The following is a 144,179-nucleotide window of genomic DNA, read 5'->3' as shown; positions in this document are numbered from 1 at the left end:
ACAGACTTGCATCACGTGACCGCGGCTTCTGCGGTGGTCACGTAACGTCACGTCATGTGACACGGAAGATGAGATACATTTTATAAGTTTCAATATAAATATATGACGAGCCTTTTACTTTTTTTTATTGTGTATATAGTTGTTAAATTAAATATGTAAGCTAGCTGCTAGCCACCGAAGCTGCAACTAACCAACCATAGATAACTTCTTTGGGCTGATATCTGAAATGTTTTTTTTTATCCAATCTACAATTAGTTGACTTACATTTAACCTTGAACTTTGCCCCAAAGTAGCTGCTGATTCCTGATCCGCCGTCCTTTTGAAAATACTGCGGTGTATTCTGGGTAATTTTTGACCAAGGCTAGGCTACAAGATACCTCCCGTGTATCCTCGCTTAGCTAGCTAAATGGCTAACAAACGGAGAACACACACTTCGGTAGAACATGAACATTGGAACACGTCTTGGCGTTTCCTGATGACGTGTCTCCTAGGCAACCGGGGTGGGGTCAAGACATCCAGGCGAGGTTCCTTGGCATTGAGAAACACCTTTAGATCTGCTCCCATGTACAGACCTGCCAACCTGTACGCATTTTTTGTAGCCAGTACGCAATTTGGCATCTATTTACGCGGGTACGACTCACCCCTCTAAACTACGCAAAAAGCTGCGGATACGGGAGTTGAGTTCTGTGGCAAATATGCGCGTGTGGTACTCATGTCTGACAACACGATTCAGCGGCGTGGTGACGAAGCTTAAGCCCATCGTCGTAGAAAGCAGATAAAAGATATCCTGCCTAACCTAGCGTAACACCCCCCCCCTCCCTGCTTCGTCCTGCCCGCTGCTCCTCTCTCCCTCGGGTTTGCCATTCGCTGCTGTTCTGGTAAGGTTAGTGTGTGTGTGTGTGTGTGTGTGTGTGTGTGTGTGTGTGTGTGTGTGTGTGTGTGTGTGTGTGTGTGTGTGTGTGTCTGTGTCTGTGTCTGTGTCTGTGTGTGTGTGTGTGTGTGTTTGTGAAATTTTCCACCCAGTAAATGGGAGATTACAGCGTGAAGAGCAATGGAGTTGCAACAGTCTGTGAAACAACGCTGCACGAGTGGTACTCAAAAAATTTTGACAAGGTTGGCAGGTCTGCATGTATTTTAGACCAGATTTTTTTGGTTATATATTACAAAGCCGCCAGTATTTATAAATAACTCTGCATCGTTAGATTCATTTTCAACAACGTTTTGATGGATATTTCCAGAGATTAATGATAAAAACTACACATTGTCCCTTTAACATATATAAGACAAAAGTTTGCTCTAAACACATCAGAGCTTTTGTGAATAGTCTCCAGTCTGTGTCCGTGCGCAGCACCCTGTCCCTCTCACAGACTCATGTATGTAAATGGGACTGCTGCCTACCTGCTAATGAGACCTGTTGAATCAGATGCGACTCTTCGGAGCAGCAACCCAAACAAAGGCTAAAACAAACACACAAAGCTTGTTTACTCTGCTGAGAGCTTTTGCTAATCAACCACTCGTACCTTTTCAGAGACAAAACCAAACATTAGCATTTTCGTGATGAGATAAGACGGGTTTGATTTTGCTATTATCTCTAAACGTCACCAGTGAGAGATGTCGTGTGGGAAGTCGTTTTGTCTCAACTTCAGTTTATAAAGCAGAAGAAGGTTTTGGCTCTAATCCACACACCGACATCTCAGCATAGTCGCTGGGGATCGCTCTCCCAGCATGCACTGCGTTCATCAAAGACGGACGTCGATGAGGGGGCGTCGGTTTGAGCTAAACAAAAGCAGAAAACTTTTCAGGGTCAGTGAAGTCTCTCACACTATTGCTGGCTCTTCTGGTTTGGAGTTTGTTGTTCCTCTCTACCTCCTCTTGACGATGTCTCCTCCTCTTCTTCGTCTTAGCTGCCAGTTCAGCCGTCTGGTCCAGGAACGGAGGACAGGGAGCGTCGTCGCCAAACTACGAGGCTCCGCTGCACTCTCTGGTAAACAAACACACACGCGCGTTTGTCTTTCTATCTTAGTGAGGACCAGCCTTTGACTTCCATTCATTTTTGTGACTGTATTATGTCTAACCCTAACCATAGCCAGTGTTCAAACAGCGGCCAGATCTGGACTCTGGTTGGTTCTTTTCTTATCTAGTCCCGCCTGTTCCATTTGCTGATTGGTTCATTTTTCCATAGTCCTATATTTTCCATTTATGACTGGATTTTCGTTTCTGTCAATTTTTTTTGTTGCCTCTTGTTCGTCAACGAAAATGTCGATCAATGTTCGTCATAAGTTGGTCTTTATTAGCGTGTATATTTTCGTTTTGTTTTAATCTGCGAAAATGTATTCGTCAGTGTAACATAGCTAAAGGGTCCATTTTCACCTATATGTTGACCAACATAAATACACTTTCTATTTGGCCTTCCAAACCCAGACGGTTCTGCAGTGCTTGTTTACAAGAAGAAAAACATTCAAACAAACATTCTCACCCAAGGTTCCTGCACTCACTGTGTGAACGCCAGACGTCAACATTCTTCACTCTGAATAAACAAAGACTCCACGATTTTACAACTCATAAGCTTACAATAATCAAATGTGATGAATGAACAAGATGTTTAAATCAAATGTTTGAATAATCTGTGCTTAAATCAATGAATTTTAATGAATATTGTTCTTACAATGATCCATTTATATCACAAGTCGGTGTGTGTTTGATTTAACACGTTAATCATTATTTACACTCACACTTCACATAAGGTTAAAGATTCTTATTCACAGTGTTAAGAATCTTGTATCTGAGGAGGCGTGGCTTTCTGAGAGATGTTGGTAAAGACTCAGAAACGTGTCAAATTCTGATTGGCCAAACTCGGCCAGAAATCATAACACAGTTGTTTAATAAAACAAGAATTACTTCCCGATTAATTCAGTTTCTCGCTGACCCTCGAACCGGCCAATTCGGGAAAGAAGCATTTTTGAAACCATCTTCTCCTTTGGCCTCCTGTCAAAGCCTCTCTGTAACGCTGCGGCTGATATCAGACCGCCGGCTCTTCTAAGAGCCAAGCAAACATCCGCCTTAGACGCAAACAAGCATTCCAGCTTTCGGCCTTCACCTCGAGGGATCTCAGACTGGATGGGTCCTATCGGAACTATCTACGGGTTCCTGCTATCAGAGTTCACTCCACCGGCAGTGACCGTCACCCCCCGGTCGAACGAGAACCTCCACACCAAGGGTGCATAGACTTGGCACGACAGATTGCGTCTGATGCTGTTTTTGATAAACAACTCTCTAGTTTATAGCAAACAACAAATTCTTTTACACCCAGAGTTCGCAATTTCTCTCACATACAAAGAACGGTTGCTATAACATCTTGCTTCCACCACAGCACCTCACATCCACCACACCACCTCTCATTAATCATATCTTGTCATGTATAAATGATTAGTTTAGGAAAAATAATTAAATTCATTTAATAAACGATATACTGAGTCTGTCTGGATTAATACGAAGTGTGTTTATGATCCCTGAATAAGCAAAGAACCCTAGAATCTTCTGATTAAACATTCAAAGATCAATCAGGTTAATATTTCATATTTTTATGGAATCATCACATCTTATTGGTCATAATTATGTATTAATTGCTACATCACAAAAAAAGAAGCAAAAATATTTAGTCATTGAAGGTAACATTATGCTACTGCCAACCCATGTTTCAGAACTGAGATGCTTCCTAATTCAGAGGCGAAATGTTTCCAACTAAACCTCGAGGAAGCCCAAAAGATGATGCTTCCTCTACCGTGCTTCGTTATTAGTCTGAGTTAAAACGTACTGACTAAATAACTCTAAAAATAGTGATTTTATTCCAGGTGTTTTCTTTCAAATGGCTGATTTTTCACATTTAAAACTAATTTATTTTCCGTTTTTACAACAGCTGTTTCCCATGTTTCCTGGAATCTGGATGTCATTCCAGTTTTTCCGGGTCCATGCTAACGACTGCTTTATCCTGCCTGTCGTCCTGCAGCAGAGTCGTATCGAGGACCGTCTGGAGCGTCTGGATGATGCCATCCACGTCCTGCGGAGCCACGCCGTGGGACCATCGACGGGTATGGCGAGCAGCCATGGTGACATGCACAGCCTCATTGGAGCCGCGCACACGCACAACGGCGCCATGGGCGCTCTGGGCAGCGGTTACGGGTCGGGACTGCTGTCGGCCAACAGACATTCGCTCATGGTAGGACCGGATGTTGGACCCACCTGCTTTAATTCTTTAAAACCCGTCACTGGTTCTAAAACTGATCAAATGGTGTTTTTCATCTCATTTGGGTAGTTTATAGGGATGTCCCGATCACATGATCGGATCGGGCCGATTTTTTCATATTTTTCAGTGATCAGAGATCCGCAGTTATAACTGACGAGTCTTGCCGATCTTCCGAAATACACTATGAGCATGTTACCATATGCTACTTCCGGGAAAACAACTCATGTAGAGGGCTTCTTTTCTTGTGTGATAGTCACACCCTGTTTACGGTCTGTTTATGGATGGTTTTCGAAAAGAAGTCAGCCAAATGCATGACGAATCAAGTAGCCATTTACATTTTTTAAGATGTCTGGGGCACTTACCAAATTCCGCTCTCTGTTGTTGGCTCGCGTTTTCCAGGGAAAACTAAACCGTTATAAATTCCCCCCTACCACTCTGTGTTTACTCAAAAGTAGAGGGCACAGACGTATATGTAGACGCCAACGTGGACTAGCGTTGCCTATTAGAGCTGCCGTAGTGGCCGGCCGCCATTTTAGATGGGTCTCCATTCACCCCCAGTGCATTCATTTGTACTGAGACAGGCGCTTACCCCACTAACAACACACGAAAGCTTTTTCATAAAATCAGACACAAGGTATGGCTTGATCATTAAAATACAAATATTATTAAACAAAAAGTGAGAAGAGACACGTCCAATATGGCGACAATGCTGCTACGCTCTCCAGAGCCCAATGTGGCGTCTACATATTCATGTCTATGGTAGAGGGCGATATCGATAGCACTTTTCTTTATTATACCGTACCAAGTCAGCCGTTTGCATTTTACTTTTGTCCAAAACGTTAAACTGAAGCTGACCTATAATCTCTGTGAGATTTAGATTTCATGGGATTTACAACAATGATGGTAATGCTTATTAATAAAATTAGTCTTAAAAAGTTAACGAGTTACTTGCTAAAAATATATTTCAGCTTTATTAATTTCAATAGTAAGGGCAAATTATCGGATCAGGACTCGAAATCGGATCGGATTTGAAGTTTTAAGATCGGATCGGGATCGGGACATCCCTAGTTGTAGAGAAAAATTATCTCAAACTTTTCATGTTTTTAGGAATCCAAACTAAAAGTTAAGCTTGGTTTCTGGCTCTGATGAACTCCCAATCCTCCTCCGTATGTGAGACCTAAATCATGAACAATCCTGTAATAGAGCCGAGGTCAAACTGAACACATCAAATCAGATGTTTTCCGTTCAAACTTAGCTGTTTTCTCTTTTAAAACCATAAACATAAAGAGCCAAACAGCTGTGTAACACAAGGACATAAAACACACAAAACGCTGCTAAAGCAGATCCAGATGCAGCCACATGTTCAGTCCTGCTTAAAAAGCTGCTCGTCACCTTCATCTGTGCTCTATCTGGGTTCACCTTTCTCACTCAGGTGATCCTCAGAAACTCTTGTGGTGGTAAAGAGAAGCCCGAGGGAACGCCCAACACTCTGAGATTAGAATATGATGAGATTAGAAGGAAAAACGATGAGTTTGAAAGTCTAGTTAGAAATTTCACTGCTAAATGGTTAAAGTTAAAATGATCAAAAATGTCTAGTTTAGGTTTAAAAACTAACTTAGAAACAATAAAGAACGTTGGAACTATGGGACTTAAACCCCAAACAAAGTTTAAGGCACAAAACTAAAGATCATGAGTCAAAAGTGTCGACTAAAGCAGAAACACGGAGGTTAACCCCCAGAGACCCACGGTTGTAATATTACAACATCAGATTTGTCTACAAAAATAAACCTTCCCCATTTTTTTTTCTTTTTAAAACCACATTTACATTGCTAATAGGTCCTATTGTTCAGTTCTGCAACACTATTGGCTGTTAAAATGTGTAAATAGGCCCGTTTATCTGGCCTCCTAGAACAACATGTGAAAGGTTAAAAAAAGATTTTGCAGTTGTTTTCTAAATTTGGGTTTCTGGGGGTTAAAGAAGCTAAAAAGTTAAATTTCAAAATAAAAGACTAGACATAAAGACTAAAGTCCAGCCAACTGGGTTCTGGTTTTTACCAGTAATATTTATTTTACTGTAACTGGAGGTTTCTGGGTGTAAAAACGAAGCTACCATCATAAAGTGGTTTAGTTTTTTCTGCAGGAGAACTTCCATCAGCCCTTCAAAGTAAGAGTCTTAAACAATATTCTGTTGTTTGTTTTTTTTGTTTCTGATCCAAGTGAAGGTTGTGAACCGAACCCGTTGTACAAAGTGGCCACAGTTCACTACCACAATGCATCGTGGGAAATGCAGCAGCTGCTTTAGTTGATAGGAGGAGTTTATTTTTTAGTTTATTATCTAAACTTCCTCCATATTTCTGTCTACATCTAAGTGTGCCCAACAGGCGGGTTTTTGGTTTGATTCGTTTTTAGTTCATGTGTTTATTCGTGCTGTTTTCTGTTTACAACCTAAACAGGAAGTAGATTTAAACATGACATCATCACATTTCATTTATTTCAGAGTCATGGTTTAGTTCCTCTCCTTTATTTGGTCACACGTTCTTTTCATTTTACCCAATTATTTTCTGTTGTTCCTGTTTAGAACTTCGTGTCTCGATGCGCTCGGTCTTCATTCTCGCACTCACACACGCACACACACACACACACAGCTGGTTACATTTAGGCTGAAAGGCATGCAGGCTGAGATCATAACTCTGAGAAAACAGGTGGTAAACTGATGGTGGACAGACGTTTTTGCTCCTCAGCGCTGAACGCCTCATAAACACAGACATCCCGACGTTGGAAACTCTGAGTTTAGGTTTCGATCAGCTGACAGGAGCAGAACAACATGACTTTTACCTGAATCATACACTGCCCGGCCAAAATTAAAGTCACACACTCCTTAATATTTTGTTGGACCGCCTTTAGCTTTGATCACGGCACACATTCGCCGTGGCGTTGTTTCGATAAGCTGTCACCAGATTTATTTCCATCCAGTGTGGCATTCGTTCTTCACAGAACTTCATAATAAACTTTCTAACAGTTTTTTCTACTGTAGTAAAACTCCATCTGATCACTAATAAAAGAGGCTCAGGAGTTTTTTACTCGTGAAATAAAATAAATGGAGTTGATTCGTAGAAAACTGAAGACAACTTAAAAAAACAAAGTCTCATCCACGGCGTCTTAAAATCTTGAATTTGATTAAAGGAAAATAAAGTCTTACGTTTGGTTAGTACTGACGTGAATGTAAAATACTTGCAAACTTGACGCTTTTCAGCGAAAATTGCCGTTTATGAAACCAAATCCGTTCACGTGAATGAAAGAGTTTTTGTTTTCAGAAAAGATGAGACTTTGGTCGGTTTTCAGTCGCAGTTTCAGACAAACGAGGAGTGTTCATCCTCTTCACAAACCATCTTTGTTGGTGGGTCACGAGTGGTCATTTCACCAACCACAGTCACAGAGACAGCTAGGGAAAAACACGCAGCGGTAGCCGGTATCACGGCGCTGCTACTACTGTTGCTTCAACGTCTCGTTGCGGTTGGAGCTTAAAGTTCGTAAAGTCAACACAATCCCCTCCAAGTACTAGTTTTCTGTCCAGAACTGTAGCAGCTTTGCCTCCTCTCAGTTTCAGCTCTCACTGATGTTCCTCGAGGCTTGTTTCCTTTTTGGGAGGGAGTTGAGGTCAAGGGTTGGTCAAAAACAGCTTTCCCAGGAATTAGACGGGTCCATCCTAACCCAAAGAAGATTCAGACAGAAAGGTGCTGCGGTTGTTTCAGATGCAAGCTAAACCCTTTAGGCACACCTTCCCTACATATGTTATAGGGATGTGTATTGGTGAAATTCTGGCGATACGATACTTATCACGATACAGGGGAGACGATACGATACTTATCACGATACAGGGGAGACGATACGATACTTATCACGATACATTGTGATACATTGAGTCGAACAATATTAGCGATTTTTTTAGACTAAAATTATTGTAGGAAAATTCAATAAATGGTCCAAACTGATACTTAACATGATTAACATGAGGTGTCTGAACCATAATAGAGGGATTTACATTTCAGTGGTGGAAACAAACTCCATTCACACTGCTGCTGACTAGCGGACGGCATTTGATGTGCACCAAAAGAAAAGAAAATACACAAATGTTTGCTGATGGGGGGTGGGCCAGGAGGAGCTGATGGGGGGTGGGAGAGGAGGAGCTGATGGGGGTGGCCCGGGAGGAGCTGATGGAGGTGGGAGAGGAGGAGCTGATGGAGGTGGGAGAGGAGGAGCTGATGGGGGTGGGCCAGGAGGAGCTGATGGGGGTGGGCCAGGAGGAGCTGATGGAGGTGGGAGAGGAGGAGCTGATGGAGGTGGGAGAGGAGGAGCTGATGGGGGTGGCCCAGGAGGAGCTGATGGAGGTGGGAGAGGAGGAGCTGATGGAGGTGGGAGAGGAGGAGCTGATGGAGGTGGGAGAGGAGGAGCTGGTGGAGGTGGGAGAGGAGGAGCTGATGGGGGTGGGAGAGGAGGAGCTGATGGGGGTGGGAGAGGAGGAGCTGATGGAGGTGGGAGAGGAGGAGCTGATGGGGGTGGGAGAGGAGGAGCTGATGGGGGTGGGAGAGGAGGAGCTGATGGGGGTGGGAGAGGAGGAGCTGATGGAGGTGGGAGAGGAGGAGCTGATGGGGGTGGGAGAGGAGGAGCTGATGGAGGTGGGAGAGGAGGAGCTGGTGGAGGTGGGAGAGGAGGAGCTGGTGGAGGTGGGAGAGGAGGAGCTGATGGGGGTGGGAGAGGAGGAGCTGATGGAGGTGGGAGAGGAGGAGCTGATGGGGGTGGGAGAGGAGGAGCTGATGGGGGTGGGAGAGGAGGAGCTGATGGGGGTGGGAGAGGAGGAGCTGATTGGGTGGGAGAGGAGGAGCTCGGCTGGCCCTGGGAGGGTCGGTCCAGCTAGCTTCCGGGTCACGCTGGTTCACAGGTTCCATTAAGCGTTGTTTCCGTCAGCAGGACTCGTAATCCGCTCCACTCGGCTGTAAAACGCTCAGATGCTTTTTAATGCGGAGCTAAATTTGTTCCTTTAAGCTGATAAAAGTCAGAAGATCCCATTCAGTTCAGAACCGAACCCGTCGTTGTTCCAGCTGAACCGACGAAGATCACCCACAATAATGTTTAATAATCCCTCCAGCCGGGGGGGGGGGGGTTAAATAATCTCCATTTGGAGTCAAATTAAACAAAAGCAAACATCATCCAGGGGATTTTCTTTTTAGTTTGTGATCTTCAGCTTCCATTAATTCAGACCAGCCTGTGCTAAAATGTTCATTTTAGTTTAAGGTTCACCTTCCATCTCCGTGTGGGGTGAGTCGTGAATATTCACGAGGAAAAGAGGCTATGATCAGCATTTTTAATGAAGATAATTCAATAAATAAACAAACAATAACCAGTTAAAACAACACAGAGGTGAAGGGGAAACGCCCAAATCACCAAACAGGTGATTGTTTCATTCTGCTGACGGACTCAGATCTGAGCTTGGGTCTGCGATGGAGACAGCTGATCTAGACGCAGGTCAACAGAGGTCACCGCTTTAATGGATCTCACTGCCGTGTAAACCAGCAGGAGCCCGACGGCATCGTGTTTAGTGGAAAAATCCTTTTAGTTTGAGACTCTCAACAAACTGGTGATTTTCAGTCTTTCTGCAGTTCTTCAGCGTTTTTCAAACGGCCAGGCGAGCCTCACAGAGACCTGTCTGTTGTCTTTACGTCGTTTAAAAGCTGTTTTTGTTGCTTTTCTGGTAAAAGTCGCCCGTCTGACTTTTTCTCAGAAAGAAAACAAATCGCTTCATAACATTTTCCATTCCTCATGCCTCCAGTTTGGTGTTTTATTTGCAGTTCTCAGCTACGTGTTTCCTGACCGTTGAGTCTGCCGTAGAGCTGCTACGGAGAGCCAAACGCGCTGCTGGAAAAAGTTGCTGCGCTTTTCCTTCTGAGGAGGTCTGAACTTGTTTTAACAGGTGTTTTCTGTCAGCGCACAGGAGAGAGGCTGTGTGTGTGTGTGTGTGTGTGTGTGTGTGTGTGTGTGTGTGTGTGTGTGTGTGTGTGTGTGTGTGTGTGGACAGTTTATTACAGTTTTAGCTGTCTGAGCAGAACAAAAGCCTTTAAGTGAAGAATCTTTACGTTCAGCTTCACCTGATGATGAAATCTGTAAATAAGCATGGATCTGTTAAACGTGTTAAACGTAGATGAATGTGAAAAACACAGAAACATCTCTTTAACCCTCTGCCCTCCCGATGGTATTGGATGTGTACATTTTTGTTTTTCACACACACCATCTCTTTGTTTGTATCGAACTTTTTCATTATGAGATTCCAGGATTTTGATTTAAACGTAAACAAATCCCACAGGAAATGTTTTTCACTTACGAACCGTAAAAATCAGCTTTTAGGTCAAACTGCAGAGGTTTTTCTGCGCTAGGTCTGCAGTTATGATCTTAAATCAGACGTCCAGCTGCATGTTTTTGTTTTTTCTGCAACGATAATAGAAAAAGACAAGTGGAAGATCCAGGAATCCAGTTCATTTGGGATGGACTATTGGAATTCATGGAAACGTCTGTTTATACCTGCGTGTGTGTGTGTTGTCTCTCGAGCCAGAAACTCCCTGTCCTTCATCTTCCGGTGTTATCGTTGTTCTGTCACAAAAACACGTTTTAAATAACACACTGATCACTCCGCCTCCTTTTCAATTCCTTCTCCTCCTTCAACTCTTTATTATTTCAGTTTAAATTTCAACTGTTTAAATTGAAATTCTGTCAATCCCAGCGGGAGAAGCTAAAACGGAGAGTCATCTGCAAACATGATGACTTGAACATGATTCCGTCTGTTTTACAGATTAAAATGTGAAAACAGATCACACCATTTAAAGATTTTATCAGGCAAGCTAAAGATTCACCAGAAACTCCTCCGGTCGTCGGGATCAGCCAAAACTCAAATCGGTGGGTCTGAAACAAACAAATGAAATATGTTTATTCCAGATTGAATCAGAAATGTTGGTTTCATTAAATCTGTGTTCCTCCACGTTGTTAGGGAGACTGGACTTTAGTTTAAAGTGTTAGCAGCTGTTCAGCGACTCAGAGCTAGACCAGGATCAGAAATCGGTATCGACCCTGAAAACAAAAATCAGTCAAAGTCAGTATTTATCAACATGAGAATATCTTAATGTGAAATTCTGACATGAAATGCCAGGAAGATCCGACGAGTCGCAACAAAACATGAACAATGACAACCATATCAAATACAGACCTTAATGGTGGCAGGATACCACAGAAAGCGCTACGCCCTCTGTTGTCCTGCAAGGGAATTGTTTTGAAGTTGGCATTTTCAACATGGAAGTCAATGAAGGACTCTGTTTTCGACCCTGGTGGATGAGGGTGGAACTGCAGTTGTTGTCACATCCTGGTTGTCTTTACGTCTAGGAGCCTCGAGTGTCTACTTGGGTCACACACAACTTAAATGTGTGTGTCGTGTGTTGTTGTGGCTCAAAGGAATTTCAGTTCTTCAGATCTCTGAGAGTCCTTGAATGCACCACCAGGGAGTCTGGTCCAAAGAGTGCCAGTGTGGGTGCATTCAAGGACGTCCCGGTTTTTAGAGTTGGTTGAACAGCTGTTTTCTTTTAATTAAAAAAATGTTTGATTCTAAAAACCCAAAAATCTGAGAATCGGACCAAAGCGAGCCAAAATAATCAGCTTTTCTGAGCAGAGTCAGATTTCCCTCTTGTCTTTATTTAGTTACATTTTCTGTCCTCTCGTCAGAGGGCTCGAAACCTGAGGCATGATGGGAAAGCGGGCGTGGCCGTGCCAACTGAACCAGCAGCACATCAGTTTCTATGTAATTTATTTATATTTTCTCCTCCATCTGTGTCCTCGTCTCCTCTCCTCACGGAGCTAAATGAAGAACGAACGAAGGCTTGTTAAAAAATAAAAGCCTCCATTAAAAATGTACGCCGGCCTGTCTGCCGCGTCCTGCTGCCGCTTTACGTTTGGGAATCCAGGCGGCGATGAAAGGAGGCAGAACGGAAAGAGAGATGAAAATAATAAATAAAGGAGGAAACAGAGGGCTGGACGATAAGTGTGTGTGTGTGTGTGTGTGTGTGTGTGTGTGTGTGTGTGTGTGTGTGTGTGTGTGTGTGTGTGTGTGTGTGTGTGTGTGTGTGTGTGTGTGTGTGTGTGTGTGTGTGTGTGTGTGTGTGTGTGTGTGTGTGTGCGCGCGTGCACATGCCAACAAGCCCAGCGACATTTTGTGATATTTGCATGAAGTGAGAGGGTTTCTGGCATGAGGAGGGCGAGAGCTGGCTGGATTAACGGACAGACAGAAGGATCGGGATTTTAAACAACTTCATTCACACTAAAGCACATTTAAGGTGGACTAGACTCAGAAAACGCCACCTTAAATAACTGTAAATCAACACCACGTTCTTATTTTGGAGCCGTTTCACAGAACATCATTATAATCTGATTTAAATAATTGTATTCACCTGGAATATTTCATTTTCCTAAAGACATCGGTTTACTTTTATCCGGATCGAGTCCGTTCAGATTTATTTTGATATAGTCTCCTCTAATCCAGCTAGATCCAGGTTTAAACCCGGTCAGTGAACATCTCCCAAGTAGAAACGTAGTTTTCTGCTCAGAATTACACAAAAATACAAAATAACGCAAATTTTACAGAAACAAGTCCAGATAGATCGGATACGAGAGAACCCAGTCAGCTAATCACAGTCCAGCTAAAGCGAGAGTGAGTCAGTGTCATCTCCGTGTCCTGGACTTGGTTCTGATTGGAGATCAGAGTCTTCAGTCCCTAAAAGGACCTCCAGATCCACCATGGATCGGATCTCCGGATGGTTCTGCTGCTGAAAAGCTCAGGAAAGAGAGAGAGGCCATTTTGAACTGCAGGATGCCTGGAGAGGCTGGCATCACTCACTCTCTCTCTCTCACACACACACACACACTCACACAGAGCCCATCTCGTGCCAAAACAGTGAGTCCCTGCTGGAAGCTGCTCGGAGCTTTGGGAATTAGAAATCCCACAATTAAACATATGGGCATTAAGATAATTGTCAGTTGTGTGTGTGTGTGTGTGTGTGTGTGTGTGTGTGTGTGTGTGTGTGTGTGTGTGTGTGTGTGTGTGTGTGTGTGTGAGACAGATGGACATGATTCAACAGACACAAATGAACAGCAGAAAATGCAGAAAGCAGGAAACTAAATTTGTTTAAGAACCGAACCAGAACTCAGAAAGTTTCTCAGAACCAGCGGAAAGAATGAAATCAGAAGAGCTGAATGAAGCGAGGAGGAGGAGTTCCGGTCAGAACCTGAAGGAGAGCCTGGGTTTGTTAGGAGTGACGACGCTGCCCTCTACTGCTCAGAGGCACAACTGCAACACCTGCATTGATAGGAAGTGTTTTTAATAATACAGGTGCTGGCCAGTAAATTAGAATATCATCAAAAGGTTGAAAATATTTCAGTAATTCCATTCAAAACGTGAAACTTGTACATTATATTCATGCAATGCACACAGACCAATGTATTTCCGATGTTTATTACGTTTAATTTTGATATTTATAGGTGACAACCAATGAAAACATCAAATCTGGTATCTCAGAAAATTAGAATATTCTAAAGGCCAATGAAAAAATGTTTGTTTCTCTAATGTTGGCCAACTGAAAAGAATGAACATGAAAAGAATGTGCATGTATAGCACTCAATACTTAGTCGGGGCTCCTTTTGCCTCAATAACTGCAGTAATGCGGCGTGGCATGGACTCGATCAGTCTGTGGCACTGCTCAGGTGTTATGAGAGCCCAGGTTGCTCTGATAGTCGTCTTCAGCTCCTCTGCATTGTTGGGTCTAGCGTATTGCATCCTCCGCTTCACAATACCCCATAGATTTTCTATGGGGTTAAGGTCAGGCGAGTTTGCTGGCCAATCAAGGACAGGGATACCATGGTCCTTGAACCAGGTGCTGGTGGTTTTGGCACTGTGTGCAGGTGCCAAGTCCTGTTGAAAGGTGAAGTCTGCATCCCCATAAAGTTGGTCAGCAGCAGGAAGCATGAAGTGCTCTAAAACTTCCTGGTAGACGGCTGCATTGACCCTGGACCTCAGGAAACAGAGTGGGCCAACACCGGCAGATGACATGGCACCCCACACCATCACTGACGGTGGAAACTTTACACTGGACCTCATGCAACGTGGATTCTGTGCTTCTCCGCTCTTCCTCCAGACTCTGGGTCCTTGATTTCCAAAGGAAATGCAGAACTTGCTTTCATCAGAAAACATAACTTTGGACCACTCAGCATCAGTCCAGTCCTTTTTGTCCTTGGCCCAGGCGAGACGCTTCTTGCGCTGTTTCATGTTCAAGAGTGGCTTGACACACGGAATGCGACACCTGAATCCCATGTCTTTCATGAGTCTCCTCGTGGTGGTTCTTGAAGCGCTGACTCCAGCTGCAGTCCACTCTTTGTGGATCTCCCCCACATTTTTGAATGGGTTTGTCGTCACAATTCTCTGCAGGGTGCGGTTATCCCTAGAGCTTGTACACTTTTTTCTACCACATTTTTTCTGTCCCTTCGCCTGTCTGTTAATGTGCTTGGACACAGAGCTCTGCGAACAGCCAGCTTCTTTAGCAATCACCTTTTGTGTCTTGCCCTCCTTGTGCAAGGTGTCAATGATTGTCTTTTGGACAGCTGTTAAGTCAGACGTCTTCCCCATGATTGTGGTGCCTTCAAAACAAGACTGAGGGACCTTTTAAAGGCCTTTGCAGGTGTTTTGAGTAAATCAGCTGATTAGAGTGGCAGCAGGTGTCTTCTATATTCAGCCTTTTCAGAATATTCTAATTTTTTGAGATACCAAATTTGGAGTTTTCATTAGTTGTCACTTATGAATATCAAATTTAAATGTAATGAACATTGGAAATACATTGGTCTGTGTGCATTGCATGAATATAATGTACAAGTTTCACGTTTTGAATGGAATTACTGAAATATTTTCAACCTTTTGATGATATTCTAATTTACTGGCCAGCACCTGTAAATATTGGAAAAAAATGTCAAGTTTGACAGAAAATGATCAAAAAACTACAAACAGAATTTCATTATAAAAATATAATTTATTTAAGCGTCTCCACTGAATCTTTTATTAGTTGGATGCATAGTGAGGTTCATTCATTTTATTTTCATTGTTTTCCTTTTAAAATATAAATATATATATATATAATTTTTTTTATTTATTCTGTTTTTTATTTTTTGGTCATAATTTATCCAAAAGCATGAATATGTGATAGGGGTGTGTATGGGTGAAATTATGGCGATACGATACGTATCACGATACGATACATCTCCATTTATTGTATTTGCGATGCATTCAGCCAGACCATATTAGCGATTTTTTATTTTTATGTTTTTGACTGAATTCATTGTAGGAAAATTCAGTAAACAGTCCAGACTCATAGATAACATGATTAACATGAGGTATCTGAACCATAACAGAGGGATTTACATTTCAATGGTGGAAACAAAACCCATGGCACACTGCTGCCCACTAGGGGTCGGCGTTAGAATTGCAACAAAAGAAAAGAAAATGTTTGCATGTAAATTCTTCCAAATACTTTATACACGGCTTTTGAATATCGATATAATATTACAGGAAAAAATATCACGTTATATTGCCTTATCGGTATTTTCCTACATCCCTTTTTTTTCTTTTTTTTTTTCTACCGTGTCCTGTCTGGCTGTGAAGCAAGCAGAATTGATGTCTGAATGCTGGTGACAAGCCTTACAGATTTATTCTCAGGTGGAGCATCAAAGCGTCTGCTTTTAATGTCACGCCTGATACTTAAAATTTTATTGTTATTGTTGTTGAATGCTTTGTAATTCCAAACAGACACGGAATCCCTAATATGTGAAATATGTTTGGCTCTTTAAAAGTTTTTAGTCTGAGATTTGGACAAAATTTGGTGAAAAATCTGAATTAACCAAAAATATTTCAAACAAAACTTGTTCAACTGAAGCCGAGTTTTGGGTTCTCGTGGGTCTGATTTTATTACTTCAGAGTTTTTTATCTGTTTTTTAAGAATCAGCAGATTTTCCCTCCAATCCTTCAGTTTTTTTCTAATCTAACACTTGAAATAGAAATTCTTCTCAGCAGATTATTTTGAGCGCCTGTATCGTTTATGTCAGGTTCTGACCCATTCCTTTCCAGGTCGGCGCTCACAGAGAAGATGGCGGCAGCAGTTTACGTGGAGGTCACTCCATGGCGGGTCAGGTGTCAGTTCCTCAGCTACCTGTCCAGTCGGCCACCTCGCCGGACCTCAGCCAGGCCGACCCGTACCGCGGTGAGACCCTCGGCTCTGATCGTCGTGTTACAGACACAAATGGTTTAATATCGATACTAAAGGAGGAAAATCTCACGTTAACCTGAGCCGTTTAGTAGACACACACACACACACACACACACACACACACGCACACGCACACGCACACACACACACACACACACACACACACACAGAGCCCACCTCTGTATCTGTGGACTCCAGATAAACAGGAAGCAACCGGCTAAAGCTGAATAAATAAAACATGAATCTAGAAAACAGAAGAAAATCACAGAAAGCTCTGACTCGGAAAGTTTCGCTTGGGGAGAATTTGAAGGAACTTGTGAACTGCTGGAGCCTTAAAGCAGCTAATTAGCAGCAAAACAAACTCAAATTTGCATTTGGAGCAAATTATCCCTCAGTTCGTTCTTACAGGCTGAAAATGAGTCCGCTGGCAGCAAAGTTCATCCAGCGGTGTCCGCAGCCAAGAGGGGAGGAAGCACACACAAATCCGCAAAGGTCAAAGTTCAAGATCATTCATCAACATGTTTTAATCATCTTTAAGCTCATCCTTCAGCAGGTCCCATTAGAACCCTTAAAGCTGTGGGACACTTGTTTAATCGGTACATTAGCAGTGGTCTCTAGTAGGAATGAATGCCTTGTGAGTCGCACTCTGGAGAAACAAAGCTCTGGTGCACCAGTTTGAGGAGCTAGAAGTCAGCCGCATCAGAGCTGAGCTGAACACGGCAGGATTTGGAGTCTTGTTTCCTGATGTTGGGACATCTCTCCTCTGATTGTCTCACAACAACGCGACTCTACCACTGTAGATGTTCAGCGGCTGTGTTTTGACAGATGGTATCCGACTAACTTTTGTCTCAAGTCTTCGGCGCCCTGGCTTTCCAGTGGTTCAGGTGTGGTGTGTGACCATACCATAGCTCCATGAGACAAATGGGGAAAGATCTTAGAGTTTAAAAATGTCTGTACATTCAAACTTCAGGCTATTTCTTATGATCTTAAAACCGTTTGTGTTTGATCTGACAACTTTACTGGTTTCTTTTATACGACTTAAAATTTAACCGAGAGACTAAAATCATTCCTATTTTACGCGCTCAGCTGATTCCCCATTTACAGAAATGTTTCCGACGCTTGGGGGGGTTCTTTATGGAGACGCAGATACATTTGGGTTTTTCTGTGTTGAAGCACGAATCCTGTAGCCAAGTGGAGATCTTTATTAAACCGTTTAATAATCCCTGACTGTAGCGCAGTCTTTGTCAGAAACGTGGACGACATCAGCACACGTCTGCAAATGGGCATGCCTCTGGAAGGCTACTGATAGATAAACTAAATGGAATGGGACCTAGAATAGTTCCTTGTGGGATTCCAGTTTCATATTTAGGAAAACTGGATTTACAGTTATGGATGATGACGCGTGGTTCTGTAAATAAGACACAGAGCACTTAGTGAACTGAGAGAAGGGTTTTGATATTGGTGCCGTTTACAGTGTCAGACGCCGTTTTTACACCTAAGAACACAGCACCAACAACTGTTCCTGTAATGGACATGTGGCTGTTCACGGTGAGGGGGTGCTACATTTGTGAGATGTAGGATCGGGTCAGAAACAACTTCGGTGAAGGCTAATGCGGCTTTTGTGTTCCTGTTCTTCGCCGTTCCGTCGTGGAACCTCCTCTTGGTTCTTAACTCCTCCTCTTGTCCTCCTGCAGCTCTGTCTGGAGGCCTTCAGGGCCAGAGCACCTCCTCCGTCAGCTCTGAGATCAAGTCTGAAGACGAAGGAGACGAGAACCTCCTGCAGGACACGAAGCCTCTGGACACCAAGAAGGAGGACCTGGACAGCAAGGAGCTGAAAGCTATAGAGAGGTCAGGATCTAGGTAACCCCGCCCACCAAGACGTTCGCTTCCATCAAACCCCTCAGCTGGACTGGGACACATGTCTTTCCAACGCACCACCGACCCCTGGGCTGAAGTTCTGATGAGTTCGGACCTGGGGTGGTGATGTTTTAGGAACCAGCCTCTGAACTTTGATGAAGTGATCAGGTGTGATGAGAAGCAGTTAAATACATCAGAACTTCTGTCCACCAGGTGTCTCCATCCCCCCACTGCTGCTGCTGGTCCATTTGGACCTCAGCCAGGCAGAGGGGGACACGGGAGTTCTGCTGGACCCACCGGGCCCTGTTGGTCCCGTTAGTCTCTCCACGGCCTTGAGCCTGGATTTAACTGTTTCTCACACATCAGAGTAGAACCCCACCCCCACCCAAGATCCCTCAATCAGCCTCACTGCTGCAGAGCAGGAACCCAACAGAACCAGCAGGAACCGGGTCAAACCCAACAAATCTAGCAGTAGTAATATTATTACTGTTATTATTAGTAGTGGTAGTAGTATTAGTATTATCATCATTATTATTATTAGCAGTACTAATATTTTCATTATTAGTAGAATTAGTAGTATCATTATTAGTATTATTATTATCATTATTATTATTATTAGCAGTAATAATATTATCATTATTAGTAGTAGAATTAGTATTATCATTAGTAGTAGTAGTAGTAGTATCATTATTAGTTGTAGTATTACTATCATTATTATTATTATTGGCAATAGTAATATTATCATTATTAGCAGTAGTAATATTATCATTTTTAGTATTAGTATTAGTAGTAGTATCATTATTATTATTAGTAGTAGAAGTGGTTATAGTAGTAGTATCATTATTAATATTAGTAGTACTATCATTATGATTAGTAGTAGTGGTAGTAGTATCGTTAGTAGTAGTAGTAATAGTAGTATTAATATTATCATCATTATCATTATTATTAGCAGTAGTAATATCATCATTAGTAGTATTAGTATTATCATCATTATTATTACTATTAGCTGTAGTAATATCATTACTTGTAGTAGTAATAGTATGATTATTAGTATTATCATCATTATTATTACTATTAGCTGTAGTAATATTATCATTACTAGCAGTAGTAATAGTATCATTATTAGTATTATCATCATTATTATTACTATTAGTAGTATTATTATCATTATTATTAGTTGTAGTAGCAGTATTATTATTATTAGTATAATCATCATTATTATTACTATTAGCAGTAGTATTATCATTATTATTATTAGTAGTAGTATCATTATTATTATTAGAAGTAGTAGTAGTAAGGGTTGTAGTAGTAGTATCATCATTATTATTACTTTTAGTAGTATTATCATTGTTATTATTATTAGTAGTAGTATTATCATTATTATTAGTAGTTAGTAGCAGTAGCATTATCATTATTATAATTAATCAATAGTAGCATTATCATTATTATAATTATTATTAGTAGTATTATCATTATTATAATTATTAGTAGCAGTAGCATTATAATTATTATAATTATTCTATAGTAGCATTATCATTATTATAATTAATCAATAGTAGCATTATCATTATTATAATTATTAGTATTAGTATTATCATTATTATAATTATTAGTAGCAGTAGCATTATAATTATTATAATTATTAGTAGTAGTATTATCATTATTATAATTATTAGTAACAGTAGCATTATAATTATTATAATTATTCTATGGTAGCATTATCGTTATTATAATTAATCTATAGTAGCATTATCATTATTATAATTATTATTAGTATTATTATCATTATTATAATTATTATTAGTAGCATTATCATTATTATCATTATTATTTGCAGTAGTAATATCATCATTAGTAGTATTAGTATTATCATCATTATTATTACTATTAGCTGTAGTATAGAAGCATTATCATTATTATAATTATTAGTAGCAGTAGCATTATAATTATTATAATTATTAGTAGCAGTAGTATTATCATTATAATTATTATTAGTAGCAGCAGTATTATCATTATTATAATTATTAGTAGCAGTAGTATTATAATTATTAGTAGCAGTAGTATTATCATTGTAATTATTATTAGTAGCAGCAGTATTATCATTATTATAGTTATTAGTAGCAGTAGTAGTATCATTATTATAATTATTATTAGTAGCAGTAGTATTATCATTATTATGATATTATTAGTAGCAGTAGTATTATCATTATTATAATTATTAGTAGCAGTAGTAGTATCATTATTATAATTATTATTAGTAGCAGTAGTATTATCATTATTATGATATTATTAGTAGCAGTAGTATTATCATTATTATAATTATTAGTAGCAGTAGTAGTATCATTATTGTAATTATTATGAGTAGCAGTAGTATTATCATTATTATAATTATTATTAGTAGCAGTGGTATTATCATTATTATAATTATTAGTAGCAGTATTATTATTATTATTAGTAGCAGTAGTATTATTATTAGTAGCAGTAGTAGTATCATTATTATAAAACTTTTACCTGCTTATTTATTTTCTGAGTAAACGTCCAATCAGACGTTCCCTGGGTCGAGCTTTGCTTCCAAAAGGCTTTTAAGTCGTTTTGAAGGACCTGAAACGTATTTATTCAGATTAAAACGATTCAATCTGAGCGAAGCTCTGTTGGTTTTCCTGCCTGAAGCAGCTTCGTTTCTCCTCCCATGAAAAACAAAATGTTTATCTTTGTCGGTCGGAGGAAATCTGTAACATCTGGATCCCATACCAAGAATCTAACCATAATGGTGGCGGCCATGTTGTTAATGATGATGTGAACATGCTTCTTATTATTGTGTGTGTGTGGGGGGGGGGGGGGGGGGGGGGGGGCATGTTGGTCTGAAGTGTTCATTATTTCAGGTTTGAACACTTTTAATGAAGTTTAGTGGAAATGTTGCTGATTCAATTTTGATGTTTAAAAGTCCAACGTAGAGGTTCTTCTGTGAAACCATTGGGTTCATTTGGGTTTTAGATCTAGCAATGAAAGAAATGTGAAAGCTGCTGCCAGTGGCTCATTAGGGTCACCGTGGTAACCAGCAGTGGCTCGTTAGGGTCACCTTGGTAACCAGCAGTGGCCTCTTAGGGAAAGCTCCTTAAAGGACCAAATGGACACAAACCTGCTCAAAAAGATGATCTCAGCAGAGACATCTGTCCTCAAACCCTGCTGGTAAACATCTGTGTTCTCAGAGCCCGTCTTCATCCTTACCAGTTTGCTCCTCACCTTTGTCCCTTCAGTAACAACGACGATGAAGACCTGAGTCCAGAGCAGAAGATGGAGCGGGAACGGGAGCGAAGGATGGCCAACAATGCACGGGAACGCCTGCGCGTTCGCGACATCAACGAGGCGTTCAAAGAACTGGGCAGGATGGTCCAGCTGCACCTAAAGAGCGACAAACCTCAGACCAAGTTACTGATCCTGCACCAGGCCGTCGCCGTCATCCTCAGCCTGGAGCAGCAAGTCAGAGGTTCGTTCCTTACATTTAATAATACAGTAATAAATCAGTTTTAACCTTCATTCTTGTTGTGAAATAAAAACTAGAGAAAAGTCTCCTTAGATGTTTTATTTAACTGATCTTCATCATTGGTCTGCTGCTCCGGAGCATTAAAAGATTAGTAACATGGAAAACGTTTAAAACCAGACTAGCTGTGGTGGCCCGGCAGCCCTCTCGCCACTGCCACGGGGGTCAAAGGTCAGCTGGTTGGTTATGGTTTACAGGTCAGGAGAAGAACCACCCTGGCAGCTCAGCTGAGGGTTGTGGAAGGAACCACAAGACTTCAGGAGCATGGTGGAGCAGTTAACCCAGAAGGCACGAACCGCAGATCCCCACTGTCCACCAGGAACTCCTCTGGAGACCAAAGTCTTCTAGAGCCTGTGAGACAACTGGAGCTTGGACCAGAACCGGGTCATGACTCGGAGCCGTGGTCCAATTGATTATATTTCATTACTTTGAGGATCCGCTGATGGTTCTGGTTTTTAGCTTTCAGCTCCAGAGTCTGACCCGTTTATTGATCCAGCAGAACTAAAGAGGAAGTCCATCAGAACCCTGACCCGTCTCTGTCCTCTCTGTCTCCAGAGCGAAACCTGAACCCCAAGGCGGCCTGCCTGAAGCGCCGTGAGGAGGAGAAGGTCACCGTGACGTCGGACGGGACCCCGCTGTCGCTGGCTGCCGCCCACCACGCTGCTGCTGCCGCCATGGGTGACGGACCCAACCCAATGGGACAAATGTAAAACGCAGCACCATCTCCTCCCCCCTGAATGGTCAGAAGATTTCACTTTTACACTAATCTGCTGTTGTACCTCTAACTCCACCAACCATGGGTTCCTGTAAGAACATGACAGAAACATCTGAATTATTACAGATGGTTATAAGCACGCCATCAGATTAAGAACCAGATCCAGGTTCTGTTTCATCTTCTGACTAAATTTAGACCAGCTGGTTTCTGTCTGTTCGGGGTACATTCTAACAACAGATTGGCCGTAAGTGTGATTTTATGTTTGCGTTGGTCCAGATCTTCTCTGGTGGCGTCTCCTTTTGTCTGGTTAAGAGGAACGTTCCAGATGCTTGCATCTGTTTAACAGCTGTAACGGAATTCCTGCTTTAGCTGTTAGCTTCCGGAACAGCCTCTGTTCAGAGAAATGGCTCACAGACCTCACAAGCTAGCTGCTAGTCCCAGCTAACAGAAGCAACGGGTAAAACGGGGATTATTTAGAACTTTTACACAGATGCAGGCTTCAGAACGTTCCTGTATTGCCAAAACTAAACTGCTGAGTTAGAAATGTGATGTTTACGTTATCTTTCCTTCTGTTTCTGGTGTGACCTCTGACCCCCATTGCAACCAACCATCAGGTTGTTCTCGGTGTTTCTAGCGTTCTGTCCCGATTTCTGCCTCCCATCATTACCGTTTCCTCTGCAGGTCCAAGGTGCCGGAGTTCATCAAGATGATGAGCGACCACTTCCTCTGATGGCGTTTCCATGACAACCCGGCAATCAATCAACCCCGCGACGCTTCAATCCAAGCACGTAGTTCCCCTGGAGTATCAGCCCGACCGGTCAGAACCATTTATCGTCTCCTCCTCTTCGCCATCGCCGCCGCCTCCTCTTCCTCCTGTGGGGAAAACAAACTGCTGAGTCGCTTTGGGCCCGCCTCCAGCCGAAGCGAGCGGGATGCGTCTACGTAGACGCAGTCGAGCAGCACCGATCTTCACTCACAACGGACAGAACTTCTCCCCCATCCGTGTTTTATCTGCAACATTCCCAGTTTTAAAGAACTGTTCTATACAAATATATATATGGTGAATATATATATATATGGACAAGGACGAGACTCGTGTTTACGGAGCTGAACTTGACGCGGGCAGCGAGGAAGGTTGGGGTTGGGGAGGGATGTTCAGAACAAAACATATCAAAGGGATTCCTTTTGCTTGGCGCGTCTCTAACGCCACACTGTGGATGAAGCGGTGCCTGATCCCATCTAGGACGCACGGTCAGGTCCAAGCACGCACAGCAACCGAGCCAATGGAACTCGGTCGCACACTCGGACCCACAAACCACCACCAAGTCCAACACGAACCCAGCAGCAGAGCGTTCTGTTAGCTAGTAGAACCTCTTTAGATGTGAAACCACCGGGAGGATCAGCAGGCAGGTTCTCCAGAGGTGGTGACTAACCAGACACGAGATGAAAATACAGAAAATTTAACACTTTCCTTCAGTTTTGTTTGAACCTGTTGAGAATTTTTTCACCACAGGAAGAGATTCGAGTCCCGTTTTGGTCCAATAAAGTAAACTAAACTGATCCGCGTGTAGCTTACAGCTGGCCTGATCCCAACAGAACCCAGGTTTAGCACATTCCTTCAGTCATGCTACTTGATTCAAGTTCTCCTGAAGCCCAGAAGGTTCTAAACAACTCGAGACCTGGAGGAAGAAGGGATTGAAAAGGGAAAACTAAGGGGTGAAGAAGGCACTGGAGAGGAAGCAAGGGAACAATCATCTAGGTGAGGGCTGTAGGTTATCCTAGCATTCCAGAGTCTGACTTTAGTGACCCCTCATGTCCCGGTCTGATATCCGTCTGATCCTGACCTGAAACTCCTGGTGGAGGGGAGCTTTGGATTGACGCCAAAGGCTTGAACTTTGCTGTCTGGTCTAGAATTAGAGTCAGGAATAGTTTTAGCGTTGCTCTGAGGAGGTTCCTGTAGAGAAATCGGTCTTTTTGTTTAATTGGACCAAAGAAAACAAAGCACCTGGTCAGTTTCCTGGTGTTACTCCTGCCCCTGGTGTCCCAATGGCTCTTAATGCTAGGGATCGGGTAGCATAACCCCCAGCTAAACGGTACACTAAAGGATTTGAATTTCCCTCTGGGATTAATGAAGTATTTTTGAATTTGAATTGATTTGATTCTGTTTCTGTGAGAAGAAATTTGGGGTGAAGATGACTGGATGTTCATAAGTAATGAACCAAATGGGATGTTTGGTTTCTGAATGTTCTCGGTCATCCAGGATGATGAATGATCCTGTTAATGTTTGGAAAACAACAACTTTTTAACTATTTTAAAAGGTTTTACATCTGAACTGAAAAAAGCTAAGTACCGAGCTGTAAGCTCTACTAGGATATTCACCAACGTAAAGCTTGGTTTATGCTTGACGCATTTACTTTCCGCTTGGTGATGCGGCTCGCGGACGGAACGTGCTTCACAACTTGCAGCGTTTATGGTTCATGCGGCTTGTCTCTGCGGTGAGCCAATATTCTCCCAAACTGTAGGGGGCAGCATGGAGCTCTACGGCATGCATCCAACACTACACCATAGTAGAAGTAAAATTTACTGTTGTTTACAACATGGCATTCCAGCATTTTTAACAGCGTCCTCATCTTTTCCGACAGTGCGAGTTATTTCTCTCCAAGAATTATTAACAACATGTTGATCACGGTGATCTCTGAGAGCTGAATCATACAAATGTCTGTATTTACGACCCTCTGCCATACTAGATCTTGCCAGTCCGCCATGTTTTTCCACGTCCGACCGTCTGCGTGGTTAGAAAATTTCCTAGGTGCACGGTGCGGACATTTTGGGCTGTGCGGAGGCGCGGTGGAGGGGCGTGGTTGTTAAAATGACGCAGTTTCGCCGCTCGGACCTCGCGTCAAGCGTAAACCAAGCTTAAGCCAGTTTCCTGCTGCTGGGGGAGGGGCCATCTGAGGTTTGACCTGCTAATTAGCTGGTGGAGGTTCTCAGTCATCCAGGTCATGGTAATCCAAGAGTTCAAATGAAGGCAACGACTTCTTTGGTTTCTTGAAGCCTGGCAAGCCATCCTATATTTGTGAATATAAAGTCTGGCCACAACCCAATGACAGCTCTCAGCCAAGCGGAGTCTTTCTAACTGTCTCTGCATGCTATTGGACGACAAACAAGGCGATGTACTCACCCCTACACATGTCAGTCAACAGGGCAGTCCACCATACACTGCTGAAGAAGACCAACATCCTTTTTAAGGATCTCTGTCTGCTCTTGACTCAAAGAAAAGCCCAAGTCTGAATGGCCCAAACTTGATGCCAAAGTTGTTTCAAATGAGCTCCTGCCATCTTTGTTTCACTCAGTCGCCGTAACATCCCGCCCACCAAACTGGTAGAGCACTGTGATTGGCCTGCCAAACACCAATCCGGAGCTGCAGAGTTCCCAATGGAGCGTGGCTAGACTGACATGCAGATTAATTTTGCTTCGGCACCCGATGGTCTAGATTTCTGGGCTAAAATCTTTAAGAGGGTAAAGAAGTTCAGTTCCCCTTTGTTATAATCTGACTGGAATTAAGGTTTTGGGTGGTTGGTCCCAGCTTCTCCAACGGTGCTCAATACCTGTGTCCCACTGATGGCTTTAGGTTCAACCTGTCATATCCAGCAGCAGGACGTCGTTGACCTAAAACCTCTGGTGGTGGTCCTTGTTGTCGGTTCAGCACTAATAAAATCTAATCAACACGTCTCCAGGGTCTTTCATTAGGGTTCTGTCGACAGTTGGGTGACAAAAAAGATTAACCCAGGTTTAAAGTTGAGTAAGAATGAAAACGAGGAACAAATGGAGGAGATGGTCGGGACAGTCGAGATCATCCGATCGAACAGTTCCTGTTTCCTGGTGTCAGTCTGAAAGCCCCCTCTCACCTCCAAAACTGGATCCATGAAACTACGGATACTAGCCTTATGAGCCCCAAACCAGAGCCAGACCCCCTTGTCCAGCATCGTACCACCCCACCCCCACCCCACCACTCCACCCACAGATGCAATTTGAATTCACTCTTCTACCAATGTGCCTTTTTAGAGTTCATATCATTCGAGTTGCCAGAGGAGGACTTTTACCTGGTCTTTTAATAGGATGCAAGCTTAGGGACACCAGTTCTTAGCGGTTAGGTTCTATGCAGTCAGGTTTTTTACCAGACCTCGGAATTTAAAAAAAGCTAAAATGGAAAAAAAAAAAAGTATTTTTGGGATAACAAAAGTAAACTGTATTTAATGTACTGTACGCTTAAATGTAAGTAGACAGCGTGTTCTGGCTCCAAGCCAATGGGATAGACGCTTGACTTGGCAAGACTAGCCCCCATCCAGTCCGCCCCCCCATCCCAGTCCTCCAGAACCGGAATCCCACTTTCCTGTTCCAAGCCTCAACCTTGTTTCCGCTGGGTGGACAACGCGTCTCTTCTTGTATTATAGCTTATCAGCTTTTTATCAATATTTGATCGGCTTGTCCGTGAGCCAACGTAGTCTTCAGTACTAAGTGTGTGGTCGTTTGTTGTAAAACTGATTTCTTTTCCTCTTTCTGCTCCTTCTTTTTTTAAAGAACAATCTTTTCTCTTATTACTTTTTTGTCTGTTCTGGTTTACATGTCAGATACAGAAAATTATAAAAATAAAAAGAACAAAACAGAAAAACAAACAACAAAATTCACTCCAACAGCATTGTTCTCCGTCGGTTGATGTGGTTTCAATCCCAGCCATCCAGCAGGAAAGCAACGAAAACTGGAAAAGAGTCTATTTGAGCAAATCGATCTATATATAAATGTACAAAAATATATACAGTATATGACGAGGGCGCCGTTTCTGTTCTTTTTCATTGTTATTACCACAAAAGCATTTGCTCGGGAAGGAAGACCGAACTCGCAGAAATTGGCGAAGGCCCCTCAGTGTTAAAAATTTTCAACTGACTGCATTATATTCGCTGTTGTTGCCATGACGACCCCTCACGACCAGTATGGCACCCTGCACGGGACACACCGGGACAGGAGCGACCAGTCCACGGCAACAACACACAGACGTTTGTAAATTGTATGCAACAAAATGGCAAACTTTACCATTATTTTGAAATTGTGTATGTAAAAGTTATATTTTTACACGTAGACTGTTGTTATTTTGTGTTTTAGAAATCTGATGTATTTGTTTTTGCTTTTGTGTTTTTCTTTTGTTAAAAGATGAAAAAGAAAACTTCAGCGTGTTAAAAAAAATGTGTCGCATTGAAAACGTTGTGAAACCAGAAGTTCAAAAACCTTTTTTTCGGTTTGTTTTCTATGTTTCTATATGTGGGAGACATTTTGAGGGTTTGAGGGAGGAATCGGACATAAAAGTACATTCTTTAACTCTTCATGCCTCGTAACATTACCTTTTGTTGGGTTTTTGCAGAGATGTGTGTAAATAGCCATCAGCCATGTTGTGTGGTGTGAAGATTAGCCGGTGAGACTCGATGAAGAACACGTTTTGTTTTTTTAGTGAGGTCGTATTCGTCCGGCTTCGGTAGCCAGGTGCCAGCTTTTCGTATTGATGGGTGGTGCTCAGTGGTGTCTGTTGTTTTAGTTGCTGATCATCTGAAGTGGGACTCAGACCGTTGTCTTGGCGCGTGCTAAGTTACTATCGGCACCGACGTGAGCTAATTTTTGCGCCGATTTTTGCCAAAAAAGAAACCTTTTTAGATCATTAGAAAACTTTGCTGTGTAAAAGTTTGTGGTATCAACTTGTTTTCAAACAAAATTTTAGGTAAATTGTGATGAATTTTTAAGCGCAGAATCCAAAGAGCGTAATTGAGTCTGGTGCCCCCTGGTGGCCGTGGGTCGGCACTGACTCCTAGGATTTGTCTTTTTTTAACGGGGTTTAAATGTTGAATGAGTGAAAACCCGCAGCACCTGATTGGAGGTTATTCTATGAGAACAGATTGGAGCTTTGCTAATTTAAAGGAACAAGAACAATCTTCAGCTATTTCCCCAAAAATCAATCGGACGGCGTGCGCGGACGTTTCAGTCAGGTTTGGGTTTTTGGGTGTTTTAAGTGTTTGGCGTTACAACGAGCTTTTCATACAGAGCTGCTCTGACTTGGACCTAGGTCAAACACTACCACTGAATCTGTCCCAGTAAGTGCTAAAAAGATTTTTATTTTTAACGTTTCATTCCATATTTTTGTTGCGTAATCAAAGTTGTCTCCCAGACGACAGGATCCCCATCTTTCTGTTTCCCCGGTGTTTTTTAACTAAAATGTTAACTGCTTTCCTTTCTCCTCCTTGTTGTACATAAACACCTCATTTATTTCTCAGTGACTGTGCCATGAGCTTTGTAATCTGTTAATCTGTACCAGTTTAACTGCAATAATGAGTTGAATTCAAAATGGCCGCTCCTGTTTTGTTTTGTTTTGGTGTTTTTTCTTTGCGTTAGTTTTCTTCTTACTTAAAAGAGAATTCAGGTGCACCGACCGACACGAGCAGCACAACAAATCAGAAATTCTACGTGTTTTTTTTTCTCTCTCAAAAACAATAAAATGTTCGGATAGCGACTTTATTTCATTCACTGCCTGACTTGTTTTTTATGTCATCTGTTTTTATAACTTCCTGTTGATGATTATTATTATTCAGAAGGCAGTGACAAATCAGTCCAACTAGCTTATCCTCAAGTTCTGTTGTTCAGGTTACGCTAATATTTGAACAAAATGTCCCTGTAATAAAATAAAATGTAACTTTGAGCTAAGAGATTTGATTATTTATGAGATAGGGTGTTCCATTAAGTTTTTTTTATTTATAGTTTTCGGTATTTAGACTATTTACTTCAAAACTTTGACCAAACCTCCAAGAAACAGACTAATTAATTCAATAAGGGTTATGAAGTAAGCTGTTCATAATGTAAAGAAAAGTTAATGGTAATAATGTACGATCACGTTAAACATCCTCCTATGTAAAACTAGCTTGGGACTTTTTTCCTTTATTTGATTCTGTGATTCAGGGAGTTTTATGGACCTGATTTACCGGTCAGGTAACGAGTCAGCTGATTGTTGACAGTTTGAGTCGGATCGACTTTTAGAAAGTTAAAGCTAAAAACAACTTTATGGCAAGTGTGCGTCTTTCAGTGGTCTGGTGAAGGTTTTACACTAACACTTGTATTATATGGTGTTACGGAGTTTCAAAAATCTATCGGATCATTCACGATTTTTCTCAATTCCCTCATTAATCACAGCTGTGCTCTCACGTGGCTGGAATCCTCAAGTAAAAACTTGTAAATAGTCTTGAATTTGTCTGGAGGTCATCTCGGATTTTTATAAGTGCAAAGAAAGCGAGACAATTTTGGGAGGAGATGGAAACCAAACTGAATGAGATGGAGTTGACCTCCAGTGTGGTCACAGTAAGGGGCAGCAGTGGCGTTGCCAGATCTTTTAAAATGGGGTGGCCTAGGTAGTGCACTTCTTTGTGCATGGGTGGCACCAATGATTATGCTTTTTCTTTTTTTACCCCAAGCTTTTTGTGGATAAGTCCATTTCAAGGAAATTCAGTGGGGTGGCCAATCAGATTCCAAGGGTGGCATGTGCTACCCCAGGCCACCCCCTAGACACGCCCCTGGCGGCAGCAGCTCAGGAGGTAGAGCGTGTTGTCCAGTAATCGGAAGGTTGCCGGTTCGATCTCGGCTCCGGTGCCATATGTGCTCGGCAGCCTCTCCTCCGACAGTGCGCCCCAGGGCAGCCGTGGCTACGATGTAGCGCATCCCCATCGGTGTGTGTGAATGGATGAATGATGCTCTGTAGTGTAAAGCACTTTGGAGTCCTCTGACTCTGAACGGTGCTACACAAGTGCGGGTCATTCATATCATAAGTATCTGTTAAAAAATTAAAGGTCTCAGGAAATGTGCAGAACATGTGTTTCACGTGTTAATTTCACGTGAAACGGTTTTATTTGTTCATGTGAAGTTGAGATTTATTGTTTTTGTTCGAATTCTCGTGGAAAATGTGGAAAACGAGATTTTGCTTCTTGTCATTGCCACATCTGGAATTCATGTGGTTCTCTCACTTTTTGTCCAAAGTGCCACAGAAACACTATTTTCTTGTAAACGTTTAATTTGCAGTTTAATCGCAGTCGCCGTGCCCGATCCTGTTCATGTGCAGATGAACAAACAGTCCTACGATCACATCCCGAGATTCGCACGACTTTGGCCCCGTTAGCTGACATCACCTGCTGTTTTTGACCCGCCCAATAAAAATATGAAACTATGATGCAGAATTTGAATTTAAGGAAAAAAGGTGATGTTTTCGTAGAGAAATACAGTCAAATAACTTTTACCCTGATCAACCTTCTGATAGAAGAGTTGAGATTCATTAAGAACTAAATTAGGTCTTCATTTCAAGTTCAGGATTTTGATTTTCATTAGATTGTACATCGTCATTGTTAATAACATTTATTGGATTGTATTATGGGCCAAGTAGCTGGGGAGAGGGAAGTCTGGGCCTCTCTGCTTAGGTTGCGGTCTCCGTGACCCGAATCCGGATACGCAGCTGAAAAATGATGGATAGATGTTAAATTATTTTACAAAACCCAATTTTTTATTTAGATTTTTCACTCTTAAGTTCACACACGTTCTTTAGTGTAAAGCTAACCAGGATTATTAGCAACACTTGTTCAACTTCTCCTCAATGCAATGATCTAATCAACCAATCACATGGCGGTTGCTTCAGTGCATTTAGGGGTGTGGTCCTGGTCAAGACCATCTCCTGAACTACAAACTGAAGGTCAGAACGGGAAAGAAAGGTGATTTAAGGTATTCTGAGCGTGGTGTGGTTGTTGGTGCCAGACGGGCCGGTCTGAGTATCTCACAATCTGCTCAGTTACTGGGATTTTCACCCACAACCATTTCTAGGCTTTACAAAGAACGGTGTGAAGAGTGAAAAACATCCAGTATGCGGCAGTCCTGTGGGCGAAAATGCCTTGTTGATGCTGTAGGTCAGAGGAGAATGGGCCGACTGACTCAAGCTGATAGAAGAGCCTAACCCTAACCCTCGTTACAACTGAGGAACGCAGGAAAGCGTTTGTGAAGCATCAACACGCACAACCTTGAGGCGGATGGGCTACAGCAGCAGAAGACCCCACCGGGTACCAATCATCTCCACTACAAATAGGAAGAAGAGGCTACAATTTGCACCAGCTCACCAAAACTGGACAGTTGAAGACTGGAAAAATGTTTCCTGTTCTGATGAGTCTCCATTTTTGTTGAGACGTTCATATGGTAGAGTCAGAATTTGGCGTAAACAATGAGAACATGGATCCATCATGCCTTGTTACCACTGTGCAGGCTGGTGGTGGTGGTGTCATGGTGTGGGGGATGTTTTCTTGGCACACTTTAGGCCCCTCCGTGCCAATTGGGCATGGTTTAAATGCCTTGGGCTACCTGAGCATTGTTTGTGACCATGTCCATCCCTTCATGACCACCATGTACCCATCCTCTGATGGCTACTTCCAGCAGGGTAATGCACCATGTCATAAAGCTCCAATCATATCTAATTGGTTTCTTGAACATGACGATGAGTTCACTACTACAACGGCCCCCACAGTCACCAGATCTCAACCCGAAAGAGCATCTTTGGGATGTGGTGGAACGGGAGCTTCGTGCCCTGGATGTGCATCCCACACATCTCCATCAACTGCAACATGCTATCCTGTCAATATGGCCGACATTTCTAAAGATGCTTTCAGCTCCTTGTTGAATCAACGCCACGTAGAGAATGAGTTCTCAATCGGCTCATCTGGATAAATAAAGGTTAAATAAATATAATATAGTAAACAGGAGCAGAATTTAGTCATGGAGAAATAAAACTTGTATTAACAACTCATCAGTTTATTGTTTCTGCAGCAAGACTAATGAGAGAGGAGTGTTTGCTAAAATCTCTGAACAGAAAAATAAATAGTGAGCACAAAATTATAACCGTACTGCTCACCAGCCTATCACCTAAACACAATATCAATAAACGGATTGCTGATTTTTTACATTTAAACTTTACTGAATTTTATTTGTCTTAGAAATGCTAAATATAATTCATATGTAGACATTTCTTCCCTCTTGTCACTACTTTGTGCTGCAGTTTGTTAAAAAGGTGGAACCAAAGTAAATAAAATGACCGATTCTAGTCTGAAATATTTTTTATTGAAGAGTAATAAGTTTCAGGTTACTCTCATACTCTAAACATTGAATCAATAATCAGATACAGTTTGCATATGTGAGTTAAATTACGTCTCTAAAGTGTTCAGAGTTACTTCAGGGAGCAGAACCGACTCACTAAAAGTTCCAAACTAAATGATTCAAAAGGCTTTTTATTCGGTGACTCTGTGTCTAAAACACGTACAGGTCTCTGTTCCAGCTGTTTGTTTCCTGTAATTCATCCTTACGCTGTTCAAACTGTCTGTGGTGTTATTTGGAGCTTGGTGAGCCTTTTTGAGGTTGGGTTTCTGAGGGTTTTGGGTTGAGGGTGTCATGGTGCCGGCCCCACCGTAGGCCCGCCAGTCGGTTTTCATCTTACCGTGTTTTTGGTGGGGTTCAAAACCGTTCTGCAGCAATGCATGTGACAGTTTTATAACACGGTGCTTTGAACGCCCCTCTCTGTACTGAAATTTCACGTCATTTAAGGACTGTTACTTCGGGATTAGCTGGTTAGCTTTTTAGCTATAGTTGCTTTTTAATTACAGAAGAAAATATTACATTTAAAAGTATTGATTTAACACCACATGTGAAGCAACCAAACAAAAATATAGGCTGCCTGTTGTGTCTGTTCAACAGATCAATGACTAGCTGCACTCAAAGTTCACAGACTAGTTAGGCCTAGTTATTAAAAGTTTAAGCTAGGCTAGGCAGCTTTATTTGTACAGCACATTTATACACATTTCCATTAGCGAGAATAGCACGAACATTAAAATCAGCGTGGCAGTGCAATTAAAACACACAAATACATTTAGGTTAAATTAAATACACAAATTAATCATAGGTTTAAGAATCAGAAAAAAGTTAAGGGTTGAGCCGTTACCGCGCAGAAGGTGCTGCATAAGAAAACATTCAAAAGCGGATGAAAACATGAAGGTTTTCTCTTGATTTTAAAGGTACCAGAGTTGTTGCACATTTGAGGTCACGAGGAAGCTGATTTCATCTGTGAGCAGCATTATCGGCAAAAGCAGCTTCACCCTGTTTGGTTCTGACCCGGTTCTACCAGCTCAGAGCCCTGCTGGGCGTAGATACTGGAAGGAGATTCCACATGTATTCTTGCCTCATGCCATTAAAGGAGACAAAGTGTCTAAACCAACATTTTCTTGTTAAAAGAGTCCAAGCCCTGTGTGACCTACTTTTTATGTAAATTAGAAAGTTTAAAAATGCCGGAGAAAAACTTCTCTCTCATAAAAACGTCACAATGTCGAGCCCTTCCTCCTCCAATCTGCAGTCTCCAGTGTCTGAGGTCTTCTGGTTTAAACAAACCAATCAGCAAGCAGCTCATTAGCACATAGGGAGGTGTTTCTCAGTGCCAAGGAACCTCGCAGATGTCTTCGCCCCGCCCCGGTTGCCTAGGAGATACGTCATCGGAGCCGCCAAGACGTATTGCAATGTTAATGTTCTACCGTTCTCCGTTTGTTAGCCGTTTAGCTAGCTGAGTGACGATACATGGGAGGTGTATTGTCGCCTAGCCTTGGTCAATTTATTTTAGGGTTTATGCAGAACTCTCAAGTTAAAAGGTCTTCTATGCTTCGGCCGGTGTGGCCCCTCTACCTCGCTCTCTTTTCCCAACTGTTTATGTTTATATTTTATTTTACAGCCACCTTGCTACAAATAACCACAAATAATATAACTGCCTAAAGCACAAACTCCCATAACGAGGAGTGTTCTGCAGCTTCGGCTGCAGGCCAGACCGACAGCTACACAGAGGGCGGGGCTTAGGTTGAGCTCATTGCGTGAGGCTTGAGAGCCCTGGTTTATGTGAAAGTCCAGGACTACAAATGCACATAACCAAAGTGACGTCATCGCACCAGACACGGAGAAACAGTCTATGGGAGAAACAGAAGGAAAATGACTGTACGTTTAGCGAACTTAAATCCTTTCTTCAGGAGAAAAAAATACAACATAAATGTGGCCGTGTGGTAAGTAGCAGCTACGTTAGTGGAGAGGAGATTCTGTGGTGACGTCACACATATGCGACGTGCTGATATCTAGTTTGTAGTCATGCTAATTACGAACTTTTAAAAGCGTATAAATCTCAAAGTACGTGACTGGCATGGCCGAAACACCCATCATCAGTTTTCATTAAATTGCTGTACAACATGTTGTATTTGGTGTACCTTTCAACTCAAAACAAAAGAGTCTAAATCTCCGCACATTAGCTGTTTATAGCTAGCTTAGCTCAGAGTTTATGGTACAGCTAGCTTAGCTTAGCTCAGAAAATAGGGTACAGCTAACCTAGCTTAGCTCAGAGTTTAGGGTACAGTTAGCCTAGCTCAAAGTTTCTGGCTTAGCTTGGAGCAACAAATGAAAACAGGGATTTTCAGCCAATAAAAACGGAATTAAAATAAACTATTTAATAGTCCCAACTTCGTTTTCAATTAGTTTATTTAAGGCAATAAAATCTGTTAAGTTAAATATGACCCTGTTAAGTAAAGTACAATGCTAAGTGTTGTGCTAACTGAAGTGGCAGCATGTTATCAATAACATCCATATCATATTTTTATGTTGTGCAAACATTTTTATTATTATTATTGTGCTTCCATCATTACAGGAGTTGCTGAGATAAACCTCCATATACAGGTGCTGGTCATAAAATTAGAATATCACAACAAAGTTGATTTATTTCAGTAATTCCATTCAAATGGTGAAACTTGTATATTAGATTAATGCATTACACATACTGATATATTTTAAATGTTTATTTATTTTAATGTTGATTATTATAACTGACAACTAATGAAAATCCCAAGTTCAGTATCTCAGAAAATTAGAATATTAATTAAGACCCATGCAAAAAAGGACATTTGGAAATGTTGGCATGGAATCCATCAGTCTGTGGTACTGCTCGAGTGTTATGAGAGCCCATGTTGCTCTGATAGTGGCCTTCGGCTCTTCTGGATTGTTGAGTGGCATATTGCATCATCCTCTTCACAATAAAAACTCAAGCCAGTTTGCTGGCCAGTCAAGAACAGGGATACCATGGTCCTTAAACCAGGTACTGGTAACTTTGGCACTGTGTTCAGGTGCCGAGTCCTGTTGGAAAATAAAATCCATAATGTTGGTCAGCAGCTGGAAGCATGAAGTGCTCTAAAACTTCCTGGTAGACGGCCGCGTTGACCTTGGACCTCAGAAAACACAATGGACCAACACCAGCAGATGACATGGCAACCCATATCATCACTGACTGGAAACTTTACAACGGACCTCAAGCAACCTGGATTTTGCTCCTCTCCTCACTTCCTTCAGAGTCTGGGACCTTGATTTACAGAGGAAATGAAAAATTTACTTTTGTCAGCGAACATAACGTTGGCCAACTCAGCAGCAGCCCAGTCCTTCTTGTCTTTAGCCCAGGTGAGATGTCTTGCATACTGGGTGTTGTGAAGAGGAGGATGCAATACACCAGAGCTGAAGGCCACTATCAGAGCAGCATGGGCTCTCATAACACCTGAGCAGTGCCACAGACTGATGGACTCCATTAGGGCTGCAACTAACGATTATTTTCATAATCGATTAATCTGTCGATTATTTTTTCGATTAATCGATTAATCGGTTTGTTATTGTTTAGCTATTTAACCTATACAAGTGATGGATGCATTTCAGTTAAGAACAAAAAAACATAAGAGAATTGTGCAGTTGACTGCAATCTATTTTATTGCACATGAACACAGTCAGCAGAATAAAATGAGCTAAACAGTGCAAAATATCAGTCCAGAATAATTTTTAGCATTAGCTGGAAGCCTGCTCCTTCCACCATGGATAGTGGCCTCATGTCTTTTACCAGCATGTTTAGAATAGAGTTTGTAAGTGGTATGAATTGCTGGGGGGTGAGTGTCTTCTTCCCCATGTAGTTGTCCATCGTTGCTTGTTTTTTTCTGCATAAGAAACACAAATAGACTGAAATAAGTACACATATAAAATAAAGCAGCACACACACTACAACACTAAATCAATATTATATTATTTGAATTAATTAACAATATACAGTGATCATTTATTTTGAGGGTTACGTTCTACAAAATAGCCCGCAACAGGAGATATTCAGAAAAAAAGTAAAACATTTTTACTATTAAAAAGCTCTAAGTAAGAAGCTCATGAGGTTTTTACTTTGAGTCGGGAGTGTTTAAATTAGCCAGAGAAATGTGAAAAATGTTTATTTTGTGTAATACTGTTTAAGAAACATGATAAAAATGTGTTGTGAGGCGTTTTACAGCGTTAGATAGTAAAACAGCCTTTTAATAGTAAAAAAATGACTTTTTCTGAATTTCTCCTGTATTTAAAAATTGAAAGTGTACAACTATGCCGCGTTATATTCACCTGGACACAGCTTGTCTGTATATTTTTCTCCGCGGAGTTGTCCTTTTTTGAATGAGGAACATAGTTATGGGTTTGTGCCGTTTTTCTCTTAACGAGAACATTCTTATAAACAGACGTGCTAAATTTGGCAAGCGCATGATACACAACACGGAGGAGATTCACGATTGCATCTAGTCAATCAGAAGTAGAACACCGCAGACTGACGCGGCAAAAAAACATGTTTAACATCCACTATAACGAACTCAGCTAAAACACTAAGTCCAACTTGTTTATTTTCTGTTACTTACCGGGCTGGCTCTTCCAAATGACGGCTCACTTGACCGCGGTGCTCTTCCTCTGCTGCATCAGCCCCCACATGCTTTCGTCTCAAATGTGCTCCCATACTCGTGAGGTTTTTGTCCGGGGTTTCTCTTCAGTTTTGTCGCTTCTATTTTTCTTCCGTATTTCCTCTTGTTCCGCCATTTTCTCACAGCAAGATGAGCGTCAGTAACGTGATACGTCATGAAAACCGAGGGCACCCATTGGCTCATTTCTTCTTCTACGGCTCCACTGGTAGATCAGTGGCTCATTACTGCCACACACTGGCGGCAAATTTAACAGCTTGTAACCGATGTCAGATTGTGGTAAAAAATAGACTTTATGCGGTAAAATATGATTATTAAACAACTAATCGATGACTAAAAAAGTTGTTAACTATTTTAATAATCGATTATAATCGATTAAATCGATTAGTTGTTTCAGCTCTAGACTCCATGCCACCCCGAATTGTTGCAGAAATCCAGCCAAAGAAGCCCCAACTGAACTCTGACTGCTGTACACGGTCATACTTTTCATGTTCGTACGAACCAAAATTCCTTGTTTTGCGTTGGTCTTAATTGTTATTCTAATATTCCGGGATACTGAATTTAGGTTTTTCATTCGGTTTCATTTATAATAATCAAGATTAAAAGATTTGTAATATGTCAGTCTGTGTGAAAGAAACGAGTTTTGTCACGTTAACCCGGAGATCTGGAGTCAACCCCTCAGAACGCGATGTTCTAAGGTGGGAATTAGCAGCACTTGCTTTATTCTAACTCAGAATGAGCTTCAGCAGCTGGCTGAGTCGCTTATTTTTCTTATTTCTCAGATGATGTTTCGTCTTGTTTCCAGACTGCTGAAACGAGCCAGAACAGACTCGGAGTCGTTTAAAAAGCTGCTCATTGTTCGGCTGAGAGGCCTGAAAATGTTAAGCTAATGAAGGATGACAACATGATTCATTTGTTTCAGCAGTTTGTCACCGCCGGTGAAACGCTCTGACGTCAGATTAAACAAGGCTGCAGGTAAAATAGTTGACATAGCTCAGGTATCAAAACAGCAAAAATGTTTGATTTCCTCCCAGCTGGTCTTTGGCTCCATGGATGTTTTCCAGGGAGATTTTTGTTTCCTTGTTTTTACAAACCATCCTTGGTATGTTTTATTTTCCCATTATTTTTATTCTGTCCAAATTTTGTTTAGCCTAATGTAATAAAAGAGGAAATATTTTGTTCCCGATACTAGAAAACCTTCAGAAAACTGGTGATCAGATATCCGGTATGATCGGCTTACCCCTGGCCCGTAGCGCAAAAAGCAGATATTTTTCCTTCCGTGTGAACAAACCACTGCCAAGAAATCCTAATCCCACAAATCCACTTTTCCCGGCCCATGAACTCACCGTTATTTACGCTGGCGATACCCGATGTGCACTCGTTCTGTTTTCCAGGGCGATTCCTTGTGCTGCTTCAGCTTGCCGATGTGGATTTGCTGAATTGTGAATCCGAACCCGTTCCGTTTCTCATGGATACCGACAGGGCGAGTAGCTTTTGCTGGCATCATTTATTGCTAATGACACGTTAGGGATCAGAAGAAATGATGGATTTTTTTTCTACGTTGCTGCTTGTCAATGATTTTTTTTACTAATTGAAAAATGAAAACATTTTGGGTTTTGGATGACCTGAAACTGACCTGTTCCAGTCACCAGCTGATTAGTTTTTACTTCCAGAATCTCAACTGGAACTTCTGTTAATTCTACTTCTTTGACATATCAACAAGTCAGACTTGATCTCGGCACTCAGAGCGTCTGACTAAAACGCAACGGCGTCCGAGGATCTCTGTTCATTAGCTTCATCCTTTCCAAACACCAACCCTTGTGGAGAAATCCCTCCGGACACGGACCAGAGCCGGGACTGGTTCCATCCACAACAGGATCGTTTCATCATGAAGACGAACAGACGGACGGAATTAAAACAAGTCTCCACCTGAAACTTGACCTCAGTTAACCCCAGCCTAGGGGTCGTCTGGCAGGTTTTCCCGGTCTTGGAAACTTTTACATTTTTACACAAACTGAATATTTTTCTTCCATTTTAAACTCAGAGTTTGGAAAATAAACTTGTTTGTTTCAATGGTAAATGGCCTGTTTTTGATATAGCGCCCTCTAGTATCCCGAACCCCCCAAGTTGCTTTACAACACACACACACACATTCACACGCCGGTCATGGTGAGCTACATCACAGCTGCCCTGGGGCGCACTGACAGAGGCGAGGCTGCTGAGCACCACCAGCAGGGTTAAGTGTCTTGCCCGAGGAAACAACAGCAGCGTTCTGTACCGGGAGCCACTCGGGTTCAAACCTGCAACCCTCCAGTTACTGGATAACCCGCGCTACCACCTTCATCATCATCGGTTCTTCATCCTCGGACCTGATTGTTCATCTGTGTGATGAAGTTCCTCCTGCTTGTGGAGAATAAATATAAATTAAACTTTTAAATTATTCATATTTAAGATATTAATGAATAAAACAATAAAAACCTGGTAGAGGTAGAAAAGTAAACTTCAGAGTCTGAATGACTAGAAAATGATCATTTTCTGTGTTTTCTGTGATCTTATCAGAGCTAAAGGGGGGGGGGGGTAGTTATGAGGTTTAACAGGCCTCTGGCCGACCTTTGACCCCTCTCTGTTCCTTCGTCTGAGGGATCATATTCATTCATCTTTGATCCGTTTCTGATAGATGAAAACATTCATGGTGGTAAACAAACTTTACACTGAGCAGGAACGCCAGGGTCGTTAAAATGAAATTCATCATCACTGACGAGTGAAGTCAGGAGTCGGTCGGTTCATCATGGAGACACAAACAACCACAGGTGTTCAGACCTGTGTCGGGTTAAAGGTGCGCCTTTGCACAGACCTTCCTCTGATCCCAGAGGGACTCGAAACAAACCATTCCAGGTCCAGGTACCTGGCTGTGATGCTGAAGACTTGGTTAACAAAAAGGATTAAAAATGCTTGTAAAAAGGAAAGTGCTCTAAAAAAACTATTTATTAGACTAAGATCACTGGAATCTGAAAAAATATAAAGTACATATGAATAAGTTGACAAATATATTAAGAGCTGCGCCTAGAAATCCTGTCCATAAAGGTTATGAACAGAATCGGTGACAAAGGGCAGCCTTGGCGAAGTCCAACTCTCACTGGGAACGAGCCCGACTTACTGCTGGCAATGCGGACCAAGCTCTGACACCGGTCATACAGGGACCTAACAGCCCGTATCAGAGGGCCTGGTACCCCATACTTCCGGAGTTCCCCCACAGGACCCCCCGAACTCCTTCTCCAAATCCACGAAACACATGTAGACTGGTTGGGCAAATTCCCACGCACCCTCCAGGATCCCCCTAAGGGTATAGAGCTGGTCCAGTGTTCCACGGCCAGGATTAAAAACACATTGCTCCTCCTGAATCTGAGGTTCAACAATCTGACGGACCCTCCTCCAGAACCCCTGAATAGACCTTACCAGGGAGGCTCAGGAGTGTGATCCCCCTGTAGTTGGAACACACCCTGCGGTCCCCCTTTTTAAATAAGGGGACCACCACCCCGGTCTGCCAGTCCAGTGGAACTGCCCCCGATGTCCACGCGATATTGCAGAGCCGCGTCAGCCAACACAGCCCCACAATATCCAGAGCCTTAAGGAACTCCTGGCGGATCTCATCCACCCCTGGAGCCTTGCCACAGAGGAGCTTTTTAACCACCTCAGTGACCTCAGCACCAGAGATATGAGAGGCCAACCCAAAGTCCCCAGACTCTGCTTCCTCACTGGAAGACGTGTCGGTGGGATTGAGGAGGTCTTTGAAGTATTCTGCCCACCGATCCACAACGTCCTGAGTAGGGGTCAGCAGCACACCATCCCCACTATAGATAGTGTTGGTGGCGCACTGCTTTCCCCCCCTGAGGCGCCGGATGGTGGACCAGAATCTCCTCGAAGCCGTACGGAAGTCTTGCTCCATGGTCTCACCGAATTCCTCTCACTCCCGGGTTTTTGCATTGGTGACCACCCGAGCCGCGTTCCGCTTGTTTTCCGGGCACGTCCAACCGGGAGGAGACCTAAAGGTAGACCCAGGACACGGTGGAGGGACTACGTCTCTCACCTGGCCAGGGAACGCCTTGGGATTCCCCCGGAGGAGCTGGCCCAAGTGGCTGGGGAGAAGGAAGTCTGGGCCTCTCGACTTAGGCAACTGCCCCCGCAACCCGACTCCGGATAAGCGGATGAAAATGGAAAATGGATATATTAAGAGCAGGTAAAAGAAATTCTACTATAAAAATTTACTTACTTATAATTTAAACAATGTCAACTGTGGGGTAATAATTATAAAAGTTCACTACAACCCCTCTTTAAACTCCAAAAGCATGCAGTAAGGAACATCCTTAAGGTAGGATACTGTGATCACACATAGTTCTTAACTCTAGAATGTTAAACAATTTTGATTTAGTGGATTTCTATGCTGCTCAACTCTTATAGAAGAAATATTCAAAGACTCTTTAAAGAGAGAGAAAATTTTACCTCCTCAGGGCATGTGGGAGGGGAGAACAACTAGGAAAAAATATGTGGGTATCAGTGGGCGGGGTCAAACTTTGGAACGGTTTGGGGAGGAGCTTAAACAATGCTCGGACATCAAAATATTCAAAACCAAATATAAACATAAGTTACTTCTAAAATACAGAACAGAGGAAGGATTAAGAAGGAAGATTGTTTATTAAGCACTTAGGATACAAAAATGTTTACATTTATTGTGACAAATTCAACATTTTTGTTTATTTTTTGGTTTTTGGTTTCTTTTCATTAATTATAAATCTGATCTATTATCAGGGTGACATGATGTTAACTGTAAGTGAATGATGATAGTTAGCTATTATTGATTATTATCATATTTATTATTATAATATTAATATTGTCATTATTAATGTTACTATTAATGCTATTGTGGAAAAGATATGTAAAATTTGTCTTTAGTAATAATGCTATCCTTGTTATTCTGATTATTGGATCAGAAATAGATGTTATGATCCTCAGTCGGAGGATAAATATGAACATTTTAAATATGAGGTTGTTGCAGGGTGAGGTAAAGGGGTGGGGCTAAATCAGCCCTCGCTTCTCCCCACTCCCTTTGCACATAGACCTTTGCTTCCTTCTTGGTGTTTATGTTTTATATGAGTATTGTTTTTAAAATTTGTTGTCTTATGCTCAAATAAACATTTAAAAAAATATTTAAAAGACCTCAGGGGTAAGGTGAGGTGCTCTGAGGAGATCACCTTCATCTTCTTCATGTCCAGATCCAGGCCCAGGTCTCAGGAGCAGCAACCCTAGCAGGAACGTGCTCCCCCTGTCCATGCCCAACTGCTCTGGCAGGCTCCCAAGCTGGTCCCAGACCAGTCTAGTGATATGATCTCTTCAGGGTGTGCTGGGTAGGCCCCAGAGACGGGGTCATGTCTTTTTTGATCAAGGTCATTTTATTGTTTTTCAACGTTTATTTTAACAAAACATTAAAACAATACAAAATAACACCAGAGGCCCCCAATATCTCTGCAGTTTTGGGCACACCCAGAGCATGTGTAGCGGGTGACCGTCTACACCGATTCCAGGTCTTACCAACAATGGGGTTGGCCGATTACAAAGATACGGAGCGTGGATTCTAAAATGAATTCTAAAGTTAATGTGTTACCAGTGCAGATACATTAGAATAGAAGTGATGTGTGCTCTTCTGTTAGGTCCAGTTAGGAGCCTTGCTGCAGAGTTCTGGACCAGTTGGCTTTTTTGTTAAAACATGTAAAGAGTGTGTTACAGTAATCTAGACGGGAGGAGATAAATGCACGGAAAACCATTTCAAATTCCTGTTTTGACACCAACCTTCTCAGTTTGGAGATAAAAACAGTTTCGGACCAATGCTTTAGAGTGGCCTTCAAGAGATGTTGATTGGTCAAAAACACCCAAATTCCTTAAGTTTGATGGTAAAAGCTAAATTTCCAAGTTGTTGACTAATCAGAGGAACCATGCTCTCAGGGGCAATGATCAGACATTCAGTCTTTTCAGAGTTTAACTGTAGCTGGTGATAGCTGATACACTGATAGTTCAGACAAGTTATGAGAATCCTTACAGGAGCAGTACAGCTGAATATCATCTGCATATAGGTGATAGGAGACATTATGAAAAGAATCAATTATCTGTGTATGTATAGTAGAAACAACAGTGAACCCAAAACAGAGCCTTGGGGTACCCCACAAGACAGATCGTCAGAATCTGACATGATTTGGTTTATATAAACACTGAAACTTCTGTTTGAAATATACGATCTACAGCAGTCTAGAACAGTTCCAGAGATCACTACCGAGTCAACGTTTGATGTTAAAGGTTAATGCTAACCATGTAACCTGAGATATGACCAAATGTACCAAGAAGAGTCAACAGCTTGGGGATACCAGGTTCAGGTTCATTTTCCAGTGTATCCAGGGCCAGCAAGTCCGGGGGGTTCGAGATTGTGTCAAATGCCGTCTTTTTGGAGGATCCGTCTATTTCCTGGGTTGTAGCTTGAGCACTCTTGCGCTTCTTATCATTGGTCATCATTCTACCAACCTATAGCTAATCAGCAATTAATGGTCTCTGACATCATGGCTTGGTACGCTTGGAACCACATCAAAGTTGGTACCAAAAAGGTGGAAAAGCACCAAAAGTAACCAGAGGAAGCATCAGGATTAATACCTTGGGGCAGCAGTAGCTCAACAGGTTGAGCGGGTTGTCCAGTAATCGGAAGGTTGCAGGTTTGATCCGGACAGAGAGTTCTGCTGTTGTGTCCTTGGGCAAGACACTTAACCCCCCTTGCCTGCTGGTGGTGGTCGGAGGGACCGGTGGCGCTTGTGCTCGGCAGCCTCGCCTCTGTCAGTGCGCCCCAGGGCAGCTGTGGCTACATCGTAACTCATCACCACCAGTGTATGAATGTGTGTGTGAATGGATGAATGATACAATGTAGTGTAAAGCGCTTTGGAGTCCTTACTCTGAGAGGTGCTATACAAGTGCGGGTCATTTATCATTACCTTCATCAGAAACCTGCCATGTCCTGTTGCTCTTTTGATTTTTTTAATCCACGTATACAATGATATTTATTATTAGAGGTAAAGGTCAGCTGTTTTGTTTGCTTTAAACGTTTGATCAGAACAGTTAAAGATTATTAATTAACTTAATTGGGTTGCTAGGAGACCGTTTTAGCTCCCTTTTAGGACACAACAGGAACTAACTCATGTTGATCAACAACATTTACTCAGCACTGGATGGGACTTTTCATATCTGCTCACTGAAATCTGACAAACAACAGAGAATTCTTGTAAAGACGAAGAAAAACCTTTTTTATTCTCCCTAGAGTCACAGAAGAGGCCGCGTGACCTCGGGGGCGTTCTGAGGTTTGGCAGCATCGTGAGACGTCAGAGTGGAATAAAGGTTGTGTCGGAGAGACGCTCCCATGTGCTGCATGTTCCTTTTTATTAGCTGTCACACCCTGAACAACAGCCAGGTGACATAACACACACACACACATGCACATGCACACTCACACGCATACACACGCACATACAGAGGCATGTGCACGCATGCACACACACACACATATGCATGCACACAAAGGCACATACACATGCACATGCACACACACACACGCACACACATGCACACACACACAGTAGAAACACATTACTCTCCCAACAGGTGGTTTTGGGATTCAAAAGGACTTCAGATCAGTGGTTTCTAACCTCTTGGTGATTGGTTCTAGTAGATCTTTTAGGCCCCGCCCCCTCCATTTACACAATTTTCCTGGATTCCTTTGGATTATTTTTCCCAGATGTTGCCTCTGACATGTTTAGCTGTAATTAGTTATGTCATGCCTAAAACATGATGGTGGTCAGGTGAGTAGGCGGAGCTTTCAGACCCACATCCTATTTGTTGGATCCAGTGATGTTTCCAGGCTGATGCACCTACAGCCACATGTTAGCTACAGCTGAGTCAGATTTACAGATGCTGAGGGAAGTCCTGTTGTCGGTGGCAGCATAACCAGCACTTGCATTTGTTCAGGATTTCAGCAAAACAGGAAAAAGGTGTCTTCCCAAAGGCTGGTGGCGCAGGTCGTGGCACTAATGCAGCAAGGTCACTGGTTCAAATCCCGGCAGCTGTCGTTAAGTCTAGTTAGCATGTTCTCGTCACACAAGTGTGGGTCTCTAAATAGTCCTAACTGGTTCTTTGTTTCCTGTGATGGGCTATCCCTGTCCTGGTGTCCCTCTCCTCTCATCCAGACACTGATGGACCCCCTGAGACCCTGATGGGGATGAAGAGCTTCAGCTGATTAATGAGCTCAGAACCAGAATCTAAAGCTATAAAATGTGTCCTAAAGATGAGGTCATGCTGATGTCATCATTTTATAGGAATGAAGAAAATGACTGTAGCGTTGCTCACCGCTGTCTGGATCCGTGTGCGTGTGTGAGCTCATGGTCGGCCATGCTGGGTGTGTTTTCACATCAGAGGAATGTGAGGCGTGGCTCTCAGCGTTTCCCAACAGTTTGACTCCCGTAGCAACCAGCAGCTGTTTAACCAACCGTCGGCCGTCCCATCCTCACTGGAGATCCTCCGGTGAGGTGGAGCTCATCAGCTGACGGGGAGATCTGTCTCACTCTGACTTCCTGTTGAGCGTCTGCAGCACCCGCCGCTGCATCACCAGGTGTCTCCACATGTTTAAGATTGGTGTAAATGCTTCTGATATGTTTCCGTGTTTTGCCCTTTGGCCTGTTTTTATCCTCTTACTGCAGACGTTGGCAGAACCCAGAGCTGATCTGAGCTGCTGTTGACCTTCTATCATCTAGGTCCAGTGTGACCTCTGACCCTTTGTGGGTTCAAATCCTTGATGAGAGCAGTCTGGAGCAAACAACCATGCTATCTTGCTCTGGTTCTCAGTTTTACCCGCTGCTGAGGTTCGCCTCTAAAGGGTGAGTCTGGGAGGATGAAGAACATTCCTGAACATGTTCCCAAACAGGGTTACCAGAGGTGTGTGTGCGCGCGCGCGTGTGTAGAAACTTTCTCTGGAATCAGCCCAAACAATTTTTAAGTCCCCCATCCCCACCCCCAGACGACTTGACTCCGCGTGCGTCAGACGCGTCATTACGCACGGCTCCTCCGGTGTGCTGCAGGCCAGGTGTACCGGGCCCCGCCCACAGGGGAACCTGCAGCTGGGCTCGCCGGTTCCGTGGGTCAGATCGCAGCGGAGCTCCGAGAGGCGCGAACAGGTAAGAGTCCGCTGCTGGGATTTGAACCCGCAGCTCTGATCTGGGCGGAAGTTAGTTTCATTTTACTGAGACGTTTGCAACGAGCCACCGATTGCAGGAGGTTCGGTTCTGTCAGAAGTTTATCTGCTCGGCTTTATGTAGCGCACATGAATCATTTAGGCTACTGACTGAACAGCTGAAGGTCATAAAACCCGCGTTAGATCAGCTGATCCAGTTTAAACTGGTTGGTTCGGACTGGTTCCTGTGATTCTGACAGTGAAGTTATTCCAGGAGAACTTTTATTACCTGCTGGAACATTTTCTCTGATGTGCTGGTGGTTCTCCCTCATGTGGGAACCTGCTCACACGCGCAGGTGACGTCACCTGTGGCTCAGGGACAGTGGAAGATTGTTTGTGGTCTGATCCGTGTGGGTCCGGGTAGCAGCTGATCCTGCGTCAGTGGGATGCTGTCCTTCACCCCCACGAGACAAGCTGTTTGGCTGAAGGGCGAGTCTGGACTGTGGACTCTGATAAGAACTTATCTTTATTCCACCTGGAGGATCCTCTCCCCACATGGAGACACGGTGTCCCCTCAGTTACTCAACCGTCTGATAACAAACGTTTTAGTTTCAGGGCAGGACGATGTGGCTTGAATTCATCACGCTGCTATCCAGCCGCGCTTTTGTTTGTGCTACAGATGAAACATTAACTTTTATGTTTGATACAAAACTAGTGTGTGCACATATTTGCACTAAACCCCCCTCACATAAATCAGTCTCAGCTCTGCTCTTGACAGTTTCAGTACCTTCCAGAATGAGCCCTTTCAGGGCTCTGTCATAAGCTGTTGCTGGCCACTCCCAGCCACACCCTGATTGGAAGTTTGTTTGCACCAAATGGCAGAAAACAGACACGATCCATCCCCATATGTTGGCCTCAGAGTGGTGGTGCATGTGTGTGTATGTGTGTGTGTGTGTGTGTGTGGGGGGGGGGGGGGGGGGGTCTCTATGGAGACACATTATTATTAATATAAAAGTGCTTCATTACATAATTTTTTGTTGAAATCTTTGTAGATTATTGTGTGTATCTTAAGATTAATGCTAGCAACTGCTAATGTTAGTGGCTCAAATGGCGCCAGTTTAGCTGCTAACACTTCCGAGTATCAAACTCGGGGTCCTGGCTGCGCTTGAACCAGTCCTGTAAACTCTCTTTCTCTGAACCGAGGCTGTTAGAAACCTTTATACCACATGTGGAAATTATTAAACATGGATCTGGTCAGTTGGTCTTTCAACGCGATTGACAAAATTTTTTCAACGATGAGAATGGGAGAAGGGGCTCCCGGTTGCCCCTCTGGGACAGAGCCAGCTGGGCATATCATGAACTCCTGGAAACAGTGGAACCTGATCTGCCTCTCTCAACTGCCTGTAGAGAATTCTGAAGACGTCTGGATATTCGTGGTGTTGGTGTCAGGTTTCGTGCTGGTTGGTCTGAGCGGTTACCTGGCTTACCGGAAAATTAATGAGCTGTCGAGGAATATTGGCTCAATCCCGGAGCTCAGGGATGCATTACATCACGCTGTGAACGCACAGACTCATATAATTGTTGAGATGAGTCGTAAGCTTGGAACTTTGGCTGAGATTCAGGCTCTGGCACAGAAGGTGGATTCCATCAAGGAGCGAGTTGACGGATCAGTACGGATTGGGATAAATTAATTACGCCATTATTGGATCTAGAGGGGTTGAAGACCAACAGAACTCTAAGGCAGAGAGGAAATTATCTCTGTCTGTCCAAAAAAACAATTCTTATCTGAATCTGGTGCCCTTGGGGCCTGTGAGACTGAAGTAAAAACTCCCCTCAGAAGAAATGTGGAATGCTGCCGTCGCTATGGAAACTCTGTCTCCCTATCCCAGCCTGGGTGGGACTGCGACCGGTGAAGGCCGTTGGATCATTTCCAGGCGTCACTGTGCTCTCTAACCCAATTACCTCCCTCCCCTCTCTAAACGGAGGTGACGGGCGCTGCTTATCGTGGCTGCATGCACTGATGTGTGGAGAGTCCCCAACCCTACCTCCCCACCTAGTGGACACTTATGTTGTGTGTTGTCTGAAGTCTGTTGCGTATCTGTTGAGGTGTTTTTTGCAGAGCAAAGCTGCCCTCCCTGTTGAGGGTAGCTCTGAAGTGCCTTTTTTCCTCCATCTGAACCAATCCTCATATAAACCCTCTTATCTCTATTAAGGTAGCGCGACTCGGGTTGCGAATGACCACAGTCACCAATTCTTGTCGTGTGTCTTGCCCATGTATGTCTGATCTTAGAATTGTGTGTACTGAAACTAATTTCCCTCTGGGATTAATAAAGTATCTTTGAATTGAATTGAGTGAGGTCGCAGCTGCAGGGCATCACTGAAAAACAAACAAAATCAGCCATTAATGCCGGGTTCAGAAGAGAATGCTGTTAATAATTTATGAATTTGATATTATAAAGTATGTTTATAGTTGACTTTTATCAGCTGTTTTATTAACTCATTCATTTCCAGCGTTTTTCACCATTTTTACTGTTATTTTAAGAGTCACAGAACTTGCGCGCTAGGATGATGTCGACACCAAAACCAACAAAGCAAAGCGGAGAGTCACCTCTTACATCAGGAAGAATCCGCGCGTTTCGAGCGTTATCCATTCTTTCATAATCCGTTGTTGAATTGTGATCGGCAGAAGCTTTTCCGGTTCGCACCTCACTTTTTTTTACAGCAGCGGCCCAAAACAATCTCCTAACACATGGATGTTCTGCTTCCTGATCACGTGACGTGTGATGTACGCGAATGAAGATCGGCTCTAGAGCTGAGATGTTTGTTCTCACGGTGCGGGGGCTCGTCCGACGCCCACACGGTAAAAACATTGGCAGTGAACGAGTTAAACACTTATTTATTATTTGTTTATAGGGAGCCTAAGTCTCCTCTCTTTCCAGTCGGCTCCTGGGTTCCTGAACGGGGCTAAGAGAGCTTCTAATCCGCTGTGCCTTACTTCCTGAGTCACACACATGTTGTACGTCTGTTTAAATGAAAACTAATGATGGGTGTTTTGACCACACCAGTCACGTCCTTTCAGATCTTGTAAAAGTTCATAATTAGCATGACTACAAATCAGACGTCGCATATGTGACGTCACCACAGAGCCTCCTCCCCCCTAGCGTAGCTGCTACCTACACACGTCCGGATTTATGGTTCTTTCCTCCTGAAGGAAGGATTTGAAGTTGGCTGAACTTGCAGCCATTTTTCCTCTCCTTTCTCCGTGTCTGGTTTGGTGATGCACATTTGTAGTTCTGGACTTATTTTCACACAACCTGAAATAACTTTTGCTGCCTCTAGAAAATGGAATGTAGAACGCGTCTTTGGAATTCAGACATCGTGTGTGACATCCGAAACACAAACAAACACACACACACATACATGCATGCATGCAAACACATGCACATACACACACATGCACGCACACACATGCATGCACACACACACACACACGCATACACGCATACACTCTAGTCTAGCATTCATTGTGAGGACCGTCATTGACTTCTGTTCATTGTAGTGACTGGATTGTACCTAACCCTAACCAGTCTACTCCTAACCCTAACCAGTCTACTCCTAACCCTAACCTTAACTAAAACTTAATAGACACCAGACCTCTAAACTAACCAGTGGAGCTCTGTGGCATTGTCCCAAAGTGAGGACCTGCAAAATGTCCTCACTTTGCAACTGATGTCCTCAGTTTGCAGGTAAACTTGTTTTTGCTTGTTTTGCTTTGATTTATAGACTAGCACACACACACACACACACACACACACACACACACACACACACACACACACACACACACACACACACACACACACACACACGCCCTGTCTATTTCGGTCTCTTTAAGCTTTAACGGGACACATTCTTTCCCTTAACTCTGGCCCAGGAAGTCGACCAACCAGAACAACAAGAAAACAGAAATGTTCTCTCTCACACTTTTCTCTGCACACACCCTCATCTACACCTCTTTAGGTTGGTTTTATTCACACACACTTAAAAACGAAGGCATGTTAGAAATCCTGCCCTTCATTCCCTTATTAGGACATAAAACGGTCAGTAAACAGTTTACAAGCCCATGAAGTGAAGGACCAGGGTTAGGGTCAGGGGTTTTGTGTCTGCTGGGTACGAACCAGCTGATCTCTGGTTACTGGCTGGTTAGGTCTCCAGCTTTGGTTCGGACTGACGGGAGTTCAGGATAATTAGGGTAGTTGTCATGGAGATGCCGGCCGAGTTCTGGTTCTGATGTTTATTGTTGGTTTGATTCTAGATGATATAAATAAGGAAAACTCCAGACGAATCTCATTTTTTAACTTTGTTTCTTTAGACTGAAATTCTTTTAATCAGGTAAAAATATTAATAATATTTAAAGTGATATTGTTGATATTAATGTTTAGTTTTTGATAGAAGCTTTAGTTGGGTTAGGTGCACCTTCGCAGCTTGAAGGTTGCAGGTTTGAATCCTGGCTGCAGCATTTCTGTGTGGCGTTGGCATGTTCTAAATGGTAAATGGTAATGGTCTGTATTTGATATAGCGCCTTCTAGAGTCCTGGAACCCCCCAAGGCGCTTTACAACACAATCAGTCATTCACCCATTCACACACTCATTCACACACTGGTGGGGATGAGCTACGATGTAGCCACAGCTGCCCTGGGGCGCACTGACAGAGGCGAGGCTGCCGAGCACTGGCACCACCGGTCCCTCCGACCACCACCAGCAGGCAACGTGGGTTAAGTGTCTTGCCCAAGGACACAACGACAGAAACAGACTGAGCGGGGCTCAAACCTGCAACCTTCCGATTACGGGGCGAGCACTTAACTCCTGTGCCACCGTCGCCCACTCAACTCATGCACAGGCGGATTTTCTTCCTCAGACCAAAAACATGCGTGTCAGGGTAATCTGTAAGTCACTTTAGATTAAAGCATCTGATAAATAAGCATGAGTAGGGACTAAAACGTTAGCGGGCGTTTTCTGTTCAACAGGTTCTGGTTTGTTTTTAACTGGAGGTTCATGCATTACTGGTCCTCACGGGGCCAGTCGAGGTGGCTCGGTCATCTGGTCAGGATGCCTCCTGGACGCCTCCCTGGTGAGGTTTTCTGGGCACGTCCAACCAGGAGGAGACCTAAAGGTAGACCCAGGACACGCTGGAGGGACTATTGGGCCATTCCCATCTGTACCGGGTAGCCCCAGCCTGGCCCGGTTGATTCCACACATCCTTGTCTTAAGCCCATGTGGGCTGATTCTACCCACCAATCAGAGGCTTGCTCTAATGGAAGGTGTGAATTTGCAGTCAGCAGTGGGCGTGTTGGCCCTGGTCGGCCTGAAGCAGACCCCCTCGAGAAGAGGGCTGAGAATGAGCCTTGGTTGGCCTGGAAAAATACCAGGCCACCCAGATGTGTAAACAACCTACGCTACCCGGCCCGGGCCGACCCGGTACAGATGGGAATGGCCCATTAGTCTCTCACCTGGCATGGGAACGCCTTGGGATTTCTCCAGAAGAGCTGGCCCAAGTGGCTGGAGAGAGGGAAGTCTGGGCCTCGTGACCCGACTCTGGACAGGAGAATGATGGATGAATTTGGTTATAATAGTTATAATAAAGGCAGCACAGCTTGTTGGGGGGGGGGGGCATTCAGCAGAGGAAACTCCACTCACACATCTGTGTGAGACAGAGACGAACCTCAGGATGAAGTCATCGTTTCTGTTTTCCTTGGTGTTACTCCGTTAGCTTAGCAATAAGCTATGTCGAAAACATGATGATGTCACTCACCTCTGTAACCATGGCTACGGTATCTGCCAAGTTTGTAAAAAAAAAAGAAATTCATAATGAAAAATAGGTTTTATGTCGGAACACGAAAAGACGTCTTCTGTCTTCAGAAGTTAAAGATGAACAGGCAGATCAGAGGAACGAGCTCTCTGGAGCGTACGGGCGTGTGTTAACACGAGCCGTCCACAGTGAGCTCCTCCGTCTGGGACCCGGTTAGAGGTTCCTCTACTGAGGGAGGTTCTGTTGGATTCATGTTCCTGGGCTTTGGTTCTGCTTAATGATTAATGACGGCTGATTCGTCTTCATTCAGAAACAAATATTTGTTTTGTTAGAGAATTTAAAAAAAATCCATTAAACAGGTAAAATAAATACTTCAATAAACACAAAAGTAAAAATGGTAAAAATGGAAAAGTACATTTTATTTTGTAAAGTTTTAAAAAGTTCAGAAAAGTTTAAAAAAAGGGGAAATTTTGTCACAAACAAAAAAATCGTTTAATTCACTTTTATTTATTCATAAATCTGTTGATGCGTCTACTCTAAAGTGAATCGTTTTGGCGTGAATGATCTAAACTTGGCTTTCCTCGTCTGCTGCTGTTCTGGTCAAGAATGCTGGGAACAAACTCTGCTGGTATTCCGTGTTTATTTTGGCTCTCCGTTTCAGACGGATCCGAGGAACACCTGAGACAGGAAGTTCTCAAATTAACACGAAGGAAGAACGCCGTTAATCTCATTTAGAGTTCAGAAGATCTCCACCACCATCAGATTTTATTATTATTATTATTATTATTATTATTACTATCCATTCACCCTTCATTCATCCATAACGCTCCATCACAATCCAGTCCACCATCAATCTCACGCTCCAGCTTCCCCTCACTCGTGAACAAGATCCTGAGATGCTTAAACTCCTCCACTGGAGGCAGGACCTCCTCCCTGACCCGGAGAAGGCCTTCTACCCTTGTTGTTGTTGTTGTTGTTATTATTTGAGGTAGTGCTCAGAATAACAGAAAAGGTCTTTTTGGTGAAGGTCGTCTGAGTCTTTTGTTGGATGTTTGAATTGGCACCACTGATACCCGAAATGCTGCGATTTGTGAATGAGTGGATAGCTGAAGAATTGTGGGAATGACGGGAACTTTAGGAATGAGGGTGTGCTCAGTAAGCGCTTACACTGCAGTCATTCACCCTTTCACACACTGGTGGTGACGAGCTTTGGGGCACGCTGACAGATGGATGGACGGATGATGGAACACCCGAGTTCGTGGAAGGAGCCAGACCCGGACTCGCAAATGTAAACGGCCTTCTAGAGTCCTGGAACCCCCCAAGGTGCTTTACAACACAATCACTCATTCACTCGTTCACACCCTGGTGGTGATGAGCAGCTGCCCTGGGGCGCACTGACAGAGGCGGGGCTGCTGAACACAGGCGCCACCGGTCCCTCCGACCACCACCAGCAGGTAAGCTGGGTTAAGTGCCTTGCCCAAGGACACAATGGAATAACTGTCACTCTTTCCCATGAAAACTCCCAAACCTCGGGGTAAGCCTTCTCCGAAGACCTGGAGCCATTATTCCTGCCTGCATGGACCGGATTAGCAGTAGGTTGCTGGTTTGATTCCTGGCGGTAACTCAGATCCAGCTCGGAGCTTTCTCCTCATCACCGCAGTCAGAGGTCCAGGTCCGGCTTCAGTTGGGATTGGTAACGGCGTTCCATCAGCAACACAATCCACCTGGTTTAACCGACTCCAACAGGCTGAAACACGAAGCAACTGCTGTTTTCAGCGGCTGCACCTTTTCTGCGTCGACACCAACGCTGACGTGAGATTAAACTCGGTTACGACATTTTTATCCACCAACATCATAAACAATGTGGGATGAGCTAAAAGCCGGTTCACGCTGGCAGTGAGAGATCTTCCGTGAGGAGGAAAACAGCATTCCTGTTATCTAGAGACAAACTGGATGTGTGGAGCTGTAGACCCGGGTCGGCACCACCGCCGGTGACCCGTCCTTTATTACGTTTTATTTTAGTTTGATCCTCAGAATGTGACTCTGGAGCTGATTCACGTCATTTCTCCCAGATGTTTAATGCTTTCTGTCTTAGTTTTATGTAAATTTGGTTCATTTCATCTGTGTTTTCATCCCGTTTCACTCCGATTCTCCGTCTCGGCTTCGTGTCCTGGCTGGTTTTGGTTCGAAGGTCTCGAGTCCGTTTCAGCAGGTTGTAATTTCTGCTGCTAATGGATTTCTGAGAGTAATTATTCTTCTGCGTGGTTCGGAAGCCGCTTCTCCTGGATTCCAGGTTTTGCATTTTTCAGCTCCTTGTGTTTTTGTTTCCTCCCTTTTAATGAGTCTCGCGTTGCATTATGCAGCAGCTCCAGGCATCTGGTGAAGCTGGCTGGACTCCAGGACCACGGCGGGCCACTCGCTGTTTATTACTCGTTAGTCCTCGACTGGGGGTGGGGGGTGGGGGGGGGGTCTCGTTTCCAAACGGATGAGAAAATAAAGAACCTCGTCTGCCGACTTGTCTGGGTGGTTGTGAAGATCGGAGAGTTTTTCTTTTGTTTTCTCGGATGTTGATAAACTAACTCAGGAGGAAAGTGGATCCTCATCTATGCCCCGGCGGCTCGTCAGGGCTGTAGAGTTAATCGTTATTTTTATTTCTGTTTTGGCTCCAAAACGGCGGAACACACTGTAATTAACAAAAGTCTCATTAGTGAAATGATTCAGCCACTTCCTGTTTTCATTTTGTCGTCATTCTGAGCTACGTCGGGAGTGGTTGTGATTCGAGTTGGACTGCTGTGGTTCTGTGGCCCAGATGAGGTTCGGTACCATGTTCTGTTATTACCTCCATCTTCTCTTTCTGCTGCAGGTTTGTTGTTGTTTGTTGCAGCTCTACTTCCTGTTTGTGCTTTGTAGCGGTGCCACCTGGAGATGGAGGTTACCATTCTCAGCTTTACTCTGAGAGGATCCGGTCCAGCTCACAGGAACCCCGACCCGTTTGGTTTGGTTCTGCGGTCCTGTTCCGGTCCGTGAAGCGAAGCTCAGATGTTTCAATCATCTTAGCTGGTTGAACTGAGTGGAGCTGACACACTCCCTGTGCACCTGTGTGTGTGTGTGTGTGTATGGGGGGGTATGTGTCTGACTAGACTCATAAAAGGGCGATGAGCCTCTAATTGTTAAGGAGGAACTGGTCCGGCTCGGCTGGGCGGGGCGGGGCAAAGAGAGAAAGTAAATAGAGGAGAAATGGAATGCAGCCTCAGACAAACTGGTTCTGCTTCAGTCTGCTCGTCTGTTTGCAGAAAGCTAGAGCTGCATGTGACCTGCAGGCCCGGTCTGCTCGGGTCCGTCTGCACAGATGAGGAAACTCATAAATGTCTCTTTTATATGTTTTACTGTGACTTTTTAAAATCTGACATTTTGTTTTTTAAAGGTACAATATGTAATAATTCTGCAGTGAAACAATTAACAGTCTAACGTCTCAATAAGCCGGCTGCGGGTTGTCAGGTGTTCTCTTTGTTTACAATAAGGGAGGCGGGGGGGGGGGGGGGGGTTGCTGAGTCTGCGCCAGTGTTGTGCCGTAAAGGGTTAGGGTGATTATGTGTGTCTCGTCTTGGACGGGTTGTTCTGAAACGGTCATCTCGTTGTACCGGGACGTTGGTTCAACAACAATAAAAGGTTCTTGAAAAATGGACTAAACACATTTTAAAGTGGTGCCGACACAGTGGCCTAGTGGTAGCGTGCCCGCCCTCTGGCTGGGTGGTTGTGGGTTCTAATCCCGGCCGGGTCATGCCAAAGACACCGAAAATGGGACCCACGGCCTCCCTGCTCGACGCACAGCATTAAGGGGTTCGGTTGGGGGTTAAACCACCAAATAGTTCCCGAACACAGCCGTGTCTGCAGCTCACCACTCCCCCAGGGGGTGGGCTAAATGCTGAGAACAAATTTCACACACCAGTGGGATGGCTAGTGGGACTTAAACTTTTAAAATCCTTCAGCTGGTTGCTGTAAAAACCTTTTGCCGAGTAAAAATCCCACAACTGTAATTAATATTAGGCAAAGCATGCAAAAAGAAATCAGGCAAAATGTGGGAAAATAATTAGTTTTCCTGAAAAATTTACAATTATCTTCATCGCCGAACCGTTAGCTTATGTCATGTAAACGAGTAAGACTATATCTTACAGGGGTCCAATTCTTACCAGAAAGTGTTTTTGTTGCTATTGCTAATGCTACGTTCAGGGTTAAGTACCATCAGTTAAAGGCAGGGCACTTCCAACAAACTCAAACAGCAATTAAAACACAACAAACCTCAGACGTTTGTTTTTAGTGGTAATATTGTTTGATTTGAGGCCACAACCAGCTTTAGTCCATTTTTGGCAGATCATCACTTTATGGCACAACACCGGTAATGGTTGCTGGGCTGGTATTTGTAATTTGACACCGGCCGGCAAACGCAGCAGCGTTTTATGAACAACCAAAGCCAGTAAACAGGAGCGACCCAGAAGTTATTTCTTGTACCCATAAGAACCCACGGCAACTTTGTTTTTACTCTGTCGGGTAAAAAGACTTGGGGTCAGTGTTGAGCTAACAATGCTAACGATGAATTAGAAGAAAATAGTCTGGTCTAAAAATATCTCTAACTACTTGTACATTTACCAACAACTCGATATTACAGTGAAATGTATTTATCTACCCATCAACTTAATGTGCATGCTCGCCTTCCAGAATGTCCTGGTGCTGATCCGTAACCGGCAATAGCCGTGAAACTTGTGTAACGGAGTGAGAAGGCCACTCATTTGTTTTCTAAAGGGACTGCAGTACCCACATTTGACCACAAGGTGCCATCCTTCATTCTTACACTATGCACCTTTAAGTGAAGAGCGTTCCTCAGACCGACACTCCTCAGACCAACATTCCTCAGGTCGGCGTCCCTCAGACTGGCGTTCCTCAGACCGGCGTTCCTCAGATCAACGTTCCTCAGGTCGACACTACTCAGACCACTGTTCCTCAGGCCGGGGTTCCTCAGACCGACGTTCCTCAAACTGACACTCCTCAGACCAACGTTCCTCAGGCCGGCGTCCCTCAGACCGGCATTCCTCAAACCGACACTCCTCAGACCAACGTTCCTCAGGCCGGCGTCCCTCAGACCAACGTTCCTCAGGCCGGCGTCCCTCAGACCAGCGTTTCTCAGGCCGACATTCCTCAGACCAACGTTCCTCAGACCACTGTTCCTCAGGCCGGCGTCCCTCAGATCAATGTTCCTCAGGCCGACACTCCTCAGACCACTGTTCCTCAGGCCGGTGTCCCTCAGGCCGGCGTTCCTCAAACCGACACTCCTCAGAGCAACGTTCCTCAGTCCGGCGTCCCTCAGATCAACGTTCCTCAGGTCGACACTCCTCAGACCACTGTTCCTCAGGCCGGCGTTCCTCAGACCAACGTTCCTCAAACTGACACTCCTCAGACCAACGCTCCTCAGGCCGGCGTCCCTCAGACCGGCATTCCTCAAACTGACACTCCTCAGACCAACGTTCCTCAGGCCGGCGTCCCTCAGACCAACGTTCCTCAGGCCGGCGTCCCTCAGACCAACGTTCCTCAGGCCGGCGTCCCTCAGACCAACGTTCCTCAGGCCGGCGTCCCTCAGACCAGCGTTTCTCAGGCCGACGTTCCTCAGACCAACGTTCCTCAGGCCGGCGTTCCTCAGACCAACGTTCCTCAGGCCGGCGTTCCTCAGACTGGTGTCCCTCAGACCAACATTCCTCAGGTCGGCGTCCCTCAGGCCGGCATCCCTCAGACCACTGTTCCTCAGGCTGACACTCCTCAGACCAACATTCCTCAGACCAACGTTCCTCAGGCCGGCGTTCCTCAGACTGGCGTCCCTCAGGCTGGTGTTCCTCAGGCCGGCGTTCCTCAGACCAGCGTTCCTCAGGCCGGCATCCCTCAGACTGACCGACGTTCCTCAGAGTGGCGTTCCTCAGACCGGCGTTCCTCAAACCGACACTCCTCAGACCAACGTTCCTCAGGCCGGCGTCCCTCAGACCAACGTTCCTCAGGCCGGCGTCCCTCAGACCAACGTTCCTCAGGCCGGCGTTCCTCAGACCAACATTCCTCAGGTCGGCGTCCCTTAGGCCGGCATCCCTCAGACCACTGTTCCTCAGGCCGACACTCCTCAGACCAACATTCCTCAGACCAACGTTCCTCAGGCCAGCGTTCCTCAGACTGGCGTCCCTCAGGCTGGTGTTCCTCAGGCCGGCGTTCCTCAGACCAGCGTTCCTCAGGCCGGCATCCCTCAGACTGACCGACATTCCTCAGAGTGGCGTTCCTCAGACCGGCGTTCCTCAAACCAACACTCCTCAGACCAACGTTCCTCAGGCCGGCGTCCCTCAGATCAACGTTCCTCAGGCCGACACTCCTCAGGCGAGCGTCCCTCAGACCAGTTCCTTAGGCCGGCGTTCCTCAGACTGGCGTCCCTCAGGCCGGCATTCCTCAGACCGGCATTCCTCAAACCGACACTCCTCAGACCAACGTTTCTCCGGTCCCTCAGACCGGCGTTCCTCAGACAGGCGTCCTTCAGATTGGCGTCTCTCAGACCAAAGTTCCTCAGGCCGGCGTCCCTCAGACCAGCGTTTCTCAGGCCGATATTCCTTAGACCAGCGTTCCTCAGACCGGCGTTCGTCAGACCAACGTTCCTCAGTCCGGTGTCCCTCAGGCTGGTGTCCCTCAGACCAGCTTTCCTCAGGCCGGCGTCCCTCAGACCGACCAACGTTCCTCAGACTGGCGTTCCTCAGACCGGCGTTCCTCAGACTGGCGTTCCTCAGACCGGCATTCCTCAGACTGGCATCCCTCAGACCGGCGTCTCTCAGACCGATGTTCCTCAAACCAACACACCTCAGACCAACGTTCCTCAGACCAACGTTCCTCAGGCCAACGTTCCTCAGGCCGGCGTCCCTCAGATCGACCGACGTTCCTCAGACCGGCATTCCTCAAACCGACACTCCTCAGACCAACATTACTCAGGTCCGCGTCCCTCAGACTGGTGTCCCTTAGGCCGGCGTTCCTCAGACTGGCGTTCCTCAGATCGGCGTTCCTCAGACCGACGTTCCTCAAACATACACTCCTCAGACCGGCGTTCCTCAAACCGAAACACCTCAGACCAGCATTCCTCAGGCCGGCGTTCCTCAGACCGGCATTCCTCAGATGTTCATCCCTTTACACACACTGGTGGTGATGAGCTACACCGTACAGCTGCCCTGGGGTACACTTACTGAAGAAGATTTCCGTTTCCATGGTGATGCTGCTGCTCCACACACCTCACACGGATGTGTCTGTTACTGATCAGGAAAAGTCAGATTTAACCTCATGGGTTAACAAACTTTTCAGTTTATTTATTTCAGAAAAATCTAATTACTGGAATTAAAATTGGGAAAATCACGTTTAGATTAATCCGGCAATCAGGATTTGGTCAGGTCAGTGTTGGCATTAGAGCAGGAAGAGTGGCAGATTATTGGTGACTCAGGAGTTTTTGTGTGCAGAAAACCTCCGAGTCAGCTGACTGTAGATAATCTGTTCAAACAAGACGAGTCTGTGGTGTCTCATCTGAAAGGAATTGGACACTCCTATGACAAGAGACGGAAAAGCTTTAATCAGCCAAACCTTTTTACACCCATGTGGTTTTTTGGTTTGGGACTTTTTAAGGATTTAAAAAGCCAAATTGAAGGCATAAACCAGTTTAATGTGAGTCCATCTGCATGCTTTCCTGATTTAATCCTAATTTCAGTAGTATTTTAATCCTGTTGAAGCGACCCACTCCACTCTGTGAGGCTGTATCCAGGTGTTACAGCATTCCCGTATTGTACCGAGTGTGGAAAGCTGTTTTCATCCTTGCGATAAACCGTCGGTAAGAGGCCCAAAGAGCAGGAGGCATGTCAGTCTGCAGGGAGACATCGCCTTTCTTAATCCTTCCTGAGGGTTGAGGAGTGTCGGGGCTGGAGGCCTTCCAAGGTCTTCAGCCTCCACCCAAACACACCCTGAGGTGGACTCAGACGTCCTGGGGCTCAGCTAGAGGGATGACACTCTGTCAGCCAATCAGAGGCTGGAAAACAACGAAATTACTCTTTAACTTTGTTTTATCGCATTAAGTCTATTTCTGTTAAAGTTTTTAAAAGTAACCTGTCTGTAAAATTTCAGATAGACCGTAGAACGTGCTGGTGATCGGAATCAGCCGTTATTTATTGTCAATCTGTGATCGACTGGTCTGGCCTTCAGATCGGGTCGTTTTGTTCTGTTTTAGGTTGGTTCTTGTGGAAAAAATTTGCCTTTAAACTCATTAAGTTTACGTTAGTGTGAGTTTTTAAGAAGTGATTTCTGTTGATTCCAGGTCTTTGAACTGAATCTTAATCAGCAGGTCGGAATCGGTATCGTCCCTCTGAATCAGAATCGGTGCGTTCCAGAACCTTCTACCCACATCCATCGGGCCATTTCCGTTTCCTCGCAGTTGTCTGTAAATATTCTCATGTAAAGGATAACCTCGGCGTTGGTGCTCGGTAACCCTAACAAAATTGGGAAACAAAAAAGAAGCAAAAAACGCATTAAAAGCTAAACGTTGAATAAAAATGTAAAAAATGTAGTAATTATATGAATAAAGGCTCTGGGGGTTAAAGTGTAGAATAACCTGTTAAAGGGTTAACTACTTACCTGCCAAACTGAGTTAGAGAGGTTTGCTAACAGGGATTAGCTGTGACGGCCATCTTGGATGAGATCTGTAATCTACATTCAGGTTTAACGACATTCTGTGATTTTCATTTAAATCAGTTTCATGGGACATAGAGGCAAAAAAAATCATCCGTCCATTTTCATCCGCTTATCCGGAGTCGGGTCGCGGTACAGCAGTCTTAAGGCGAGAGGCCCAGACTTCCCTCACCTCAGCCACTTGGGCCAGCTCCTCCGGGGGAATCCCAAGGTGTTCCCTGGCCAGGTGAGAGACATAGTCCCTCCACCGTGACCTGGGTCTACCTTTAGGTCTCCTCCCGGTTGGACGTGCCTGAAAAATCTCACCAGGGAGCCGTACAGGAGGCATCCTGACCAGATGCCCGAGCCACCTCAACTGGCTCCTCTCGATGTGGAGGAGCAGCGGGTCTACTCCGAGCCCCTCCCGAATGACCGAGCTTGTCACCCTATCTCTAAGGGAGAGCCCAGCCACTCTTCTGGAAAAAACTCATTTCAGCCGCTTGTATCCGCAATCTCGTTCTTTCGGTCACTACCCAAAGCTCATGACCATAGGTGAGGGTAGGAACGTAGATCGACCGGTAAATCGAGAGCTTCGCCTTCTCACTCAGCTCTCTCTTCACCACGACAGACCGGTACAACGCCCGCATCACTGCAGATGCAGCACCAATCCGCCTATCGACCTCACGCTCCAGTTTTCCCTCACTCGTGAACAAGACCTCGAGATACTTAAACTCCTCCACTTGGGGCAGGACCTCATCCCTGACCCGGAGAAGGCATTCTACCCTTTTCTGACTCAAGACCATGGTCTCAGATTTAGAGGAGCTGATTCTCATCCCAGCTGCTTCACACTTGGCTGCGAACCGCTCCAGCGAAAGCTGAAGATCACGTTCTGATGAAGCCAACAGGACCACATCATCTGCAGAAAGCAGAGACCTGATCCTCAGGCCACCAAAACGGATGCCCTCCACACCTTGGCTGCACCTAGAAATCCTGTCCATAAAGTTTATGAACAGAATCGGTGACAAAGGGCAGCCTTGGCGGAGTCCAACTCTCACTGGGAACGAGCCCGACTTACTGCCGGCAATGCGGACCAAGTTCTGACACCGGTCATACAGGAACCTTACAGCCCGTATCAGAGGGCCTGGTACCCCATACTCCTGGAATACCCCCCACAGGGCCCCCCGAGGGACACGGTCAAACGCCTTCTCCGAATTCACAAAATCATCAAAGCCTCTTTATTTACTGATGGTCGGTTGCCTCCACCCCTCACAGTGTTTTCTCTCTTTAGTTAAAGGGTGAACGAACAAACCAATCAGACTGGATATTAACCAACCAGCTCACATTCCCAGTTGCTCCAAGCTTCCTGCTGCAAGAGGTGGTTGCTAGGGTCGTCTCCATGTACACAGTGCCATTCCAGGACCCCCACCCCTACACACCCACACACACATAGAAACCTACTTTAGTCTCAGCTCCTACAGGAAATCAGTTTTGTCATCATGAGCGTTCCTCGTCCTCAAACAGCTGAGGTGAGTATCTAATCGACACTTTTCCACTCTTGGAGGTTAAAGTTGCTGCAGAGTCTGCAGGAGCGGCTGTCGTGGATCATTAGGACCCCGTGTTCTCTAGCTCTGAGTCTTACTGCTCACAGCGTGGAAGCATGGGCTGTTGCAGGTTTTTAACTGGTTTACGTCTGGAGTCTCCAAACGAGCTGAAACCTTTTACCAGTCACAAGAATTTTAATATATAAGAAAACATCATTTTACTGTGAGTCCGGTATCAGGATCTGGGTCTCGGTTCAGGAACGGGGCTACAACTCTGTAAAAGTCAGTGAGGGTCTGTGCTCCCAGTTATCAGGATTCCATCCAGTCATCCATTGTCTGAACTCGCTTTGTCCATGTAGGGTCGCGGGGGGGTCAACGGGCAATCAGGCGGGGTACACCCTGGACAGAGAGCCAGTCCATCACAGGGAGAACATGCAAACTCCATGCAGAAAGATCCCAGGCCAGGAAGCGAACCCAGGACCTTCTCGCTGCAAGGCAACAGCTCTAACCACTGCGCCACTGCGCAGCCTGTTATCAGGATTAATAACCAAAATTAATCATGTGTTATTATGTTATTAATATCTGTATTATTTATTGGGCAAGGCAGCTTTATTTCATACACACACAATCAATTCAGTGTGCTTCCCAGGAGCAACAGCATGAAACAGCAGATAATAAAATTAATAAAAGTTAAAACACAAATGAAATTAGATGTAAGAATCAGAAGTGAAAGAGCAGCAGTCACCGTGGAGACGTGCAGCAGGCGTCCAAACGCTGACGAAAACATGGAAGTTGTCCATATCTGCTGTCCTGACAATGTGCTTGCTAAAGGTTTTTTTAATTTGCTAGATTCATTCAATCTAACTCAATGGGTATCATCCCCAATTCATGCCAGGGGTCACATCCTGGACCTGGTTATCTCTTATGGTCTACCCGTCATGAACCGTGTGACTTTGCCTCCTGTGTTCTCTGACCACTCTCCAATACTCTGTGATGTTACGTTTTCATGTCCTGTCCCTGTGTGTGAAGCTCCCGCTACTAGGTTCAGAGCCCTGGATGCAGAAACAATTTCAAAGTTTGTGGACTGTATGTCTGTAAGGTTAGAGACCTTTAACCCAGATCCATCTAACGTTGATCACTATTCACAACACTTTGATGTACTTTGTAATCAGGTCCTGGACGTGGTTGCCCCTCTCAAACTGTGCAAGTCTCGACCTAGGAGGGAGCCTTGGCTCTCTGATGTCACACGGGCTTGTAGGCGGGCGTGTAGATCCTCTGAGAGAAAGTGGAAAAAGGATGGCCTACAGGTCTCGCGTGAGTTGTTCAGAGTATCTCTGGTTGCTTATCAGGATGCAGTGAGGGCTGCCAGAACGGCCTATTTTGCAGACATGATTGAGACAAACTCCAATAATCCTAAGATTCTCTACAAAACACTAAACTCAGTTCTGGTGTATCAGGAGCCTAGCTCCATGTCTCCTACAGCTGCTGGAAACTCTGAAGCTTTTCACAAATTCTTTGTTGATAAAGTGTCGGGCATTAGAGCAGCTATTTCTGGTAGCTCTATTGACCCTGTTCCAGTTCATCCATCACCACCCACCCTGAGCTCCCTCAATACAGTTTCATACTCTGAGCTGAATAAGCTAGTTGCGAGACAGAAGCCATCTGGCTCTCCACTTGACGTTCTGCCACCTCGTCTCTGGAAGGCTGCCTTTCCGTGCCTTGGCCCTTCACTTGGTCAGATTATCAATGGGAGCCTCAGCACAGGTGTTGTCCCAGCTGCTTTGAAAGCAGCAGTTATTCGGCCGACCCTGAAGAAACCTGGTGCTGATGTCTCTGTGACAGAAAATTACAGGCCTATCTCTACCCTGCCCTTTACATCTAAACTGCTTGAGAAAGTAGTTTATCAGCAGCTGGTCTCACATTTAGCTGACTCTGATCTGTTTGAGGTTTTCCAATCAGGGTTCAGGTCTGGCCATAGCACAGAGTCGGCTCTACTGAGGGTCCTAAATGACATCTACCTATCACTAGATCAGGGAACATCTGTGCTGCTTCTGTTGTTAGACCTGACAGCAGCCTTCGACACAGTTGACCACGCGATTCTACTCGATCGCTTGGAACGATGGGTTGGGATCAAAGGGTCAGCTCTGGATTGGTTTAGATCGTATCTCCAAAACAGGACATTCTGTGTTAAACTGGGTGATGTTTTTTCTTCTTGGGAGGGGCTCCGCTGGGGGGTCCCGCAGGGGTCGATCCTTGGTCCTCTTTTGTTTGCCATTTATCTGCTACCTCTGGGGTCAATCTTTCGTAAACATGGCCTATCATTCCATCTGTATGCTGACGATTGCCAGATTTACTCTCCAATGACTACGTTTACATGCAGCCAATATCCGGGTTATGATCGGGTAAAGGTCGGTATTCGGGTTTCTGAGTTGATCAGAATAACCCGTTTACAAGCATAAATAGAAAGAGTTACCTCTAACTTGCATAACCCGATTTAAATGCGGACGTTGGTGTACCCAGCTAACAAAAATTTGTTGTAAGAACGTTATGGGAATGTTTATTTTGAATGTTGTAAAAACGTAGAAATGTCCAGTTTTTTTAACGTTACTGGAATGGTGTGTTAACGTTACAAAAACATTGCTGGAATGTTTGCTTAAAGTTGTTTGAATGTTATTTTACGGTTAGCATGACGTTAACAGAACGTTATGGGAATGTTTATTTTGAATGTTGTAAAAACGTAGAAATGTCCAGTTTTTTTAATGTTACTGGAACGGTGTGTTAACGTTACAAAAACATTGCTGGAATGTTTGCTTAAAGTTGTTTGAATGTTATTTTACGGTTAGCATGACGTTAACAGAACGTTATGGGAATGTTTACTTTGAATGTTTTAAAAACGTAGAAATGTCCAGTTTTTTTAACGTTACTGGAATGGTGTGTTAACGTTACAAAAACATTGCTGGAATGTTTGCTTAAAGTTGTTTGAATGTCATTTTACGGTTAGCATGACGTTAACAGAACGTTATGGGAATGTTTACTTTGAATGTTTTAAAAACGTAGAAATGTCCAGTTTTTTTAACGTTACTGGAATGGTGTGTTAACGTTACAAAAACATTGCTGGAATGTTTGCTTAAAGTTGTTTGAATGTCATTTTACGGTTAGCATGACGTTAACAGAACGTTATGGGAATGTTTATTTTGAATGTTGTAAAAACGTAGAAATGTCCAGTTTTTTTAATGTTACTGGAACGGTGTGTTAACGTTACAAAAACATTGCTGGAATGTTTGCTTAAAGTTGTTTGAATGTCATTTTACGGTTAGCATGACGTTAACAGAACGTTATGGGAATGTTTATTTTGAATGTTGTAAAAACGTAGAAATGTCCAGTTTTTTTAATGTTACTGGAACGGTGTGTTAACGTTACAAAAACATTGCTGGAATGTTTGCTTAAAGTTGTTTGAATGTTATTTTACGGTTAGCATGACATTAACAGAACGTTATGGGAATATTTACTTTGAATGTTGTAAAAACGTAGAAATGTCCAGTTTTTTTAATGTTACTGGAACGGTGTGTTAACGTTACAAAAACATTGCTGGAATGTTTGCTTAAAGTTGTTTGAATGTTATTTTACGGTTAGCATGACATTAACGGAACGTTTACTTTGAATGTTGTAAAAACGTAGAAATGTCCAGTTTTTTTAACGTTACTGGAATGGTGTGTTAACGTTACAAAAACATTGCTAGAATGTTTGCTTAAAGTTGTTTGAATGTTATTTTACGGTTAGCAAGACGTTAACAGAACGTTATGGGAATGTTTACTTTGAATGTTTTAAAAACGTAGAAATGTCCAGTTTTTTTAATGTTACTGGAATGGTGTGTTAACGTTACAAAAACATTGCTGGAATGTTTGCTTAAAGTTGTTTGGATGTTATTTTACGGTTAGCATGATGTTAACAGAACGTTATGGGAATGTTTACTTTGAATGTTGTAAAAACGTAGAAATGTCCAGTTTTTTTAACGTTACTGGAATGGTGTGTTAACGATACAAAAACATTGCTGGAATGTTTGCTTAAAGGTGTTTGAACGTTATTTTACGGTTAGCGTGATGTTAACAGAACATTAGCATAACATTACTGGAACGGTTACTGAAACGTTATTTGATTATTAGCATAACGTTCCCGGAATATTTTCATAACATGGCTTCAATACTGCTACAATGTTACCGGAACATTTTGTTAATGTTTGGAACAACATTGTTGCAACATTAGCAAAACATTGCTAAAACGTTAGCCTGACATTACCAGAACGTTATCTAAAGGCTAGAAAAATGTTTCTGCAACGTTATGTTAAGGTTAGCAAAACATTGCTGGAATATCAGCATAATGTTTCTGGAATGTTATCTTAAGGTTAGCATAACATTGCTGGAACATTGGCATAATGTTTCTGGAATGTTAGGGTTAGGGTTAGCAAAACATTGCTGGAACATCAGCATAATGTATCTGGAACGTTATCTTAAGGTTAGCAAAACATTGCTGGAACATCAGCATAATGTTTCTGGAACATTATCTTAAGGTTAGCAAAACATTGCTGGAACATCGGCATAATGTATCTGGAACGTTATCTTAAGGTTAGCAAAACATTGCTGGAACATCGGCATAATGTATCTGGAACGTTATCTTAAGGTTAGCAAAACATTGCTGGAACATCGGCATAATGTATCTGGAACATTATCTTAAGGTTAGCAAAACAACGCTGGAACATCAGTATTGTCACGATCTGGGGATGTTTAGGACCCAAATATGCTGAAACCCAGGATGACACGAGGCTGGGGAAGATGTAAAGTGAAATCCTTTATTTTAGGAGTAACCAAAAAACAAAAGTAATCCAAAAGGCTGGGAGCCAACAGTCCAAAAATCCAGATAGAGATCTGGAGATCCAAAAATACAAGAGGCACGAGAAGACTAGATCCAAGCACTAGAGGCACGAGAAGAACTTGACAGAATTACAACAAACAACAATGGACCGACAAGACACAGAGACAAGACAGGGCTTAAATACACTGGGGCATAATGGGAGGCAGATGAGCTGCAGGTGTGTGGAGTGTGGGGCGAGGACCAGGTGAAAGCAATGACTAATCAGGGAAGAAACTAACATGACCTAAGAGTGAACCTAAAAACACAAAAGCAACCATATAACTAAAATTCTAAAGGGAAGGAGAACTACAAAAACCGGTGGGACAAAACATATTAAAGAGACTAATAAAAATGAAAAGCTGAAACTATAAACACTGCAGAGGGACGACTGGCTGCAGAGGGGTGACTGGAGAAGACTAAAGGAACACAGGAGACACATAAATGAGATGCAGACAAAGGACATATGAGGGCGATATGAAACACAAAAGGAGAACCTGGAGTGGGAATTGGAGGGGATGGGGAACAAAGGGACACAGAACATGACAAGTATAATGTATTTGGAACGTTATCTTAAGGTTAGCAAAACAACGCTTGAACATCAGCATAATGATTCTGGAACGTTATCTTAAGGTTAGCAAAACAATAATGGAACAGAAGATTAATGTTTCTGAAATGTTATCTTAAGGTTAATATTACTTTGCAGTAACATTAGTATAACATTGCAAAAACTTTAGTTTCTGAAACCCTTACGAAAAAGAAGTATACTTTAAGTATCTAATTTCAAGTATACTTAAGTGTACATAAGTTTATTTGCATACTTGTTCTTAAAGTTTACTTAGAATTATACTCCTTGGGTCTAAATTGGGCCACTAAAAGTATACTTGAAGTATACTACAAGTATACTTCAAAGTAATAATTTAAGTTTATTTGTAGTGTACTTCTGATATAATTGAGTACACTTTTCTCTTTGAAAGTATACTTAAAGTAACATCACAAGTGTACTTGGAGTGTACTTCTGATATAATTAAGTATACTTTTGTCCTTGAAAGTATACTTAAAGTAACAATATAAGTTTACTTTTCATACAATTGAGTATACTTTTCTTCTTGAATGTATACTTAAAATATACTTTAAGTAATAATATAAGTTTACTTATAGAGTACTTCAGATATAATTGAGTATACTTTTCTCCTTAAAAGTATACTTAAAAGTAACAGTATAAGTTTACTTCTAATAAAATTGAGTACTTTTGCCCTTGAAAGTATACTTAAAAATAAACTTTAACATTATACGTTTACTTGCAGTGTACTTTTGAAATAATTGAGTATACTTTTCTCTTTGAATGTATACTTAAAATTATACTTAAAGTAATAATATATGTTTACTTGTAGAGTACTTCTTATATAATTGAGTATACTTACAGTTTTGAAAGTACACTTTACAGTAAACTTGACGTAATATTCTTTTAGTACATTTAAGTATCTCTATTTTCTCTATAAACACATACTGCAAGTAACATTTAACATCTGCTATTTGCTTACTACCAATACATTTAATTTCCACTATTTACTGATACTTCGTCTTTATGCAGAGAAAAAAGTTAATAAAGTAGCTAAGTAATTTTGTTTAAATGTATTAAACAGAGAGAATTAGAACAGAACAAAAACAGACCTGTTTACCAGGATTAATCAAAGATGAGAACGCAAACTGTTCTGAACATGTTTAACACATTAATTCTGTCCATTTTGAAAGACTTTTTAAAAAATGCCTTTAAAAAAATCAGTCCATTTTATGGATCCACTTGCTTGGTTGTTGATGCCTTTTTGAAGTTTTCATTGTTGCATTTCTTTCGTATTATTTTTCTTACATCTTGAACGCGCAGAGAGGGAAACTTCAACTGAGCATGCCCTGTGAACACACAAAGCAAATAAATGAACACTTGAACTGTTAGGTGAACTCTAACACAACAAAATCTTTACAGTTCATACACTGTAAACCCGAATAAGTAGGAAGAACTCAAAAAATGTAAGGCAATCAGTTGCCTCATATTTTCTGAGTTTATAAACTCAGATATTTGAGTATATCAGAACATAAATAAACTTAAATATTTGGAGTTTATATTAAATAAATTTTCAAATTATAATCAAATTAAAGTTACCGATTAAGCCAACTCAAACAGAAAATAAAACAAAATTTGAAAGAAACAATTACAAACGAACACTTTTGAAAACTGGACAACAGCAGTGTGTAGTCTTTCTTTGAGTAGGTGGTTTAAAGCAGTGGTTCCCAAACTTATTTAGCCGCGCACCCCCTTCTATGTCCCGACCATGTCGACGCCCCCCCCCCCCCCCCCCCCACACACACATCGGGGCATGGCTCTATATATCCATACATATATATATGTATGTATATATATATCAGATGTCAAGCTAAACAGACAGGGTTAAAAAAATTCCCCATCACTTTCATTTTTTAAATAGTAATTAATAAACATTCAATACCATTACAATTTCCTTTGATTTCATTTTAAATAAATATTTAGAGTGCCCAGGTAGCACATAAAGAATGCAATTTAACGGTTTTCTTAAAATAGGAACGTTTAACCTGTGCGGCCAGAGCGCTCTCCTTCCTTCTGCTCTGCGTAAACCTGAACTGATCACCTACTTGTGCGTATTAATCACATGTCTATAGGGGACAAGATATAGCCATGATGTTCACTTTTGCCTCAGACCGACTTATTGCTGTTTTATGGTGTGGCTGAATCTGCGATCCGCTGCCACGCGGACTGGAATAACAAATGCTGCAGTAACAGGCGTTGTGGTCAGGTTCGGAGTCACTGGCTGGAACGGACCCGACTCATCCCAGAAGCTAAGATCTTAATTTGACCTTGAATGAAAAATAACCTCTTAAAAGTTTTTATCACGGTGGAGGCAGCGTTCATTTCTGCCTTCAGTCTGACGGCGCGCCGGAGTTAAATCAGCGTGCGTGCTTATTGCATCTGTGTGCGTGTGTGTGTGTGTGCGCGCGCGTGCGGCACAGCCGCTCAAGTCACCGCGTCTCGCGCTATTTAAACCAATGTTGTAAAATGACTTCTGCCCAGCCCAGATGTGCTCACTTGTGCACCCGTGAGCCGTGGTTCAGCCGGAACGCGTCTGACCTCTGACAGACGCACTCTGAACTTCAGATCTTCAGCGCGCTGTTAATAGCCTGAATGGGAATCATTTCTTGTTATTTTGTTACATCCACAATGTTCTGTGTGTGAGGTTTACAATGTCAGAACACCTGCATGAGACAGGTGTTAATTACAATCTGCCAGAATGACTCACCACCTTCAGATTCCTCCAACACCGTTAAAAATGATCAAATACGGAACATATCGGCGTGCGCAGGCCAGAGTGCTGAAGCTCGGCGCATTGTTATTATGAAGCTAGGGCACATGTGGAGGACACGCGCGCGCGCGCAAACATATACTTGTTTTCAATTACATTTATTGTGCCCACTTACTTTTTCTTTGGCCCACCCACAAATGAGTTTCTACGCTAATGGTGACATATGACAGACTTCTCTGAGCTCCGCAGCCATTACACTTTTCACCTCGCGCACCCCCTAGCGGCAGCTCGCGCAACAGGGTATCTCCAGGTTTAAGGGAGCCAAATTTAAGACTTTTTAAGACCTTTTTTAAGGCCACTTAGACCAAATTTAAGCTATTTTTATAATTAAATTTAAGCTTTATTTTCCAGCTATTGCCTGGAACCGGTGCTAACCGCGTTGCGAACATGGCATTAGCCACCCAGTTACCATCGAACTTGCACTTCCCCATGGCGCAAGCTCCCACTAGTTTAACCAGCTAATGTGCTCATCTAAAAATAGCCCCCTTTCACAAGCAACTGAATGTGTACGGTTCCACTTATGCCAATATCACACACAAAAAATGCTGAAGACTAACTAGGAATTCATGAAAATTTCATAGAAATAAAATAATCTTGTTTATTGGGTCTAAACAGGTTTAAGACCTTTGGAAACTGTATTTAAGGATTATTTGTCATTTTTAAGGATTTTTAAGGCCTTAAATTTGGAAAAGCTAATTTAAGACATTTTAAGACTTTTTAAGGACCCGCGGTTACCCTGGCGCACCACACTTTGGGAATCCCTGGTTTAAAGCAACATCAGGATGCACATCAATTCAACATTAACAAAATATGAATTACACTAACCACTATCAAGTAAGTCAGTGAGTACTTTATGCCATTTGGCATAAAACCAGTTGAGTATTGAATCAGATTAGCCTATTAGCATTAGATGCTAATGGGCTAATCCGATTCAATTATTCATGCTAAACTAAAGACACAAATGGAATTGCCAGACTCAGAACGGCTGGACGAACAGAGAAAAGGTAAAACTCAACTGTTCCTCCCACTGTCTTTATGGGTGACCCCGCGAGGAAAGTTGACCATTGAGCAGGGTTGATGGTTTATCCCTTGAGGTCCACGTGACAGGGGTGAGGTGGTGCTCACTCCTCACCTCTGCCATATGGACCCAAGGGATGAACCATCAACCCTGCTCAATGGTCAACTTTCCTCGTGGGGTCCTACCCATTAGGACAGTGGGAGGGTTAACTCAATGAGAAGTGTAAAATGAACATATTTGCCCAAATGGTGGTGTGTTACTTTAACATCAACAATTAAAGAGCAGACAAATAGTAAATTACATTGTGGATGTGGACAATGCTCTAACAGAGTGAGCCATCTGAATCCATCACTCTTTCAGATTTTGAGTTACACATGTAACATCAGGTCATTTTTGACTCTGCAGCTTGGGTGATAGTTTAGACTCATCAAGACCAAGTAAGATTTTCTGCATGGACTCAAATGTGTTGGTCAGTCCCTTCGGATAATCTAAATGTAGGCATAGATGAGGCCGAACATTACCAGGACATGGTCGGGACATAGAAGGGGGTGCGCGGTTAAATAAGTTTGGGAACCACTGCTCTAGGATAACAGATTCTCACTGGGTCGTACGTAACTGGACTCTCGGCATCATCGGTGATGGTTGTCAGGAGGACAACTGCTGCATCCGAGGTCCGGCTCATTGGTATCATCCTTACAAAAATGAAAGGGAGATCATACACTAATCACATCTGAACTGAAACTCTGACTGTGGCCATTTTTATTTCAGTAGATTTTCATGTAAATAACAATAAATGCAGTCTGATAGACTCCTGTTTAGGGCTGGGCAACATGTCAAAGATTTATCGTTATCCAAGTTCTTGTCTCTCATCCAGATAATTTTTCCCATGTCAATAAATTTGATAATAAAAAAATGAAAATATGTGTAAGTTGGCCACATTTATGTCCCTTTAAGAAGCTGTAGCACCTTGAGTCATGTAAAATTTTAGTCAATGTAATACATGAGACAGCCCCATCTAGTGGACAAATATTGTTGCTACGTATTCCTGTAGTTATCGCCTACTTATCGTTATCGAGGTGAGATCTTCAATATAAGTTGATATTGATTTTAGGCCGTATCGCCCAGCCCTACTCCTGTTCATTATGTTGCTTTGTGCTCTCATTTACGAATAAAGTGAGATGGCTTCCGTGTGTGCCAGCGTTATGCTAATGAAAGCTGCTTGAATTCTTTGCAGTGATTGTTGATTTTTCTCAGTGCCTTCAAGCCTGCCACACACGAGTGCCATCTGCTGAGCAAACAGCCTCGAATGACCGCTTGCTCAGCAGATACCTCGCCATGTGCGCCTGATTTTCACTGAGTTTTCTGCCTCATGAGACGCTGAGGTGAATATCTGACCAGTTAAGATATTTTCCGCCTCAAAGGGGTAAAAACTTGCCGTGTGCGCATTACCGAGCTGCTGGTTGAGCTGAAATATTCTAGTGGCCAACCAAAGCACGTTCTCCGCTCACATGACCCCAAGATGGCAGCCCCCTGTCTGCATGTCAGAAAAGAAACAAAACAGACAAGAGCTGGAAACAGAGGAAATGCCTATCCTTTTTTTGTTGACGAAACGTCGCTGCCACCGGCATTTCAAGGTTAGGAAAATATGGGTACAGTAGCTGGAAAGATGGACCAGGCAAGGAGTTTATGCCAATTTACTCCAAGACACACCTGGAAGACCCAGAATCCTTCCGAAAGGGTAATGGAAACAGTGGGCCCATCGATCCGCAAGGTACCGTTTTGTTTATTTTTCAGACACGCAGACAGGGTAAGGGGCTGTATCTGAATACATCTTGGGGTCATGTGAGTGGAAAACGTGCTTTGGTTGGCCACTAGAATATTTCAGCTCAACCAGCAGCTCAGTAGTGCGCACACAGCGAGTTTTTACCCCTGTGAGGCGGAAAATATCTAACTGGTCAGATATTCACCTCAACGTCTCGTGAGGCAGAAAACTCAGTGAAAATCAGGCGCACACAGCGAGCAATCTGCTGAGCAAACAGTCCTTCGAGGCCGTTTGCTCAGCTGATTGCTCTCGTGTGTGGCAGGCTTAAACATCTTGTCAAAGGTTTGTAGTTGAAACAATGGCACATTTTCCAAAATGTTCATGTGCGTTGTCCTTGTGTTGTCCTTATGCATAAATAAATAGAATGAATTGTTCAAATTTACAATACTGGGACTTACCACACATGTCCTCAAAAATCCAGAGGATTCCTCACGTAGATAGACAGGAAGGGCATGGAGAACAGTGGTACGCCTTGTGTGGACATCATGTAATTCCTAAGAAGATTAAGAGTGTAAATACTGTCAAGTTTACTAATCAAACTCAATGCCAAACTGCTCTGACCAATTTTCCAAGACAGTATTATCTGCATCTAAATCCAATGATAAACTGCTGAATTCAAAAGTTAATTTGAAGTGTTTAGCATTACATAATACGGAGGGGTATTAGGGCCACTGAAGAAGAAAAAATTCTGAAAATAAATAAAATTAATAAAGTCAGAATTCTGACATTTATCTCAGTATTCAATTGTTTCCTTCAGTGGCCCTAATACTGCCTTATTGCCTAAGAGTATTAGAGTCACTGAAGAAGAAAAAAAGAATTGAGAAAAAGATTCAGATATTTTCAAAATTCTGGGATTTAAGTCAGAATTCTGACTTTTTTCATAAACCTAAAACAAAACAAACAAAAAACTATTTAGGAATTTTTTGTTAAAAAAACCCAAATCAAAACAAACAAAAAAATAAAAGCCTGAATTTTAAGATTTAAGTCAGAATTCTGATCCCCCCTCATAATCTTCCCCAATTTCCTTTTTTTTTTTTTTTTGTTTTAGGTACCAGTCAGAACTCTGAGATTAAACTCAGATTTATGACTTATTTTCTCAGAATTCTATTTTTTTTCTTCAGTGGCTCCAATACTCATAGCATAAAGACATTGCCTGTAAATTGTATATTCACCTGTGCATCATGGGCTTTGACAATGTCAGCCAAAGCATTTGCAGTCTTTCCAGTTTTGGAAGCTTTCTGTATGAATAAGGCCATCAAATGAGGAGTGTGTTGATCTAGCTGCGCATAAAAGGTGTTAGGACGGTTCTGGTTTGTGATTCGTTGAAACTCTGCATACACCTGCATTAATGAAAGAACAGTACAATAAAAACAATTATTAATTTATGATGAATGAAATACAGCAACGCTACACGCAATGTGAAATAGCATGGTCAAAGATAAAACCAGATGAAAGAGCTGATCCACATTACCTCAGCTGGCATATGAAGAGCAGGCCAGAGGTCCATCAGCTCTTTCACAGGAGGGCAGGACATGACTCGTCTGTCGTCTCAAGGCAAATGTTGTCTGCATCATCCGGCTAATAACACATATGTTTCTCTCAGTCTTCTTTACTTCCTCAACAACAGCCTGCCTCATACAGCCCAGACTAGAGGGGTCTTCTCCTTGAGGAAAGTTAGGCAGGAAGTTCTGCACGCTTGGATGTTTGAATGGGAAGGTTCATTCTCTGGGTTTCTTTGGCTTCTTTTCCCAGCATTTATGGAGACCTCCTGACATCCAGCTCTTCTCTTCTTAGTCCTGTAATTTTCCTTTTTGAACTTGATGCTGTTTTTCCATCCATTCCAACCACTGTCAGATCCTGCTTCTTTTAAACATGATGTTTGCTCACAAGACCATTGCTATTTCTTTGTCACTAGGGTAAGCCTTGAACCTACTGTATATATGGTAGATGCCAGATTCTCTAAAATACAATGTTTTTGGTCTCTTGACAACTCAAGTCTTTCATTCTTTTCAAATTCAGTATTCCCATCTCTAAGTGTCAGCTCAATGTCAAATGGAAATTTGGGAATCTGAAAAGGACCTGGGGGCCATCTGCTTAGACGCTCTGGGGATGACACATCTGAAAAGGTATCAGTTGATGCAACAGAACGGGAATCCTGTGTAAGGGAAATATGAACACAGGATTTTTGTGGTAACTCCTCTATGTCAACAAGGCAAGTGAGCCTTCCATCAAAGTCTGGATCTTCGTATTTCAAATTGAAATCACAGTCAAGTTCCAGTTTTTCTTTTAAAATCTTAATCAGTTCATCAAAAGAGGCCGGACGGGAGTCAAGTTTTAATTTAATTACATTCGACAGCAAGTAGGATCATGTTTCGTGGGGCTTCAGCCGCCATCACTGTAATAAAGAAATGAAGAGATATTTAAGTTAAAAGCACCTTAATACAGAAAACATAGGGCTTTCATAAGTTTTTTGAATGTTAACAATCATGAATAACAACCTCTGTGCCAAAGCAACAGTTTTAAAAGACAAATCTGTATACATATATACATACATACATATATAGTCATGTTATTTAGAATGTGCCATCAAAAATACAGAATGTGAGAATTACTCACCAGTGTTCTTACTTCTGTCTCACTTGTATGAACCTCTTGGGGGTCAACAGCAGCATGCCATCAATCTTGTGTGCAGAGAGTGGGGTTGGATCATTGAAGTCTGACTGCAGATTCATAGACAGGCTTCCCGGTGTGGCCGACAGCTCATAGGAACGCAGATACTCTACATTTACACATCTACACCAGGAAGCATAATCAGTAGAGAAAAAAAACTTTGGTAATCACAAGGTAGATCTGTGTTAGTCAGCAAAATTTAGGCAGTCCTCCACTATATATGAAGCTATGTGAGGAGATTCAAGTGTAATTTGACTTATCCACACAAAGCTAAAACATAACATTTAAAGAAAAGAATCTGGAGCAACAGCGTACAGTAAGGACAAAATTACAACACAAAAATACTGTGAAATTAACAGAAACAGCGTTCTGCGGTTCAAGATATGTGCAACTGAGCACTAGTTAATTTGATGATAAAAACATTAACAAAATTTCGATGTATATGTGTGTATTAAATAAAACTTTTCACAAAAACTGACAAACTCCCGCGAGCGAACTGAACTTCCAGTTTTTTTTTTTGTCCTCAGAACATCACGTTTTAAAAAAACTATGGAGGGGACAAAAATGGAGGGAAGGAGGGAACATATAGCATCGAGATACAGCACCGCTTCGTCTCTTGCGGTCTCAATCCTCTTCTACGGTTAAAAAAGCAGGCTGCTTGCAAAGCTATGGCACAGGTGCTACGGGGAAAATAGTTTACAACACAGACTGATTTTTCATCGCTGAACAAGAGACCACTGCTCATTTACTTTTAATAAATGGACGTTTAAGTTTGACTTGGTGGTGCTGAGCTCCCGCTTTCATTTTTTTCTCAGAACGTCACGTTTAAAAAAAATACAATGGAGGGGACAAAAATGGAGGGAATAAGTCTCTAGAAGTCTAATAAAAAAGTATCTAAAGTAATGCTAACCTTCAATAATGAGAAAGCGCTGCTCGTTTCATTTAATAAACGGACTTTAGTCGCACACAACGTTAATAACACAGCTAACTTACACGATGACTTAGCATATTAGCTTGCTACGTGGCCAACATTACTCACCATGTCCGTCTTAAAAACATTTAAGCAACTTTTATGGTGGCTACTTACATTTAGCTCAGTGGTGCAGAAGCAGCGACTGTCAAGTGCAGAACAGAAGCGTGACCTCCGACGGTTAATGCACCTCCGACCCTGCTCTTCTTCTCGGTCTGCCCAGAAGCTTCGAGAGCCGACTGAGCAAATGCTACAAAATAAAAGCACTTCCTGTGCGTGTAATTTCACAATAATTCGTAATTTCATGCTTAATATGTTATTTAGGACAGACAGACAGAGTACTTTCTTCATCCCTATGAAAATTATTTTTACAGAAGTCCAGTACCACTCAATACTCACACTTAATTGACTAGTTATTTCGAAATAAGGCAAAGATTCAAGCAAGGATAAACTTAATATGGAGGAAGTGAATATGTTAAACAGAAAGGACATGTCAAAAAAAAGGACTGATTTCAAAATATATAAAGCTTTACAACAGGATTTGACTGTTAAGAATACAGATATTAAAGAAAAATGGGAACTGGAAGTGAACATAATGATGACAGACGAGGAATGGGAGGAAACACTTGAAGCAGGCCATAAACTAACTAATAGTCTGTCTTGGAGGGAATTTGAATGGAAGGTGAAGGCGCATACTTTAAAACTCCACTTATCATGTCACGAATGTGAGAATGCTGTTTGTAGATTACAGCTCAGCATTCAACACCATTGTTCCCTTTAAGCTGGACAGGAAACTGCAGGATCTAGGACTGAGCAGCTCCCTCTGCAGCTGGATCCTTAACTTTCTGTCTGACAGATGCCAGGTGGTCAGACTGGACGGCACCACCTCATCCCCCGTCACACTGAACACTGGTGCTCCGCAGGGGTGTGTGCTGAGCCCTCTCCTGTACTCACTCTACACCTACGACTGCACGGCCACGAGAAACTCCAACATCATTGTGAAGTATGCGGACGACACCACAGTGGTAGGTCTCATCACCAACGACGATGAGACGGCCTACAGGGAGGAGATCAGCGCCCTGACCCACTGGTGTCAGGACAACCGTCTCACCCTCAACGTCACAAAGACAAAGGAGTTGATAATGGACTTCCGGAGGAGCAGAGGAGTACACACCCCCATCACCATCAACGGCGACGCTGTGGAGAGGGTGAGCAGCTTCCGTTTCATTGGAGTGCATCTGGCAGAGGATCTTACGTGGTCAGTGCACATGGAAAATACGGTGAAGAGTGCACAGCAGTGCCTCTTCTTTCTCAGGAGACTGAAAAGATTTGACATGAGCCGCCGCATCCTCAGGACCTTCTATCGCTGTGCCATTGAGAGCATCCTCACTGGATGCATCTCCACCTGGTATGGCAACAGCACCGCTTACAACCGCAAAGCTCTCCAGAGAGTAGTGCGGTGTGCAGAAAGGATTATTGGAGGTGAGCTTCCCTCCCTCCAGGACATCTACAGGAAGCGGTGCCTGAGGAAAGCGGGGAGGATCATCAAGGACTCAAGTCACCCCAGCCATAAACTGTTCAGACTACTTCCATCAGGAAGGAGGTTCTGCAGCATCCGGTCCAGAACCAGCAGACTGAGAGACAGCTTTTTCCATCAGGCCATCAGACTGCTGAACACGGCGCAGACACCTCACCCTCACTACTGAAACTCCAACATTACACACTCCATACTGTACATTAATGCCACTGTTTTGCACATACCAACCTCTGTATATTTTATATCTCTTATCTTATTGTTTACTTTATTCGTTTGTAAAACATGTATATACACACTATACACACACTCACACGCACACACGTAGAACAATATATTAAAAAAATAATAATAATATACTTGCATAAACATTTAGTAATGTATATACATTACAACTTATACATATTATTACTTAGATTAGCCATTTTTATATTTTACTTGTTTTTACATTACTGTATTTTTGCATAACTCTGTTGCTGTGAAGCACATGTACTGTACCAGTGTACCTGCACATGTGACGTGACAAAAAAAGTGATTTGATTTAAATAGTAACGTTTAAAATTTAAGGCGAGGCCTGGGGATGGACTGTCCGATCTCGGGGGCAGAAGTTGCTGAGGTAGTCAAACAACTACACAGCGGCGGAGCTCCGGGGGCGGATGAGGTTCGTCCTGGGTATCTCAAGGCTATGGATGTTGTAGGGCTGTCATGGTTGACACGTCTCTACAACATTTCGTGGTCATCGGGGGCAGTTCCTAGGGAGTGGCAGACCGGGGTGGTGGTCCCCATCTTTAAGAAGGGTGACCTGAGGGTGTGTTCCAACTATAGGGGGATCACACTCCTCAGCCTCCCTGGAAAAGTCTACTCCAAGGTACTGGAGAGGAGGGTCCGATCGATAGTTGAATCTCAGATAGAGGAGGAGCAATGTGGTTTTCGTCCTGGCCGTGGAACTGTGGACCAGCTCTATACCCTTGCAAGGGTGATGGAGGGGGCATGGGAGTTTGCCCAACCAATCCACATGTGTTTTGTGGATTTGGAGAAGGCTCATGACCGTGTCCCCAGGGGCACCCTGTGGGGGACGCTCCAGGAGTATGGGGTGGGTGGCTTTCTGTTAAGGGCCATTCAGTCCCTTTACCAGAGGAGCGTGAGTTTGGTCCGCATAGCCGGTAGTAAGTCGGACCTGTTCCCAGTGAGGGTTGGACTCCGCCAGGGCTGCCCTTTGTCACCGGTTCTGTTCATCACTTTTATGGACAGAATTTCTAGACGCAGCCGTGGTGTGGAGTGTGTCGAGTTTGGTGGCAGGAGAATCTCGTCTCTGCTTTTTGCGGATGATGTGGTCCTCCTAGCTTCATCCAGCTCTGACCTTCAGCTCTTGCTGGGTAGGTTCGCGGCCGAGTGTGAAGCGGCTGGGATGAGGATCAGCACCTCCAAATCTGAGACCATGGTTCTCGACCGGGAAAGGGTGGCTTGCCAACTCCGGGTCGGGGGAGAGGTCCTACCTCAAGTGGAGGAGTTTAAGTATCTCTGGGTCTTGTTCACGAGTGAGGGTAGGAGGGATCGGGAGATCGACAGGCGGATTGGTTCGGCGTCTGCAGTGATGCGGACGCTGAGCCGATCTGTCGTGGGGAAGAGGTAGCTGAGCCAGAAAGCCAGGCTCTCGATTTACCGGTCGATCTACGTCCCAATCCTCACCTATGGTCATGAGCTTTGGGTAATGACCGAAAGAACAAGATCGGGGATACAAGTGGCCAAAATGAGTTTCCTCCGTAGGGTGGCCGGGCTCAGCCTTAGAGATAGGGTGAGGAGCTCGGACATTCGGGAGGGACTTGGAGTAGAACCGCTGCTCCTCCGGATCGAAAGGAGCCAGTTGAGGTGGTTTGGGCATCTGGTCAGGATGCCTCCTGGACGCCTCCCCGGGGAGGTGTTTCGGGCATGTCCTGCCGGCAGAAGGCCCCCGGGTCGACCCAGGACACGTTGGAGAGGTTACATCTCCAATCTGGTCCGGGAACGCCTTGGGGTCCTGCCGGAGGAGCTGGTGGACAAGGCCGGGGAGAGGACGGCCTGGAGCTCCCTAGTTGGGATGCTGCCCCCGCGACCCGGACCCGGATAAGCGGAGGAAGACGACGACGACGACGTTTAAAATTTATGCTGGAGAAAATGCGGGCTAGTGGGAGACTTTTCACATATACTTTTGTTCTGCCCTAAATTCATACCATTCTGGGAAGGTGTTAGGGAGAAATTGAAAGAACCTTGAAGGTGAAATTACAATTTAAGTTAAAATGGTTTGTACTGGGAATGCTATACCAAAATTCTTACACACATAATGGAGACATACATAATCAGAATTCTGCTTATGACTGCCAAGAAGTAAATTAAGGTTTTATGGCTGGACACAGAACCCCCAAGGGTGGCACAGTGGAGAGAGAGAGTTAGACAGGTCTACAAAATGGAACAAATTAATGCAAGACTATGACTGGGACTAGTGAAATTAGAAAAAATGTGGGAACCAATAAAACAAATGTTAGAAAGATAGTACTCTCATGTGAAAATTATTATTATAAATTTTTTAATGTATTTTTGTCTTTTGGGTGAGTTATTTAGCTAGATCAAAGTAAAATGTAGAATGTATTAGAGAGCAGATAAGATGAATACAGAGAAAGCTTGTCAGAACTATATGTACTGATTGGTGATTTGGTTAAGTTGGATAGATCTTATGGCCACAAGGAAATTCGAACTTTGTTCAGGGAAACACTGCCCTGGAGAGGGGAAGAAGAAACTCAAATGCATCTCCATGTAAATGTTGTCGTTCTAATTCAAAAATAAAAAGTTCCAAATATATATATATATATATATATATATATATATATATATATATATATATATATATATATATATATATATATATATATATATAATATATTATATATATATATATATAATATATTATATATATATATATATATATATATATATATATATATATAACAACACTAAGAGAACTTTAATCAATCATAAATAACGTTGTTACCATGTTCCGAGAATGTGGTTCTAAAAATGTTCTCTAACAACGTTATGAGAACTTTCATCAATCATGATTAACGTTGTACAGACATTATAAGAAAGTGGTTCTAAGAATGTTTTCTAACAACACTAATATAACTTTAATCAATTATAAATAACGTTGTTACCATGTTCCGAGAATGTGGTTCTAAAAATGTTCTCTAACAACGTTATGAGAACTTTCATCAATCATGAATAACGTTGTACAGACATTATAAGATTGTGGTTCTAAGAATGTTTTCTAACAACACTAAGAGAACTTTCATCAATCATAAATAACGTTGTGACCATGTTCCGAGAATCTGGTTCTAAAAATGTTTTCTATCAACGTTATGAGAACTTTCATCAATCATGAATAACGTTGTACAGACATTATAAGAACATGGTTCTAAGAATGTTTTCTAACAACACTAAGAGAACTTTAATCAATCATAAATAACGTTGTTACCATGTTCCGAGAATGTGGTTCTAAAAATGTTCTCTAACAACGTTATGAGAACTTTCATCAATCATGAATAACGTTGTACAGACATTATAAGAACATGGTTCTAAGAATGTTTTCTAACAACACTAAGATAACTTTAATCAATCATAAACAACGTTGTTACCATGTTCCGATAATCTGGTTCTAAAAATGTTCTATAACAACGTTATGAGAACTTTCATCAATCATGAATAACATTGTACAGACATTATAAGAACGTGGTTCTAAGAATGTTTTCTAACAACACTAAGAGAACTTTAATTAATCATAAATAACGTTGTTACCATGTTCCGAGAATGTGGTTCTTAAAATGTTTTTAACAACGTAATGAGAACTTTCATCAATCATGAATAATGTTGTACAGACATTATAAGAACGTGGTTCTAAGAATGTTTTCTAACAACACTAAGAGAACTTTAATCAATCATAAATAACGTTGTTACCATGTTCCGAGGATCTGGTTCTAAAAATGTTCTCTATCAACGTTATGAGAATTTTCATCAATCATAAATAACGTTGTTACCATGTTCCGAGAATATGGTTCTTAAAATGTTCTCTAACAACGTAATGAGAACTTTCATCAATCATGAATAAAGTTGTAAAGACATTATAAGAACATGGTTCTAAGAATGTTTTCGAACAACACTAAGAGAAATTTAATCAATCATAAATAACGTTGTTACCATGTTCCGAGAATGTGTTTCTAAAAATGTTCTCTATCAATATTATTAGAACTTTCGTCAATCATGAATAACGTTGTAAAGACATTATAAGAACGTGGTTCAAAAATGTTTTCTAACAACACTAAGAGAACTTTAATCAATCATAAATAACGTTGTTACCATGTTCCGAGAATCTGGTTCTAAAAATGTTCTCTAACAACGTAATGAGAACTTTCATCAATCAATAATAACGTTGTACAGACATTATAAGAATGTGGTTCTAAGAATGTTTTCTAACAACACTAAGAGAACTTTAATCAATCATAAATAAAGTTCTTACCATGTTCCGAGAATCTGGTTCTAAAAATGTTCTCTAACAACATTATGAGAACTTTCATCAATCATGAATAACGTTGTACAGACATTATAAGAACGTGGTTCTAAGAATGTTTTCTAACAACACTAAGAGAACTTTAATCAATCATAAATAACGTTTTTACCATGTTCCGAGAATCTGGTTCTAAAAATGTTCTCTATCAACATTATTAGAACTTTCGTCAATCATGAATAACGTTGTAAAGACATTATAAGAACGTGGTTCTAAAAATGTTTTCTAACAACACTAAGAGAACTTTCCTCAGTCATAAATAACGTTGTTACCATGTTCCGAGAATCTGGTTCTAAAAATGTTCTCTAACAACGTAATGAGAACTTTCATCAATCAATAATAAGGTTGTACAGACATTATAAGTATGTGGTTCTAAGAATGTTTTCTAACAACACTAAGAGAACTTTAATCAATCATAAATAACGTTGTTACCATGTTCCGAGAATCTGGTTCTAAATATGTTCTCTAACAACGTTATGAGAACTTTCATCAATCATGAATAACGTTGTAAAGACATTATAAGAACGTGGTTCTAAGAATGTTTTCTAGCAACACTAAGAGAACTTTAATTAATCATAAATAACGTTGTTACCATGTTCTGAGAATGTGGTTCTAAAAATGTTCTCTATCAACATTATTAGAACTTTCATCAATCATGAATAACGTTGTAAAGACATTATAAGAACGTGGTTCTAAAAATGTTTTCTAACAACACTAAGAGAACTTTCATCAGTCATAAATAACGTTGTTACCAGGTTTCAAGAGTCTGGTTCTACAAATGTTCTCTAACAACGTTATGACAACTTTCATCAATCATGAATAACGTTGTACAGACATTATAAGAATGTGGTTCTAAGAATGTTTTCTAACAACACTAAGAGAACTTTAATCAATCATAAATAATGTTGTTACCATGTTCCGAGAATCTGGTTCTAAATATGTTCTCTAACAACGTTATGAGAACTTTCATCAATCATGAAAAACGTTATAAAGACATTATAAGAACCTGGTTCTAAGAATGTTTTCTAGCAACACTAAGAGAACTTTCATCAGTCATAAATAGCGTTGTTCCCATGTTCCGAGAAAGTGGTTCTTAAAATGTTCTCTAACAACGTTATGAGAACTTTCATCAATCATGAATAACGTTGTACAGACATTATAAGAACGTGGTTCTAAGAATGTTTTCTAGCAACACTAAGAGAACTTTCATCAGTCATAAATAACGTTGTTCCCATGTTCCGAGAAAGTGGTTCTTAAAATGTTCTCTAACAACGTTATGAGAACTTTCATCAATCATGAATAAAGTTGTACAGACATTATAAGAACGTGGTTCTAAGAATGTTTTCTAACAACACTAAGAGAACTTTAATATATCATAAATAACGTTGTTACTATGTTCCGAGAATGTGGTTCTAAAAATGTTGTCTATCAACATTATTAGAACTTTCGTCAATCATGAATAACGTTGCAAATACATTATAAGAACGTGGTTCTAAGAATGTTTTCTAACAACACTAAGAGAACTTTCATCAATCATAAATAACGTTGTGACCATGTTCCGAGAATCTGGTTCTAAAAATGTCCTCTAACAACGTTATGAGAACTTTCATCAATCATGAATAACGTTGTACAGACATTATAAGAACGTGGTTCTAAGAATGTTTTCTAACAACACTAAGAGAACTTTAATCTATCATAAATAACGTTGTTACCATGTTCCGAGAATGTGGTTCTAAAAATGTTCTCTATCAACATTATTAGAACTTTTGTCAATCATGAATAACGTTGTAAATACATTATAAGAACGTGGTTCTAAGAATGTTTTCTAACAACACTAAGAGAACTTTCATCAATCATAAATAACGTTGTTACCATGTTCCGAGAATCTGGTTCTTAAAATGTTCTCTAACAACGTTATGAGAACTTTCATCAATCATGAATGATGTTGTACAGACATTATAAGAACGTGGTTCTAAGAATGTTTTCTAACAACACTAAGAGAACTTTAATCAATCATAAATAACGTTGTTACCATGTTCCGAGGATCTGGTTCTAAAAATGTTCTCTAACAACGTTATGAGAACTTTCGTCAATCATGAATAACGTTGTACAGACATTATAAGAACGTGGTTCTAAGAATGTTTTCTAACAACACTAAGAGAACTTTAATCAGTCATAAATAACGTTGTTACCATGTTCCGAAAATGTGGTTCTAAAAATGTTCTCTATCAACATTATGAGAACTTTCATCAATCATGAATAACGTTGTACAGATATTATAAGAACGTGGTTCTAAGAATGTTTTCTAACAACACTAAGAGAACTTTTAGCAATCATAAATAACGTTGTTACCATGTTCCGAGAATCTTGTTCTAAAAATGTTCTCTAAAAACGTTATGAGAACTTTCATCAATCATGAATAACGTTGTACAGACATTATAAGAATGTGGTTCTAAGAATGTTTTCTAACAACACTAAGAGAACTTTAATCAATCATAAATAACGTTGTTACCATGTTCCGAGAATGTGGTTCTAAAAATGTTCTCTATCAACATTATTAGAACTTTCGTCAATCATGAATAACGTTGAAAATACATTATAAGAACGTGGTTCTAAGAATGTTTTCTAACAACACTAAGAGAACTTTCATCAATCATAAATAACGTTGTTACCATGTTCCGAGAATCTTGTTCTAAAAATGTTCTCTAACAACGTTATGAGAACTTTCATCAATCATGAATAACGTTGTACAGACATTATAAGAACGTGGTTCTAAGAATGTTTTCTAACAACACTAAGAGAACTTTAATCAATCATAAATAACGTTGTTACCATGTTCCGAGAATGTGGTTCTAAAATTGTTCTCTATCAACATTATTAGAACTTTCGTCAATCATGAATAACGTTGTAAATACATTATAAGAACGTGGTTCTAAGAATGTTTTCTAACAACACTAAGAGAACTTTCATCAATCATAAATAACGTTGTTACCATGTTCCGAGAATCCTGTTCTAAAAATATTCTCTAACAACGTTATGAGAACTTTCATCAATCATGAATAACGTTGTACAGACATTATAAGAACGTGGTTCTAAGAATGTTTTCTAACAACACTAAGAGAACTTTAATCAATCATAAATAACGTTGTTACCATGTTCCGAGAATGTGGTTCTAAAATTGTTCTCTATCAACATTATTAGAACTTTCGTCAATCATGAATAACGTTGTAAATACATTATAAGAATGTGGTTCTAAGAATGTTTTCTAACAACACTAAGAGAACTTTCAGCAATCATAAATAACGTTGTTACCATGTTCCGAGAATCCTGTTCTAAAAATATTCTCTAACAACGTTATGAGAACTTTCATCAATCATGAATAACGTTGTACAGACATTATAAGAACGTGGTTCTAAGAATGTTTTCTAACAACACTAAGAGAACTTTAATCAATCATAAATAACGTTGTTACCATGTTCCGAGAATGTGGTTCTAAAAATGTTCTCTATCAACATTATGAGAACTTTCATCAATCATGAATAACGTTGTACAGACATTATAAGAACGTGGTTCTAAGAATGTTTTCTAACAACACTAAGAGAACTTTAATCAATCATAAATAACGTTGTTACCATGTTCCGAGAATGTGGTTCTAAAATTGTTCTCTATCAACATTATTAGAACTTTCGTCAATGATGAATAATGTTGTAAATACATTATAAGAACGTGGTTCTAAGAATGTTTTCTAACAACACTAAGAGAACTTTCATCAATCATAAATAACGTTGTTACCATGTTCCGAGAATCTTGTTCTAAAAATGTTCTCTAACAACGTTATGAGAACTTTCATCAATCATGAATAACGTTGTACAGACATTATAAGAACGTGGTTCTAAGAATGTTTTCTAACAACACTAAGAGAACTTTAATCAATCATAAATAACGTTGTTACCATGTTCCGAGAATGTGGTTCTAAAAATGTTCTCTATCAACATTATTAGAACTTTCGTCAATCATGAATAACGTTGTAAATACATTATAAGAACGTGGTTCTAAGAATGTTTTCTAACAACACTAAGAGAACTTTCATCAATCATAAATAACGTTGTTACCATGTTCCGAGAATCTTGTTCTAAAAATGTTCTCTAACAAAGTTATGAGAACTTTCATCAATCATGAATAACATTGTACAGACATTATAAGAACGTGGTTCTAAGAATGTTTTCTAACAACACTAAGAGAACTTTAATCAATCATAAATAACGTTTTTACCATGTTCCGAGAACCTGGTTCTAAAAATGTTCTCTATCAACATTATTAGAACTTTCGTCAATCATGAATAACGTTGTAAAGACATTATAAGAACGTGGTTCTAAGAATGTTTTCTAACAACACTAAGAGAACTTTAATCAGTCATAAATAACGTTGTTACCATGTTCCGAGAATGTGGTTCTAAAAATGTTCTCTATCAACATTATGAGAACTTTCATCAATCATGAATAACGTTGTAAATACATTATAAGAACGTGGTTCTAAGAATGTTTTCCAGCAACATTGTGAGAACTTTCATCTATCACAGATAATGTTGTGAAAACGTTCCGAGTATAAGGTTCTATGAATGTTTTCAAACAACATAATGAGAACTTTCATCAGTCATGAATAACGTTGTTACGACGTTCCAATAATGTGGTTCAAAGAATGTTGTCTTACAAACATTGTTAGAACTTTCATCAACCATAAATAACATTGTAAAGACGTTACAAGAACATGGTTCTAGGAATGTTTTCTTTCAGCATTTTGAGAACTTTGATCAATCACAAAAACATTATATACACGTTCAAAGAACGTTGTTATAAAAACGTTTCCTATCACCGTTATGAGAACTTTCATCATGCAGAAATAATGTTGTTACAACGTTCTTATAACAATCTTCTAAGAACATTTTCTGTCAACGTTACAGCAACATTAATAACGTTCAAAGAACATTTTGAAAACATTACTTTAACAACGTTATGTACTAACATTAAAAAAACTTTTAAAGAATGTTAGCGAAAGTTATGGGAACGTTCCCTGTTAGCTGGGTAGCGTCAGGACGTATGGACTACGTCCAGACGCAATATGCGTCATTTCCGGTTCTTCTTGTTCCGGTATCCGTGAAAACAACAACATGTTTCCCAGTTCGGAAGAGATAGCGACCGCGTTTGTTTGCGCTTTAGTTTCCTCGTCACTCCAAAAGTGTGGTGCTGTGCCGCGACTCGCCATGTTGCTCCCAACTTGTTGTTTACTTCCGGTGTTCTGGCGCATACAAGACATCTCACTACTCAAAAGACCAAGATTCCTTGTGAACAGAGCATGCGCAGCACACACGCTTTGATGGGGATATCCCGGTATGCGTTTACACGACCAAACATTCGGGTTAGAAAAGGGTTACCCCAGGTGTAGTAACCGGGTTTTTAAAAACCCGGTTATGAGCATATCCGGGTTTTTGGCAGTGTTTACATGGCCGTGCGGAACCGGGTTATTGTGAATATTCGGGTTTTAAAAGGGTTACTGGCTGCATGTAAACGCACTCATTGTGTCAGGAGAAAGGTCACTCTATTCAGTCCTTTGTCTCCTGTGTTAATGAGGTGAAGTCTTGGCTAATGTCCAACTATCTACATCTGAATGAGGGAAAGACAGAGCTCATTGTTTTTCACCCCAACAGCAGGAATGTGGATCGTTATGCTGATCTTGGCCCTCTTTCTCCCTACTCAAAACCAGTTGTTACCAGTTTGGGGGTGAAACTTGATGTAGGACTTAAATTTGATGCTCACATCAATTCTGTGATCCGGTCCAGTTTCTTTCACCTGAGACGCCTTGCTAAAATCAAGCCTATGCTGTCGAGAGCCCACCTGGAGCGGGTACTGCATGCCTTTGTTATTTCTCGGCTTGACTACTGCAACTCTCTATATGCAGGGTTGTGTCAGTCAACACTGCGTCGCCTCCAGGTTGTGCAGAACAGTGCTGCCAGGTTCCTGACTGGGACCAGGAAACGGGACCACATCAGTCCGGTTCTGGCCTCTCTGCACTGGCTTCCGATTTGCTATCGCTCACAATTCAAAATCCTCGTCTTTGTTTATCATTTCTTCCAGGGTGGTGCTCCCCCCTATCTAGCCACTCTCCTGAACAAACATTCCCCATCACGTGCTCTGCGCTCCTCTGACCAAGGCCTGCTCGCTGTCCCTCGGTCTAGGTGTCGTACCCGTGGGGACCGGGCTTTCTCAGTCCTAGCACCGTTACTCTGGAACCAGTTGCCACCCTCAGTTAGGCTGTCCCCTTCTCTGCCAGTCTTTAAGAATCACCTAAAAACACACCTCCTCCGCTTGGCGTTTCCAGTACATGTTTGATTTTGGCCCTCTTTTATGTTGAATCCATTCCACAGTTTTCATTGGTACACTCAATCCATCCACTCAATCCAAATGTGTTTCACACATTTGTCCTTTACCAGAATGTTTCATCTATCTTGTAATTTCCATTTTGTATTTTGTAATTTGAATTTCTTTTATTGTTGTTTTATTCAATATATTTACATACAACTGTACAATGTTCAGCGCTTTGGGCTTCCTGACAGGGTTGCGGAAGGCGCTTTATAAATAAAGCTTTGATTGATTGATTGATTTTTATCGAAATGTTTCTAGAGTTGGGACACATCTGAGGTCACGAGGAAGCTGATTCCATCTGTGAGCAGCTTAGTAGCTAAAAGCAGCTTCACCCAGTTTGGTTCTGACCCGGTTCCAGCTGACTGCTTCATTTCTGAGCCCTGCTGGGCTACAGGAAGGTGATCGGACACGTGTTCTGGTCCCATGCCACTGAGCGATTCGTAAACTAGTAGAAGCACTTTGAAGTTGATTCTGTGGTTTACTGCTAACCACCGTAGAGGTCTAAGAACAGGAGTGACGTGTTCGGTTCTCTCGGTTCTTGTTAAGACTCTAGCAGCAGAAATCCGAATAAGCTGCAGTTGCTTCACGGCTGTTTTGGGAAGACCAGTCTGAAGTCTGGACTGCATGGTGGCGCAGTGGTTAGCACTGTTGCCTCGCAGCACGAAGGTTGCAGGTTCAAAACTCGGCTGCGGCCTTTCTGCGTGGAGTTGCGTGTTCTCCCCATGCATGCGTGGGTTTCCTCCGGGTTCTCCGGTTTCCCCCACAGATCACAACATGCCCTACAACTTAAAAATTGTAAGTCGCTTTGGATAAAAGCGTCTGCTACATAAATAAACATAAACATAAAGACCATTGCAAAAGTCCAGCCTGCTAGATGAATTCATGAATGAGTTTCTCCAGGTCTTGTCTGGACATGAGACCCCTGAGCCGTGCTGTTTGATGCAGATGATAAAACGCTGATCTAGTCACGTGACCTGTGAAGCTCAGGTCTGAATCAATGGTAACACAAAGATTTCTGGTCTTTATTCCTCTGGAGCCAAGCTAAGCGGTAACCTCCATCCCTTCCTTCTGACGTCCAGAGACAACTTCCACCCTGTTCTGTCAGATTAGGCCTTGGAATAAAAGATTCCAAGCATAAAAGTGTGAGTTTGGTTTATGAAAACTTACCCTTCGTGTAGCCTAGCATGGAGCTAGCTACATGTGCTCTGGTCTAATGGGAGTCACTGACATGCTGATGGATGTGGTTGTTACTTGGAAAATCAAGAACTGCCGACTCTCACACATTGAGCGTGAGACACACACATCTGACCATCTGACCCCCTCCCTTTATTTTTAGGAGCCTGTTAAGTCTCACAGATGCCCAGTTAATCATTTAATGCTAAACAAGTATACTCTGCTAAACGTGGTTCCACTGAGCTGGAAAAGTTAAAACCTTCTACAATCAAACTGATTTCTTGCTTTTTCTGGTTACACTTTGACATTTTGGTGGTCATCTTGGTGATTTTCAAACACACCACCGGTTTAGAAGCTGTTTTCAAACCAACGTCTCTGAGACGAAGATTTAATTTGAGCTGAAAAGCTGGTTGTTGTTGGGGGCGGGGCTGGTGCGATGACTCATCCCGGCTGAAGACGACGGGATGGGTCCTCTGAGCGCTGACATCTACATGTTTAGTGTTGATTTCCAGCTTTCAGAGGCGTTTCCCTGAGTTTCGTTTAAAGCCATAAACTATGGGAGGTCGTGTTGTTTTGACAGAAGAGCCCCGTCACTTAGAAACTACATTCCTATAGACTCGTTTGTTTCACCAATTATGTTTAGCAGGGAAACATAATTAGGGAAACAAATCAGCCGTACATAAACATCGTCTCCGTGAGCCGGGGTTAGAGAGTAATGAGGAGAGAATCATTCATCAGCCGCCGCTTCACTTCTAATTACAACAAAAGAACTTTTCCTGTGTCTGCACATAGACCCGCGCTGCTGAAGTCATCCACTTCCTGCTAGCTTTTTCTTCTCGCCATCTTACGTAGAATTAGTGTCCCCCCTCCCCCCGAAGCTCCTGTCATCGCGTTAGACTCTAAAAGGCCAGTTTTAATTGTGTTTAATCAGAAATCACAGACTGGCTGTGCTGCCCACTCTCGGCTCAGGCGGCGAACATTAGCCGTCCATCTGTAGTTTCACACGGATGAAAATGGAGTTTCTGCTCTAGAAGTTTGTTCAGGTTTGCTGCTGAAGTTCCCGTCAGTGCTGGTTGTGGGTCTGAAACCTCCCAACAAATGAATCTGTTCAGTGCTTGGAGCGAGCGGACGCCACTGGCTCCTCCAGTCGTTAGAATAAAAGCACCTCCATGTTCACAACCTCATTTCCTTTGCTTTTTAATCTGAGTTTAATATGAAATCAGTTTGTTAATCCCTGAACATTTAGTTTTATTTGCTGCTGAATTAACTTCCAGTCAGTTGGGATCAGAGGAGGTCCGAGAGTCCACATGTAGGACCACGAAGCCCAGGTCTACGGAGTCCCATCATGGACAATCCAAAGGAATCTGGGATTAAAGCTGGAATATCAAGACTGGTTCAAAATAATATTTACAGAATCAGCTGAAAAACTTTTTCAAGTTTAGAGATTAAAGTCAACGTGGAGTGCTTCGGGATTTAGGTGGAAAAAAGTTTCCTTATTACAGAAAACATAAACGGCTTTAATCTTTTTCTGAAGTTTACGTTTTACTCTGGAAATAAAATCTTAAAGTAACATTTCAGGATTAATCATTTCCCACTTTATTCCTGGTGCTTTGGTTTTTAGTCTCAGCACTTTGATGGTTAACAGTTAATCTGCCTTAATCTCAAAAATGTCTAATTTAATCTCACTACTCTGACTTCAAACGTTGAAACAAAATTTCAGGTTTATTTTGTAAAGATTTTTCCTAATAAATCCGATTATTTAGATTGTTTTCTCAGTTAAACTTAAATAATTACTGTTGGTGTGATTTTCACGACATCCTTGGATTTGATCCGATCTGTTTTCCATGATAACAGCAGGATTAAATCCAGCTGGACGTCCTAGACTCGTCAGCTGCTGGGAGACGTTCTGACACCTTCTGCCTCGTTCTTCTTCTCTTTAGTCTCCTGATTTCCACAGAAGCAAAGAAGAACTTCCTGTTTCGGTGGGAAAACTACGGCAGCTGATAGAGGACAAAGTTAGCCTCCTACGGTTCCCGTCTGCTGACAGCCAGCAGGTAAACTCCAGAGTTAAACTCTCTGTCTGGTTCCAGTTCATGAAAGATCAGAAGTTAAAATGTTTATTTAAACTCTGGGATTAAAACACGGACCTAAAACCTGGAGCTGCTCCGTCTCCGGTTGTTTCACCGGTCTCATGTTTCCGCTTAAACTTCTCGATCTGTATTCCTCCCTAAAGCAGAAGGATCGGTTGTTCCAAACCATTAGTTCCCACCCCCGTGCCTGAGTCCAACCCCACCTCCTGCCCGCATTTAAACGTTAAAAGTGATTAATTACATACTTTATACAGACGTACAGGGTTTGAGATATGCCACCGGGTGTGTTATTGGGATTTAAAAAGGTAATTTTTACAAATAATCTTTGTAATCTTTGTAACGGCACAACCTCAGACAACCTTATGGGGACCCCCTTGGGGTCACGGACCCCAGATTGGGAATGTGCAACAGCACAGATGGGAACATTGATAAATCTTGTTTTTCTGATCGTCGCTGTTTCCCTAAAACTTTTCGTTTGGATGTCTTTATGATAAATAATAAAACTGGAAGCCACCAGTGCGTTTGCTCCTGACCGATGAAGCGGTGTGGAACGCCGTGCCAGTTCCATGCCGGACTGACTCACGTGTCCTCAGACAGCTGACGGGGTGGATCGGGGCGAGCTTCATGTTCTGCCAGAATAACTCAGAAGCTCTGTCGTCTCCCAGCAGCTCAGCCGAGGACTTTACCCGGTTCAGACGTTCAGCCTGGTGGTTCACACCTTTATGATCACCTTTTCTTGTTTCTGACCCCGTCGGCTCAACGTGGCCACCTAAATATTACATCATCACGTGTGACATCTCTGACATTGTCTCGGTTTCTTGGTTTGCTATGAAAACAGATTTATTATGAAGAAATGGGTCAAACCTAAAAGTTCTGGAGTTCAGAAAGACAATTATTGATTAGCGTGTAGCATTAGCATGCATGTGGAGGCTATAAGCATCTGTGGAAGGAGCTGAAACATCTGGAGAAGGTATCCCTTAGACCAGAGAGATGGAGCAGTTGTTTCATAAAGATTGGACAGGTGAGAGGTCTGTCTGGAGTGGACCAGAATACCTCTGGACAGGTGAGACAGGTGAGAGGTCTGTCTGGAGTTGACCAGAATACCTCTGGACAGGTGAGACAGGTGAGAGGTCTGTCTGGAGTGGGCCAGAATACCTCTGAAAAGGTGAGACAGGTGAGAAATCTGTCTGGAGGTGGCCAGAATAGCTGTGGACAGGTGAGACAGGTGAGAGGTCTGTCTGGCGTGGACCCGAATAGCTGTGGATGGGTGAGACAGGTGAGAAGTCTGTCTGGAGTGGGCCAGAATAGCTGTGGATGGGTGAGACAGGTGAGAAGTCTGTCTGGAGTGGGCCAGAATAGCTGTGGATGGGTGAGACAGGTGAGAAGTCTGTCTGGAGTGGGCCAGAATAGCTGTGGATGGGTGAGACAGGTGAGAAGTATGTCTGGAGTGGACCCGAATAGCTGTGGATGGGTGAGACAGGTGATAAGTATGTCTGGAGTGGGCCAGAATACCTCTGGACAGGTGAGACAGGTGAGAAGTCTGTCTGGAGTGGGCCAGAATAGCTGTGGATGGGTGAGACAGGTGAGAAGTACAGGTGCTGGCCAGTAAATTAGAATATCATCAAAAGGTTGAAAATATTTCAGTAATTCCATTCAAAACGTGAAACTTGTACATTATATTCATGCAATGCACACAGACCAATGTATTTCCGATGTTTATTACGTTTAATTTTGATATTTATAGGTGACAACCAATGAAAACATCAAATCTGGTATCTCAGAAAATTAGAATATTCTAAAGGCCAATGAAAAAATGTTTGTTTCTCTAATGTTGGCCAACTGAAAAGAATGAACATGAAAAGAATGTGCATGTATAGCACTCAATACTTAGTCGGGGCTCCTTTTGCCTCAATAACTGCAGTAATGCGGCGTGGCATGGACTCGATCAGTCTGTGGCACTGCTCAGGTGTTATGAGAGCCCAGGCTGCTCTGATAGTCGTCTTCAGCTCCTCTGCATTGTTGGGTCTAGCGTATTGCATCCTCCGCTTCACAATACCCCATAGATTTTCTATGGGGTTAAGGTCAGGCGAGTTTGCTGGCCAATCAAGGACAGGGATACCATGGTCCTTGAACCAGGTGCTGGTGGTTTTGGCACTGTGTGCAGGTGCCAAGTCCTGTTGAAAGGTGAAGTCTGCATCCCCATAAAGTTGGTCAGCAGCAGGAAGCATGAAGTGCTCTAAAACTTCCTGGTAGACGGCTGCATTGACCCTGGACCTCAGGAAACAGAGTGGGCCAACACCGGCAGATGACATGGCACCCCACACCATCACTGACGGTGGAAACTTTACACTGGACCTCATGCAACGTGGATTCTGTGCTTCTCCGCTCTTCCTCCAGACTCTGGGTCCTTGATTTCCAAAGGAAATGCAGAACTTGCTTTCATCAGAAAACATAACTTTGGACCACTCAGCATCAGTCCAGTCCTTTTTGTCCTTGGCCCAGGCGAGACGCTTCTTGCGCTGTTTCATGTTCAAGAGTGGCTTGACACACGGAATGTGACACCTGAATCCCATGTCTTTCATGAGTCTCCTCGTGGTGGTTCTTGAAGCGCTGACTCCAGCTGCAGTCCACTCTTTGTGGATCTCCCCCACATTTTTGAATGGGTTTGTCGTCACAATTCTCTGCAGGGTGCGGTTATCCCTAGAGCTTGTACACTTTTTTCTACCACATTTTTTCTGTCCCTTCGCCTGTCTGTTAATGTGCTTGGACACAGAGCTCTGCGAACAGCCAGCTTCTTTAGCAATCACCTTTTGTGTCTTGCCCTCCTTGTGCAAGGTGTCAATGATTGTCTTTTGGACAGCTGTTAAGTCAGAAGTCTTCCCCATGATTGTGGTGCCTTCAAAACAAGACTGAGGGACCTTTTAAAGGCCTTTGCAGGTGTTTTGAGTAAATCAGCTGATTAGAGTGGCAGCAGGTGTCTTCTATATTCAGCCTTTTCAGAATATTCTAATTTTTTGAGATACCAAATTTGGAGTTTTCATTAGTTGTCACTTATGAATATCAAATTTAAATGTAATGAATATTGGAAATACATTGGTCTGTGTGCATTGCATGAATATAATGTACAAGTTTCACGTTTTGAATGGAATTACTGAAATATTTTCAACCTTTTGATGATATTCTAATTTACTGGCCAGCACCTGTATGTCTGGAGTGGACCCGAATAGCTGTGGATGGGTGAGACAGGTGAGAAGTATGTCTGGAGTGGACCCGAATAGCTGTGGATGGGTGAGACAGGTGAGAAGTCTGTCTGGAGTGGGCCAGAATAGCTGTGGATAGGTGAGACAGGTGAGAAGTTTCTCTGGAGTGGGCCAGAATACCTCTGGACAGGTGAGACAGGTGAGAAGTCTGTCTGGAGTGGGCCAGAATAGCTGTGGATGGGTGAGACAGGTGAGAAGTCTGTCTGGAGTGGGCCAGAATAGCTGTGGATGGGTGAGACAGGTGAGAGGTCTGTCTGGAGTGGACCAGAATAGCTGTGGATGGGTGAGACAGGTGAGAAGTATGTCTGGAGTGGACCCGAATAGCTGTGGATGGGTGAGACAGGTGAGAAGTCTGTCTGGAGTGGGCCAGAATAGCTGTGGATGGGTGAGACAGGTCAGAGGTCTCACATTTCGTTTCAGTCCAGATCAGAAATTTAATTTCTTCTGATGAATGAAAATAGAAAAGGGAACTTCTGTTTTCTGAGTTTTAGTTTTTCTGTCGGTAACGGGTCGGTTCCAGCAGTTTTCCTCATGATCCGGTTCTGCTCACATGGTTCTGACTGAAGGTTCCTTAATGGTTCTGCGTTCCAGGCGTCGGTTTTTGAGGGATTGGACGGAGACGGCGGCCTGCTGAGGTTTGCGCTGCTCAGTCAGGAGTTGACCTTTCACCTCCAGCAGCTGCAGAGACGGACCGAGCAGGAGCTCGGCAACATCCAATCACAGTGAGTAGATCCAGACCTAGATGGGAGAAATGCGTTTCCATGGAAACAGAAAACAAACTCTGGGCCACGTTGCCTTTTTTTTCACAATTTAGAGCAAAAACATCAGTTTGGATTCTTATTCCGTTGCTTTTGAGTTGATCTGAAATTAAAACCGGTTTGAGTTTTGTGGAAAGTCGATCATTTGTTTTTCATCTGATTAGAAATGTTTGGTTTTCCCGTTTGGAACAGTTAGACGGAATTTGATTTGATCTGTTTGAACGGATTTTTGATATTTTATGGATTCAATTGGCCGGAATCATGAGTTGATGTTTATGAATGACTTGGGTCAGAATTTAATGTATATTATGATGGTTTAATCTGGATTGTGTTGAGTAGTTCAAACCGGAATATTTGGATTGGGCTGCACGTTGGATTATATTCTGTTCGGTTTTCTGTCAATGGCAGCGGATCGTAGCTGAGCTGAAAGGAAGAGGTGTTTACAAGCGGGTTTAGATCTTCCATCTGGACGTTTTCACCAGAATCCGACTCCTGGGCCGATGCCGATTTCCACAGATTATCTCTGACCTGCTGAAAAAAACTCACATGGACCGATCCTGTAAACGGACACGGAACAGCTTTTGTGTGGGTGGGACGCTATTTAATGTTGCGCCACGTCTGATGTTTTTTAGGGTGTGTCCGAATCCACAGGTAGGATGTTTATGAGTACGGGTCCTCGCCGGTCTAGCAAGGCCGGGTCCTTGAAGAGCGCTAAAACCGGAAGTCAGCGGCTCTGAATTCGGACAGTCTAGCCTTCACCTCTATGGTGGCCCGTAGGTCCCAAGAGCATCTGGCTGCAGACATCAGCTGGCGTCTTTGCCGTGACAGGAAATGACGTATCCGGAAAAACAAGACATCGTGTCATTACCTTCGCTGGAAGTAGTTTGGATTTGTCGAGAAAAACCATACCGTGTCGTTTTTCTCTTCGATATGTACATATTTAAGAGAAAAATTACACGGTGGGTCATTACCTTAACCAGAAGTCATTACTTTCACTGGAAGTAGTTTTTTTTAAAACAAAACTTACCGGAAAAAGCTTTTTATTTGGGATTTTTTTTTCTCTTCAGATCTGGACTGGCAAACTTTTAAATAACGTTGTTACCTACGTTGCATGAAAATTGAATATTAAATCCCTTTGTCCTTCAGACAGGGAATTTTTATGACCGTAGCACATACATATATATATATATATATATATATATATATATATGTGTATATATATATATATATATATATATATGTACACACACACACACACACATATGTATATATACACACAACAACAAAAGGCTGTAAAGGGAATTAAAAAAACATATATGGAAAAAATGAGCACACATTAAAAACTAAGACCTTTCAAAATGTGCAAACAAAATAGTACTTGCTAAATATTCAGTTTTATTGTTAAGCCCAAGATGAACTTTTGACCTACGCCAATTGCTAAAGTACAGGACTCCCAGAAGCAGTGAAAAACATTTCAGCAACACTCCTCTCTCACCAGCAACAAAAATTAGTTCTAAAATATCCGTAACACTGTCCTATTGTGTATCACAGCAGCTCATTGCAACAGAATTTAACTACTACAGCTGGTAACTATTTAGCTAGTTGGTATTTATTTTGAGTGAAAGACAATAAAACCAAAGAAACACTTAATTTCACAACCATTTTATTTTGGGTACAAATGAGTTTGCTGAAGCATGGCTTTCTCAGCTGCATATCGATTCATCCCCTCCCATTTTCCCAACACTTTTATTGTTACCTGAAAAACATGCAAGATTACTTCATCGTCGTCGTCTTCGTCCGCTTATCCGGGTCCGGGTCGCGGGGGCAGCATCCCAACTAGGGAGCTCCAGACCGTCCTCTCCCCAGCCTTCTCCACCAGCTCCTCCGGCAGGACCCCAAGGCGTTCCCGGACCAGATTGGAGATGTAACCTCTCCAACGTGTCCTGGGTCGACCCGGGGGCCTCCTGCCGGCAGGACATTCCCGAAACACCTCCCCAGGGAGGCGTCCAGGAGGCATCCTGACCAGATGCCCAAACCACCTCAACTGGCTCCTTTCGATCCAGAGGAGCAGCGGTTCTACTCCGAGTCCCTCCCGAATGTCCGAGCTCCTCACCCTATCTCTAAGGCTGAGCCCGGCCACCCTACGGAGGAAACTCATTTCGGACACACCCTTAGTTCATCTTTAGATTTTACTGACAGAATCATAACTTCTAAATGTTTTTCAATGATTAAAGTTTCTTTAGGATAAATCTGCACCAGTAGCTGAGGAGTAATCTGTATCGGCCCTCATAACCTGAATCTCTAGGATGTGTGTAACGCTCATTTGTTGAATATCTGGTCTCCTCCATGTTTAGATGAATCTGAGCATTTCCTGTAAGTATTGAATCCTGAGCAGCACTTACTGGAGTAAAACCGAACATAAACGGTGTGATTCTGAAACAGAAACATGAAATCATCCTGGTGAACTTTAGTACCCGAGAACTGTTAACTGGCTGAACTTCCCACGAGTTGAACCAGATCTGATTGGTTGTTGGTGAAGGCAGCATGTTCCGTGTGGCTCCGGCACGCCGCCAGCTGTTGTTGGAACATGTGAGTGGGCGTGCAGCAGCTCCGCGTCGGTTTCTGGGATTTTTCTCTGACTTTTACTAGATCTTCTAACAAGAGCAGGTTCTGCTTGGCTGCAAGGACAGGATCCTACCTGCCGCCCTGAGTGGATCCGTGTCTCTGAGGGGGAGGGACGGGAAAACCAAAGTACCTGATTGCCGGAGTTTTTCCCCGCATGAGACGACATCTAATGTGTGTGTGTGTGTGTGTGTGTGTGTGTGTGTGTGTGTGTGTGTGTGTGTGTGTGTGTGTGTGTGTATGTGCATGCGCGCATGTGTGTGTGTATGCGCGCATGTGTGTGTGTGTGTGTGTGCATGCGCGCATGTGTGTGTGTATGCGCGCGTGTGTGTGTGTGCATGTGTGTGTGTGTGCGTGTGTGTGCATGCATGTGTGTGTGTGTGCATGCATGTGTGTGTGTGCGTGTGTTCGTGTGTGTATGCGCGCATGTGCGTGTGTGTGTGTATGCGCATGTATGTGTGTGTGTGTGTGCGTGTGTGTATGCGTGTGCGTGTGTGTGTGAGTGTGTGCGAGCATGTGTGTGCGTGTGCATGCATGTGCGTGTGTGTGTGTGTGTGTATGTGGTTCTTAACTTGCATGTTTATTTGGAACCAGGTTGTTGGTTGGACTATTTTGATCTGATCTCTTATTTACGTTTTTCTGGTTGGTTTGTTGATTTGTAAAACGAGGAAAGTGTTTAAATACAAAGTCAGACAGATGATGGTTTTCAAACTGGTTTCACACAGAGGAGAGACCTTAAGTCATCTACTGGTTTCACTTATTAATAACAAGTCAAAACACAGCAGAGGTTTAGTGGTGTGGCAACACACACACACACACACACACACACACACACACACACACACACACACACACACACACTTTGATCATATTCCAGGAAGATTCTGTCATTTCTCAGAAAGTCATGTTTCCGTTGCCAACGCTAACGCGCTCCTATCTCAGCTCAGATCGAGACAAACAGCCAATTAATAAAACCACCTAATGTCTGAGGGATGCCCCCCCCACCACCACCACACACACACACACACCACCACACACACACACACACACACACACACACCTGTGTCTAAATCCTTTCAGCTCACTGGACGAAGACGTCAGCCTCGTCTTGTTTCACGGGGATTTTCCCGGCTTTAAAGAAGGATAATGTGGGAATATTAACGCTGACAGAAACGGATAACAAAGATGTTTATCATTGTTCTTAATTCACCTGCGATGACTAACACGAGTTATTACCCGTTAGAGCCAAAGTCACATAAGAAATTCCCCTCACAGGCATGCTGCTCTTTGTTTTACATTAACCCCCCCCCCCCGATGCCTGAGGAGGGGGGGTAAACCTCCTGTGGTGCCATGTGGGTCTCTACTGCCTCCATAAACACATGTGGATAAAAATTATCCAGCTGTTTGCTTCAACAAACCGTTTGAAAATGTCTTTTTTTGTGATGTCATTAATACCCCCCACTGGCTCTACTGCGAGCCCCTCCTGAATATCAGAGAACATCACCTCATAGATGTCAATCAGGCGATAGGTGGGCGGGGCTAGCAACTTATTCTTTTACGGGACAGAGCCCTGAACAACTCATTCTGGAAGGTACTGAAACTGTCAAGAATAAAGCTGCTGAAGTTTTTATGTTCGAGGATTTTAGAGCAATAAGATTGGTTTTAAATCGACCGTAGAGCACGGAGATGTTTAAAAATATATGCTATCTATGTCTCCTTTAAAACCTTTTAGTTTTAGGGTTAACAGGTTAATGCAGGATAAAATGTTCTTTCTTTGTATTTTGATATCGTTCAAGTTCATCGCCACCTAGTGGTGCTTCGTAGACATTTCATTATTTTTGTTAGAAATTCCGTTTCTCCTCTGGATGTAGGCCTTGGTGTTTCCTAAGGCCCTGTCCCCACGTAGCCGGGGATCTGCCAAAACGTAGATATTTTTCTACGTTTTGGCCTGTCATCCACACGAAAACTGAGTTTTTTCACACGAAAACGGATCTTTTTAAAACTCCGGCCAAAGTGAAGATCTGCGTTTTCTCCGTTTTGGGTGTCTGCGTGTGGACAGACAAAACCGGAGTTTTAAGGTCCGCAACGTCACTTTCCGCGACAAAAAAATGCTGACATCACGTGTGCGACCTGTGTTTACACTAGCCGACAGCATGGATGCCCTCAGAGCTGCGCTCGCTTTATCAATTGTCCAAGCGCTTTCTGCTTGTTTGTTTTTGCAAGCGGAATTACTGCTCCTTGCGGAAGACCACAGACGAAGGACGAGGTTAAGAACAGGGGAAGTACTGCCGCCTACAGGTCTGGCATGTCCTTAACAACGTATTTATCCGGGTACGTGTGGACAGAGTTTTTTTTTAAACGAGGTGGTGTGGATGAAAGTTTTTGGAGGGGCGGATATTCGTTTAAAAAAAAAACCGGCTACGTGTGGACTAGGCCTGAGTTCCAGTTTTCCTCCCTAAACAGGATTTCCTCTAACTCTTCATGATGTCCGACTTTCATGTGTCATTTCCTGTTTTGTCTAAATTGTGTTGTATAAACAAACAACATGGTAGGATTTCCTGTCATCACCTCGACTCACTAGCCCAGAAGTCACCTTGGTCCACCTTCTGTTTCTGTTCAGTCTGAAGGAAATGGACTCATTTTCACTTTAGGTTAATTGTTTGAAAAAGTAATCGATTAAATAAATAATTATAGTGCAAAGAGTTTTCCTTTAGCTCGGTAACAACGTTTAATTTCTGAAGAAAGTTTAATAAAAAGTTACTTAAATGGGTTAGTTTAACACCTAATTTAGATTGATCAGAGTTTCCTCTTAAATAAAACTATTTCCTGTAATAAAACATGAAAAAATAAACAAAACCAAGCCTGTTTCCAGTTTAATAAAGAATAAACTGTTTATGTTAGTTACAGTCACTAAGTTTCCATAAACAAACCGGAGGAGGAGCCGAAGCTCGACTGACAGCTTCAGTTTCTCACTGATGCAGTTTCACTGGTTACGTAACCAGTAACTTCTGCTCGGTGCCGACGGGCCGATCGGAAAAACTCCCAAAATAGTTGTGTCAGCATTTTTGTTTTATTTCCTCTAAAACTTGAAATTAGCAGCTGATGGGAAATGAGTGAGTGAATGAATTATTGATCCTCATTTTGACCTTCTCAGTGGCCTATTGGTAGAGCGTCCACCCTGGAACTGGGAGCTTGGGGTTCAAATCCCAGTTGGGTCATACCGATGCCTCCCTGCTTGATTGGATTGAGGGATTACACCACCAAGTGGTTCCCATGCGCAGCCACAGCTGCAGCTCACCACTCCCCACAGGAATGGGTCACCAGTGTGGGATGACTGATGGGACTTTAACTTAAAGCCCCAGTGTGCGATATTTTACCTGTTTACTACCTAATTCTGTGTATCCAGAGCACAAACGTGTCCTTTTTCAGTAATATTTCATTATTATTCCTCTCAGCTTGAAATTTCACAAGCTGGGAGGAATTAACTGTGGTCGACGCTCCATGGTGATCCACCATCTTGAATACGATGGAGGACACACGAGCTTACGCGTTGTGCCCCAGAACACAGGGACCCCAGGGAGACTGCGACCAGAAAAGCCCCCACCCCCCTCGAGAGGCGCAGAGGATTGCCCTGTGGGGTCACAACCAGCAGCCGGCAGAGTCCCGGGAGATATCGGCTGCAAGCCCACAGGCCCGCCCGCAGCCTTCCACCCCCTAGCCGGCCGAGCCTGGAACCCAGCGACCAGGGACCCAGGGGTGACCACCCCCGCGGGGGACCCAGCAGAGCCCAGGGACCCAGACCCCACCAAGCAGCCACCGGGATTGATCAGGCAGATGCCAAAAATCTTAAACTCCCTGACCCGGGAGCCACGACCCAGGCAGACCAAGGCACCGCACTCCACACCAGGTGTGGCAGGGAGAGGGGAGACAAAGATTTATATCATCAAAAGAAGTCCCAGGAGAGGGGAGGAGTCAAAGGCCCCACCAGACATATACAGTCATACACAAACACAGTCACACACTCCCTCCCTCATGCTCACACATGCACATACAACCAAAGACTTACAAAAATGCACGCCGGACACCCACTCATGCTCCCCATACACACCCTATTCACTCTGGTCCCGGTACTGCTGCACATGGGGTACAACCATTACCGGTTCCAAGAGTTTGACCCTTTCTGCTGGGGTGCTGATGAGCAGGCTTCCCCGCCCAACGCTGAGCACAGCAACCCACCACCCCAGACCCCAACCAGACGGCCAGATCTCCCTCCTAGCCTCCAGCCCCAGGATGCCAAGCAACAACAGAGGTGTGCTAAGACCCCTAGTCTCCCTCCACCTGCTCCAATGTGGTGTTAGTGAGTGTTGATGAGGTGTATTCCATGGCTGTGGTGAGCGGGCAGTGCGGGCATCGTCTGGCCTATGCCAGCTGATGTCACCACACCACCCCACTTGCACCCACAGCCCTAGGTGTCTAAGTGCAGTTTAAAATTGGAAGTGGGCACCGGCACTCGGGAGGAGGCTGAGAAACCCCCCTGCCAAATGCCGTTGAATGTGCTCACTCCCAAGGCCCTAAGTGTGTGTTTGCGTGGAATGTCGTTGGTGGAAGTGTTTAAGGTGCAAATAAAATTGGGGGGCAGGTTGCCACAGGAATGCGGTAATGTGGTCCATACCCGCACCCCCTGACTTGCCCACCCCCCAAGGTCCTACCTGCATGTTTGTGTGATGATGTGAGGGAGCAGGAGGAGAGAAATGTGTGTGGATGGGGAGGAATGGCTGGTTGGGCTTAGCCCTCCAGGGATCAGCTCCCCCAATGGCCCCATTAGGCACCTCTGTTGTCAAACTCAGGGCATGGAGACCCCAGCCCATCCTGCCAGGGCCCAAAGCAGCAGCATCACAGAGCCTCACAGAGTCCGAGGGCACCAACCCAGCCCCACCCCAGCAGAATATCTACTCCCATCCCTGCATTTGCACAACTTCCAGATTATATAAGACATAGGACATCCAGGTAAGGTTGGGTCCTCCCCCTCCTGGACTTCCCCCTCCCCTGTGATGAGACAGCAGGGGAGCCAAAGTCTACCTGAGGCCCCTGAACCCGAGTCAGGCACTGCTGCATGTTCCTGCCTTCTCCCCGGCAGCATACATGTCAGGACCGAAACTCTTTTCTTCTGCAGTTTGTTATTTGGGTTACCGTGGTAACACATAAAGGTGAATATTTTACCTCGGTAAATTATCAAAGTAATTATCCTTTGTTGTGTCATCAGGAGAAGTTATTAAACTACATGAAACTGATATTCGGTGAGCTCAGGGTGATGAGTCTTAATATTTTTGAACATGGTCCACTCTGTTGCAGATATTTATTACTAAGTGTTTTTAGTGTGGTCATTGTGCGTTTGACATTTTTGATTATTTACAATGTCTTGTATTCAACCAATAAATACCAATTAGATTGAAAAAATGTGCTTTATTTTAAGGCAAAATGTGTTGTGGTTATGTTTGATTAAAAACGTCATCATGGGCAGTTATGAATTTCACAATCTGGCAGCAACACTCGGCATATTGGGGTAATGTACTTGAAGTGCAATTAACGCCACTAATGAAGGCCCAAAAACTCTATTCAGTTCAGTTTATTGCATAGCGCCGCGTCACAAGAGTCGTCTTCACAGACTAAAACACTCTAGCTGGGTTTCTAGCCCAGTTTGGGCGGCGTTGAAGCACCCCTGAACTTAAACCCAGCTCCCCTTAAAATGCATGAAGTTAGAATGATGACACACGGTTATAGCTGAGCCCTAACCCCTGGGTATACGATTGGACTATTACAGTTTTTCTCGATTGCTAAAACGCGTTTTTCAAAGCTGCACACACAAAACCCCAAACATGACACACAAATTCCTAAACCGTGGCTTCCCCTTTGCAACAAAACCCTGCCACCACATATCGTAACATGTTCCCAAAATGGAACACGTGTTTTCATTTGGTAAACACAGCCACATTTTCACATGACACACACATACCATTCATTGCTTAAACACAAGTAGCCTTTGGGTGAACACTACCAAGCATGGGAAGAACACTGAAGAGCAAAACTGAAAACACAATCGTCTAAATGGAACACAATGAATTACACACTGAATGTATGACAGTGCCCACTTTTCTCTGAGACAAACATTAGACATCACACAAATTTTGAGACAAAACATTTTATTTTTACAGTATTTTATTTTATTTTCACCCTCTCCCATTCAAGCATAATCATGGGGCATCATGCCTCTGGTCTCTGTCTGGCCAGAGGGCCTCATCAACATCACAGGCGATGTCCTCCTGGTCCAAACAGCGCTGGAAGTACCGTCCCGAGTGCCTCATGAAGCCCTGACAGGCCTCAAAGGCCACAACTCTACAAGCCTCCCTCCTCCATGGCTTGAAGCAGTGGGACCTGGCTCTGTGGATTCCTTTCGTACACCTTCCACCTCCAGGCTGAGGAAAACTCCTCAGTGGGATTGAGGAAGGGGGAGGGTCTCATACACCTGGGTAGCCTTGTGGAAACTTACTTTTATGCTGCAGTCCCTGACTGCAAATTGCTCGCCAGACCTGAAAGTTTAGAGATTTGAATATTTGTGTGTTGTTGATTGAGGCTTTGAGAATTTAAGTGAGAAGTGTGTGTAAACCTGAAAATTGTGTGCTTTTTTGACAGCAAGGTCATGTGAAACTGACATCAGAGTGTAAAGGAGTAAAATCAGAGTTCTTGTATGATAAGGAAATCTTAAGTAGTGATAAATTGAATCAAGCGATTGGGAACAGAAGTAGAGGTTGTGAAAATTGTGCCTCATTTTTGCTTTTTGAGTTTAAGCAATTGAAAAAAACCTGTAATCTATGTTGTTTATGTTTATGTTTATCTAATTCTGTTTATCTAATTATTTATGTTTATGTTAATCTAAATTATAAGGAAAATATAAAGTAAGTCATGTAAGATTTTCTGTCCCTTTGTTACGTTGTTTGGGTTCAGTTTGCTGCTCATATTTCTCTCATTAAAGAGCAAGTCACCCCCTACCAGAGTTTTACTTCCTGTTTGAAAAATGCAACAAATGCTGTTGCCTAGCAGACTGAGAGGGTGGAGCCACTAACAAATACACATACACACAGGCTTACAATGACATTGTGACATCATATGGTACCAGCTAACGTTCTAGGGTACCTCTTAGCCAATAGCGATGGCAGATTTTAATTCAAATGCAGTGCAGAGTTTTTACCTGACAACGGCACAACACTGACAGTTTTAGGCAGAAAATTAACATTTTAACCAAAATGCACTAAAGTTCAAAACTATTGACTACACGTGTCTGCAGCACGATTAGACATGCCTTTATATAGTTTATCAGCAAAAATAAAGTTGATTTGGGGGTGACTTGCTCTTTAAGACAGTAATTTATGTAAGGACATGCTTCCTGATGGATGCATTTAAGAGGTTTCTGTGTCGAGTAGCATCGGTTGGATCCTTTTGATTTGGAGAAAAAAAAAAGGAAAACAATTATAAAACTTTGCTCTATGGGGTCTATATGATGGGACCAGGTTAGCGGTTTGGGTCTTAGCTTCTGTGTGCAGCTCCGGTGTTTCGTCTGTGTTGAACCCTGAGTTTTCCCGTTCGTCCACGGTCCTGTCATCTCCTGTAGATCCACACATCTGACACGGGGAAGCCATCTTCTCCCCGGAGACAAATTTAAACACTTTTGGACTCGATCAAAGACGAGCTAACATCAATATTCGTCATCCAGCTTCTCAGCATGACCTTTGACCCCCACAGGAACACTCGGTTCTGTTTATCCTTCATGAACAGACTGAAAGCCAGCGCGGTGTGAGGGGACGAGCCGCATGTTGGGAGATACTTTAATTTAAAAAAGAAGAAGAACACACCTACACGCTTTTCACCTGCAATTATGGAGGGAAATTTGTTTGTCACATACGTTCACGTAATTATGGAGCCGATTCACGCTCTTCTGTACGTAAGCATCTAATCAGAACACGCTGACAGCTGGCAGAGGGTGTGTGTGTGTGTGTGTGTGTGTGAGAGAGAGAGAGAGATGGATGTTTAACCATGTGGGGTCGGATATTTTGTTTACGTGAATACACTCAGGTAATTACCGTCTCTTCTCTGTTATGGATGACAATTCTCTCTTACACACACACACACACATGCACACACGGTTTTAATGGAGCCGTTTGATTGGTTGGACTCAGTTTTGATTGGCGCTTGTCAGAAGCTTGGCTGCATGAATATTTCTGACAGCGTGTTCATTTCTTTGGGTAATCTGGTTTAAACCCAGAAGCTTCTGCCTCCCAGTAGCTCAGAATCAGTTCCTGGTTCTGGAGTCCAGTTAGCACCATGTTCCTGTGGTGGGTTCTTTTAGGTTCTGGTTGACTGAACCAGTGTGGCTGACAAACCGAAACCTGGTGAGAGATGCACCGATTCTGGTTTTGAAGGCCAGTACCGATTTCTGACTGTTGTTCGGCTCTGAGCCGCTGATACGGATTTTCTTAAATGACTGTTGTGAACACAATATCCTCAAATATGATCAACATGGCCTTGTCCCTGAAATATAGAGATTCCTCAAGTTGGCCCAGGCACGGAAACACACCAAACAGAACAAAGTTCTCTTGTGCAACACGTTTTATCTTCAGCTCAATGGTCACGTGGAAACGCGACTCACAACAGTCCAGCAGTCCTGAAATCGAAAGTGATGAAAAGTTCTCCAGACTTATGAACCCGTCTTGTCTCGTTTGAACATTAAACCACAGAGGTGATTTACAAACAAACAAATAAATTAATGTGGACGTTGCAGAAGGGGGAGGTTTAAATCTAACCATCTCTCACTTCCCATTACGGGGTCTGGCGACGGCGAATCGCAGCGACTCGCGTCTCTGACCTCATTAATCTGAGTCTCTACACGTCGATGATGATGGTCTGATTTCATCAAAGGCTCCTCAGACGAGTTTCCTCTTCATCCTCACAAACAACACACTTCTTTCAGCTGCAGCTCTGACAGAGGTCCAGCGCCCCCCAGTGAACACCTGAGGAATTCGGATAAATCCCATTTTAGCTGTTGGTAAAATCCTGAATGCTGTTCCCGTTTCATCCGAGCTGCTTTAGCATCGTCGTCTCTTCTCGTTTGAAACGTGGTCTGAACATCAACCTACAGAGATAATCTTACTTCCTTTTGGAGAATGATGTTAGAGTTTAATCCCATAATGAAATGCTGCAGATTTGATCCTTATTTTGTTTATTTACCGGCTTTTCTAACATATTTATCTGGACTTTAAATTTCTTACTGAGTAGTTTTAGGTTTTAATCTCTAGTCCTGGTTCTTACACTGGAGCAGACCCAGTGTTGTCTTCAAGTATCAGAAGAAGAAGAAAATATCATTTCTATAGGGCCTCTCAAGACAAAAATCACGAGGCGCTTCACAAAAACAAAAAATGTAAAAATATAAAAAAGCATTTAGAAAATGTTTAAAAATATATTTAAAATGAGCAAAAATAGACAATTGTGATTAAAACGTGTTAGAAAGAGAGAGAATGAACAGGAAAGAGGGAAATCAGTGGATCCTGAGGAAGGTGGAATAGGTGGGGAGAGCAGAATAAAGAGAGAGAGGTGAAGAAGGTCACACAAAAGCCAGCTTGAACAAGTGAATCTTCAGCTGCTTTTTAAAGGAGACCACTGAGTCCACTGATCTCAGGCTCAGGGGGAGAGAGTTCCAGAGTCTGGGGGCCACAGCAGCAGATGATCTGTCACCTTTGACCTTTAGCCTGGTGCTGCACAACCAGTAGGCTTTGGTCACTGGACCTCAGGGACCTGCTGGGGGTGTAGGGACTAAGAAGATCAACAATGTAAGATGGTGCTTGTCCATGTAAGGCCCTATAGACCAGAACCAGGATCTTGAAATGAACCCTGAAGTTGACTGGCAGCCAGTGAAGCTGGAGGAGAAGCGGGGTGATGTGGGTGTGTTTGGAGGACTTGGTCAGAAGCCGAGCACAGGCGTTCTGAACCACCTGTAGACGGTTCAGGGAGGTTCTGCTCAGACACGTGAAAAGAGAGTTACAGTAGTCTAAGCGTGAGGAGATGAAGGTGTGGAGAACTGTCTCAAGTTCAGAGCGGGACAGAATGGGACTCAGCTTAGCAACGTTCCTGAGATGGAAGAAGGAAGAGCGAACAAGAGAAGTGCTTATTAGTGATTTGTTAAGAGCTTATTGATGATTATTAAGTTATTAATTAGGCATTTATAAGCACTGTGTAGCGTGATGTTCACACAGTACCATCACCAAGGTCGGACGCTTGGTTCAGTATGTTTACATTCCAGGAGAAGAGACAGAAGAACAGAAGAAGAACGCTTTTCATTGATTAATCAAAGTACTTTATTTGTGATAAGCTAATCAAAGCATTTGTTGATCATTAATAATCAGGTGAATGATCTGTGAAATAAAGATGTCATGAGTTATGTGTTTAAATGAATAAACAGGACTGCACCAGACAGACTGATATACATTACCATGGAAACGCATGACACATTATTCTCAACCAATCAGAACTTTCGTCTGTGGTAGGGCAGAATCTGGTTTGTTTATGAAAGTAGTCCAATCCGGTTTACTAAGATTCATAAACAACTGGGAGATATAAAACAAGGCAACGCCATTTTAAGTTCAGTTCCACGTTGACATCAGCTCTGCTCGATCCGAGCTCCAAAGGAGTGACATCATACTCTCAACATTGTTTTCAACCAGCTCTCAATCCATCACCGCAAAGAGGAGTACAGGCTGGCCAGCTGTATTTCCTGTTTTAAGCTGAGATCTGTCAAGCTGGAGATTTCCGTCGTTTGTACCAACGAGACAACGTTCCTTCAAAATAAGAGTGAACTTGCTGACGCCTGCCGACTACTACCGGAGTTATCCTCAGACAGGCGTTGTGTGCTGAGACCGCTGTTTCAACCAGCTCCAGTACCCATGAAGGTCCGAGGACCTGGCAATTCCTGATCTACACGGGAGACTCCATACGGTACGTGGTCACGGCACAAAATGGCGGCTCATGTCATCAGCTTCTGAAGCCTCATGGTAGCCTAGTCATAACAACCAGATTCGCTACGTCAGCCTAGAGATTCTGAACAAAACACACACACACACACACCAACACGAAACATACAAATCCATATGCATTCATCATTGAGATAGTCCTGGTAGATTGTAAGAATTTATAATTATAGAAATGAAAGATTCTTAAACGATCCCAACTCTCTCTCTTTTCTTGTCTCTCAGTCAATACAAAGTGTTTAAGTAAACTCCCTGATGATAAAAACAACCACTTCTGATTGATTACTTAGATCTAATTACAGTGTATAAATATACAAAATCAGATAATTAAATTATCTAATTACAGTGTATATAAATATACAACTTCAAATCATTACAACTGTCTGATGGTCAGCTGGCACCATTTAGTTTGTTTGTAGCTGTTTGGTTTAAAACAGAGGATTGCTGTAAAGACTCCGACACTAGTCAGTGACTCGATGCAACCTGTGTGTTGGATTGTTTACTGTGTGGAGTGCCTTGTTTGGCGCTTTATAAATAAACTTGGATTTAAAACAATGTTTCTGTCTCTGTTTTTATTTCCTGGTTTGAAACTTAGAGATGCACCAACAATTTGCCACAATCGTCGTAATCCGTGAGCCGCCAAAACTCTACAGTTTATTTCATGAATGCAGCATCAGTTAAAAGTCCTGGTCAGTGAACACACCGTCACTCCAATAGGCAAAATGCTCATCCATGTGGAAGTGCGAACGAACGAATGTCCGAGTTAACCCCGTGTTTCATTCTGTTCAGTTGTGTGAGCTCAGTCAGCATCAGCAGGTCAGAGCTGTGCAGGAAACGGTCAAGCGGAACCTGAATCGGTCCATTTCTGTAGAAGTTCGGCGAGCGCCTTATTGTTGGAGTCCAGCCAATCAGATCACTGGTCCTAGCAAAGAGGAGGAGTTTAGTGCAGATGGAAACCGTCATGAAGGTTTGGGGCTTTTAATTAGAATTTAGGTTTAAATGAAAACGTTTTCTTTTGTACAGAATAAAGACGTCAAAAAAACCGGCCCGGACTCGGTGCTGGACGAGGTCAGCTCTGAGCTGCAGCAGCGTTTCTTAATCACAAACCCGGCTCAGCTTGTACGCCGCTTGTTTAAGGAAGGAGGTTTCTTTTGAGCTGGACCTCCAGGTCCGACAAACAAACGATAACAAGGAAATCTTCAGCATGTTTCCTTATTTATGCGTGTTCATTTTCTTGTTTTAACTGATTTATTTTCACAAAATGACTTAAATGTAATTTTAAAAATGAACATTTCTGCATTTAAACTTGTTTTAAAATATTCCTGTTTATGTACAAGAGCCCAGGTGGGAGGTGGTGTTTATCTTAATAAATCTGTTTCTGTTGTCAGACTCTCTCAGATCAAAGGTCGTCGGCAGCAGCTGACCTCTGACCTGTTGGATCTTCAGCAGAAGAAGACACAGACAGAAGAAGAGCTGAGGAGGAGCTCCTGTCCTCAGGCGTCTGCAGTAAGAGAGACTCATCAGACGTGATGTCCTTCTTCATCAGTCACGATTGAACTTCCTCTCTGTAAAAACGTTCCTTCTGTTCCGTCGGTTTCAGCTCTGCGCTTGTCGGGAGCTTCAGTCGTTCATCGGCGAGCGTTTGGTCCAGTCTGAGAAGTTGGTGTTCCAGGAGCAGGCTCTGAGCACGCTCCGTGACCTACTGACCCAGGACCTGCACACCTACCAGGAAGAGACTCGGAAACTCACCTGCTTCACCCAGAAAATACTCAGAAGGTAAGCAGATGGCTGTGTCTCCATCTGGTGGTTGCTCGGGCCGGGGCCGGAAGACAGAACCTTTATCTGTGATTTATTTTGACAGGTCAGACAGAGAGGAGACCTCCAGAGTGACAGAAGGTGACACAAGCATGCTGGGAAAGAACGAGACTGAGCTCGGAGACAATGTGGTAACCAGCCTCCTCCTCCTGTCCATTTAAAGGGAAATGTCGGCCATTTTCAGGCTTGTTTCTGTGTTAAAGCTCTAAAACAAAGTCTTACCTGCTGATAACTTCCTGGTCGGCCTCTTCTCAGCTAATCTGTGCTTCTCTAACGGCTAGTCTGATTAGCTAACGGCTGGTCTGATTAGCTAACTGCTAGTCTGATTAAATAACGGGTAGGCTGATTAGCTAATGGCTAGTCTGATTAGCTAACTGCTAGTCTGATTAGCTAACTGCTAGTCTGATTAGCTAACGGGTAGGCTGATTAGCTAATGGCTAGACTGATTAGCTAATGGCTAGGCTGATTAGCTAATGGCTAGACTGATTAGCTAATGGCTAGGCTGATTAGCTAACTGCTAGTCTGATTAGCTAAGGGCTAGTCTGATTAGCTCACGGCTAGGCTGATTAGCTAACTGCTAGTCTGATTAGCTAAGGGCTAGTCTGATTAGCTAATGGCTAGGCTGATTAGCTAACTGCTAGGCTAATTAGCTAACTGCTAGTCTGATTAGCTAAGGGCTAGGCTGATTAGCTAACTGCTAGTCTGATTAGCTGAGGGCTAGTCTGATTAGCTAACGGCTAGGCTGATTAGCTAACTGCTAGGCTGATTAGCTAACTGCTAGGCTGATTAGCTAATGGCTAGTCTGATTAGCTAACGGCTAGTCTGATTAGCTAAGGGCTAGGCTGATTAGCTAAGGGCTAGGCTGATTAGCTCAGGGCTAGGCTGATTAGCTAACGGCTAGACTGATTAGCTAACGGCTAGGCTGATTAGCTAACGGCTAGGCTGATTAGCTAACGGCTAGTCTGATTAGCTAAGGGCTAGTCTGATTAGCTAAGGGCTAGGCTGATTAGCTAAGGGCTAGGCTGATTAGCTAACGGCTAGGCTGATTAGCTAATGGCTAGGCTGATTAGCTAACGGCTAGGCTGATTAGCTAAGGGCTAGGCTGATTAGCTAAGGGCTAGGCTGATTAGCTAACGGCTAGTCTGATTAGCTAACGCCTAGGCTGATTAGCTAACGGCTAGGCTGATTAGCTAACGGCTTGGATGATTAAATGGTAAATGGCCTGTTTTTGATACAGCGCCTTCTAGAGTCCTGGATCCCCAAGGCACTTTAGAAAACAAGTAGTCATTCACCCATTCACACGCTGGTGGTGATGAGCTTAGCTACATTGTAGCCACAGCTGCCCTGGGGCGTACTGACAGAGGTGTGGCTGCCGAGCTCAGGCAAGGTGGGTTAAGTGTCTTGCCCAAGGACACAACAGCAGAATTCTCTGTCCAGAGCCAGTATTGAACCTGCAACCTTAATTAAAGGAAAAGTCAAGTGATACAAAAACCAACTCTTATGAAACATGATCTTAGATGTTATTAAGAGTCTATTAGGTGTCTTAGGAAAGATGTGAAGTCTGGGATTACAAGAACTATCTGGCTGAGTTTAGTGATGTTTGATTAGTTATCAGATTAATCTTAACCCATCCAACGCCAGTAAGCTGGTCTACGATACCCTGAAGGAACGGAGGTGAAGAGCATGTGAAGCAGGTCGGAAGTGTCAGGTGCAGGGCTTAATTCTAGCTTAAGATCTCGCCGGAACAAGATCCGGGAACTGTCTTATTTTGAAAGGACCATTCCGGCAACTGTCTGCTAGGTTCAATTCAATTCAAGTTTATTGATAAAGCGCCAAATCACGACAAGCGTCGTCTCAAGGCACTTCACATAATAAACATTCCAATTCAGGTCAGTTCATTAAGCCAATCAGAAAAAATGTTTCCTGTATAAGGAACCCAGCAAATTGCATCAAGTCACTGACTAGTGTCAGTGACTATACAGCAATCCTCATACTAAGCAAGCATGCAGCGACAGTGGAGAGAAAAACTCCCTTTTAACAGGAAGAAACCTCCAGAGGATCCTGGCTCAGTATAAGCAGCCATCCTCCACGACTCACTCACCCTCAGGTTCCGTCAACTCACGCGAGCTACTTGTGCCATACGCAGGGTTCAAATTACGGGTGAGCTGAAGGGAGCCCGGCTCACCTGAAAGGGTAATAGGCTCTCCTGGAAGCCCTCAAATTCCACACCCAGGGGGAGCCCGAAACGATCCTGGTTCTACTTATATTACATTATCTATGTGGACTCTCCGGGGATTTTTTAGAGCTGAGAGGCGCAGAGCTCTGATCGTTGACGCGCTCCAGACATCTGCATCCTGAGCACGGCCACAGTAGCATTATCAAATCAGGTGTCGCCACCTCAAAAACAAATTTAACACGCGATCGTTCATGTCGGCTCGTTTCCTTTTATGTTTTCTGTCTTTTATTCTTTTATTTGTGTCTGATGCGTTTCGCTGCTGCGGAGCGGAGCGCATCACCTGTTTTGTCCTCCAGTGACGCACCTCACCGGTGCGACCGGCGCGCACTCCGCTGTTTTAGCGGTCGGTAGATCTTGTAGAACTGCAGTTCAAAGGTAACTCATGAGGTGAATATATATGAACCCAGGTAGCAGTTTTTCTTTCGGATTGAGAGGAGATGCAGGAAGATAATAAACAGACAGGACAGAAAAATAGTCAAATAAAAACAAGTTAGTTTTTGTACCTGCTGGTTGCAACAAACAGACACCATTGAAGGTAATCAGAAGTGAGGAACAGGAAATGAAATAATTATTTAAATGTTTAGAGCAGCAGGAACTCCGAGAGGCTGCAGGCGCATCAGTGAGTTTGCAGCCGCTGTGCGGGGGGAGGGGGGGGGGACATGGGTAAAAGGGTGCTGATGTTGGAGCCAGCAGGCAGGAGACTGAGAGGAGACGGATGATTGGCTGAGACCTCTGAAGCGTTTCAGCTGAGAAATAAAATTAACTAGTTTCATTTTATCTTTTTATAAAAACATTTAAAGGGAAATGAGAACAAAATGGGGGAGACGCTAATGTTAGCTTAGCTGTGTGTGTGTGTGTGTGTGTGTGTGTGTGTGTGTGTGTGTGTGTTTTCCTGGCTTTGGTCCAGCTGTTGTCAGTCTTTCCCAGACAGTCGGAGTAGAGACTGGGGAAACATCTGCCTGCTCATCTGGCTTTGTCTGTCACACACACACACACACACACACACACACACACACACACACACACACACACACACACACACACACACACACACACACACACACACACCTCCCCATATTAAACGGAGGGAGCTGTGACAGGAAACCTGCTTTAGAGTCTTATTATAACAGGAAGCTGTCAACGTGTCGCTTCAGTTTATCTGCTGAAGCTTACACACGAGCTGCTGAGGCCGGCAGCCAGGACGGCGCTCCTCCTGGCTGCAAACACTGGAACTACTCGCCTTGCTCTTCACTCTGACCTGTTTCTTCTCAGAAATATCTGATTGTTGTGGGTTTTTTAGCAAGGCGGCCCAGATGTCTACAGTTCATTAAACCCAAACGGACCTGATGACTAAGTAGTCTTGACTTAGTTAATGACAGGAAGTAGTCTTTGTCATCAGAGAAAATGCAGGCGTAAACGGACATTTCTGGAGAAGTCTGTTAGCTCGTTAGCGTTGGAGTTTAGATGGAAAAACTTTAGATTAAAGATTAAAGTTGAGTTATTTTTTCTCTGCGGCATCTGAGCAGATTAAAGACCTGGATTTAGTTTTTATTCACTTTAACCTGCTGAGTAAAAGTTTCCCATGTGGTCATTAGTTCCCAGCGTCTCTGGATGCTAATTCACCTGGGATGTGGATTTGTGGAGAACTGGGTCGGCTCGGATCAGATCCGGATTTACAAACCGGCAGATGTCACACGTCCTGGTGTTTTCCTCACCCCGTTTCCCAAAATAATCGTTCACTTCAAATTCAAAGATACTTTATTAATCCCAGAGGGAAATCCATAAATGAAGAGGTGAACAGTTTGCTGTGGCTTCTGTTCTCTCTCTCTCTCTCTCTCGCTCTCTTTCTCTCTCTCGCTCTGTGTGTGTGTGTGTGTGTGTGTGTGTGTGTGTGTGTGTGTGTGTGTGTGTGTGTGTGCGCGCGGGTTGGGGGTGTCAACCCCCCTCCCCAAATATCCTCTGCAGTCAGCTGGGGGGTAACCTATTTCTCACAGGACTTAATCTGAGAATATGTTTAATCTGGCATCATTCTGATTGGATTTTAATCTAATGGGTTTATTTTGAGTTGAATTAAAGGTTTTAGTGGAAACTGAGATCCACCCTGGATCAACGACTGTGGGAAGTCTCTCAGACTTAAACCTGCTAAATGTTTTCTGATTTTAGGTTTTTAACCAAATGAGAAAATAAAACTGGTGTTTTATGATCGTTCTGTCTGTCAGTCCTCAGAACGTTTGCTTCTGATGTCGGTTTCATTTTCTTTTTGATGAAATTACGCAGAATAATTATTAAAAATGCGGAAATTTTCATAAAGTCAAAGGATGTCTAAAATGTCGTATTTTCTTTGTGAGTTGCAGGTCCACGTTGGAATTTTAAAACACAAATTCTAAAACTAAAATTCTCTCAAAGTAGTCCCGGACACGATGTGAGCGTCTGGAACTTGTCCCAGTTTAGTCTCAGGAGAGTTGGAAATGACAGGACTTGTGAGACAACTCTGGGAGAAATCAGAGATGATGTTGCAAATAAAATAAAATGTTTTATGTTTCAACAAGAAATTTTGCATAACTGTTAGTTTGCTTAGTGTGGTACGTTCTGATCCAGCAGTATGTTCTGATCCAGTCTGATCCAGTGTGGTACGTTCTGATCCAGCAGTATGTTCTGATCCAGTCTGATCCAGTGTGGTACGTTCTGAGCCAGTGTGGTACGTTCTGATCCAGTGTGGTACGTTCTGATCCAGTGTGGTACGTTCTGATCCAGTGAGGGCCAGTGTGGTATGTTCTGATCCAGTGTGGTACGTTCTGATCCAGTGTGGTATGTTCTGATCCAGTGAGGGCCAGTGTGGTATGTTCTGATCCAGTCTGATCCAATGTGGTACGTTCTGAGCCAGTGTGGTACGTTCTGATCCAGTGAGGGCCAGTGTGGTATGTTCTGATCCAGTGTGGTACGTTCTGATCCAGTGTGGTATGTTCTGATCCAGTGAGGGCCAGTGTGGTATGTTCTGATCCAGTCTGATCCAATGTGGTACGTTCTGAGCCAGTGTGGTACGTTCTGATCCAGTGAGGGCCAGTGTGGTATGTTCTGATCCAGTGTGGTACGTTCTGATCCAGTGTGGTATGTTCTGATCCAGTGAGGGCCAGTGTGGTACGTTCTGATCCAGTCTGATGGTACGTTCTGATCCAGTGAGGGCCAGTGTGGTATGTTCTGATACAGTGAGGGCCAGTGTGGTACGTTCTGATCCAGTGTGGTACGTTCTGATCCAGTCTGATGGTACGTTCTGATCCAGTGAGGGCCAGTGTGGTATGTTCTGATCCAGTATGATCCAGTGTGGTACGTTCTGATCCAGTGTGGTACGTTCTGATCCAGTGAGGGCCAGTGTGGTATGTTCTGATCCAGTGAGGGCCAGTGTGGTATGTTCTGATCCAGTGTGGTACGTTCTGATCCAGTGTGGTACGTTCTGATCCAGTGAGGGCCAGTGTGGTATGTTCTGATCCAGTATGATCCAGTGTGGTACGTTCTGATCCAGTCTGATGGTACGTTCTGATCCAGTGAGGGCCAGTGTGGTATGTTCTGATCCAGTGTGGTATGTTCTGATCCAGTGTGGTATGTTCTGATCCAGTGAGGGCCAGTGTGGTATGTTCTGATCCAGTGTGGTACGTTCTGATCCAGTGTGGTACGTTCTGATCCAGTGAGGGCCAGTGTGGTATGTTCTGATCCAGTGTGGTACGTTCTGATCCAGTGTGGTACGTTCTGATCCAGTGTGGTACGTTCTGATCCAGTGAGGGCCAGTGTGGTATGTTCTGATCCAGTATGATCCAGTGTAGTATGTTCTGATCCAAGGAGGTTCTGGCAGAGAATTTAATAGATTTTGTTTTTAATCCATGTTTTGTGTTTCTGACACATCAGCAGTCTATACAAGCTTTCTTACCTGATATCTTCTGTGATGAAAGATCTCACAGCTGAGTTTGACACTGTAGACCATGCTGTACTTCTGTCCTGACTAAACCAGGTAGTGGGTATCCAGGGAACTGCCCTGAACCCTTTTCAGATCATATCTAAGCAACAGAAGTTTTTGTGTGAGGCTGGGGGATTTAGCCTCTGAGGCCTCCTCTATGCTCTGTGGTGTTCCCCAAGGCTCTATTTTAGGACCTCTGCTTTTTAATCTTTACATTCTTCCTCTGGCAGCTATTTTTAGGCGACTTGACATTACTTATCATTTGTATGCTGATGACTGCCAATTTTATGTTTCTTTAAAACCTCAAGAGTCTGTGCAACCGGCTGTGGATTGCCTGAATGGCTGGCTTTATAATAACTTTTTACATTTGAACGAGTCTAAGTTGGAGGCTCTTTTATTTGTTCCTCCCTCTCCCACTGCAGTTAGTCCTGTCCTGCCTCCCTGTTTTTGCAGCTTAGTGAAGCCAACAACCACTAAACTGGGGGCGGTTTTGTACCCAGAGCTGCGGATGGACTCCCACATTGGCCAGGTGGTTAGATCCTGCTGTTTCCAGCTTCGCTAGCTATCAAAGATGAAGTCCATCCTGACTAGACGTGACCTGCACACAGTGATCCATGAGTTTGTGATCTCTCACTTGGATTATGCAAATTCCCTTTTTTATGGATCCACATCTTCCTCGGTTGCGCGCGTACAGCTGGTGCAGAATGCGGCGGCCCGCCTTTTGACACACACCAGGAGGGAGCACATTACTCCTGTTCTGGCCCAGCTGCACTGGCTCCCGGTGCGCTACCGCATCCATTTTAAATGTTTTCTTCTTGTTTTTAGGTCACTCTATCTTTATGCGCCTCTCTACTTGACTCAGATGGTTCGGCCTTATGTACCTGGTCGAATTCGTCAGTCAGCAGACCACCGCCTGTTACAGGTCCCAAGTGTTCGGGTGAGGACACGAGGAGAACGAGCGTTCTCAATCTGTGCGCCTCGTCTCTGGAACCAACTCCCTCTAGAAGTGAGAATGCCCCCCCCGCCCCCCCCCCCCCGCTCTCTGATTTTAAATCACGCCTGAAGGCTCATTTTTATTCCTTGGCGTTTACTTCAGCCTAGTTAGCCATGTACTACATCTCAGTTTTATTTTTATTGTCGATTTTATAGTAGTTCATGCTCATGTATGCTCGGTCGTGTAGAAATGCTCTTTATAAATCAAATGGATGGATGGATTTTTACAAGTTTTACGGGCAGAGGTACTACAAAACTCAAGCTAAAACACGATCAGAAGGATGAATCTAGAAACTCGTCTTCATCAGAGCTAAAAGATTAAAAAGCAATGTTTGGAAGTTTGGGACAAACAGGAAGTAGAAACCAAACGCAGCTCACAGGAAGTCAGAAATATACGGAACAAGCTACTAAACATGGAGAAAAAGCAGGTGAAAATCTGGTTAATTATCAGTCGACAAAATCCATTCAAAGCCAAACTGGAGCGACCAGCCGACGGGACGAGTCAACGTTTCAAGAACTCATACATTTATTCAGACCAGCTTTATTCTGAAAGGAAATGAGTCTTGGAAGTTTTTGGTGTTCTGAGATTCTCCTTCATCCTTCAAACATGTCAAACATCAGGAAACATCATTCAGTTTTTAGGATGAAACATTAAACCGTTAAATCATTTCCATCTGAGGTTTTTTGTGTTTTTATTATTTAACGGATTGAAGCTCGTTATTATCACCGATCCGTCTGAATACGCTCGCAGTTTCAGGAGGAAACCATTCCCAACGGGGGGAATGCCTTCGATCTGCTCAGGGAGCACTCACTTCTCCTGATGCACTGTGGGAAATGCAGTCTCGGGGTTGTGGCGCCATAGTGAATATAGAAACGTTCCTCCCAGCTGTCCGGGAGCATCAGTGCCTCATTCACAGTATTTCCCAGAATTAATTGCTGTCATATATGTGGGTCAGATGGTCCTCAGCCCTTCGCCATATGTCTGCTGTTGTGTGTGTGTGTGTGCATACATGTGTGTGTGTGTGTGTGTGTGTGTGTATACATATATATATATATATATATATGTGTGTGTGTGTGTGTGTGTATACATGTATATATGTGTGTGTGTGTGTGTGTGTGAGTGTATGTCCAGGTTTTTGTGAAACTCGGATGTGACCTTTTAAACGTGACATGTAGCCAGTCAGAAAATGAGGTGACAGAACACACTGCACGCTCTTCATCCGCCATGTTTGTTCACTGTAACGTTTGATGCGTCCCGACGTTTTGGCGAGGTTTCCGTCCGAGCGGGGAATGTTTGTGAGTGATGTGTAGTTTTTGCCGCGTTGCTGCACACGACAGACACACTGTTGGACCAAAACGGATACATCCATGATTTTTATTCCCACTGAGGTCTCTCATGCTTTTCGGGGCCTACGAAGCTGGATTTTAATGCTTGGTGTGCAGACACAATGAGGCTGTATCTGTTTTATATTATGTCTGACTTCACGTTGAATGTTTGGCCTGAGCTAACCTTATATAATTGTTTGTGTTTAGACCAGAGCAGGACAACAGCAGGAATCATTTCTGGCTCCTAGTGCTCAGAAAACCGGGACTCGTCTCTCACAGCAAAAATAATAACTTTAAAAATCATCAGCTCAGCGCTAATCCCGCCACAGCCTGGAAACACGTTAATACCGTAGCGATTAGCAACGATCCTAAACTCCAGACAGCCCTCTCAGGCCCGGGCTCCTCTCCCACCCCAGCTTCAGCTCTCCGTTCCTGGGGGAGGTGGTCAGGCGAGTCCCTGGATTAGGGCCACTCGGTGCTTTGGACCCTGGAGTGGGAAACGCTAAACCCCTGGATGTTTGCCACTTCATTTCTCTGAGTGGCATCAGCTCTCTTGTTATGATTGTTAATTAAAGTTGGATTTATTCAAGAGGGTTTTGGCGAACGTTTAAAACAAGCTGACATTTTCTGCTCTTTTCCGTTCTCATTTTTAAAGTGGAACTGAAAATTTCACAGTTGGATTGTGTTGTTTATCTGCCTTTTATTTGTGTGGGAAAGTGGGATGTAGCGCGTTGGAGGAGGATGGGGACTTTCTCATATGAATGAGCAGATGTTGCCATTTCTCAAGAGGGATTTATGTCAGGATGCACACACACACACACACACACACACACACACACACACACACACACACACACACACACGCACGCACGCACGCACGCACGCACGCACGCACACACACACACACACACACACCACAGGGTTTCATGTCATTATGAATGCATCTCATCAGTCGACATCAACATGTTCTGATCTGAAGTTTTAGGTTGTATAAAATTTCTGTTGAACACATTTCTCATAGTTTTATTATTTTTATTTGGCTACACTTTATGTCATGTTTACAACAACTACAGTTCACGGAAGCTAATGTGGGCTAATGCTACCTTCGGGGTCTTTTCTTGGACAATTTTAGAACAAATGACAGTTTTTCTCGTTTGCTTCAACACGTTTCTTGAAACTCTGCGTCGTATTCTGAAAACAGTAAACACAATTCCATGTGATGATGATGATGATGATGATGGAGGTGACAGTGAAGCTGGACTCGTTACCCCGCCTCTCTCATAGTCATACCATGGACAAGGACTTGGTCAACTAAGATGGCTCAAATTTCATCCGAGACACTTGTCTCCTTGCCCTGGCTCTTCTCCTCCTACTCCTCTTCCCTGGTGTCCTAGATCTCCTCCTCTTGCACCTCCTCCCATGTGGTTAAAGTTAAATTGAGACCGTTTGCAGCCGTCTGAGTGAATGTCCACGGCCCTCGGTTGGATTTCTAGAATGGTGGAATTTTGTCTCCAGCAGCCTGTTTATGTTCATCTCAACTGACGTGGGGCCTCTTCTTAAAGGGACTTTACGGACTTTTGAATTTTTATGCTCGTGATTGCCCCTTCAGGCCAAAAGCGTAACGGCAGCTTCAATAGTAGGCTCGTGCACGAGGCGCGCATGCTGTACGTGCACACTCCTTAACGAAAATAACAGCTGAGACAGTCCCTTTGTGTGTGTGTGTGTGTGTGTGTGTGTGTGTGTGTGTGTGTGTGTGTGTGTGTGTGTGTGTGTGTGTGTGTGTGTGTGTGTGTGTGTGTGTGTGTGTGTGTGTGTGTGTGTGTGTGTGTGTGGCCCGGAGGACAGGAGAACGTGCAGCTAATTAATTAAATAATGTGGTTCTGTACCTTTCTCTTCAGCACAGCCGACAAAGGTTTATGATGGGTCAGTCCTCCTGCATGCTCAGATCATTCCCTTCCCTTGCTTGAAAAATTGTTCCAAAATGAAAGTTGAACCCACATCTTTTTTATCTGTGAATTCAATGCCGTTCGACGAGTCTCAAATAAAAATTTGGGCATCTTACTGTAAAAAATATACCATTAATGTAAAAAAGAAACTCTAAATAAACTATGTTCACATCCAGAATCGAACCCAGGTCTTCTGCATGAGAGTGAGACATCTTACTAGACGAGCTAAAGCACCAGTGACATCTTTGGTACCTGTAACATTTAAATCCTTGATGACAGCTGAAACAACGTTCAAAGAACGGTTCGGAGTGAAAATGGCTATTTTGTTGCTAATTTGCAGGAAATATCTAGAAGAAAGTTCTACAGAAAGTAGCTAAGGGTCCTCAGAAATGTAGCTAGCTTTGTCACTAGGCGTTAGGAACAGCGACAAAGTGGCACTGCCTCTCTCTCTGCTGCTAAAGCTACGGATAGCAAATGCTACGGGCGATGCCTGAGCGTGAACGCGCATGAAGCAGCCTGCTCGACCCGAGCATCTCTCTTTTTCTGTGATTTTACAGAAAAACAGGCAATCACAGTAAAAATGCCAGGGCTCATTCTACAGGACCAGGGCATTGCAGGAGAACGTATGAAGAAGACATTTATTATTTCTATACATGTTTTGTCCCTTTAAGCAAACTTTCCTTTTGTCATTTTTTTAAATTAGAATATGAAAAAAATTCAAGGACTTTAAAGCTGATGATTGAGGTTTGGAAACTCCTACATTAGGGAAATTGGGAGGCCAGTCGGGGGGGTTGGCGGTTCATTCCCAGCTTCCTCGCTGCGTGTCCTGTTCCCAGCCTTGATCAGCCGCCTGTTTTCATTTGTCTGCCTGAAGAGTTTCTGTCCACAGACACCAACCTGACCTGTCTGCAGCTCAGACTCTTACCAGTTTTTGGGGATTTGTTGTTTTCTCCTCTTCCTGCACTCTTCCTCCCCATCACCACCTAATCCTCAGGCGAATTCCAGTCAGCAGGCCCGCAGAGGCGACCGCACCAAACCACCTGTAGGCCCGTTCCCCAGCTCAAACCTCCACCGAGCTGGCAGCGTCAAAGACCTGATCAGCAAATTCTCCGGTCCCGATCAGGTCTTGTGCTCCCGTTCCCCACGGAGCCACGTGTCTGAACCCAGACGAGTCACAAAGTCCGTGTCCACGGAGTCTCTAAACTCGGCAAAGTCTACGTCGGGTCAGAGCGTTGCAGGACACGCCGGGGGGCCGGTTCCCAGTATCGCTGTGACTCCATTCGGGGAAACCACACAGAACGGGGTTGAACCTGCTCAGAAAGGCGCCAGAGGCAGAGACACAGCAGCCAGCATCGATTGTCCGGTGGGAGGAGGCGGGACCCAGAAGGCTGATTCCAGACCGCCAGCTTCAGACTCTGGTAGAGACGACTCTGGCATGGGATCGGTAAGAAATAAAGCAACCGTCACCTGCAGATCCGCACCTGCATGAATCAGTGCACCCTTTCTGGCTGATGATGTCACAGCGGCACGGCACGGCACAACGTTTTAAATATTTGTCTGAGTGATTGAAGCATGAAACCATCGCACGCAATCAGCTGATAAATCCACCTGACCGGTGCGTCGTGCTCTTCTCCTCTGATTGGTTTATGGATAACAACTGGAACCTTTCACCGCTTTTCACGTGAAAACCATAATTTTGGGTTTGGTTGACCCAAGTGTTTGTATGAATTAGTCATTTTTAATCCCTGGGATTATCGTGGTTTGACAGCGTGAGGCTGGATCGGTTTTTCTTGGCAGTAAAACAGCAGAACAGGAACCCAAAGTTTCACATCGGTTTTTAGTGAACCTGCATGTTGGGACTGAGCTTCATGCACCAGAACATGAAGCCCAAATGAGTCTTCACGATTTGCTAGAGTCGCAGGGTTCTGGGCCAGACTCACTAAGACGGATGAGGAGAACATCGTGTCTGATGTTCTCAGACCTGTTCTTCATCAGCATTAGGATCACAGAGGAATCTGTAGACCCCGTGTTGAGCTGTAATCAATCCACTTTAGTCCTTTAGTCACGTTTCCTCTCCCAGCAGCCAGGAGTTCCTGTAGTCCTTCAAACTGGTTCTGGACCAGTGGGTCTCCAGACCGAAGCTCACCTTGTTGGGTCTAAAATTCTGTTTAAGTTTAAATCGGTTTTAGCCACGCGAACAGGTTATGCGTCTGACAGGAGTGTAGCGTTGTGGTTTTATGCTCTTTTATGAAAGAGGAACCATGCTACGTATTAATTCGGAATATTAATTTTTAATAAATCAATAACCAAATTTTATATTGTTAAGAAGACTCAAAGGTTGTTTTCATCGATAAACTGACGATAATATCTGTGTGTCTGTGTATGTGTAACTCAAGGGATGAGCCAGACAGAAAATGGGACTTTGGCTCCAACAGGGTGATTCTCAAATCTGTGGGATTATTTTGAATATTACGGAAATTGTAATAAACTCCTGATCTGAAGCGTTTTGGAGGATGGCAGGATTGAAAATAGAAGGAAAAGAGAACTGGATCAGGAGTTCTGGACCGGATCTGGGGTTCTGGTCAGGTTTGGGTTTAACACCAGGCTGATGTGATTTCTGTGATTTTTTTCCACGTCTGTTTTAACTTCTTGGTTCTGATCTTTTTCCTGCATCATCTGTCCTTAATCCAACCTCTGGTCTGATTGTCCTCTCGTCTGCATGTCCACCTGTCCACATCTTTAAAAACAAGCCAGACCCCATTCTTGCTGTTTCACCTCGTTTCCTCCAGGAGGCGGAGTTTGACTCGAACAAGCAGGCCGACAGCCCGTCAGAGGAGCCCCTCACCTCCAGATCCACGCCCGTCAGAGAGAACCAGAAGTACCAGCTGCTGATGAACCAGGAGCTGAAGAGCAACGGGCTGAGCAGCCGGGAGGCTGAGGAGGGCAGCCCCAGACTGTCCAGATGGGAAGCCTCGGTGCTGGGGGCCAGCCGCTACCGCGGGTCCCTGGAGTCCCTGGCCTCACGGGACTGGGAGACCGGTTCTGACAGGGTAGGTGAGAAGCCCGCGTGCGTGCGTGTGTGTGTGTGTGCGTGTGTGTGTGTGTGTGTGTGTGTGCAGGCTCTCTGATAACCAGCTGCTGATAAATGATTGGTTCAGACCAACAGCGCCATCTTCTGGAGACGAGCAGCAGAATTAGTCTCATCATGAGTTTTATCCTCTTTTTATTTTATTGCACCGATGAACGTTTTTTATTCCATTTTTATTGTGACTTGAGAAAATAAATAACTGACATGAACTAAAAACCTCCAGATTTTCTCTTATTTAGGTTCGTCGCTAAAACATTTTAACTGTTTTCAGACGCCCGGGAGGGGGCGTGGCCTTTCCAGAAGCCGCGTTTTCTGGACCAGATTTAAGGTTTCCTGTTTCACTCAAACATCAGTCTGAAGATCTGCAGGTTTCATGTTTTAAAAATCAACACAGACTCTTACGAATGTGTTTCTCAGGTGTGTGTAACACCTGACCACGCCTCCCAGCTAATCAAATAAAAGTCAGTTTGTTGGATTCTTAGAAAAAATTCTACTTACTATCATTGCTGACTTGATTCTATTTAGTTATAATTACGCATCAGTTCCTCGTTACATTAACGAGATTTAAAAATTCTTCACTTGATTAAAAACTCTTTGATTTTGAAATGAGAACATGTGTTTTATGTGTTATTCTTAATAATTAGAGATGCACCGATTCTGGTTTTCAGAGCCAATACCATACACCCCCCTCCCCTTGAATTCTGATCCTCTCCGACCAAAGCCTGGTTCATGCTTCTCCGTCAGCTCCGCAAGGGACAGACACGCACGGATTGACGGAAGCGTTTTGCTCTCATACTTCTCCGTCTCCTGGAGAGTGTTGCAAAGCAATTGCCCGGCAGGACAACAGAGGGCGTAGCGCTGTTCTTTGGTATCCTGTCATGTATCGGTCCAAGATAGTGTGTTTATATTGTGTTTTTGTGTACATAAGAGACTTTTTAACACGGACATATTTGTCTCTCATCCTCCTCCACCGCTTCATGCGCTCCCCACCTCTAAACCCACGTTTCCTGTCATTTCCGTCCACAAATAAAACGCTTGCTGCGCATCTTTTCACTCCTCCAGTCACGGGAGGATTAAGCGTTCATGTTTTTAGAGTTTTTTCACGAGGTATTCTTCTAGCTGCTCCGTGTCTGCCGCTAGTTATCCTCGGCTCTCTTTGCAATGGCGGCGCTGTAAACAACAGCGGCGTCCTGACCAATCACAAGCTTGCGTAATCCGTCTCGTTCGACGGATGTTTTAAAAAGTGGGCTCGACTCCGTACGTACTTGCGTGCCTGCCGGAGCCCTACGCAAGAACGGATAATGGCGTTGCGTGTCTCCGCGCTGACGCAGACGGAGAAGCATAAATCAGGCTTGAGCCGATCATGCTGGATATCGACCAATCCCTACATATTGGGCCGATGTTTTCCATTTTCTTAAATTGGCATTGGCCGATACCTTCTTTGTAAAGCCGATTTAAAGACACCCCCGAGCAGACCGGTGCCGCTGCAGGAATTCATTTAAATGCATATTTACTGAACAACATCTGCATAACAAATGCTCTAAAATTATTTTCTACTGAAATTCCGTTTTCTGTACCAGTTTGAATATTTAATAATTGGTCTGATTTGCCTGATTGACTTAAGTTTTTAACACTGAGCAAAGCAAACATTTAAGATTTAACAGCTGGCTGAACTCAGTGTTAAAGGCTGATTCAGCTTCAGAAATGTTGTGCACCAACTGATGCTTGTCATGACATTTTAACATGAAAGTAGGTTGGATGCGTCAAAACTAGGGTGAGCAGATCCCAACTGGCCAAATGTGGGACAACGTGAAGTTCCCATGTAATGAGAAAACAACAAACAAACAAAACATGCATTCTGCCTTTCAGCCCTAACATCACTGTTACATATACATACATTTATATTATTATTATTATCATATATTTCTTGGTACATATTTTATAACAGGAACAAGCAAACAGCAAAAGCTTTACGGTTCCACAGTTCCTCTCACGTTACCACACGACTCTGTAATGGCTCTGATCATTTTAATAACAAAGATCGGCCCACAATAATAAAACATGCAGGTTTAAGCAGCTTTTCAGAGTTTTCATTCAATGTTTTCCACAACAGAATGACAGTAAAAGTACCAGTAATAGTTTTTAGATCTATTTATGTTTGTTTCTCATTCATTTTCCACTAAAATCAGCATCTCGCTGAAAAAATATCCACTTTTTTGCTATTTTTTTCATAATTCAGAAACAAAACGTTTTTTTAAACGTGACAACAAATCTCTTCTAATTTTAGGTGAGAGAATAAATAAACATCAGATTATAATCTCTAAAAAAATCTGATGTAATCTAATAAAAGTTTCTTAGAGTTACTTTTTGCCTCAAAATTCTGAGAATAAGTGGTGAAAGCTTCATTTTCTCATTATTTCTTCACTGTGCTTCAAGGGGCTCAGCACACAAATACCCCTGATGGCAGCAGATCGGGGCGGGGCACATTTGACTCCGCCCACCGCGCCCCACCCAGATCTGCGTACTGCAGTCAGGGGCTACTCACTCAGCATGTAGCAGGTATCTGAAACCGCAGCACCGTGCCTGTGTTAGAGCCTCCATTGTGTTTATCATGGACCTGTCTAATTCCTGGAGAACCTGCTTTTGACCTCTTCATATCCGACTCCGCGCCGAGACATGAAGAATGACTCAGAAACAACAAAGACTGTCGAGTATCTCTGAACACGTTTAATTCACGAGTTTACAGCATCTTCTCCTCCGTGCTCACTCACGCGTGTTTTGGTGGTTCGGGCGCGCTCCACGCACGCTCCGGATCTGCCATAAAGTCCCGCCTCCGTTTGATTGACAGCAACAGGCAGATTTCTCCTCAGTTTCTTCTATAAGGTTGAAACTCGAAACGGGAAACTGTCAATAATGCGGGACTGTGCGGGACATCTGGTCACCGTAGTCTAGACCTCAGCCATGAAAATAGCTCTAAAACATCTGCAGCACATACCGGCCATCGGCTGCTCTACACATCGGCGTCAGTATTGGCAATAAAAAAAAAACAACATCAGTCGACCTCGAATTCCAATCACCAGCTGATTTTTTATGAATCATCTCTGACGAGAACGAGCACACCTCAACCCAAAGGATTGGAAACTTTTGTAATTGTCTACTTTCTTCTTTTCTTTTGTTGACTGGATGCTTCGTTTATTTTGTTTGTTTGCAGGCGGGCCTCATTGACAGCCCCCCCAGGGTGTTTAACAGCCCCTACACCACGACCACATCTATGGATTATAATCCCACCTACAGGATGTCTGAGTATAAGGTTTGTTGTAATGAAAGGTTTAATCTGTAATGGTCAGCTAAAGCATTGGCAGATTCAATGAGAAACCATTTTTTACTTTTCAAAAATGATCATCACTCTGAGTTTTATGCAGGCTGAACATGAAAATAGTCTCCTACATTAGCTTCTGATAGAAAACAGACGGTGAAACTCTAGGATTAGAAAATCCTGACAGATCTACGTCACCCTGTCACTAACATTCATGGACTCACCCATCTGGACTCACGACGGGGAAGGCTGTTGTTGGTTTAGCGTCCAGGAAACAGCAGCGAACGTCTTCGCTAGTAGAAGCTAACTGTTAGCATTAGCACCTCCACCACACAGCAGAACTCCTCCAGGCTTGTGTTATTTGTGCAAATAACACATCAGCGCTGCAGAGGCGACGAAGTCGGTGGTTGCGTTGTGCTTCTGTTAGCCAATCAGAGGAGATGTCCAGATAACAGGAAATAAGAATTTAACTCCTGTCGTCTGAATCTACGTTCTCCTCTGGCTGAATTCTGCGTGCTGAAACAGGCGCACCGGAGCTTTTTTTCCAGTCCTACTAGATACCACTGTTGAAAATATGAGGAAAGTTGACCTTTAATAAGCTAAAATGGCCCACACTCGTATAGCGGCTTTCAGAGGACTCCGAAGCGCTTTACACTGCAGTATCATTCATCCATTCACACACACACATTCACACACTGGTGGTGATGAGCTACGATGTAGCCACAGCTGCCCCTGGGCGCACTGACTGAGGAGCAGCTGCAATCTCAGGCGCCACCGGTCCGTCCGACCACCACCAGCAGGCGAGGTGGGGTTAGGTGTCTTGCCCAAGGACACTACAGCAGAATTCTCTGTCCGGAGCCGGGATTGAACCTGCAACCTTCTGATTACTGGACAACCCGCTCAACCTCCTGAGCTACTGCTGCCCAAAATGGGAACTAAAATGTTCTCTAAACATCAAGTAATAATAAAGAAATCTATTAGTTAAAATGGAACAATTTTCTGTTGTATATTAATATAGCAGCTAAATAATAATCGTTTGTTTTTATTACAGTTAAACAGCAATAAAGATGTAAAACTGTCCCTCCCCAGCTGTAGATCCTCCCCTGGGGGCACACTGGGTATGGCAGGGTAGGGTTCGGTGCCTGTAGGACAGAAAGGGTTAAAGGAAACAGCTGTTTGTGTTATTAAGAGTTGATTAAGGGAATCTTTAGAAACAGCCGTCTGATGAACTCTGGTTCTTGTCCAGGCTCCTGGCGGACTCTCTCCCTCCACCTCAGAACTGAACCTGTACAGCTTCAACAGTCGCAGTACCAGTCCAGTGGGGGTCTCCTCCACTCTGGTGCCTTCCCGCACCCGCTTCTCCACCTACGACAGCCTGATGAGGAGGAGGAACGACGTCAACAACACCGTATGTACACCAGCACGCGTGCGATCACCCAAACCCTTCACACGGTGCATAACGTGTCGTGGTTCTACGTTCAGGTGGTGGCGCCGGCCCACTACAGCATGAGGTCCACCACTCTGGGAGCGCCAAACAAAAAGAATTATATAGAAGAACTGACCAAGCAGCTGGACACCTGTCAGAAGGTAGAGCTTTTCTCTGATGTACCCGGTCTAGGTTGGTGTTCCACAGGGCTCTGTCTCCAGCCCTCTGGTGTTCAGGCTGCCTTTAGTCCACACTCGTCTACGCTGACAACACTCAGGTTCATGGAGACAAATTCACTGCTACCAGTGTGTAGCAGAGAGGCCCAACAAACCCTGAGTGATGAGATCTTTGCTAAAATCAAACATAATTCGATCATTCCTCTCCCTAATCTGATGTTTTGGATGTGGTTTTTAAAATCTTGTAGCGTAACCAGTTCCTGGAGGCAGAGAGCGTCGAGATGGAGAAGGAGAGGAACCAGATCAGGTCAGAACCCGCCTCCTGTTGCTGCAGGAGCTGCACGATTCCACAATCTTTCATTGCCAAGTTCTGCAAGTTCCTAATGAGCTGCACCTCCTCCCTCCCTCCCTTCACTCCTCTCCTCCTGTTGTCTCTAAACCACTGCCCCGGTCCCGGTCTGGCGGTTGATCTTCTGCAGGTTCGAGATGCGGGCCCTGTTGGTGAACAACGAGGACCTCCTGAGGACCAACGCTCAGCTGAACAACGAGCTGAAGAGGATGAGAGAGCAGATGGTAGAGATGGAGAAGGACAATCAGTCACTGAGAGACAGTTTCAGAGACATGGAGGTGAGGCATTTGGACCGACTGGGACCCAGATGTTGTTGTTTTTACTGACTGCTGTTCTGCTGCTCAGGTGGAGGTGAAGGAAGCCAGAGAGATAATGGTGGAGGCCAACACTCAGGAGTACGCCTTCAACTTCCTGGAGCAGTCTCTGAAAACCCGGATTCAGGACGCTGAGGTAAGCTGTTGCCTGGTTCAGGGTCAAAGGTCACATTAAAATGATAAATCAGAGGGAGGTTCATGTTTTTGAACGACTTTAAACACCGGGACACCAGCATGGGGCTGTGAGAAGTTTCTGTTTGGTGCTTCCTCTCAGGAAAACCTGGAGAAGCAGACGCAGCACGCTCAGACTCTGGCTGAGAAGTTGTGGCTGGCTGAGAGACAGCTGGAGGAGCTGGAGGTGGACAGAGGAAGCCGAGACAAGAAGACATCTGAACTCAACACCATCATCATCAGGATGGAGGAGGAGGTAGAGCCATAGGTCCTCATGCTGAATCCCCCGATGCTTCCTCTGGTCTGACGTGAGACTGTGGATGTGTTTATAGCTGAGTGAAGCCCTGCAGAAGTCCACACAAGCTCAAGCAGAGTCTAACCTGCAGCAGAAGCTACGAGAGGACGCCCAGATGAGGGTGGATGAGCTGGAGGAGGCGCTCCTGGAAAAGGACCAGGAGATCCAGAGGCTGCAGATCCTTGTTGGCAAACTGCAAGGAGAGGTAAGTCCTAACCTGGACAACGAGGAGCAGCACCTGTGAGAGCAGCTTCAGCACTCGTGTGTGTGTGTGTGTGTGGGTGTGTGTGTGTCTGCATGCAGGTTTCTGGGAAGCTGATCGATAAGGAGCGGACTCTGGAGGAGGAGATCCAGCTCAGGGAGCGGCTGCAGCTCCAGTGCAGGCAGGCAGAGAGGACGGTGGACGATCTCACCATGGAGCTGCAGAGCACCAACCAGACCAAGGATGACCTCGCCAAACAGGTCAAAGTGGCTCAGGTAAAAGGCTTCGACTGGAATCGGACATGAAACGCTTTCGTTATGAAGAAACGTGTCACTGTTGACTAAATCTGCATCATCAAATAAGTTGAGTCGGTGTGCTGTAAGAGTAACGGCGCAGACGTGGAACTGTTGGTTACTTCTAACCTCTGGTTACAGACAGACTTAACCAACCCGAGTGAAACCAATAACTCGGATATAGCCGTCTCATCAGGGCTCCATCTCCGTCGTTTTCCTCGTGAAGCGTAGACCGAGAGATGGTCTCAGAAGTTTTCGGTGAACAGATCTGAAACCGATCGGAGGTCTGGTCTCTCTGGAGGATGAAACACCTCCGGTTCTTCTCACATCCGATGGAAAATCAAAAGTTAAGATAAAGGTTGAATATGGAGCACGGACACTCTGGCGACATCTAGTGTTTGGAGGTGCTAGTTGCAACAACATGAATCGTTTTCCAGCCGTTGGGGTGTTGGTCCTCTGCTGCCGCGTTATTGGCCAGCCAGCACCGTGCTCAGAGACCAGGGTAGCGACACTTCTCTACTAATACATTTATCTTACAACAGTATTTACTGTTAGAACATCCTCCGGGCTCAGAATCAACTGCTTGACTCGTCAAGTCCGCCATTTTACACAGTCCCAACCTCGCCCTGCCGAGTGGACTTTCTAGCACAACGGTGCCCTCTAGTGGCTGGTAGATGTAAACGTGAACCCAGCGTCGTGCCCGACAAAATAAAAATATGAATATTCATTTTTTTGAAATATAGCCTTTAAAGGAAAACCTGCACATTCATTCTGCACGCCTCCAAACGCTCCGTGGAGGCGTTATTTGTTCAAAAATATAGCTTTTTATGTTGATGTTGTTTATGTTTATGTTTATTTATTTAGCAGACGCCTTTATCCAAAGCGACTTACAGTTTATAACCTATAGGGCATGTTGTGATCTGTGGAGGAAACCCACCCATGCACGGGGAGAACTCCACGCAGAAAGGCCGCAGCCGAGTTTCGAACCTGCAACCTTCGTGCTGAGAGGCTACAGTGCTAACCACTGCGCCACCATGCGGCTTTTTATTTCAAATGTTCCATATTGCACCTTTAACAACAACTGACTGTGAGGGTTGGGTGATAGTTATGTCATGGTGAATGACTCGTTAGTGCCAGTGAAAGGGTTAGTTACATACCTGTGGTCATAGTAACACGAGGCCACTGCATAGCAACAAACATGGCATTAGCAAGTGATGCTACCTGGTGCTAGTGATGCTAACGTGTCACCAGAACTAGGTTTAAATCACCAGGTGATAAAAAACCATCATGGGTCGTATCATCAGAAGGATTCTTTAAATAATCCCTGTAACCAAAGCGGGTTGGTTAGTGGTCCGGCTGACCCGGGAACCAAAAACAACAAAACACCGTCCGTCGTCTCTTTTCTGGGTTCATTTCCAGTCAATTGTGAATCTTGTGAAGTCTGAGGAGAACGTCCACCCTGACTTCATCTGTTCGTGATTCAAACGTCCACATGTATTAATCAGTCATGTAAGCCATCAGAGTTTGAGGTTAATGAGGTTTTAATTATGTAAATCCCGTTAAAAAGTCAGCGTGGATAATTCCATAATCCTAAATATACATCAGGCTTTCATCTGTCGCCTTTCCGAGTAACCCGAGTGACCTCAGAGCTGTTGCTGAAGCCGGCGTTTCTGCTCCTCCCGAACAGGAGAAGCTGATCGACCTGGAGAGCGAGCTGGAGGAGCTGCAGGACAGCGAGCACAGATGGGCCGCCAAACACAAGAGAGCCATCGAGCAGGTGAACGCTCCGGAAACGGGAACGCCTTCTGATTCACGCTCCCATCTGGACAAATGATTCACTCATCCATGTTTGTTAACAGACCGAACAGTTGCAGCTGAAGCTGATTCAGGAGAAAGATCTGAACGATCAGCTGGAAACGGAGCGCGTGGTCATGGAGAGACAGGTAAACTTCCTCGTGTCTGCTCACGAGGCTCCAGGCAGCTGGGAATATTCCAACTCTCCCAATTTTACATTTTTGTAGTATTTCGGATGGAAACAGGAAGTCGGTTCCTCCAGAGAGGAGCCACATACCTGAACGTTCTACTTCCTGCTTCCCTGTTAGAACCTCTAGGAACCAAAGCAGCAGTGTGAGAACTGGACGTTCTGCTGGGAACATCTGGAACAAGAAGCGCTCCAATAGGAGACGGCGCTTGATCCTTCAGAGCTTTAGAAGTTAGAAGTAAAATGTTAAATTTAGTGATAGAAGTGGTGAATACATGAACTAGTTCATCTGCACCGCTTTGGGTCAGGATGTAGGTCCTAGTCTAGAAGAACACTGAGGTGTCCTGCGGGACACGGACCACTCGGCTGACTCGGCTCGTGGCATTTCCACCAGTAACAGCTCCACGGTGTCCGCACATTTCCCAGTACCCGCTTTCGTGCGGTCCCAGGCATATCCAGTCTGGGGCAAATGCTAATGCAGAAGACTGATGGTCATTGATTGGCTAGGGGGCGGAGTCACAGAGATTACTGTCTACTGCCTGGTCCGTGTTCAAATTGTGACAAAAGCCCGGTGACTCAGAAGAACGTCCACCATGTCTTGCGCCGGTGTGTTGTTTTCTCATGGTGTGTCCCGCACAGATCGAGTCAACTTTATTTAAAAAGAGCTTTGTAACATCACAGAAGCTGACCGACGTGCTTAGCGACACAAACGCAGTAAAAGCAAGCTGTGATGAAGGCTCCCGACATGTACAACTAAAGATAAAGATCCAAACCGTTCCCACGCTGAACTAAAAACCACGTGAAACCGACGCTGAAGGAGCCAGCGGCAGCACATCCCGCTACGGAGCTTCTGCTCGGTTCTCCACACCTCCAGGAGAAGCCGGTCAGATTAATGTGACCTCACAAACATAACACTGAGTTTAATAGTTTATTAATTAAACCAACGGCAAAAAATGCTCCTAAAATCAATGTTGACAAATATAAATCTTTTTCAACTTCATTTTCATCTCAGAACCGCTAAATATTTAGAAAACTAACCTGGAAAAGCTGTAAAAACCTAGTAAAGCCAGCGTGGTTCAGAAGATTCACACCACCATCTTCACCAAACGGCATCAGTGATGTCATCGTAACTAGAAAATAATCCTCTTTCTGAACCGTAAAACTTTATTTGTGTCCAAGTCGTGTTAAAGCCGTCCCAAACTCCAGCTGATGCGTCGTTTATCCCAAACAGCGTGAAATGCCGTGAATCTGTTTCTGTGTTCAGCTGCGAGAACTTCGTCTGGAGGTGGAGGAGCTTCGGAGCTCCAGAGTCCAGGAGGACGTCGTCTCCAGAGCGGAGAGTCGAGTCAAGGAGCTGGAGAGCACTCTGAGGACCGAGGAGAGGTGGATCCGCTGTCATCTAGGAATTTTAGGAATAATAAACTAAAATTTGAAAGAAAAGAGAATTTAAATAATTCTTTCTTTTTCCTGATCAGGAACAAATCTAGTCTGACAAACACCATCGGTAAACTGGAGAGGAGGATCAACGAGATGAACGATCAGATGGAGGAGGAGCACCGGATCGCCACGGAGCAGAAGGAGCTGGTAACACACACACACACACACACACACACACACACACACACACACACACACACACACACACACACACACATGCTTGTATTTATGTGCTTGGGTGGACCCTCCATTGGCTTCCATCTATTTCAGGGACTCCACTATGCCTAACCCATACCCTAACCAGCGTATTCCTAAAGTTATCTGCACTCAATTCACATCTTATCTGTAAACCTCACCCCTAGGGAGTACTCCGTATTAGGACCGGGTTTTGGTCCTAACAAGGACCTTCGGTCGTAAGAAGGTTACTAAATATCCCAAATCCGGTCTTCACAAGGATACAAGCCCACACACACACCACCTCTCGGAACCTTAGATCCACATCTGAAAACCTCCTGACTGTTCCTCGAACCAGACTGAAAACCAAAGGGGACAGGGCCTTTCAGACTATTGCAGCCAGACTTTGGAACAGTCTACCTTCAAATCTCCGTCTCTCTAACACTGTAGAGGTCTTTAAAAATCATCTAAAAACTCACCTTTTCATCCAGGCGTTCCCTCCCTAAATGTTTCAGAAAGATGGCTTTGTTCAGGTTCACACCTTCACTTTTTTTATACTCATGATTTTATTTTCTATTTCATCACTGCTATTGTTTTTCTGATGTTTTTATTGGTTAGAGGTATTTGCCCTGATCTTTATCATGTTGTACAGCGCTTTGTGATTTATATCTGAGAAAGGCGCTCCAGAAATAAACTTTTACTTACTTACTTACACCCCCCCCCCCCCCACACACACACACACACACACAGTTCATCCACCAGGGGGCAACAGAGAATTAAATTTAAACCATTTGAGTTCCTTCACTTCTTTTTTAGTTTTTATTAATTTTACATAAAACTCAGAATTAAACAAAGTCTTTAATGATGAAAGAAGCAGATTGATTTTTACTGAATTTCTGGTTATTTTGTTTAAATGTTTGTTTCAGACTTTAATCCATATTTTCCAGACTATTAATCTCTTTACTGCTTTAGTTAAAAACATTTAAACGCCACAAACGTACTTTAGATGGACTCGTCGTATCGTTGGGACATTTAATAATGTTCTGGTTTGGTCCCGAACTCAACAGAATTTCTGTTATTACCACAAACTATGATGACTTCAGATAGAAGGACAGGAACTTCAGTCACATGAAGGAGAACGGGACGAGTTGTGTCCCACACTGAGCCCCGACCTCTGACCCGTTCTGCAGATGACCCAGAGGATTCGCTCACTGAAGCGGCAGCTGAATGAGGCTGAAGAGGAGGCGAGCAGAAAGGAGGCGCAGTTCCGCCACACCCAGAGGGAGCTGACAGAGGAGAGGGAGACCACCAGCCGGCTGCAGAGGCAGCTGCTGGACCAGCACCTTCAGAGCAAGTATGAATCACACACACACACACACACACACACACACACACACACACACACACACACACACACACACACACACACACGCACACACACACGCACACAGAGCGTAAAGTGTAGAGAGACTGTTCATCTACCCAGTCCACCGAGGTATTCCTGCAAACAAATATCACCAGTGTGTCTCATAAACTCGGGTGTAAACAGCTTGTGAAAGTTATTATCGATCTCTGGTCCGAGTGTTAAAGGCACCAGAATCCAGTAACACAACAGATGGGTTGAAGACGTTCAAAAACTGCTTTACAAGTTCCTCAGTAGGGTCGAAGGGAGCTGCCGTCTTTCTGTGGTGGTTATTATGGGCTCGACACACGGGAGGCGACAAACGACCGCGATCAGCAAAATTTGTAGCCGTCGCTTTTATTACCTGACACACGGGAGGCGATCAGCAGCAGCGGCCAGCGGCAAAGCCGTCTACACGTTCTGTTCCATGGCGAAATTGAAATTTCCGTTGTTCTGCTTGGCTGTGTCAGGTTGGAGGGAATTAAGGTTATTTAAGCGGTTCAGAGTTAATAAAGTGGTAGATATTATATTTCACAAGGTGCTGCTAGAGTTATGTGAAATCTTACTTCTGATTTTACTATAAAACATAATAATAACCAACTTCTCCTCCATGTTTGCTCGGAGATGTACGGAGCATCCTGTCCGCTCATTGGTCAGTTAATGAAACCTCCGTTGATTGGTCCTCGTCCGAGCGACAGCGATAAAAAGTTGAAAATGTTTCAACTTTCTGGGATCGCGTCGCTGGGTCGCCTGTGCACGACACGTGCACGAGCGCAAACTTTCACACGCACATTTTTCGTGTTTCGCTTAGTAGGAGAGAGACCCGCGATTATCGCTTTGTCGCGCATGTCTCAATGAAAATGAATGGAGGAGAGGCGATGTGGCCTCCCGTGTGTCGAGCCCATTAGGCAATAGGTTGGGGCACTATGGACAGGTGTGCAGCCAATCACAGGACACACACAACCCATCACACACCTGAGGAGCCTTCAGTCACCTATTATGCATGTTTTTCGTGTGAGGAGTGAGGAGAACACGCTAACTCCACACACGCGTGAGGAGAACACGCTAGCTGCACACACACGTGAGGAGAACACGCTAGCTGCACACACGCGTGAGGAGAACACGCTAGCACCACACACGCGTGAGGAGAACATGCTAACCCCACACACGCGTGAGGAGAACACGCTAACCCCACACACGCGTGAGGAGAACATGCTAACCCCACACACGCGTGAGGAGAACACGCTAACCCCACACACGCGTGAGGAAAACACGCTAGCACCACACACGCGTGAGGAGAACATGCTAACCCCACACACGCGTGAGGAGAACACACCAACTCTACACACGCGTGAGGAGAACACACTAACTCCACACACGCGTGAGGAGAACATGCTAACCCCACACACGCGTGAGGAGAACACGCTAACCCCACACACGCGTGAGGAGAACACGCTAACCCCACACACGCGTGAGGAGAACACGCTAGCACCACACACGCGTGAGGAGAACATGCTAACCCCACACACGCGTGAGGAGAACACACCAACTCTACACACGCGTGAGGAGAACACGCTAACTCCACACACGCGTGAGGAGAACACTCTAACTCCACACACGCGTGAGGAGAACACTCTAACTCCACACACGCGTGAGGAGAACACGCTAGCTGCACACACGCATGAGGAGAACACGCTAGCACCACACACGCGTGAGGAGAACATGCTAACCCCACACACGCGTGAGGAGAACACGCTAACCCCACACACGCGTGAGGAGAACATGCTAACCCCACACACGTGTGAGGAGAACACGCTAGCGTCACACATGCATCAGCTCATAATAAATGTTACACGTTTTGTACCCTGATGAATACATGAAGCATTGTTTGTGTCTGACAGGCGTAAGGAGAACCTGACGATCCGTCAGACCCTGGACAACCTCCGGTTGGACCTGAGTGTGGATGATGAAGACGAAGATCAGCTACACACAGCAAACAAACAGGAAGAAACAAACAGCATCACCAAGGTTTAAAATGCGTACAAGTCAGTAGCAGTGGTTTTCATCTCCTACGCAGCGGGAAGCTTTTCAGTTTGGGGTCTGAGAAATGATTCTTAACACTTTTGAAATTTTTCAAGAAAGATGTTTAGGTGCTAGGTCGTAGTACAAACAGCCTTCAGGTTCCTCCGTCTGTGTGGCCCAACCAAGACTTCAGTGTTGTGTTCCCTCTTAGCTGGACTGTTTATTTACTCCCTCTAGTGGAGGACAGGGAGAACTGCAACCGCTCCACAAAGAAACTTCGTTTCCTTTTGTTTTTATCAGAATTGATCTGATTTTCGCCTGCAGATGCAATGATGACGTCTTTAAATAACTTTTCCTGCAGTTTATCCTGATTTATTAGTTTATTTGTCTGCACTGTTTCCCGTCAGACTGCAGGTTGAGATAAATGTGGGTTATTAAGCGTTCTGATTCACAAACATCACCTTGAGATTATTTATTCTTCAGTTTGTTTTTGTGATTAAAATTTTATTTTTGATTCCTTCTGGGATGCATTTGAAAGTTTAGATTTAGTTTCTAGGATTAAAAGTTAAATAACTTTAATGTATTTAAGGTGGTTTGCTGCTGTTAGGAGGTGAACATGATGCACCTTCTGTGTAAATGAGATTTTTGTTGCAGCAAAACAAAAAAGAAAAGTTTAAAAAGAGGAAATGTGGTCACTAATTAGCGTCAAACCTAGACACGTCCAGGTTTTCTCAGCTGCTTCTCTCTTGTGGTTTTGAGGATTAGAAAAAGGTCATTTAAACTGAGAAATAGCAGTAGGACATGTTTTAATTTATTGTAACTATCATTGATTTATTGTCTAATCTGAATGAAAGCTGTTTGTATTTTAACAGAAACAAATCAGTTCCTGCTCCAGAGTTTCACTCCATGTTCAGAAGTTTCTGCATGTTGGAAACTTAAAGCTGCATCTGTTAGATTCCCCAAATGTTTACATTTTCTACCTTTGTTTTTGGAAGCAAGGATGCTGTACCTCAATGCCTATACTGTAAGATCTACTTTATGGTTCATGGGTTTCTTTCTGCTCCTGCTATGAAAATGTAAAACTAGTTAACTGATTTGTTTTGTAACCACGCTACAGCTTCACTGTCTTGGGGTATTTATATTTCATATTCACACTGTTAGACTTTAAGTAAAAACTACAAATAAACTGTTAATCCTAAACTCCTATGTTGCGTTTAGTTATTGACTCAATGATGCCTTAAAAAGACGATCAGTAGTTTTTACCTTTAATCTCTGGAAATATCCATCAAAACATTGTTGAAAATTAATAAAATGTCCATTTGCTGAAAAACTATTGGCCGCTTCGTACCATATAACCTTACAAATAGGGTCTAAAGTACTTTTGGGGGATGACATGGGTGTTTCTCAGTGTCAAGGTGCCTGGCCTTGCGAGGCGATGTCTTGTGAGGCCAGGCGTCTTACTTATGAGGACACCGTCCTTCCTTGGTCAAAGAAAACGGTTAAATGGAACAGACTTGCATCACGTGACCGCGGCTTTCACGGCGGTCACCTAACGTCACGTGACACGGGAGCTAACGTCATATTTTATACGTATTATTAGTTTCAATATAAATATATAACGAGCCTTTTACTTTTTAAATTGTGTATATGTTTATTAAATTAAAAATATAAGTGCGTTACTACCCGCTAGACACCAATGCTGCAACTACTAAGCAACTAACCAACCATAGATAACTTCTTTGGATCCAAAAAAAACATTTTAAATTAGTTGACTTACTTTTAATCTTGAAAATTTTCCCCGAAGTAGCTGCCGGCTTCTGATCCACACCGCAGTGTATTGTGGGTAATTTTTGACCAAGGCTAGGCTACAAGACACCTCTCGTGTATCCTTGCTCAGCTAGCTAAACGGCTAACAAACGGAGAACGTACGCCTCGGTAGAGCATGGGTGTTTTTCAATGCCAAGTAATCTCACCTTGATGTATTGGCCTCGCCCCAGTTGCCTAGGAGATACGTCATCAAGAGCCGCCAAGACGTGTTCCAATGTTCATGTTCTACCGAGGCGTGTGTTCTCCGTTTGTTAGCCGTTTAGCTAGCTGAGCAAGGATACACAGGAGGTGTCTTGTAGCCTAGCCTTGGTCAAAAATTACCCAGAATACACTGCGGTGTGGATCAGAAGCCGGCAGCTACTTCGGGGACAATTTTCAAATTTCAAAGTAAGTCAGCTAATATAAAATTGTATTTTGGATCCAAAGAAGTTATCTATTGTTACAACCCAATTTACCAGGCTAGCTCCACTCTTCTAGATTTTACTAATATCTCAGGGTTTTGCTTGTAATCTGTGTAGTGGGCGTGGCATGCTAGTTTACCAACAAACACTCTTACTCTGTAGAGTTGATAAGCAATCACCACATTACCCAGAGCTTCTAATTCTGACCAAAATTAGTTCAAGCAGACAAAGAGGAGGCGCAAATACACCAACACACCCTTCCAGTCCGTGAAGCTTATGTACACTTCAGGTTAAGACCCTTGCCAGCTGTTCCTTTTATGCTGAGGAGACAACTGACTTTACCTGTTGCCTAGGATGGAGGAAACGACTTATATCAATAACACCTAGGGATGGCATTTACAACCAGCATCTCACCTTTGCTCGGTTACCGACAGGAGGAGACCCCATTCGTAAATCCTTTTTTCGTTCCACGAATCCGAGGAACTAGGTTTTATTTCACACAGATGAAAAATGAATAATAATCCAAACGAAACCCCGACACAGTGGGTTCAAAAGTGAAACAACTCTTTGCCAATAAACCGAGTTATAGCAAAGTTGAGCTGAGTAAGCGCTCCAAAAATGACACTAGGTCAGATTATCACAGACAAAAAGCTCAAAGCAAAAGCTTCCTTCTTTCCATCTCTCTACCTCACACACTCTTCCCATCAAAGGCCCTTCCTCCTAAAAACTCTCAAAGCCTTTCTCCAAAAAGCTCAGTCCATGACTGACTGACTCTCACTCATCCCATCAAGCTCATCTCTTGAACAGACCCAATATCTTCCTTTCATTTACTGTCCTCCCTCACAGTCATTTCTTTGTTTGCTGCTTCAGACTTCAGACTTCCTGGTCACGTGTTCCTCTTCTTGTTACTTCTCCAACGGCCCCGAAGAGACCATAAATCTTGGATGTCATGATGTCACCTTTTCTTCTCCCAGTCTTCATCCGTTCGCTTGTTTCGTCTTCTCAGCGCCTCCTGCAGGCTTTCCTCTCTTCTCCTTTGGGATTACATCACCTCCTCTCATAGCATTGGTCAGTAGAGGGAGACATGGCATGATTACCCCTTCCTTTTCTTCTGGCCAGGATCAAATGGTCATCTCCAACATTAGCTGGACAAGATGTCTTATTTATATGTTTATAGTATCTTGACCAACTCCACAGAGGATAAAAGATAACATACATGCTTACTCCCAACATCTGTTCAGGTGAAAACAGGTTATATCCAGTCATCCACAACATGAATTGTTAGACCATATCAGCAGAGTGAAGGCACATCACTACTTTACGACATCACAGTTCAGGGGGCTAGAAGTCTGACTGGACACACACACACACACAAACATGATAAGAGAAGGTAACAGGCCTTTAGCTTGGTTTCACACACACACACGGATACACCTTGTAGAGCCTAGAATTGATTTCACATAATGAGAGACATAATCCAGACTTAATTCCATACATTAACAAGTCTGATTATACTCCATACAACATCTATGGTTGATTAGTTTCTTAGAAATTGCAGCTTCGGTGGCAATATTTTAGTTAACAAACATATACACAATTAAAAAAGTAAAAGGCTCGTTATATATTTATATTGAAACACATACGTGTAAAATATAACGTTATCTCCCGTGATGCAAGCCTGTTCCATTTAACCATTTTCTTTGACCAAGGAAGGACAGTGTCCTCGTAAGCAAGGCGCCTTGACACTGAGAAACACCCCATGTTTCCTTCTGGCCAAGTCCTGCGCCTGTTGATGACGTCACACTAGACAACTGATTTCTTATTATATATAGCAAAATTTTAATGTA

The 144,179-nt window shown here is 43.5% G+C and overlaps 3 protein-coding genes and 1 long non-coding RNA gene across 6 annotated transcripts in view; 3 read left to right on the top strand and 1 right to left on the bottom strand.

Moving 5' to 3' along the window:
* tcf4 (transcription factor 4) overlaps window positions 1–29,433 on the top strand; it is a 280,305-nt gene extending 250,872 nt beyond the window's left edge. For all 3 annotated transcript variants that reach the window (XM_054744677.2, XM_015943430.3, XM_054744679.2), the window contains 7 exons: window positions 1,905–1,984; window positions 4,007–4,216; window positions 16,443–16,575; window positions 18,276–18,429; window positions 21,696–21,925; window positions 22,535–22,685; window positions 23,376–29,433. In XM_054744677.2, coding sequence (XP_054600652.1) covers window positions 1,905–1,984; window positions 4,007–4,216; window positions 16,443–16,575; window positions 18,276–18,429; window positions 21,696–21,925; window positions 22,535–22,685; window positions 23,376–23,424 — 1,007 coding nt within the window. In that variant the 3' untranslated portion in view covers window positions 23,425–29,433. The remainder of the gene's footprint in view (window positions 1–1,904; window positions 1,985–4,006; window positions 4,217–16,442; window positions 16,576–18,275; window positions 18,430–21,695; window positions 21,926–22,534; window positions 22,686–23,375) is intronic.
* A 7,116-nt stretch (window positions 29,434–36,549) lies between these two features.
* LOC139070379 (uncharacterized) lies at window positions 36,550–40,164 on the bottom strand. The gene is made up of 2 exons (XR_011520907.1): window positions 37,526–40,164; window positions 36,550–36,796 (listed from the first exon to the last, which is right to left on the bottom strand). It is a non-coding gene; the product is annotated as an uncharacterized lncRNA (long non-coding RNA).
* A 6,389-nt stretch (window positions 40,165–46,553) lies between these two features.
* LOC107397151 (myosin-11) lies at window positions 46,554–141,304 on the top strand. The gene is made up of 24 exons (XM_054744676.2): window positions 46,554–46,574; window positions 46,624–46,836; window positions 93,332–93,445; window positions 97,333–97,463; window positions 112,582–112,699; window positions 112,794–112,969; window positions 113,055–113,139; window positions 124,453–124,902; window positions 126,248–126,508; window positions 129,758–129,856; window positions 131,109–131,270; window positions 131,345–131,449; window positions 131,713–131,771; window positions 131,944–132,091; window positions 132,159–132,263; window positions 132,402–132,554; window positions 132,631–132,798; window positions 132,897–133,070; window positions 134,776–134,865; window positions 134,948–135,031; window positions 136,334–136,452; window positions 136,545–136,653; window positions 137,871–138,034; window positions 139,984–141,304. Exons 1-24 carry the CDS (start codon window positions 46,554–46,556, stop codon window positions 140,114–140,116), a joined length of 3,441 nt encoding a protein of 1,146 aa, XP_054600651.2. The 3' UTR covers window positions 140,117–141,304.
* LOC139070448 (uncharacterized) lies at window positions 94,327–97,326 on the top strand. The gene is made up of 3 exons (XM_070552702.1): window positions 94,327–94,338; window positions 94,398–95,063; window positions 96,881–97,326. The coding sequence occupies exons 1-3, from the start codon at window positions 94,327–94,329 to the stop codon at window positions 97,187–97,189; spliced, it is 987 nt and encodes a 328-aa protein (XP_070408803.1). The 3' UTR covers window positions 97,190–97,326.
* Window positions 141,305–144,179: the final 2,875 nt, after the last annotated feature.

This window comes from Nothobranchius furzeri, chromosome 6 (assembly GCF_043380555.1).
Source record: "Nothobranchius furzeri strain GRZ-AD chromosome 6, NfurGRZ-RIMD1, whole genome shotgun sequence".
Taxonomy (NCBI): Eukaryota; Metazoa; Chordata; class Actinopteri; order Cyprinodontiformes; family Nothobranchiidae; genus Nothobranchius; species Nothobranchius furzeri.
This window is presented reverse-complemented; position numbering and strand designations above follow the sequence as displayed.

Bases quoted from the DNA above. Each gene is read 5' to 3' on its own strand.
- LOC107397151 (XM_054744676.2), top strand. From the start codon at position 46,554: ATGAAGAACATTCCTGAACAT. The intron at 93,446-97,332 runs GTAAACTCCAGA...TCTGCGTTCCAG, and splicing joins CGTCTGCTGACAGCCAGCAG to GCGTCGGTTTTTGAGGGATT. The intron at 131,450-131,712 runs GTAGAGCTTTTC...AAAATCTTGTAG, and splicing joins AGCTGGACACCTGTCAGAAG to CGTAACCAGTTCCTGGAGGC.
- LOC139070448 (XM_070552702.1), top strand. The intron at 95,064-96,880 runs GTGAGAAGTACA...CAGGTGAGACAG, and splicing joins GCTGTGGATGGGTGAGACAG to GTGAGAAGTCTGTCTGGAGT.